This window comes from Mytilus trossulus, chromosome 1, assembly GCF_036588685.1.
Source record: "Mytilus trossulus isolate FHL-02 chromosome 1, PNRI_Mtr1.1.1.hap1, whole genome shotgun sequence".
Taxonomy (NCBI): Eukaryota; Metazoa; Mollusca; class Bivalvia; order Mytilida; family Mytilidae; genus Mytilus; species Mytilus trossulus.
In genome coordinates, this window is record NC_086373.1 from 96,201,769 (window position 1) to 96,345,947 (window position 144,179).

Sequence of the window (144,179 nt, forward strand, 5' to 3'; positions counted from 1 at the left end):
GGAAAATATAAGGACGTCTGATTATTTCATTATTGAATATATCTTACAAGTAATTAAATATTTCTAACTGGCTATGTTGTTGACATGCAATGCAATTCTTGTAGTTTCTATTGATAATTTTTCAATAAAAACATTTGATATACAATGTTTTTTCTTCGTGGAAGAATATGATAAAAAGATTTTATCATATACTTAGACTAAATAACATATGATTTTTACTGTATGATAATAGCATTAAATTAACGTAAATTCCATATTTTTTCGAATTGGTGCCTAGTGGGCTGATATGAAAAATTTATCACATGCTTTGAGTGTTATCACATGCCTTTCCGTAACGTTATTGCATGGCATTCCGGTGAAACTCGGCAAATTCCGGAAAATACACCTTCACTGAAAAACATTACAAAGTAGTGTACCAAACAATTTATTTGGATACTGGAAAGTAAATTTTGTAAATTAATCAAAACAACCCAAATAAAAACAAACAAAAACAAACAAACAAAAAATTGTTAAATAAATGCATTTTTCAAAAGTTTCAAACATAATTTAGAAAGTTACAATACAAAAAAGTTGACTTTTCCAAACAGTGTTCATTATGTATATTTTGAATTATTTTTTGGTCGTTTCGTCAAAATTTAAATGTTTTTCTTCTCTGTTGAGGCATATGATAGAAAGATTTCATATCGAATGTACTAAATTTGGGGTCCGACGTCCGTGAACTTTTCACTCTTTGAACTTCTTTTTGGGAACCACGTAAAAGGAATCGTTGAAGCATATGATAAAAAGATCATAACATGTCATTTTTCATATCGCATGTATTATCAGCCCTCGGTCAACATCAGCCCTCGAGCCATGCGGCTCTTGGGCTGATATTGAACCTAGGGCTGATAATGCATGCGATATGAAAAAGGACATGTAATAATCTGATAATAAAATGACATGGTTCATAACAGGTGTAATATCAGCCGTCGGTCAATATCAGATTGCGGCTTTTGAACAGATGTCATTAACCGAAATAATTTTTTTTAATTTTTTTTATCGAGTTAAAAAAAATATTAAGTTAAGTGATCATGAGACAATTCTGTAATCACTTGATATATAAGTCATGTATCTAATGTGTTACCGAATATTGAATATTACATCAATATAACATCACCTCCTCCGGCAATAAGCACTTCTGGTTTAGTTACCAGATCTTCTCCGTATGGATCAGTTGTATTATCACCATCAAACAAATATCCGAAGTTATAGTAAACAAAAAAAAACTCGCAACTTCGTCGAGGTGAGACAAAATTTAACATTTCGTAAAGTTTATTATGAATAATGTGTTAATCGTAATAGATCACGATTTTTTGCTTTCCAAAAATTCAATCCTAACCATATGGGAATTTAGCAGACTCTTACTTGACTGAAACATCGGTGATGCGCTTTTTTAAAACATGATGCAAGCTACATTGGTTATAATGTGTACCCTTGGTGATACGTATTTTGAGACAATTTAAAGAAAAACATTCTGGAAACTAGAAACAAGACGGCATTAACTTTACTATGTCAATGTGATGGTTCACTCATGTTCTTGTCGTTTTTATGTTGCTGGATATAAATAGAAAGGTAATATTAATGAGTTTCTGTGACCGAATACTTTATGTTGTCCAACAACTGTTTCTCAATCCTGTCAACAATGAGATGTGATCGAATCCAGCACGTACGAGTGCGTTCAAATCCAACTCTTTCTAACTTACTTACCTAAATAATCCTCTGCGTGCGTACTTGTATATACATGAGGCCAATACCAACACCCTCCACGGTTTCGTATCTTTTTTCTTTCTGCCTTTCCCCGTGTTATTATCATGAATCTCAGTTCACTCTCTAGTGTACGTCGCCGTGTTTCTTCCAGTCTTCCTGTCTTTTTTCTCTCTACAGGTGTCCATCGAAGAGCTATTTGTTATGTCTTGTTTATCTTTTCGTTCATTTCCATCGCTTTTCTTTAATTTCTGCTCTGATGTCTCTTTGTAAGGTTAGTTTGTATATGTCTTAATTACTTCATGGCCAACAGTTTGCAAAGTCCACAAAGATTATGACAATGATGCGTTGCCTTGCACTGCTCAATAATGTTTTGAGTGAGAATATGTGGTCACTTCACCCTTTATTGGCTCTAAAGACCTACTTATTCTTTCCGCAGAGTCTTATCTAAAGCATCTATCATTTGCTAAGCAATTACTAACAGTAACACTTTTGCAGGTTCAGGTACAAATAGTAGAGATATACCACTACAGTTGTTGCAATTCTTCATATCACCTTTTTTTGCAGGTTTAAAATAACTTCGTCCTCCCATATTTTCCTTTGGTATATCTATTTTCATTTTTCATCGGTGTGAACAAATTGTTGTGGTTTTTCTGGTGGCTGTCTGTCTTTAACTTCCCAAACTGGCCAAAGTGCTCTGTTCATCTTTCAAGTTTCTGGGACGCCGATGTTAATTCCTATACATTCTTGCTTAAGACTGGTGTGGCATTGTTGTTACTTTTCCCACATAGCTGTTTGGTGATCTTATATACTGAACTTAGTTCTCAATGCTTGTATACCTCTTCTGTTTCATTGGCCAATCCTTCAATATACTGTAGTTTGTCTTCTGTCTGTAGCTTTTCCCTTGACTTCTCTATTAAGCTCTGGGTATTCTTTTTGTAGCTTTATTTTCAACTTTTCTGATCTTGTCTGATTGCACTTACTTCTTGTAAATGTTCTATTTTCTATAACATCCCATGTTGTATCTACCATCAACCATTCTCATGTACTGTCTGTAATTCCAAGTTCATTGTCAGCTGTATCATAACATAGTTTACTTTGTTCAAATGTTAATTTAGATCAGGACCAATGTTGTCGTTGTTTTCACTGATATTTTGTAATGTATGCATGGTTTCTTATGCTGTTGTTAAAATTTTGTCTTATCGGATATTTTATTAAGCCGGTGGATTCAATATGCGTTTCTGTTATGTTGTGGTCTGACTAGCTTTCTTAGTTTAAGTTTAATTTTCCCCGAGTAGAAGGTGATGGTCACTCCTACAATCTGTCTTTTAACACAGACATCTATCAGATACTTTCTGCATTTTCCATTTACAATTATGCTGTCTACCTGGTTTTGGTCCTTGCCATTTGGCGAGTTCCATGTTCACTTGTGAAAGTCCTTGTGTGTAAATTAGAATCCTCAAATAACTCAATCATTCAAGCCGCATAAATCTAATAAAAGTCTACCATTTTCATTGCATTCTCTACATTCATGTAGTATACTGATGTTATAACTTCTCATCTCATATTACACTCGTATTCTACAGTACATAGCTATTGTTGTTTCGTTAGCATCTGCGATTTATTTCATATTTTAAATCAATTTTTACCCGGGTTAAAAATTCAATTTATGTTTAAATTGAGGTGTTTGGTTTTGCGTGAACATAGTTTTTAAGTATCTGAAATTTAAATTGAGGAAGATTGTTTCTTTTTATTTCATAGATTTTTTTTATATGGAGTTTGAAAAGGGCTTCTTTGACACGTTCCCCATTTCCGTTCTCAATTTTACTATTTAACATTTGTGTGTGGATTTTAGACAGCTGAACAAGAAGCCTTTTCTTGATGCCTATGCTATACCTCGTATAGAGGAAATAATTGACTGTCTAGCAGAAAGTAAGTACTTTTCTACCGTCAAAATGAAATCAGGCTATCACCAAGTAGAGATATATGAACCGCATAAAGAATGCACAGCTTTTACTGTAGGCCATTTTTCGAATATTGTAGCATGCCGTTTGGATTATCGAAGGAACTGAGGAAGATTGTTTCCTTTTATTACATAGATTTGATTAATATGGATTTTGAAAAAGACTTATTTAACATTGTTGGATCTGCAACAATAAAGACCCTAATTACGATTGCTATAGTTGTAAAGTTTTACAAATAAATAGTTTTTATTGAATTCTGGCGGTATTGAAAATAATCATTTGAATTAAAGTACTATAAAAACGGTTACCAAGCATTACAAATATTGGATACTATTAGGCTCTATCATTGTGTATGTACTTGTGTCGTGTCAGACCGACTTGGATACTAAGTGGTGTTTCCTGTTTTATTAAGTCCATAGAACCTATTGATGGAGTCACGCAATCAACAGTTTAATTACTGTGATCTGATAATGTCACTAATGTTACATAGTTGTTAGTATCCTTGTGCTTTATATTTGTATAAACATTAAAATTCAATATTCATCTTTTGAAGTGTGTAAAATACTGCTTTTTAAACAATATAAAACAAATATACAAATATTAAATGGAGTTTGTTTGATTTAATCCATCATTCCAATTTAATTGCATTAAGTTAAGTTTATATCGATTGCGAATTTATTTCAGAAGAACAATAACAGTTCCATTAAAACTCTTAAAATGTGAGGGTATTGAAGAGATACGCCGATCATATTTGGTTAGTCTCCAATTGTATAAAGATGGCATATCTGAATCCAAGAATTATGTTGCGCTAAATAAATCAAATGAATCTTATGTTTATGATTTTTTTCCACACCTACGATTTAACTCTCACATACTTTGTGAAGATTTCATGGAGAGAAATACCTTCAGATTATACCCTGTGTAGAGTGCTACACGATATTGCACCACTGTAGACATATTAACCTTCAAATATACTGAAAACACGAGGCTTGGCTAGACTTTAAATATGACAGATTTAACAGTCTATATTAGAGAACAGGGTAGCTAAGATTCTGAGAATATCATATTGAACGAGATTCGGTCGTAACCTTATGAACTTTCTCCTTACGTTTTTAAGACTATAATTATGAAGGCAAAATTTATTTTTTATATTATATTTATTTTCAATCATCTGCAAAAAGGGTGGGCTTTCTCTGATATGTCATCGGGCATGGCCTCCTTTTTTAAGTGACATTTTTATCCCAAGTTCAGAATAAAGCAATAAAGTTTTAACTCATGGTTGAATTTTGACTTTTGTAAACCTGGGATAAATCGAACCCCACGTTTATTATGATAAAAAAAATAGACAACAAGTCGGAGGAAGCTGATAAATCGGCTTCGCTTTAGAAGAAAGTAAAATAATAATACACAATGGAATGGATTTTAAAAACCTTTCGGTAATCGATGATATCGAATCGGCGCCAAGATGAACCAGTTTGTGTTGGATAGTTAATGTGTCAACATCCCAACGACACAAAAAGCAAAAGACATTTAGAAGTCTACAATACAGTCAAACCAGTCATTTTCTCTTCTAGTCTTAAAACGTTAGGGGGAAAATATACTTGATTTTTTTTTAAAAGTTTATCCTTCTTGTTAAAAAAAGTCTTTAGCTAAAACTTGAGTTATGGTAAGACTGTTCACTAATCTTGTTTACATTAAACGATAAGTTAGAAGAAATCCTGTTTGATTTGGACCAAACACAAACATGGTATCGTGTTCGATAATAAATAAATACCCATGTACACCCTCGTAAATTGTGGGAAGTCTATTGAAGGTTTTGAAAAAGTAAGCAGCTTATCTATAACGCTGAGGAATTAGCTTAACATATCTCATTACTTCACTCCACTAATAATGGTTTAATGTTATTAATTAAAGTTAGAAACATAAAAATTCAGTCATCAAGACTACACGCAAGTGTGCGTAGCAGTTCTTAAGTTGTATCTTTATTTTTGTGAAACTAGGTATATCACTATAAAGCGTTTTGAGTAAATGTAAAATAAGGAGTTTACAGTTTTTGCGTCTATAGATAACAAATTGTTTTCTATAGAATTAATGATTTTCTGCTCGACTTCAATTATATTTCTCAGTTAATAATGAACATATATTGAAATGTACTTTAGGTGGATAGTGTTTCATTGACTGGAATCTAATGAAGTCAATTCTGTGATATACTTGATTATTTTTATAAAAGAAGAAAATGTTTAACAAATGGACGGTGATACGTTATTGAAAAGAAAAGTGGAGTGAAGTATTTTGTTTTGAGTTTTTAAAATGAAGCGATAATTTAAAAGTTCACAAATTGAACAGTTTTGTATTGAAAGATGGATAAACATTATTCCCAAACATCTCGAACGAGCACGATGAGTACTAGGGACCATATATTCATAACTCCTGCTGTTTTATCAGGATTAAGTGACAGTCCATTGCTTGGAGTAAAAAGAGTTGACATTAGTTTTGTTCAGAAAGATACTAAACGTTTGGGACCTATCAAGAAGATTATAAAACAGAGAGTTAAACCTATTACGGAAGAATCTCTTTCAGATCACAGGTATTACTTATATTTGTATCTTTATTTCACTGAACTATATGTACAGTATGGATGTTTTATTGAATAGAGATAGCATTGAGAATGTAAATGGGGAATATGTCAAAGACTTGATAAGAGACAAAAACCCGACCAAAGTGCAGACAACAGCTGATATTTCAGTCAGAACTATATCGAAGATATATAACTAGTACAATCACCATTCTTCTTCTTTTTTGTGGGGTTCGTGTTGCTCAGTTCGTAGTTTGTTCTGTATAAGTGTTTTGTTAAATGTTAATTTTCATTTCTTATTTTTCTTCTTTTCTCATGAATTTGTCCGTCTCTCTTCCACTTTGATATTTTCCCTTTTTTTTCTGTCACTTTTAAAAAAAGAGTCCGGTGACTTCTTCCCCTTTGATATATAGACTACGTATCATTGGGCGTTCGATTAACTGATTGTCCAAAATTTAATATTATAACAATATTGAAGCCAATGAAGGTCTTCCCTTTTTTGTTTAGAAATTTGGAACTTGAACGAAAAATTCAAATATTTTTGTGACCAATCAGTAAATGTATTCCAACAATAACCTTTAGTCACACACATTCCATTCCAACCAAAGTTTCTTGTGTGAAACAAAACAAAAAACAATAAAAATGCAAGTTTCTATAAATCCGCAAAAGGAAAAGGGGGCGTAAATTTGAAAGAACACATTGGTGTTATGTTTTTTTTGGCAATAACATATATAAAGTTATTGAAATTATTGAAAGGAATGCAAATTTCACTTATATATTTTTCGTTTCGAACGCATAATTTTAAAATGAATGTAATAAAACATCTTGTTTTTGGTTATTAAGAAAATCACGGAAAATTGATATTTCGTAGAATCATTTGGATGCCGAATTCCTGAGAAAATAGTTGTACAAGATAGTTAAACTGAACAATAATGTATAAATGTGAAAAATCTGCCACAGAAATAAACACCATTGTCTTGTAACACAAAAGACCTTTAAGTTTAAATTATTCATTAAATAAATGTGAAACAGCAGGGTTACAGATTTTTATGTATGTTCTTGTTAAACCTGACTAAAGAAGATAAATGTCATATTAGTTCGTTCGCTGTAATTTATGGATAAATGGTGATTCATTTACATAACTATTCCCGATTAAAAAAACGTCACATCGGTTATCGTCATGACCTTATAAAAACATTGAAATTAAGAATAGATCTAATATGAATCGAATTGTGTTATCTCCCCTAGAGAAAAAAAACTGCGCCTTTTACGGTAGAAACGCCCGCCGCATGCAAATAAGCATTGTGGTGTAAGTCGCAACTGGAATGGCGTACAAGTAATTTAATCAGGAAATATGTAAAATCACCTTGTATGAAGAAAAAACTTGCAGAAGATTCTTTAACATAAAATAATGCTTTAAATATGACGATTAGATTTTTTTTCAAGTTTAAATTGATAACATAAATTCCCAAATGTTCTAAATTAAAAGGAAGCGCGGCCATCTTGGTTGGTTGGCCGGGTCACCGGACATATTTTTAAACTAGATACCCCAATGATGATTGTGGCCAAGTTTGGTTAAATTTGGCCAAGTAGTTGCAGAGGAGAAGAAAAGTTAACGACGACGACGGACGACGGACGACGGTCGACGGACGCCAAGTGATGAGAAAAGCTCACTTGGCCCTTTGGACCAGGTGAGATAAAAGAAAAAAAAAAGGTTTGCGAGTATTATGTGAAACATATATCTTAAAATGCTGACGGATTAAAAAAAAAACCTACAATAAAAATTAGGAAAATTTTAAAATCAGATGGGGGAGCCAAAGAACACTGTAAGATATTGAGAAATTTGACACAAGCGTACTCGCGCAAGTTCTTGACATGTGAATTAAACAGTTCCGCATATCTGACGGTTGAAATCAAATGACTTTGGATTCATCAATCACAACATTTATTTTTTTCAAAATAGAAATAGATCGTACGTACTTCACCTCGATATATGAGAAATATTGCATTTTCAATCTGACAGTTAAATGATTAAGGATGTTCAAAAATAATATCCTTTCAACTGATTTTTATAGTCAGTTCTTATGTTGTATTGCTACATCATTGTCCCAGGTTAGGGAGAGGTTGGCGCCTTCGAACATGCTTTTCCGAGCTACATTCTGTATGTGCCTGTCCATTTCAGGAGCCTATAGTTCAATGGTTGTTGTTGATTTATGTCTGTCATATTTGTTTTTTGTAAATTTGTTTGTTATAAATAAAGCCGAAAGTTTTCTCAATTGAATTGTTTTGTATTTTCATGTCGGGCCCTTTGCGGTAGGCGACTACATGATATGATATGGAGGTGTCTGAATGTTGAATGACGTACGGTTGTCTACATAGTTGCTGCATCCTTATTTGAACTTTGGTTGATAAGTTTTTCATTGGCACGTGTGGAACGAATGTTTTACGACGTGTCGACGAATAATTTACGACATGTGGACAGACGGACGGACAGACAATAATATAATGTAATGGGCGCATACGGTTACTATGCCGTTTGTTTTCACGTTTACATTGTTTTACATTGTCATTTCGGGGCCTTTTATAGCTGACTATGCGGTATGAGCTTTGCTCATTGTTGATGGCTGTACCGTGACTGACCTATATTTTTTAATGTCTGTGTCATTTTGGTCTATTGTGGAGAGGTGTCTCATTGGCAATGTAACCACATCTTCTTTTTTTATAACTGTTACCTGATTGAACATGTATGAACTTCTGCCACTGAACGTTAAGATACCAATCAATCAGTACACGAGTATTAAATATGGGGTTAAGAGTCGTCCACAATCTGATATACATATATATAAGGTCATTGTATAACCTATGATTGTATCTATTGGGTCGATCAAGATGCGTTTAATCGATTTTATCTCGATTGTCTGTCATTCATAAAACAAAAGCTCTGGCGCTTTAACTATTGTTTACAATGACACCAATATTTACTTGCTTATAGCCGTGCTATACCTTTCATATTGTAAACTTATACCCACCATGTGTACATTTAACAAAAGTGCTCATTGTTTGTACAACTTATAATATTTCACGATTTATTGGACTTCGGTATATAAAAATGATTGTTAGTTTAACATAACGTTTTAAATTAATTCAATATTATGGCTTGACACCAATGGGATAAACAGTTTAATTATTCCGAATTAAAATGGATTTTCTTGTGGTACAAGGACAACCTCCGGTTCTACATACAAGGTAATCACTATAAGAGTGTGCTTAAAATGGTGATTGAAATTAAGCTTATTATAAATCCGTCTCATCTCTATTTTCCTATTTATTTCTTGATAACGCCGGAATACACTTGTAAATATCCATTCAAAGGAGAAAAATTATATTTCAAAATCAAACCTTTATTTGATTGAATATCAGACAAAAAAGTTTACAGATATAAACATAAGATGGCAATTTTGGAATTAATATTGATTCACTCAGTGAGTCTTGTATCAGAAATAAACACATGTATTCCTAAACCAGTTGCTGGCATGATACGGGTTATTCGCGTTTAACTTATGATGGCATGATATTAACCCTCTTACAGGAGGGATTGAGGTTGATTTGTATATGAGGAAGAGATAACCAGTTGTATTGAGGTCGGGTATCTCCGTCACTCTTCTGTTACTTATTTTAACATCGGACTCGGGCTTCTTTTCAACTGAGTTTTGCTGTATGTGTGTGTGTTTATTCCTCATGGCTAGAGTTATATGGAGAGGGTTGAGCTCTAAACAAAACATGTTTTACCCCGTCGCATTTTGAATTACTAGTACCCCAAGTCAGATACCCTTTTGTCTTTGTTAGCATTGTAGGTTTTTTTTTTTATTTGATCTATTTATATGTTTTTGAGTTAAGTAATGCGTCCATGTCGCTGAACTAGTATGCATTATTGTTTAGGGGTTAGATGAGACCCGACACCGAAGCGAGCGTTGCCTGTTACGTTGAAGACACATGTTTGTGCTGTTTTCATTTCTTTGATCGGGTTGTTGTCTCTTTGACACAATTCCCGTTTCTATTTTGTTTTGTGTACTTAAAGTTGTCTGTTTGTTTGCTTGTCTTGATTTTGTGTTTAAAAAAAGGAGTGAAATCTCGATACAAGAATGATAGGTTTGTATTATAATGATGATTATTAAAAATAATCGCTTTATAATATATGAAACAAAATCATTTCGTAAATTTCATAACTAACACTAATGATTTTAAGGATAATTCTTCAGTATAACTGGACGGTAGGGCATTCCATTTCACTCCATAGCCGAGACGTTTTGTCTATTTCAACAGCATATGCGTGTTTACTTTCTGTTTTTTTTTTAAATTTGACTGTTAATTTTGTATTGCTATATACACAGACAAGTACTTATTACTAAAGAATTCGTGTGGGTAAAATTGTTACTTAAATTACCAAGATTAAAGCGGTTGAGATTACCCATTCGTTTTCAAGTTTCATTCATAAACAACATGGTATTGTGTTTGACCGATAAGTTCTGATCAATCATTGGAACGTTTCAAATGCCAAAAGAACATGTGACCTATTAAGATTTTAAAAAGTTGTCAACGTGAAAGTTTCTTCAAAACAATTGATTTCCATTTGAAAATCATCGAACTAAATAAAGCTTGTCACACTACAACAAAAGAAAGAGTAAGGAAATATACAATAAACACTGCCAGGGCCATCTTTCTTCCATCTGCTTTCCTTCCACCCAAACTTATATATATTTTCTGTCTTTTCTTCCAGTTTCTCGCGTCTCTTCGACTTCTCTCTCTTTTTTCTAATAGTCTTGGATGTTATTTTTTTTAAATTTTAGTTCATTTATATATTTAGGAGTTAGTATGAAGTCCATTTTCTCTGAACAAGTACACATTTTTGTTTAGTGTCTATTGCTGGAGTCCGTCTCCGAGTGCGATATTCTCTTGCTATATTAAATTGGTGGTATCTTCATCTCCCATGTCGTAGTTTTTTACTTTTACATTCGTCTTGTTCAGCTCTCTGTTTCATCTGTCTGTTTTTTATTTTATTTTTGTGTGTCTTTTCTTGTTTCTTATTTGCTTGTTTTGTATTTGTTTTTATTGCTAGAAACGAAATGAAATTGACCTTAGAAACAAAGCCAGGTATTTTCCCCATTAAATATATTGATGTTTTGTATTGATTTATAATATCGAATTCTTTGAAGTTATAGTTTTTAGTTCAAATAACAAAAATAAGCCATAACAAACATAAGACACGCATGAAATTCAAATGAATATAAGAAGAAGCCATCATTCTGGAATATTGTCATGTGCACAATTAGAAAAGAAACCCAATGACTATAGAATTTATTATTCTGGGGTCTGTAAAATGGGCACCTGTAATTGTTGAAAAGTTAGATTTGCTTCTTATACTTTTTAAACAAATCTGAATCACTGATGATTGCGAGAAAATGTCATCATAATTTTAGGGGTTTTGTTAATAAAAATACCAGCTGAAGGACGCCTCCGGGGTGCGGGATTTTCTCGCTGCATTGAAGACCTGTTGGTGACCTTCTGTTGTTGTTTTTCTATGGTCGGGTTGTTGTCTCTTTGACACATTTCCCATTTCCATTCTCAATATAATCATACAGAAAAATATCAATGAGAAACCAAAATATATTTTTAAAAAGGAACAAAATATATTACTCGACAATATTACAGATTTAATAAACGATTTATTGGCAGAAATACACTATCATTATATCATATCAGATCATAATTGAAGGTCGTGGATAACATTGAAAACTCAGAGCTTTACATCAGTTAACATATAACTTAAAAGTCAAATACAAATTGCCATTTTTCCTTTTTAATATTTTGTAAACTCGTTTAAGCTGGAATTAAGAAAAGATAATGAATGCCTGTATATACATAAATATCTAGTTTAAACTGCTCTTCGTGATGGTCAGGATATGAATAATGAATTGACAGGCAAACTATACTATAAATAATAATGGACGATACAATAAAGAATACAGAAAATAGCCAAAATAGTATAGAAACGGAGCCCCACCCCAACTGAAAGGAAAATCCAGAACCTCAATCACACCCGCATTGTGCAAATTATTTTCTTTTCTTATATATATATGAATAAAACTAATTTTCATTTAAAAGCACTTACACTAAAACGACAAGTTATAAACTCTTAAATTTTCAGTTTTTGTTTGAATTATCTTCATTCTATTTCACTAAGTTTGCTGTTAATCTATTTCCCTCATCGTCATAAACATGCATGAAATATTTGCCACTGAACGTTAATCAACCATTAATCAATGTATTTCCGCCCTATATTCACCAATAGTTAGCACCTTTATTTTCAGTCTGATTAATCACTAATAAAGTAATAATCACTCATACTACATATTGCATTGAACAAAAAGTAGATAATACATAGAATTAAAAGGCGTTATGAAGATTCTGTTTCCCGTTTTTAGTGTCTAAAGAAATCTATCGGTATTTAGAAATATTTTAAATGACAAAAATGGACCCTTTAAACTATTTAAATATGATTGCAGTAAGCATTTTAGGTTGGTGTATATATATATGGATCTTATCGCGTTCTATACATTCTATTTTGTTACAAATAAAAGACCTACTCGGTGCTATAACTGGCAGATAATCCATAATGTAATTTTCACTTTTCTTTAAAGAAATAGCTTTAATAAGATGAAAGACCGCAAGGACAACAAACTTGTAATGATTCTTTTGTCCAAACGTCACAACTAGATATGAATAAATACTTATTTCAATCGTATCCAAATATAGGTTGATTGATGTATCTCAGTTTCTTAAAAAGTAATTAATCACATGCACCCTTAGCTTAAAATTTAATTTCATGTGCAAACATCATATGCTATATTTTAAAAAAATAGTGAACTTTTAAGCTCATCATATCTCAAAGTCAACATAAAAAATGTTCAAACGATATCCGTCGATTTCTAAGTTGTGTGTCTTATTTTTTCCCTATTTTGTCTTTGTTTTGTTCACGCATCGTTGAGAATATAATCGAATTTGATGCGACTGTCAACCAAGTGAGAGGTTTAGCTAGATTTAAAACCAGGTTCAATCCACCATTTCTTCATAAGAAAATGCCTATATCAAGTCAGGAATATGACAGATGCTATCCATTCGTTTGATGTGTTTGAACTTTTGATTTTGCCATTTGATTGGGACTTTCCTTTTTGAATTTTCCTCGGAGTTCAGTTTTCTTGTGATTTTACTTTTTTTCAGATAATGCCATTCAGCAATTTGAAACCCAATTTTAGTACAACCCACATTAAAAGCTTTTGAAACCTCCTTAGTCCCTCTTCACTTTGAGAATATGCATTAAAATGATTTGGTATTTATGTTTGTCAATACATGAGAAAAAATATTTAAGGAAAAATGTCCCTAATAGTAAAGGGAAAACATATATCATTCTAAGTGCCATGAATTTGTTTACCTCTAAGACGAAAAATTGTGACCTCGACAAAATTGATACTTCCGCTGGCTTAGTGATTTTGAAAGACAACTTTAGATAGAGTCCCTCCAAACAATGAACACGATATTACATTTGCGACGACAAAATATCTGTTGCTACCGTTTTTTTTAAATTTTTAATTGATTTAAAAGTTTCATTGAATGAACATGCATATGTTGACAAATTAAAGACTCTTATCATACTATATGATCAACTCAATAGAATTATAGGATTTTACAATTGAGTTATAATCTGGAGGAGGTGTATACATTTGGATTTTATTGGGGGGGTTAACTTCTTCAAATTCTTATTGAATTTATCAAAGATGTAACTCAGTCAGGCTATTCATATAGAAGCGAAAATAACAACACCACAGTCACGACAGGTATGATTAAATATTTATTTTTCCATTTCCTGTGTTATTTAACTAAATAACAAATAAGTTTTAAAGCAGTTTTTGTTTGGTATGAACTCGATTACCCTTATTATCTTGTAGACGCCCTTTTGCAACTATTATATTAGCTTGTATACAACCATACAACACATTTAGTTGAACTATTACACAAACTGTGATGCACTATCGACCCTAACAAAAAATCTTGGGAACTTGCATCCAGTCATGCGCTTCTTAATGTTAACGGGACATTAGATCATATACGATTAGTTTTTTTTATAGATTGATTTCCTTTTTGTGTTGGAGAACTACGAATACTTCGTTCATTGAAAAAACTATTTCAATATGTCTAACACTAGTTCAAATTTACATAGATTGAACCTTTTTGTATTATAGTTAACAAAAGTATTATTTTAGGTTTCACTTGTAAAACAAGACCTGCTTACCCTTCCATAGCACATGGGTTCATACATAAAATTCGGGTTAAGTTTGTGTCTCTCGTGACGAATGGTACAGAACTAAGTTTTCTTTGAAGTGTTCTGTTGAATGTTCTTGATGGTTCTATGTGTTCTTCTCATTACGGACGGTGTAGTGTTTAGTTTTCTATGCAGTTCTTTGTAGAATGTTGCTTGTTTTGTTTGTGTATCTCATGACGGACGGTGCAGTATTTAGTGTTCTGGGTTATATTTTAATGAATGTTGTTATGTTAGACTCCCTCGTGACGAACGGTGCACTATTTAGTTTTCTGTGTAATGTTTTGTAGAATGTTGTTGGTTCTGGTTGTGTCTCTCATGACGGCCGGTGCAGTAGTTAGTGTTCTTAGTTATATTTTGTTGAACGTTTTTGGTTCTGGTTGTGTATCTCATTACGTACGGTGTAGTATTTAGTGTTCTGAGTTATGTTTTCTTGAATGTTGTTCGTTCTGGTTGTGTATCTCATTACGTACGGTGCAGTATTTAGTGTTATGGGTTATATTTTGTTGAATGTTGTTATGTTTGACTCCCTCGTCACGAACGGTGCAGTATTTAGTTTTCTGTGTAATGTTTTGTTGATTATTGTTGTTGGTTCTGTGCAGTATTCAGTGTTGTGTGCAGTATTCAGTGTTCTGTGCATTATTAATGTTTTGTTGAATGTTGTTGATGGTTAAGTTTGTGTTTCTCGTGACAGACGGTGCACTATTTAGTTTTCTGTATATAGTGTTTTGTTAAATGTCGTAAGTCGTTTCATCCATGTCCCCCAAAAAGATTATATTTTTTTTTTCAAATGATTCTTAGGTTTTGTACAGCGTGGCTTGCCAAATAAAAAATGAAAAAAATGTATTATAAAATGGTCGCAGTGATAAAGACATACAATTACCTAAGAAAAAGTGGGACTTTTTTCTCATTTAAGGGTTTAATATAGTATCTACTGTCGTGCATAATATAGAGATATATAGACACTGAAAATGACCAGAAAATTTTACAGAACAAATGCAACTTTACATCTATTTACCAGTTATAAAAGAAAATCGCTCCATTTTATTTGTATTTTGTTTTTGTTCTGCTGGAAATGAATTCATTGTATGCCTTGCGTTTATTTCATACTTGAACGAATATAGAAAATAACTAGATCACCTTTCGTGACAATAAATACGTTCTTTTTATAATTGAAATCTATGATTGCAAATGTTTGTTTCATTAGTATTTTTGTTAGAACCCCCAAAGAACAATTCTGAAGGTCAGCGTTTATATTAAAATCTCGGAATTAATTTTAATCCTTTAACTTAAAGAGAAGATTGTAAAGTTGTGTTTCACAAATACATATATTCATTACTTTCCTCAAGGCTTACAGGAATAAGAACCGATCACGGATTTATAAATGAAATCATACGCTAGATTACTAAATCATTGTCACTTAAATTCTGTTTGTATAAACATTTTCCCTTCATATCTTTATAAATGAAAGACATGTACAAATATATATTTAGGACGAATATCTCTGAATAAATACTAGGTCCATGCGATAAAACTATAAAATGTCCAACTTTATGGAGGTTTGTGTGGATGTCAAATCCATAAGACTAAGGAGAAGTGGAACATGTTTACTTTCTGCCAGAATCACCAGAACACGGTACAGTAAAAAATGGCATTTTTATCTTTTATCGATTTGTCTTGCAAAACCTTTACGAAAAAAATAAAATCACAGAAATACTGAACTCCGAGGAAAATTCAAAACGGAAAACATAGAAAATCACTGTATCGATATCGTTGATTTGATGTTTTTTAAAATGTTAACTCCACCATACTTGTTTACCTGCTTAGGCAATAATTAACTCTTGTAAGACTGTTCATATAGTTCCTAAACCGGAGCTCACATGCCGTGTAAACTATTGCCATCACTTGGCGGAATTAGTGTGTAGAAGTTCCTTCACAAATGATTTTTATTTGGTTTTGATCGAACGCAAACATTGCGGCCAGGGACAATCTTTGATTATGATTGGCCAATCTAAAACAAAATCTTCTCTGCTTTGTAACCATACTGATGATTGTGAAATCATCTATACACATGATTTCTATTTAATATTCATCAGCTTGCAAACATGACGGAATAAGTGTAACATACGCCTTATTGAAAACCTCTGAGAAATCACATTCAAAGGAATGTTTATGGATCTCCTTTAATCCTCATTGTTTCGTATAGAACGAAACGTATTGCCACGATGATGGTATTCTGATTTTCTGCTGTCATATTCTCTTGATTGCTCATCTCTAAATATCTGCCAGTGATTTGATGTCTTAAGATGGTTATTACCTTTACCAGATGTTTCGATCATGTACTATTGCATACTCCGGTTGGCAGGACAGTAGAGGTGGTCTAACCTTTAGCATTCGGCTTCCAGCTCAGATCATCTCGGAGATTTGCCATAACCAGCAAGATGAAAGTTTTGCTGCTTTTCCCTAGCCGTCTTAATGTTGTATTCCCTACATTTCCGACTATGCCTATTGCCTTTAGCATCCTTCATAATGACTGCAGGAAATCCACTACTTCTACTTGGAACAGCCAAGTTTTCAAACCATTCTCTTTACATGTCATCAGCTCTGTTTAATTTTCCTTCACCTGCTGGTATGCCTCTTTATATCTCTCTTTCAATGGAACTGTCAGTTCTATTGCTACTATCATCTTTGACAACTGTGACCAAACTACAATGTCTGGGTGTAGGATTGTCTGTACGAAATCAGGAAACACAAGCTTATTTCCAATGCCAGCCCTAATGTTTCATTCATGGTCTAAGCTGTAGTGCTGTTGGATGGATCTGATCTGCTTTGCCTTTGTTGTTTATGGTCTCTTCTTCCTTCATTCAATATCAAAGGTCTCTATCATGCCGCCATCGATATTTTCGCAAAACAATCTTACTGAATGAAAGTATGTGTTCCATTGTGCCTCGTCGACCACATAACTTAAAGAGTGGTTCTACTGCCAATCTCCATTGGTTGAGTAAGTTTTGACGGGAAAGGAAATTTATCATAACTGACCTAAGCATGAATTAAATTGTGATCTGTTCCATTCCCCATAACCCTGCCCATGGGATCTTTCTTTCTGTCAAGTTCGTACTCGTGACTAATGCTCTTTGGCCTTCTTCTACATGTCTTATTCTGACTGCACCATAATGCTCTTTTCTTTTGGTGTTGCATTTGACTATTGTTGTCAATGTGTTGTTCCTAAACCCTGTCTACCAGTATATGTGTTGTCAACTATATCTTTGTAATAAAGAATTCTTTCTGCTTGATATACTGCAGTGTGTAATGTTTTTCTGGTGGAAAACATTGAAAAATTGAGGAATCATAGTTCCAAACAAAAATCTGAATCAGAAACTTCTTGGCCAAATTTAGTCATTAAACACAAAAGAGTATTGTATTTTAAAAAAAGGACTTCAAAAAAATGTTCTCAAATCATGGCTGCCCGGGGCAATCATTGATTCTGATGATTTTTTCAAATAATTTTTAAATTGATCATTGATATGTGTTTTTGTTTATTTTACAGGACGATGGGAAGTGAAAGTGATGGCTATGATTTTTGTGATGATGCAATAGAAAAAGTAGCTAAGGCTAACTCAGTTCGTTTGGAAACTACACAGATTTTACCGGAAGTGTCAGCTTCTACTTGTGCTTTTCATACAAAATCAGACAGATTAAAGAACGAATTGTTGTATATGTCAAATCACCATGCGGGACATTTACCACAAAAACGTTTGAGACCTAAAGCTGTGTCTAATATACCAATAAATCCTCGAAAACGAATTCCAAAAATACCATCAGGAATGGATATAAGACAATTGGAAAGAGACATTGAAAAATATCCCAAGTTTCCGTCAGCCTTGCCTGGGCACATGCCGTCAAAAGAGTTTGTAATGACATGGTTATTACATGGGTCAGAACCTGAACACCACTTTCCCGAACTAACTACTCCAAGAGATAAAAAACCGTCCAAATTAAAACAACACAAATTAGGTGCTTATAGAAATACGTTCGTTAGTGAATGATATATGTATATCAGAACTACATATATATGTATATTTAATTGAGCTAGATGCAACGAAATTAATATTGTCGTCAACAATGGAAAAGAAAAGAGTTTAAAGGTTTCGTCTCATTGAAACCTTGTCGTTATCTAGTATACGAACAATCGGAATCAAATGTGTAAGCTTCATCGGAATCAAACGTGCACACATTGCTTCATCTGTGCATGGAAATTATAATTGTTGTTCGAATCAACTGTGTACTCAATACTGATTCGTTTGCATTATTGTAAACAATATACATATGTATTATTGCAAACATGTGCAATCAGTTATTTTCATTATGTCTGATTAATATACTTTTAGAATAAGAATCGGTGAATGTCCTCAACCGTCATTTGCCAAACACCTAATTACGAATTAGTTATGAATCTTCTGGGCATATAGGAAAACAAAGTAATTTGCCGAAGTTTAGAATGAATCTTTATGACACCATTGCAATCATGTATACGTTTTCAAATCGTAACATCAACCACACGTGACAAGGATGTCCTTATCCTCTTTAAGATAATTTTTGAAAAAAATCCACAGAAAAGAAGATATTTAAAAAAACCATGTCATATCATTATTGGGCCTGTTATCTATGCTTTTCAGCAAACCGGAATAAAATAATGCAAACTACATGAAAGAAATTCCATGTTTCATTCTTGCAAATAGTGTTTTAGATACACCAAGTTGTTTCAAGGAAGAGCATGATAATAGTTTTTGTTTCAATGATAGATCTGCATCCTTCAGCTTGAAAAGTTATAATGTTAGCAAACTATTCCCAATTGCTTTATTGTAACTTGAAGAAATATTAGCTTTGAACATTCAAAGTCGATGAGAATGCGAAAGGCCCTGGAACCAATAAGAGGAGAAGAAAGGAATTAATCATTAGTTCGATCACAAATAATTACTTAATCGATTAAAGGGAGATAATGCTAACTGCACAGAAACTTCTATATTTTTATTTTTATTTTATAGGACTTTTAAAGATAGATTTTCTGTAAGCTTGGTTCTATTTTCGGTCAAGTATAACGTTTCCATCATTTTTCTACTGAATGTATGATATATAACACTTAAACATCGTAGTATACAAGCATACATTTTATTGTAACCTGAAAATATGTGTGTCTTGTATAGAACAAACTTTTATCATATATTATATGATAATAATATTATTAAAATCACACATCTTTGATCAGGTTAAAGTGATTCAACATACACCAGTGTTCTATATACCGCCATATAAATGTACCGCTTTATCCACAGAGCACCTGTCTATTAAAGATTAAAGACCGTTACCTCATCTCTTTGTATGCATGAATGAAGATATGAGATAGACGTTAATGACACAATAATCCAAGAGGTCGGTAAACGGTGATATCAATTGACCTTATGTACGTGTACATTATGTAGAGTTCTCATAAAATCGACCCAAGTCTCAAAAGTAAGAATGAATTTAGCAGAGAATTCACAGCAAAATCCTCAAAGCCGAAGCACTAAAACTGAAAGAATTTAATCGGCAATTTAAATTCCAACATTGGACAGGTACATGCTATCCTTTCAATACCTTATTGTGTTCATGGTCTTGGATCAAACAATCTAAGTTCGGAGAGTCAGTAAGCATGTTGGTGTATAGTAACTCTGCAAACTTTACTCTTTTACCTCAAAACTAATGTCAGTTGAACATCTTGTTTCAATAGGCCTTTAACGACAAATGGGTAAATGTCTTTGAGGCAGCAACCGGCCAAGAAGCTAATTGTACCAAAATTAAGAGACATATTGCGAAATCACAAAGAACCTTCAATAATCATAAAGTCCAAACATAAAAGCAACAGTAGTATACTGCTGTTCGAAAATAATAAATCGATTGAGAGAAATCAAATCAATGTCACAAACGACGGAAACACATCAACTTTAAGTGGAACACAACAAAACAAAAGAAACACTGAAGTGCAACAACAACAAAAAAAACAGACGATAATGCAAAACATACAGAAACAAACTATAGGATAACAATGGCCATCTATTTTCATAGATTGGCACAGAATATTTTAAGAACAAATGGTGGGTTGGACCTGGTTATGTGGCAAGCAAAACCTCGCACTTTTGTGGAAATGTTGAACACAAAAATGACTATATTACATGACAGGAATACAGTAAAAATAAATGCAAGAACATGCAGGACAGAGAAATGCACAAATAAACAATACAATAGTACATTTCGACATGGTAACCCCAGAATAAAAAACGAAACGTAAAACAAACGACAGCACACATTATCTCTTTATTGTGACGACCAACGACCTTGACTGGATACACCATTTTATGTAATGAACACAAAGAAAAGCAATTATCACTGAAAGATACTCGACTAGCAGAGGGACATGCATAAACATTTAATAAAAAAAACCATTAACTTTTCTGGTATTTCAATCCTCACGAAAGGCAGTAACCGAAGTTAGACATGATCACTAAATAATAAATTGTCAGTCTATCCAGTATGTTTAGGTGTTCCCCACTTCAAATATGTAATTGCTTTGCAGCCTTTTTCGAAAAAAAGGCATTGATATTCTTTATCTTCCACTGATCTCGAGATAATCTCTTGTTTAAAAATTTCACTATCAAAAGCTGAATATATCGTTATAAAACTATACTTTGTGTTTTGCTGTGTATACTCTCAAATGTTGATCCCTTTATATTGACTGACTCTTCATAGACTTGGGCGTGAGGTATACTTTCATTCCTATTTTTCCCCATTACATTGTTATTATGAGCTGTACATGTATGTAATATGTAATACTAGCAAATTATAGGAGGTAGTCGTCTTGCTGATTTATATGCATCGCAAACCAAGACTTCATATAAATAGATAGAACTAGAGTTGTAGATAACCTAGCTGAGTACCAAGATACTCTCTCATACAGAGAGATGGTTGTAGTCAATGAAAACGACCCAAAAAGATGTAGATACAATATCATGGCTAAAAAATTGTAAATGCAATCAGTAGACCATAAAACATTACATATGTACCTAAAACATGAGCAGCATCAACAAAATCAAAACATGTAGAAGGACAAACTCTTGAATGCTGCTATAACTGAGAAATGGAAAGTTCCCAATGAGAAAATGATAGTTATCATTTCATCATAAATGTTTTTCTATACCGATTCTAAATGTCAATCAATATAACTGAATGTTATCGCAGAATATTGTTGTGTACAAGTTGTAATTTCGTACAAATTATAATTTGTACAGATTTTTTGTACAAGTTATCAGTGTTTTATGACCTGCTGAACAAAAATGGATGATGCAAGCACACAGTCTATTGCTTCGCATATTTCTGTCATATTTTCACAGCTTCATGACACAGTCTAAATCTGAGCATTGATACAAAAACATTATAAGACCACACAAAGATTTTGTATGGATATGAATATGGTATATGGAAAATAATAAAATTAGAATTTAAACCATTCATGTATCCTCATTTGCAGTTTGAGGACAAGGAGAATAGCACCAAATGTTCGGTTGAAGTATATTTTTTTGAATTTAAAACATAACACTGGTACATTTTATATGATAAACCTGTATCACCTGTTGCAAGAAGGAAGGTGTCAAAAAACTTATAACTTGTAAAAATCCTGTACAAATTATAATTTGTACAAACTTACATCTTGTACACAACATTTATATTTCTTTTTATTTTAGGGCGCACCATTTTAGGAATTGACTACTTTACAATGTACGATCTTGTGATTGGCAATCATACCACATCTTCTTTTTTTTTTTTTATATCTTTGCGCAAAATATATCTTTATCATGTTGTCTGGGACCAAACGATGGTGTATAAGTCCTGGATAGTGCCAACATTTTCGCACATAATGATAAGGTGTACCCGGAGAAGAATGTCTCCTTTGCCTTGCTGATTTTAAGTAGTAACTACGAATTTCTGATTTTGCAAGCATGTATATGTGTATATTACATCTTCTCTTGTTTTATAGTCGTCTATTAGTAATCTGGTTCATATCTTCTGCAATGTTGTTGCTGCATATTCAACAGTTGAACGTACTAGATAAGTGTAAGCAGGATTTTTTAGATTCGTGTGGTGGCAGTACATTATGTATCATCTGAGGAAACCTGGGGTTGGATTTGCCCTTTTTGCATAATTTGTAATATGCATGGTTCATTTCAGATCTTCTGATTTTCACTCTATGTACGGGAGGCTCTGGATTTGTTAGAGTATTGGCTATTGAGCTTGTATAATCTCTGGTTTTCGCTTTAAATGCACATGGTGTAGCATTTTGTCTAGTTAAATATCCGACATTCCCAACTAGCCCAAATTTAATGTCTTTATTTTGTTGCAGTTCTTTGTGCTTTTTTTTTACATTATAATGGGTCTGTACATTATAGTAATCGGCGAACATCCGTACTGAAGATTTGATAGTCACGGTCTGCCATGTGAAGATGGCAGTTAGTCATGGTGCTATTTATGTTGCACATTCTATAAGTTTTCACATTTTGTTTTGTTTTACTATGATCTACTATCTGGTCCAGATTCTTTCCGTATGGAATGCTTTTTTTAAAATATTTTTTTTTATCTATGCGTTGTTTTCTATACCTTTAGTAAATATTAGTAGTTCGGGAATGAATCTTTTGATGTTGTCTTCCTCTCGATCTTTTAGAATATGGATCTAAAATGTTTCAGTCTTTCTATCTGTATGTCTAAAACTGTTTATTTCGTTAAGCGTGTTTGTATATTCTTTGTTTCTTTCAGAACAGCTTCCTTAGTTTGTGGTTTATCTAGGTTATGTTGCTCTTGTGATGGCTGAGTGTGTCAGAAGTCCAGGGTTTAACCACAAGGTTTACATTAGTAGAAGAAAGACAACTCTTGTTGTTCTACTATATTACCATGTCATAAAAGAGATTAAAAGTTTGATCAAGTTTCGCAGTTTCAAGTTGGAAATATAAACAGAGTAAAACAAAGCTTGACACTGAAGTCATGGGGTAATTGTATGCGATGGAATCTTTAAAAGATTTATGTTAACAGAGTTAATTCAAGTTAAGCCACACTATAATATTGTGAGATTTTGTTCAAGAAAAAGGTTCATATCCGAAAGAATATTGACTGGCAATGTTTAATATACACAACAGACAAGCCTGCAAGATCACAAGAAAAGGCATTGCAGCAACTGGATGATGAAAAATGTGTCAGAAAATTATAAACTTTACTGGTTTGAGATTCCTTAGATAACTGGAAATTAAACAATCGCCTGCAGCATTCCATTTGACAGGGTCCACTCATTTACTCAATTTAAATCACTTTTCTAATGTCCATTTCAATCAATAATTTACAAAGGCATGTCAGATGGACAGCTCAAATAATTTTACAACCTTAATCTTCTTTTGACCTTCTGTGGCACAGACACTTGTCTCAGAAAATAATTAGGTAACAGGTTTCCGGATATAAGATTTTCAGTCTGAAATTGATCATTAATTTTTCATAACATATTTTATTTGTTCACTTTAGTAATTGTTATTTTATCATACAATACAAAAATCATCCCAAAAAATTAATTCGTGTTGGCCAGGTGACATTTAAAATGTAGATATGATTGAAAAAGCTCCAATTTATCTCCCTTTGGTGCAAAAATGCCATTTTTTTAGCATTAAAATTACTAAACTAATCCTTGGTAAAATGGTATAAAGTACTCCTTGATTTAACATTAACTGTTTTCGTGATCTTCTCACAATAATCCATATCTTATTGACATTGAATGGGTTTTAACCTTTGACATCAAGCAAAGTATTATCAGAAATCTTGAAGACAATGTTTTTTTGTCAAAAGTTATATCAGTTTCAGGTCAACTATTTTATCTAATGCAGTATAGTCTTGACAGGGGAATTTACATAGGAAAGTGAGAGAAAAAATCTTTGATTCCTGTATCTTTGTTATTTAAAAATTTTAATGTAGTGTTATGGTGTACTAAAGTGAAATTAGGCATAGCTGTATATTTTACTATTTTAATACAAATTTAGCAAATACCCAAAATCATGACTAGACACAAATTTATTTAAATTTTGATATGGGGTCTGCTATCCTGCTACATGCTTTTAAGGATAGTTATTGATAATTTCCTATGCATATGTTTTTTTTCCAATAGTGTGTACTGAATGTTTTTTAATTCTAAACTTAAATTGCATCACTTAACTTCAAGCTTCTCACATTTATTTTCATTTTATTTTGGGACTGCTAAAGTTGCATTGACCCTCAGATGACAGCTTAATTTATGAACAAGATTAAGTTCATAGATATTGATTGATATAATAATTTAAAGGTTATAGCTGTCATAAAAACAACATGTTTCCATAGTATCAAAATGTTTTTTTAAATATTTTTCAGAAAATGCCAGATGTTGTAATGGACAATATAGAACCGGTATGTAAAGGTTTTTTTTTTTTGCAGTATTATTTTCACTATATAAATTTTGCCTATGAGTTATATAACAAGAGTTTTTATGATTTATAAGTTGTTGGGTTGTGTAAAATGGGATAATTACATGGACTCCAAAAGGAGCAAGATTTGGTTCATTGACAGAGAGTAAGTGTCTTCTACTTATGCCTGCATCAGTGAATGCAGATGAATTCAATAAACTCATCTTCTTAATTCTTATGGTATCCAGTTATCAATCAAATTTATGATTAATAACTACTGCACATCAGTATGATAATTACATATATATATATATATATATATAGATATTAACAAAAGAATAGTGCCAAAAATAAATAAATACTTATATGACATCATAGATAATAGGATTGAAGTTGTTTACAGACAGTGTTTTGTATTCGCAAAATTCATCAGTGAAGCTGAAATCAAAAGAATTTAAAAAATGAAGTACAAAGCTGAAGAGCATTAAATTTGAGGAGCCACAATAGCTAAAAGTTTTGTTAAATTCATCTGTATGGTAGAAAATCCCTCATATTTGGAAAATTAAAAGTTTTGTAAACTGTTAATTTATAATTATGACCATATCAATTGTAATTAATGCTGCCTACTGGGCTAGTGAAAAACTCCACCAGCAGTGGCATATCAACCAAGTATTTAAAAATAAACTGTGAAGAGATGTCTCATTGTCTTCATTTTTATATCATCATAGGTACCATTTAGATTGAAAGTTGTTATGCTGAAGTTCGTTTCGTCCACACAAGACTCATCAGTGAAGCTGGAAAAAAAGGTTATAAAGGCCAATCCAGATAGCTAGTTTGTCACAATAAATAAAGGATATCGTAATTGCATAATGGAGTATTTATAAGAGACTTAGCAATCATCTATTGATTCCTGTTGAACCTTAGTCATGCAAATGTTTATAGAGCATTAAAAAAACTCAGTGGGGTTGAGTTTGTCTGCATATATATGCATTTGTTTAAAAAACAAAATGGCCTTAGAAATACCTATTTTTTAAACAACTCTATAGGATGAGCTAGTTTAAAACATTATATGTCTCATTTTTCTAGAACATCTGATACTATGTTTGATGGGTCCGTTCTGTTAGGCCTGAGAAATGCACATTTTTTTTATGACATTCAACAATTGTATAATCATTATTATTTGGCCTTAGCATCCTACACATCTGGCAGATTATCTGTAAACAATGATAATTTGTATTACATACTCGATTACATATTGGATATGTCAGATTATCACAAATACTTTAAATTGTTAGTCATGTTATAATTAAATCTCTTTGTTAATTGGATTAATTTAAATCTTGATAGAATACACAACATCCTACATAAATATGTAAGTCTATTGTCCTAAAATATTTAAATTGTCATCAGTTTTACATTGTTATGTTTGACTAATATTTATTGTTTTTAAATTTGGAACATTGTCCTGTAAAGGAATCTCAAGGTAACATGTAAATTAATGTTAATTAACTTTTAAAAAAGGTATATATAATGGTTTGTAATTTGTTTTTATTAAAATGATATATTGTTTTTCTTTAAGTTTAAATTATGGTTGTAAACAAACTTTCATTCATACAAGAACTACACTGGTATGTAGGTGTACTGTTTCTAAATATAGACTGGGGAAGACCCTCAGGTAGATATACATGTGACGACAGGTGTTTAGTCATCTATTACAGGTAATTAGGCAGGTAAATCACTACACATACCATTATTTACTTTTCAGACCTACAGTATATAGGACGTTTATAGTTTATACAAGGTGATATTTTGACTGAAGGCTAAATTTAAGGTAATACTATTTTTATTGTTTATCTATATCAACAGTTTGATACTTGAAGTGGTTGTTACACACATTATATTGCCAAATTAGAAATATGCCCATAGAGTAAATAGACAGGAAGTATGAAACTTAACAAGATTATTACACAATTGTCAGACCTGTTAAGTGTGAACTTTCACATGTTTTAAATTTTTGTCATGTAATTGTCCTGGGACGAGCTAATTTTTCCCATAAACTTAGACCCATATAACATTTGCCACATCTGTCAGTGTTAATGTGTTGGCACAATAGTTAATGGATTCATTTGGTATGAATTATGTTCAGTTAAAACTTTTAAGGTCCCAGTATTTCTAAATCTAAATGGCAAAATGTTTACAAGTCTTAGGCTTATCAAGATGTGCTGCAAAGTATCTAAGTACTGCAGTGTCATATTCATATAGATACATTTGGGAAGGTAGGTATCTTGACATGATATTAGAGTGGTAAAGTAGGGCAGAATTATTATAGGTATATATGTAATGATATGTCATTTAGAGGCTTTTTGTATTGCTAGATTGCTGTCTTATTTACAAATAACTCTTATATTTGGTTATAATGTTAAAAAGGAGAGAGTCAACATAAAGCATCGAATCCTGACATTTGTCACATCCAATCTTAACATTGTGTGACAATCTGTATTTATCTATAATAGAACATGATCAAAGTCAATTAACATAGGTAAGAGATACATGACGTTTAGATGTATGTTATATCTGTTGTTGTGTAAAGTTTGCTGTTGTACATGGGTGTAAGAATAGATAACCATGATAAGATTACTGGTACCACAAAGTGAAAGTTTCATGTTATCCTTTGATGTCCAGGTGATGCTATTTACCTATTCTTTACACCTGATCAGTTCAGGTGTTAATGACATTGTAACTACATGTGTTAATGTATGAAACACTTTTTTGTGTCCACCCTAAGGCTGAACATTGGATTACTAGTTTGTATTGGGTAGATTTGGTTGGAGTGTAGTAGGTTGTAGATATTTACATGTAAGTACTCTGACAGGAGGTGTAGGCAGAGTAAGCAATTATTATAGATAATGTACAGGTCTGTCTATACGGAAGGGAATATACTTTAACTTTTCCGTATCAGCCATATCTGTTGTCATATTTGTTCCTGTTTTAGGGGTTGTATGTGTACCAGCCTCATCCTGTTTATGCTTTCTTTTTTAAAGTTTTAAAATTGTTTAAGGACAGCTTCTAGTCTATACATAACAAAGCATTGGTTGATAGTTCTAACAAATCTAGCCAAAAAATTAAAAAACTAAGTATGCTCAGCTTTTATGCTTAGTATCTGCATTTAAGATTATCTTGGTTTATATCTAGTTTTTCATGTATACTCCCTTTGAAGAGCGTTTTGTTATAGAACTTTTGACATGATTGAAAGAGAAAGAAAGTGACAGGTTTGTTTCGTATTCACCTCATGCTTATGTTTTACTGCCTGCAAGATATGAGCAAGTCATTGAAGATATGCCGTATCACGATTTGCCTGCCATTCCTGGATATCACAGATATTCATGTATACATACTGGATATTACAAAGGTGAAATGTATTCACAGAGCAAAAGTTATTAGTTGTATGACGTCATTAGGTCAAGTGCCAGATGGCAAAAAGATCACAGAATTCCTTGACAGCCAATCCAAATTCATTTTCAGAAACTCAATTATGTTTAAGATTTGTAATATTGTAAGTAAATGTCAATTTTTAAGCAATCAGATTTTTCATGATATGTCAATAACTCTTTGACTCCCTATTCTAAGATAAAAGAGGAAATTTGTTTTGCTCTGCATATCAAAATTAATAAGGTCAGGACTCATAACCACGAATCCTAGATTTTGCTCTGAATGGTGGTTTTGAAAATGGTGGTTTTCAAAACCACAAGTTCTTACCAGAGCAGTGTCTTAAAAGTTGATTCTCTACAGACAATACATAATTGACAGTGTTGGCACTAAAGTTTTTACTGACTGACAGTCTGGGAAATTTGTGTTACTGCAAAGTTTGCTTACAGGAAAGATTTATTTCTTTTTAACATTTGTATTTAATCATGACTTTTTAAATGGAAGTTAATATTGAGTAAAGAATTGGATGAATAAATGTTTGTGTTTCTATATTAGTCTTGTATTGTTAATTTGGTGAAACTTTAAATACAGCAGTTCACACTCAACCTTTAATACTATTATGTGTATTCATTGAACAAAGAAGGAACATTTGAAATATCATTCTATTTAATCAGCTTTGTTTTGCTACCTGGGACACCTATTTTATCACCTGTATACAGGTAACAAAAGTAAAAATTTCAGAGTGACTGTAAAAACAGTATTATGACATTTGTTCTTGCTGTCTCTGTACCATTGTACTTTGGTTTATGAGAATAAAGATATATATGCTATTTTGTTCTTAAAACACAAAATACTGTTAAGTTTTAAAGATTTGCAGGAGCTGTTTTTCCAGAGTTAAGGGCCCAAAATAGTTTAAAAATTTAGATTATTAACAGCATATCATGGTACTATTCATTAATTTGATATATCTGAGTTGCATTGTAGTTAAAGTCTGCTTATAATATGGTGAATGTCATCAGGACACCCTGGGATCAATCTGTAGGGGTATCAAGACATTTATCTTTCAGCTGCTATAAATACAAAAAACTTAATCATACTTGATTAGATAATATCTAAATGGGTTAAGTACACAGGCACTTTTTTCTATCCTGTGGTTTAGAAGACTCCTTTAGATTTTGTGGTTTCTAGGTCAAAAGCCAATGTCAGTTATAATTGATAGACTGAATTTGTGAAAAATTTTGGTTAATAGTCTGGATGATATCTTTTAAACCATTAAAAATAACAAGACTCTTAATGTTTGTCGGGTGGGTACAATGGTCAAGCCACAACGCCAAGCCAGGAATATTTGATTCCCTCTGATTTATTTTCTCTGCCATATCCTGCTTATAGAATTTCAATGCTTAGGAATATCCCATATATCTGACATGGCTGTATACCCTTAATACATTCAGATTAACTTCAACTTCAGGGGTTCTGTATTTGAAATGTCTGTACTTAAAAATAAATGAAGAATTTTTCCATTGGACAGTCAGATGCACCAACTTGCAAATTCTCCAGTTTTCAATTTACAAAGGGACATAACTCAAGAAATACAAAAGTGATCCCACCAAAACTTGAACTTGATCTGTTTTGGTTGGTGAAAACCATTGTGTATAAGTAACATCACATTTAGTTGAGGCCAACTGAAGTGAGAGTACAAAAACAGCAAATTTTACAACTTACTTCATTTAAAACAGACATTACTCGAGAATTGTGAAAGTGACTTCATCTCAGTTCAGACTTGCTCTGTGCACATGTTTTGTGATATTTAAAATTAGCAGTATGTATAAGTTTCACATTGGACTGATGAACAGACACAGACAAAGAGACAATGGTAAAAGATTTACCGTAAAAAAATTGCCTCCTCCATTGTAGGGGAGGGGGTTATATATTAAATTAACAAACATTTTTACATATAAATACATTTTACAAATAGATATATTCAAACAGTATTCATTTAGTGAGGATTGAGTGCTAACAAAAACTATTTGACACTTTTTTCAAGTTTACATGCATGTTCCAAGTTAGGAAGTTAGTAGTTGTGTTTAGTTGTTTTTTTTTGTTATTTAGAGGATATGACAGTGGAGACAGATCTTTGGAAGACTTGAAGTAATGAAGACCTTTATAACTTTTCTTTTCACTTGTTATTTGCTGACCTCTAATGAGTTTTTATTTTTATTTTTTCATTGGGTTGCTGTCTGAGTGACATATCTCCAGTGTATATACTTTTATCTATAATGGAAACACATATTTGTGAATTTTCATATACTAGATTGCAGTTTGAGTAAAGAAAACTAACACAAGGGAAGTTTTCTACAATTTTGTTGGCTCCGTAGAACCTTTGTTAAAGAACATTTCTTACGATTTGGTGAAAGGTATACACATTTTACTGATATGTGTTTAGATCATATTTTAAAAAACTAGAGCTAAATGTAAAATTATGTATGATAATGGTTTGGTTCATCTAGGATTTCATTTCTGTTATGAAATAGAAGATAATTTGACACAGATTATAAATGACAATAATTATATCTTAAAAGGGTTTGATGGTAACATGATTCTAACTTGTTAGAACATTATGACAGTGTAAGGAAATTACTTGTACAAAGTCATTATGACAAGGCTATTAAAATTTTAAATCTATATAGTTATATTGAAATAAAAATGATTTATGTGAAGACCTTGGTACTGTCATAGCCAGGTGAACTTACAAATTATATTACATCTCATCAAACTCTAGGTATTTCATCCCTTTGAATTGGGATATTTTATATATTTGTGTCAAAGGTTTTATATGCTTTCTTTAGAACAGATTATTTATTTTTGGATATGGCTTATTTCAGTAGGGCTTTGCATTGTGAAAGTTTATATATTTTCAGGGGCGGATCCAGGATTTCCAGTTAGGGGGGGCGCAAAATGTATTTTTGCCGAGCGAAGCAAGGCAAAAAAATTTTGGAGTTATTTTTAGGTAAAATTATTGAAATATTCTTCCAAAGGGATGAAATGTAGATATCTCTAACTTTTGTGTGGTAAAAATTAAAGTTTCAAGTTGAAACCGCCTTAATCCACACCTGACAACAATCTACAGATAGACGGGCGGACAGACGGACGCAAAGTGAGACGAGACAGATCACAATTTCTCACCTGACCAATATATTTTGCAAACGAAAATTTCTACTTTTACCAGTGGTTTTTAATTGTCCTTTCATAATATCTGTTTTTTTTACTTTTTTAATTTTCGGAGGTTGGGCCAGACTTTACTGTGTTCGCAACAAAACAACTAAAATCAGAATGAGATGCATTTACGCAGTTATCTTTATTTTCTTGGGATTCCAAGCATGTAATTCGGTACAGTATTCGGCTAAATATTTAGGTTTGCAAGTGAGAAACAAATATAGACACAGAGATACAAATAAACAAACTAACTTTTCGCTTGAAACAGTATTTCTATCTTCCATAACGGATATTATGAAAGAATCTCACCTGCCGATAGTTTTTTGACCGTGTCATGATGACATTTTGAAATTGAGTAAGGGATGTTTTGGAACTTCGATTATCAAAGAAATCTATTATAAAAACCGGAAATGCAATGTAACATTAGTTTTTACTTTAACTGCTTAAAAAAAACTTTTATATTTGTCATCAAACGCAGCTCCGCATTCGACACTTTCCTTTGAAATAATTTATAGAACTTTAATAAAGCGTAGGTCAGTTGATAAGTAATCACGTTGATTCTGTTAAACTGACTGTTTTATATACTTTGAATGTTAAAAAAGATGTAATGGTCTCTTCTGATACTTAAATATGTTGGAGTAAACCCATGCTTTGCAAATTTTTTTTTGGGGGGGGGGGGGGGGGGGGGGGTGGGCGCACGCCCACCACGCCCCCTCCTAAATCCGCCCCTGATTTTTGTCAATGGCTTATACGGAGTGTTTACATCTTTGTGTATATTTTTCAGCTTTGGCATTGTCAGTTTATTTTCGACTTATGAGTTTCAGTTCCCCTTTAGATTCTTTCGCTGTTCCTTTATTTAACCTCTTATGTATTTATTGGTTACTATTTGAAACAATGTTGGGTAGAATTACTGTCTACATAAGAGAATAGCTAAAAGTTTGTGATAATTGATTGTTGCTCTATAAGTAACTGGTTTATCAGTGACTTAATAACTTTATTTAATGACTTTATAATTTGCTTAATTCCCTGAGATTAAGTATATCTTGGGGGAAGGATAATCAGTGTTATAAACCAGTAAAACTAAACATCAATATTGAAAAATAAATGAACTTTTATGCCACATTATATTTAAAAGTTCAAAATAGGGCCAGATTTTATTTGTTCTTGGTAAATGAAATCTTCAGTTTATTCTGGCCTGGTGTGTAAATTAAGTATGTCTCTGCAGAAGATAAAATAAATTTGAATAAGATTATGGGCTTTATTTAGGATTTGTAATCTTAAGATAGTTTTGGGCAATTATTTGCTGTGTTAATACACCATTTACAACCCTAGACCATTACAGACCATTACGGAATAATGGACTTTAAATACTATGTTGCATTATGTATTAATGAGATAATGGTATAATTATGTCCTGATGTGTATAGAGGGGACATATTTATTGACCAAGAATAACAATGTCTGATGGTTTATAGTAAAGTGATGGTTAATTGATGGGAGATGACCAATAATTGATTTTGTGACTCAGCATACCTGTAACAGGTAATCTTTGATGTCTCAGGTGGTGAACTACATGTATGAGGGAGAATTCCTTGAGTCAAATTAGAAACCAGGAAATTGGCTGTAGACTTATCTGATTCATTTTATAAATTAGGATTATTGATAGCAGGTACCCTACAGGAGCAGGTATAATAATCAGTCTTTTTACATGTATTGTCTATTGATTTAGTTTGATAAAGTCTAATCTTATGTTTTCCTTCCTTTGGGCTGATGTGATTTATTGTTTTGATAAACTTATGGAAAACCTTTGTTGACAATTAAACCATATCATTTGAAATTATTTGCTTAAGCAGACAGAATAGGGACTTTTAGAAAATTTAGTTTCCTATTTGAGCGCAGCGGTATAAGAATGGCCATAATTAGACAACTTATAAATACCTAAATGTAAGTAAGAGTTTGTATTTTTTTTTTAATGGTACATGTTTTAAGGAGTGTACTAACAACGCAAAAAAAATACCGAAAACTTTCTTAAAATGTAATTCACTTTTATTTTTAACCAGAAATTGAAATTATAAATAATATTTCACTTTTATATGTTTTAAGGAGTGAACCAATTAACACAGCAAAATAATTAACGAAAACAATCTTAAAATGTAATTTACTTTCATTTTTAACACGAAATTGAAATTAAAAGTTATATTTATGTCATGTAATTAAAACTTAAGTAAATGAAATTTCTTTAAACCCCTATATAAATTTTTCAAAATACATATAGTCATTTAAGTGAAGTAATTTGATTCATGTGCATAGAATTTCCTATGACAAATTAATTGAAATAACTGGCACCATATGTTAATAGATATTGATTTGGTGGCGAAAAGAAAAGATCTATAATATTTTACATATTTTTATGCTGATAGTTTATTGATATTGACTTGAAATCTTTACAAAAGTAGAAATGGATGTTTTTTTTTGGAAATTTGATATTTACTCTATTCTCAGAATACTGTTGTTTGATACCCTGTACAGTGAGTGAGCTATGTCTGGACCAGTTAACCCAAGTCAATTAGTTTTGTAGATTTGATTTTAACAAACAAACAGATTGATTAACTGATTGCTTTTTTAATGTCCAGCATCAACTATTACATGCATATTAAGGACAATGTCAGTGGCAGATCCAGAACTTTTCCTTAGGGGGGCCCACTGACTGACCAAAAGAGGGGGGGGCCTCACCAGTCATGCTTCAATGATTCCCTATATAATCAACCAAATTTTTCACACGAAAGGGGGGGCCCGGGCCCCCCCTGGATCCGCCTATGAATTATGTAAAAGAAAGATATGCTGCTTTGTACTAAGCAGAGTACCAGGATTCCCGATTTCTGAGTACTTAATTGAGGGGGGGATAGGAGGGGTCCTTATCACGAAATCCTGGGCTTAAAAACATGAAATCCTGGGGTCCTGAATCTGAAAAAAATTAAATCCCTACATCCTGAAATTTGAAAAAAGAAATCCTGGACCTTGAAAGGGTCAATTCCGAAATCCTGAAAAAAAGGTCCTGCCCCCCTCTTAATTTACATCTGTTTTATATACCATATAGTTTTCATTTGTCAATCAAGCATGCTTATATGAAAAAAGACCTAGTCGAATAATATCAAAAATGACTTGTTTGTATCTGTATTTTCATCAGCCAATAAATCAACATTGGTCTTCATTTAACCTTTGTACAAATATTTCCCTCTAATTACTACAATGTCTCATGAATGAAATAATAAATACACAAAGTCATACCCCCAGGTTATTAATATCATATCAATCATCAGTCATTATGTTAGATGTGTATTGTTGCCTTTAGGTTTATATCTGTAGATCTGTCTTATTGATAGCTTAGAGGTAAATAAATATCTATTACTAAAATCATAATACTTTGTTTTTATAATGGGGTTGATGAATACACATTTTTTCACCAATTTAAGTCTTTTTACAATATGTTTTGGTCTTTGAAAGGGACTTTGTTGTTCCCAATACATGTTAACACAGAAGAACAAATTAAGAAATACCTCTGGTAGCAGCATCTGATGTTATCAGATTATGGTGACAGATTTATTGTTTTAGTTATTTTTTAAATGAGCGCTAGAGGCTATTATAAAGGTAATCCCTATGGTTTAGAAACAAGACAGTTTGTCACTGGAGTAGAATGCAGCATTATTGAGAAATATTTTTTTTTCCTTCCAGAATGACCTGTATTTTCAAACCTTTAAAACAGTGGATGTGATGTCAGAATTATTGTGTGTTAAGGTGGTAGAACAGATTTCCCAGCTTATCATGTCTCTAGCTATCACCTCTATCAGCAACACTCCTGACAAAATCATCAACAAAGGAGCAGACTTCTTCAGGAGGAGTTCCAGTAACAGGGGACTATTTGGTAAGGGACAGTATATTTTAATCTTTATCTGGTTTATTAGGAATCCAGCTCCAGCTTTATAATAGACATGAAAGGGGCTTATTTTGACCTGAGAAAAGTTTTAAAGAGTGTTTAGTAAATAATCTTTTGATATTAAACTATGTTTAAGGATGTCACAGCACCTGAATAAATAATGAAGTTAAAAAACTTCACTGTAAAAATATGAATTGTGTACTTTTAAAAATTTAGAATAGAAGCAAAACATAAATATCTCATCGAACAGACTGATAATATAACCTCCAACATTTTCTTTCAAGTTGATATCTTACTATATAAATTTAAAAAGTTTATAGTTTGGCAGGCATGGATATAATTTAAAGGCTATAATCTCAAATTTAAGACTTTACAAAAATCATACTGCAATGATATCTCTGTGTATCAAAAGAGTGTTAGAATCATTGTTTATTTAACAGTGGATTGTTAAGAGAGAGGGCACCTGTTATTTGTTCAACAGGAAATAAAATGTTTTGTTAATATGAGAAGTGAATAGATTTGGCATCTGTGTTATTGCCAGGTGTCTGACAGAAATCAAACTGATATAACTTTCACTGATCATTATTTACATGTCAGTGGTTTTTAAGATGAGTAGATAAACTAATACCAATCAATCATTAGTTAATGATGATAGTTTAACACTAGATTACTGAATAATTACCAGTCATAATTCATTAATACTCTTGTTTGTGAAAGTAATTTAAAAAAAAAAGTGAGTTATCTCCCTTAGAGCTGAAAAATTATACTTTATTATTATGGAACAGCCATCCAGAAATCAAATGTATGTCAATTGTCCAATATATAATGAGTGACTAGAATATATGAGGTTTCAGTATTTACTGTAAAATTCACATATCTTTTGCCTCAACCAAATGTTATGAAACTTATATTCAATGCTTTGTATTACCACAAAACTCATATTAAATTTTTAATTTTTGTGGCGTCATTTTAACTGTATAACTATATATAGGTATAATGCCCTTTGTAATATTGTATGCAAGCAGGGCATCATCTTCGTCCCATGGACACATTCTCCATTTATTTTCTTTTGGTTTTTTGTAGCTATTTTATATTAAAATATTGATAGTATGATATGGCCAAATTACTTAATGTAATCCAATTTATTTGATACATTTCCCTTTCTGAAATATTTCTGAAGTTTTGAATTTGACTCTAACATTATAATCTGATATACATTGTCCATCCTTTGATAAAAAAACTGGTTGTCAGCAATAAATATGAGGAAGAGCAATGCTAAGAAATATGACACATTTTAAATGTTTTTTAATTTTGTATGAAAAATTGCTTGGAAAATTAAATAGGAATCCTCTTAAATCATTATTGCCAATCGAAGTAATTAAACCTGGTGTAGTTCTACGTAGAACTTTTCTATTTATTAAAATTACGGGATTGAGTGTTTCTAATTATATACACCAAGATATTTAATGATATTATAGGGGGTCTTGCTGCAATTTGATCTTTAATGTTATGAAAAAAGCATGATAAATGCAGGATCTCCAATTACATATTGGTTCAAGTACAAAGAATATCATTAAAGTTTACAATACAACCAAAGTATTTAGGGATTAATCACTCTAGATACTTTTGTATTTCACATAAGAAATGAAGTTTGAATTTCTGATGAGTAATATATTTGTCTCTTGGGCCTCTTGTTTGTAAATCATCTATAATTTAATAAATAGAATTCAAATGATCTTCATGACCCCAATGAATGAAGAGAGAAAATACAATGGAGCTTATTGGATATTCTGTGAATATAAATTATCTCTATCAAGCTGATAAAGTAAATTAATGCTGTCTTGGAAGAAAATTGTGATGAGCTTTCATAGCTAGTCTAGACGCACATGTTTTCTGTGTAAAATATAAAAAAATACCTATAGTTAATTAATATGGTATGGCTATGGATTTTCCTATAGCAAGGTAGGCAAATGCTTTTGAATTATGCCTTTCGTTTAGATGTTTTAATAGCTTTTTTGTTTATGATAATCATGATCATATTGTAAGAAGACTGAGTCATATTTTCCCCATTTCTTAGTGAAATGATGATTAAATACATAAAAAATTCTGGAAATGTAACTTATCTTGCTGCAAATTGTATTGTATATAAGTTTGGCTAATTTAATTATTATTGTCAAATAAAAGGGAATGAATATTAGAGTCATGTCCTGTCCTTGCATAATATTCCTAACTATATTTATATCAAGTATCAACCAGTCCAAAAAAAGGTTGTGTTGAACCTGAGTGAATGTTATGATATTCTGCAGAGATTTAAAGACAATAATTCCCAATGAAGGGAACAAATGTGAAGAAATTTTCTATATCAAATTGTTGGCAAAGATTCCTAATCAACAATTTCAAGTTAACAAATTTTATAAATGTAAACACCAAATCTGTGATGATTGACTTTTAATTTGATTGATATTATAGAGTACAGCTGTTCTGGTTGATGTAAAGTTCCCTCATTATACAGATTAATACCTGATTTAACCAGATTAAACCTGATTTATTGTCATTGTTACTATCAAACAATCAGTTGTTACACATCCAATGCAATTTATTGTGAAAATTGCAAAATTAGATAAGTTTTTTGGGTTACATACAATTTGTATTCTGTCAAAAGACCCCAAAATTTGACTGATTTATGTGTTTTTCTTCTTCTTTTATTACTAAAAAATCTAAATTCTGTTTGAAATTCAAGTAAAGAGGAACATGAATTGCAAATTACTTTTTATAAGTGTTAGCTGCAGATTTTATGATGAATCTTAAGATTTGTATCTTAATTGATTTGATACACAATTTTAATTGCTTGTTACAATGTTAATAGTTGTGTTCGTATTTGAACTCTAATGGTCTTTGTAAAAACTTCAAACTTCATTGTTACTAACAATTTAATACAGCATGGAATAACATAAAGATTGTGTCTAATTTTTTACCATTATCTGCTTATCACATATAAAAAGTGCATATTTTATTGTGCATCAATGTAAAATATTGTATTTTGTTTTTAAGATCGCAGAAGAAAAAGTGCTGTTGAATTGTTAAATGCCTCCAAAGGAGAATATGTGAAGAGTGTCAGTGTTCTGAAACAGAAACAGGAACTTAAACACCCAGAAAACCTTCATGTCAGTACTAGGTTAGTATACAGAGGTACCTGTCTATAGAGACCAGTCCCTCAAACACCCGGAAAATCTTCATGTCAGTACTAGGTCAGTATATACAGATACCTATCTATAGAGACCACTCCCTCAAACACCAATAAACTCTTCATGTCAGTACTAGGTCAGTATACAGAGGTTCCTGTCTATAGAGACCAGTCCCTCAAACACCAATACTCTCTTCATGTCAGTACTAGGTCAGTATACAGAGGTTTCTGTCTATAGAGACCACTCCCTCAAACACCAATAAACTCTTCATGTCAGTACTAGGTCAGTATATACAGATACCTGTCTATAGAGACCACTCCCTCAAACACCAATAAACTCTTCATGTCAGTACCAGGTTAGTATACAGATGTTCCTGTCTATAGAGACCAGTCCCTCAAACACCAATAAACTCTTCATGTCAGTACTAGGTCAGTATATACAGATACCTGTCTATAGAGACCACTCCCTCAAACACCAATAAACTCTTCATGTCAGTACCAGGTTAGTATACAGAGGTTCCTGTCTATAGAGACCAGTCCCTCAAACACCAATAAACTTTTATGTCAGTACCAGTGGCGGATCCTGAAATTTTCATAAATGGGGGCCCACTGACTGACCCAAAAGGGGGCCTGCTCCAGTCACCCTTCAATGATTCCCTATATAAGCAACCAATTTTTTTCCCAAAAAGGGGGGCCCGGCCCTCTGCCCCCTCTAAATCAGCCTCTGAGTACTAGGTTAGTATACAGAGGTTCCTGTCTATAGAGACCAGTTCCTCATACATCAATCATATTGTCATGTCAGTACCTTGACCTCATTTTCATGGTTCATAAGTCAATGTTAAGTTTTCATGGTTAAGTTTGTTTCTTAGATACTACAATGTATTAGCAATAGATCAACTATATTTTTATGCATATATATTGATTGTAAGATGTAAATGTCTGTCTGGCATGGTTCATCTGACCTTGACCTATTGTTCATTGTTCATCTGTCAATGTTAGGTTTTCTTGGTTAAGACTGATTCTTAGAAACTATAATCAATAGGTAAAGTTTGTTTGGTTTATTGAATGATTGTAAGGTGTTCATATATATCTGATTTGGTTTATCTGACCTTGAGGTCTATTTATTCGATTATATAAAGTTTATGTGTTACTTGCAGTAAAGCTTTATATTTAGGACTATCAACATAAAATCAATGGTTAGTTAAGAAGGCAAGACATTTAAGTGTGAGCACTGTTGTGTTATGTAGGGCCTAATTCAGCTGACTTTATGGTATGAATTTTATAAGAATCAGACTGCATAATTGTACAGTTTAACTGATATTTTTAATTGGCTAAGTCTGGATTATTAAATGAATCATGGTAGTCTGATGAATCTGTAGGCTCGATTCAATCAAATAGTATTTGTATGATGTACCCATTTGTGTTCAACCTCTATAGTTTAATCATTAATAGACTATGCAAACCTATAGATAGATAACTCCAATACCATATACCATAGCATTAATGTGTGTCCAATATGATTTCTATCAGAAATAATACATAGACCTTGGTTTTTGCAATCAAGTTAATACTAGTTAGTGGAATTAAAAGATGCATTCTGTTTAAATCTTTTAAACTACTGTAAAAGCTTTTGAAAGAAAATTCTTTTAACACAAAATGAATTGTAGGTTGCAAGGGAAGAAGTATTGAAAATGAAATTGATAACTTCTAATTGAGTGACAATTAAGAAACTCTTCAGGAAATGGCTGGAATTTTGTTTCAAGGTTTGATACATTGTTTTGCTAGTGAATCTGACAAACTATGAATCAATTTTGTATGGCCATAATAGGCTTATATGCAATTTATAAGATGGAAGAATATTTAGGACTTTAGAAAAAATAGTACAAAATTTGGTTTGATGCTTATTCAAAAATAAAAAATGACAGTCTTTATAATTAATTTATGTACCATCCTCTTTAGAGAAGATTCTATAAATTGAATTTCATCTCACAGCACTATCCATAGTTTATTACCCATTACATGGATGATTTTGTAGACTAATCTCTGTCTTGATAATGTCATTAAATTACTGTAAGGAATGGGGCTCTTGAGGAACAGGAGCTACATCAAAGGAGATGCTTAAAATTCAACTGGTAAATTAACTATTACTCAAATTGGAACATACTACATTCAAATTCTTTGGTGTCTTGTGAATAGTTGTCTTTTTAGCAATCATACCACATCTTCACATTTATATTTAGTGAAAGATGATGATTGACAATGCAACAGATTCAGGGTTAATAACATATATAAAATATAAAAAACGCCTGACACAATGTATAAGTTTGTCTCCTGTATATAAACTTACAGTTCAATCTTCTTTTTGCATTGAAAAGTCTTGGTTTTAACTAATTATAAATTGGATCGTTTTTTTACCAGAGATATAAGACTGAATATTGCAACAAATATGGTCAGATCATAATAATTTGTATGTCATATGAATTCATACTATGCATTCTTTTTCAATGAAAATTGTGACCTCACAATGCATTCTCAATAGTACAAAAACCTGTGAGATGAGGATAATTCTTTTGACAAAACTATTTAAAATAGATGGTTCATTACCAGTCATAATCACAGAAGTCTTTATTCTATTGTATATATACATTGTAGCAGCACGAAATAATAATTACATAAATGCTTCTGTATCTACCAGATCACTGTAGTGTTAAGTAGAAAATTAAAGGCATGTTAGTCTAAAGAATACATCAATCTGAAAGAAATCTCGTTACATTTTCACTGCTAATTACTATTGTCATTTACTAAAACATAGACGAGGGATTACGTCAGGTCTTTAAGATGCAGACTAGGATTTAGTATGGAACCGATTAGACAGAATTGCTGGATATTGATTTGAAATTTTCACAAAATAATGTTAGACACAATAGTGTTACAAGGGCTTTCTAGGTTTGCTTGGAAATGTACCCAGCTCAATGCATATTCAATCAATATATATACTGTGTGATATCTGGGTGTAGTTTGATATTTATTGCTATAAAATATGGGATTATTTAAATTACTGATTGAAAACTGTAAGTATATTTGAGGCTTCATTAGACATATATTAATGAAATTGATTTGTACTGTCCTGATTAAGATGGATGGATTTTGTTTTTGCAATTGTTTCATAAAATGATATGGAATGAGTTAAAACAGAAATTTTATGTTCCCATATTTGTTCTTGAATTACATAATTGCAAATTCAGTATTTAAGTTATATTTCTATAGTTTATATTGAAGTTTGTCTCAAATATTAGTTGGATCAATGTTTATTTAAGCACTAATGGTTTAATATATTAAGGAATCCTCATTGAGTCTATGGGAGGGACATTATGACTTAAACAGTGCTTATTGAAAAATGACCCAAACAAAACTTTAGGGAAGGCTATATTTGAGTTTCGAAAATATGGAGTGTAGGGTAATAGGAAACAAACATTATTAGGCCTAACTTAAAGTGAAGTACACAAAAAGCTGTTTTAGTCCTTTTACTGCCACCAAAATATTTCAGATACTTCTTATCTTAGAAAATTACAATTTCATACTTTAGATTGTTCATGAAATTTGGGCTCATAGCTATAACATCATGTTTCTTTAAATTTCTGAATATGATCATGTCTGTTCTTTGGGTATATGCAGTCAGTGGGAACATGTGTTCCTCTGACAGGAAGATAGTAAAGTCAACTGCAATGTACAATAAGAACACTTAAAAATGAAGACAATAATTATAACCTCACAAAGTCTCATGATCCTCCAATATATTGAAACATCAGCTATTACAACAAAGTTTAAAGTCAGACATGATGGGCTAGATTCTCACACTTTATACTTCATTGATTTAATTAAGTTTTCATACCATGTTAGTTTTTGTCTCGCTTGACAGAGTCAAAAAGCAAGACATAGGTATGCTGTTTCCAACGTTTGTGTCTGCATCAGTGGTGTTAACAATGTATTAGTTTGAGATTAAGTCTAGTTTATGATATACCACTAGTGGTACGTCAAAGATACTTGGTATGCAGTTGTATTAGTATTTGCACATCTCATTACCATGGAGATTATTTGGTTCCACCCCCTCAGTTATGGTCTATTGACTTTAAAACTTTTGCTCAGTTTTCATACTTAAGTTTGTGATTAGGTCGGTTTATGGGAACCACTAGTGCTAGGGTAACTTTTTACCTGTTTTTTGTCAGCAGACAAGATCTGTGTCTTGAAGACACATCATAAAAGTAACAAAGAAATGTAAATGCTTTACACATTAGTTCAACCTGGATTTTTTAAAAAGTTGAATATTATGGTCTAGATTCTCCCATTTTAGGCTCCAGTGAATTTAGTTAGGTTTTCACATATCTTGGAAACTCATGTTGCTTTATCAGTTTTGAAGTATTTGTGTACTCATTTCTTCATTTTACATTTGAGAACTCACAATTAGGCTGATTTTTCATTGTAGTAACTTTTTCACATGTTTATCAGCAGTTGGCATCTGCGTCTTGTAGACACATCATTACAATAATGGATAGAAATGTAAATTGCTAATTGCACAGACATAGATTGATTCTTAAGTGGCCACCCATTAAGATTTGTAGAAACAATAATGTGACAATATTAAAATTGATAATTGATCATGACAAATTTCTCTCTTAGGGACTTGTACAGATACCATTACCATGACAAGTTCCTGACAATTTCAAAACTGTGGGGTGATGCAGAGGCAGGGTATCCCCTTTTCTCGGAAAAATTGTGTTGAGTATATAAGTAATTTGTGAGGCGTGACTAGTGCGTCTCCCTCTTTTAAGTAGTCAATGGGTCCCCAATGAAATTTCTGGTTCTGTAACTGCTGTATTGGTAATAATGCCCATACTCTCCTTTTTTTTCCCACAGCATGAAAAATTTTAAGGTGATGTTTTATTCACCTGAACTAAACATCAATATCTCAACAGTTTACAAAACATTAACAGCTTTACAGACAGAAGTAATAATAAAGTGTTCTGAAGTATTATGATTTGTTTGATTGATAATTGTGATGATAGCTAGTGGGTTTTATTATTTTACATGATTCAAGTATCTGTTAACAATTAAAATGTTTCTAAAAGATAATGTAGACATTTTTATCAGTCAGATCACTGAACATCCTAATGGCCATGTCCTTAGCTGTTTAATCTATTCCAAATATTGAGAAATTTTCAACTAAAAGTGTCAAATGAAAAAAACCATGTTAGAACAGAAATTATGTAATCCGATTCTCCGTCTATGTCTATGAAGTTACTTATATTTGCTGAGTCAGGTTACCATTATGTGTATTGATTTCTTACAAATATCAAATGGTAGATTTGTTGTAATTAATGATACTTTTACATTTAATCAATTTATTATCTCTTTTATAGACCCAAAAGTATCGTGTTGGGTGCTGAACCAAGGTCCAAATCAGATCTAGGATTGTCACCATCAGATCACAGTCCTAAATCATCCTTAGGGGACCAATCAACGGAAAATGATATAAAATCGGCAAATAGTTTGTCAGAAAATAGAGAGTCACCTGTTACACAGGAATTATGTAGAAAAGTGTCACTGGGAAAATTGTCAGGAAACATGGCCTCGGCATCGCAACAATCGACAGAATCAAAAGTTACAGAACTGGATAAACGAAAACCTTTATCTAAATCAAAAGATTTCCTGTCACCAAATGCATTTCAATCACTTAGTACTTCAGTAACTGTTTTAGTGGAAAAACGTTGTAATGCTGCAACCGAAAAATCAACCAATGAAAATAAAGAGATGGTGGTTAGAAGGAAAAAGAAACCATTGCACCGTTCTCAGTCTGATCTTAGTGGACGATGGTCAAGAAACAGTTCAGATTTCTCTGACTTGAGTTCACGAGTTTCAAGAACTAGCACTGAGGTGGAACGATTTTTTAATGAAATGGGACTTGAAAGTAGTATATTGGAGAGAATGCGTCATAAGTTTCAGATCATGCATGTAAATGATGATGAATTATTTGAAAGTATTAGTTCTATAGACTCTGCAGAGCGGAGTTCATGTAGTGAAGCCTCAATAGGGGATAAGGAAAAAGACAAAGAATTGAAGGAAAGAAATTCTGTTCAAACTTCTATAGTAGAGAAAAACGCAAGAATTATCAAGTGGTTATGTAATGTGAAGAAAGCACGAACAAATCCAAGAAGTGAGACACAATCACCACAAGCAAAGAAATAAAAGGTACGGTAGTTTGTATACCTGTGTGAGAAATTAATGATTACCATGTTAAATAAGATATTTACACATAAGATAATTAACTTCATATCTAATGTCCTACTGATAAATTAAACAGAAACATAGATATTTGGCTCAAATTTAAGTATCTAAGATTTTTGTTCTTTTTGTTCACCAAAGGCTTCTTCATATTATACTTGTATCTAGGGAAATCTTTTTTTTTTTTTTTTTTTTTTTTTTTTTTTTTTTATTTTTATTTTTTTTTATCCAACATATATAATATACAACAGTACAGTTTTCAAACAATAAGTTCATATATATAAATGTAATATAATACAACCTATTAGAAAATGTATAGAACTTGAAAATAACATTTTGTTTGGATTTTATAATTGTATCTTATTAAAAAGGACATACAAAAAAAATATAGAGAATTAATAAATAAAAGAATTAAAAGATGATTAAAGAAAAAGAAAAAAAAAACAAAAGCAACAAAAAAAAACAATATAAAAAAAAAAAAAAAAAAAAATCAAAAAAAAAATCATTTTGATGTCTGCTAATTTTTTCATAGTTGCTCATCCACCAAATTATCCTGTAAAGCCTCTTGGTAAATGCACCAAGCTTGATTAAACTTTTCAAAACATTTATTTTTAACTGATATCTTCTTCTCCAAAATATAATGATGCTTTATTTTTTCAATCAATGCTGTTAAACTTAATTCTCCTTTAAAATATCGTGTATTATATATATATTGTTTAATCCAGAGAAAAATATTGTTTTGAGGGTCACCTTTGTACATTCGTGATAAATTTCCAAACAAAAAAATATCCTGTGTAAATGGTATACTAATACCGTTATGGAGAAACCACATTTCAGTTTGCTCAATAAATTGTTGTACATAATAACAATCCCACAGTATATGTTCAATTGATTCAAGTTCAGTCTTACAAAAAGTACAATATGGGTTTTGCACAATCCCAATTTTGTTTAAAAACGTATTTGTTGCCAGAATTTTATGATTAATTCTATACTGAAGCCATTGTAGCTTAGTATTTTTTGTAATAGCAAATGGTAGTTGAAAAATCTTTTTCCAGTTTTGATTTTCTAAACCTAAAATTGCTTCCCATCTTTTTACTCCTGTAGGAACAGTGTTGTTTTTGTTTAGCACCAAATACATATCTTTAGATCCCTTTTTGCTTTTGAGAATGGTCTTTATAACTGATGGTATGAAAGGAGATACTAATTTATAATCTCCCCTTTTAATTTTTTTGGAAGTCTTAGTTAGCATAGAAATTATGCTATTATATTTCATGATGTCTATATCCATCTGAAAACACTCCTGAAATTGATAAAAATTTAGAAAGGTACCATTCTCCCCCACAATATCATTTACATATAAAATACCCTTACTATGCCAGTCTTTGAAAAAAACTGGTTTGTTATCAATTTGGAATAGGTTATTCATCCAAATTGGACTGGAAAGAAAATATTCCCAGTCGTGCAAATTCATTTCTTTTTCAATTACCATTTGCCAAGCACCCAGTACATCTTTCCAAAATTTATTCTTAATACTTTGCTGTAGTTGCTTTACATAGCTATTACCACAACTAAATAATCTATCTTTATCAACATATGACAAAAATATATTTCGCCATTTACAATCATTTCTACAAATTCTTCTAATCCAAGTACATTTCAAAGCATTTATAAAAGCATGTAAATTAATCATTTTTAAGCCTCCATCACAATAATCTTTTTGTATTACATCTTTTTTCACTCTATGAACTGGTGAGTTCCAAATAAACTTATACATCAGTTCATTTATCTGTTTAATAATATCTTCACTTGGATTAGGTAGTGACAATATTAAATGATTTAAAATTGGCAACATAAGTGTCTTTACAACAGTAATTCGACCAATAACAGTAATGTTACGTCTAGACCATTGTTTGACTAGTCTTTTTATTTTTACAATATTTTCATCATAATTGATTTTAACTAGTTTTTCTAAATCAACATCAAAATTAACACCCAATAATTTAAAGGATGTGCTTCCCCAAGTAAGATTTTGATTTGTACTAAGTGTCTCTGTGCTGTACTTTTTACTTCCAATCCAAATGACATGAGTTTTGGAAAAATTCATATTCAAACCAGATATTTTAGCAAACCAATCTAGTTCCAATAATGCCTCATTTAAAGATTCTTCACTACCATCTAGAAGTAGTGATGTATCGTCAGCAAACTGCGAGAGTTTGTGTTCAACATCAAGAACTTTGATTCCATTTATATTTTTGTTATCTCTTATTTTTAACGCTAAAATTTCAGCACAAAGAATGAAAAGATAAGGCGATAATGGATCACCTTGCCTACAACCCCGTTCAACAGTGAAAAAGTCTGAAAGATTCCCTCCCTGAATGACTGCTGAATTAATGCTTTGATAGAGCACTTTCACCCAATTTATAATAGAATCGCCAAAATTAAAAAATTTCAATACATTTAAAAGAAATTCCCATGAAATGGAATCAAAGGCTTTTTCAAAATCTATCAGCAATAAAAGGCCTGGTATATCATTATCTTCAGTATATTCCATGATATCATAGATCAATCTTAGATTTTCCCCAATATATCTTCCACTCATAAAACCTGTCTGATCAGTATCAATAAGTTTAGTCAAAACTGTTCTAAATCTTCCTGCTATAACCCCAGAGCCAATTTTATATACAGTATTAAGCAAAGATATAGGGCGCCAGTTTTTTAAAAAATGTCTAGGTTTGTTACCCTTTGGAAGACATGTAATTATCCCCTGTTTTTGAGTAACAGAAAGTTCCCCTTTATCATACCCTGCATTCAAGGATCTTACAACAAAAATTTTTAAGTCAGGCCAGAAAAATTTAAAAAATTCACTTGAAAAACCATCTGATCCAGGCGTTTTATTGCTTTTCATTCTTTTTAAAGTTTCACCAGCTTCCTGAACTGATATTTCACCTTCTAGTTTATCTTGTTCATCCAAAGATAACTTTCTAACATTTACATTTTGTAGACTATTTTCAATATCTTTAGGTTTACAACATTCAACATCTCTGTTTTTGTACAAATTTTCATAAAATATTTTAACCTGTTTAAGTATTTCTTTTTGGTTAGTTACAATATCACCATTTTCTTTTTCAACCTTTGGAATAATCTTGCTGGTAAAATTCTTAGATTCAAGTCCACAAAAATAACTTGTGGGTTTTTCTCCCTCTTCTATCCACTGTATTCTAGATCGAACTATTTTACCATGCATTTTTTCCTTTCTGAATTTTTCTAGTTCATTTTTTTTGTCTTCCAATTGCTGTATAGAACCTGAGTTTACATTTTCTTCTAAAATATTAATGTCATCTTTTAAAGTTTTTTCCCTTCTCTCTCTTTCCTTCTTTTTGAAGCTAGAGTATGAGATAGTTTTGCCCCTCACCTCCATTAATAGAGTTTCCAAAAACAACTGACTGTTAATTGTAAAATGAAGATCATTATTATTCACTTCATTAATATTGTCAAAATTATATACCAAGGCTGCATACTGTTTTTTTACATCCAAAATTTTTTCCTTGATAACATTAACATAGTCAGCATCATACAACAAAGAATTATTGAACTTCCATAAACCTTTCCCCCTAATGAATGGATTCAATTCAAGTTCTAGAATAATTCTAGAATGATCCGATCGGTAACTGGGTTCTACACAGCAATTTTTCAAAAACGACAAAATGTTTTCAGAAAATAAGAAAAAATCAAGCCTAGCTTGTTTGAAAGGTGATTTTTTTCTCCAAGTGTATCTACACAGGTCAGGAAAAAGTTCCCTAAAGGGGTCAACTAGAGATCTATCGTCAATCAATTCTAAAAGTTTGTCTCTAGCATTAGGATTATTTATGTGTAAATAATTATAACAATCTAAATTTGGATTTAACACAAGATTAAAATCTCCACAGATAATAAAACACTCATTTTCAAAATCATCAATAATTGACATAATATGCTCATAAAAAAATGGACTGTCAGTATTTGGGCCATATATAGTTATGAGAGTAAAACGGACTTTATCTACAACCAAATCCAAAGCTAAGTAGTTTCCATCAATGTCCCTTTTTTCTTTAAGTACTTTCCACTCAAAATTATTTTTAAACATAATAGCTACACCTCTTGAATTTGAAGAAAAGGATGAAAAGTAGCATTCATATCCCCATAACGTTCTTATACTATTTTCTTTATCCACTGTGAAATGAGTGTCTTGAAGACAATAAATGTTATGGTTTCCAGATTTTAGAAAACTAAATACATCCCTCCTTTTAGATAAATCACCCAGACCCTGGCAGTTAACAGACAGTATCTTTAAAGAGCCCATAATGGTTTGAAATATGTGTACATCATCATTTCATATAAGCATGCATTTTTACATATGATCATCCATATTATACATTCACATGAGACACAAAGACATATACGCAAAGGTTTGCTCAAAACATCTAGATATGGTGGTATAAAAATTCTCAACATACATGTATTACCAAGCCTCGTACATGGACCAACAGTGTTATTCAATACTTTACAGACATTCAATTCATAGAAAAAAATAAGATTAACAGACAAAAAAAGTGTTAAAAAAATTAAATATTTCAATATGTTTTGCCACATTGTAGTTGGGATTTGTCAGTTTATGCAGTTTGCCTTATATGACACCAACAAAATAATAGTTCAACAAAAATTAAGATTATCTGTACAAAAAAAAAAATTAACATCAATATGTATTGTAGAAAGAAAATCAATACTATATATGATCTATAGTTAAAAGAGAGATAACTCTGATTTTTTTATACAAAGAAAGGGAGATAAGCACAAATATTAAGTCAAATATCAACAATGAACTATAGAATTCTCAAAACTGTCCGTGAGGTCCAAGTTCTAATTACGTAACATCTATTTCCCTTGCTGTACTCTGTAATGAATGTCATCATATAGTCCAAATTTCAGCTGAAGTCCTGCAGGTGTTCTACCATAAATTCCACAATTAAAGTACCAGACAGACTCAAACTCGTCAGTTTTTCTAAGTCTCTCAATTAAACTCATGTTTCTTTGAGTAACGTCATCCACAAATCTAATTTTACTGGTCAATTCTTTCCTACATCTCATAATTTGGCGCTTAACATCACTACTGAATAGCTTGACAATAACTGGATAGGGCCCAGCCTTTTGGGATGGTATACGATGGATTGCAACCACATCTCTGTTTTCTAATTGCACATTTAGTTCTTTTTTCACAGTTTCCATAAAGTCCTTTCTAAGATCTTGTTTATCCTTTCTTGGAAAATTTATTATTTTAATGTTATTTTTTCTCGAGTACTGCTCGTTATAATTGCTGCTTATATCAGCCTGTCTTGAAAGTCGACTTGTTTCGTTTAAGTCTCTTCTAATTGTTGTATTGGAATACTGTATAGCTTGTATCTTATTTTTCAGGTCTTCATTTTCTATAGTTAAAGCATCAAATTTTTCCTGCATTTCATTTTTAACTTCTTCCACTTTTTCATCAATCTTCTTTTGTACAGTTATTTTAAATTCATTCATCAGCTTTTTGACAATTAAAGTAACAACTTGCTCAAGATCACTAGTTTTAATCAGATCTTTTGTTACTCTATCAAGGTCCTCTCTCCTTGTCACACCTTCAAGTTTGATTTTAATTTCATCAATATCCTTTTGAAAGTTCATTATGCCAGATAAGTCTAAACTATTGTTTGATTCATTAGATACGTCTGAATGAGTTCGTTTACTAGGTGGTGGTTTATTCTTATCTACTTTTGCTGCAAGCAATGTCTGAACAGTATTCACAGGTTTAGTAGTAGGTCTTTTGTTTGTTGATTTTAAACCAGCTAAATTTTGCCCTGAAGACATACTGTACATATATTGTCACCTCTAGTAGTAGAAATCAATAATCAAATATCAAAATAGATCCTTCTGGAAAAAATCTTTCACAAGTCACAAAATTATTCCTGTTGAAAAATATTCCACAAAAATTTTATCATTCTAATCTCCATTGAATTAGCTATCACATAGTACTAAATTCACAGACAGTGTCTTCCTAAATTTGTCATAAAGCTGCAAAAACTGGGAGCTAACTTTCTAAGGTGTTAACTGCTCGGCAGCCATATTGGTTTCTAGGGAAATCTAGTTGTAACAAATTGATTTGATCAGTGAGTATCTTTTTAACTCAAAATTTGTTAGGATGTTTTGCCTTGGTGTGAATCATGTTTATTATTATTCATTGTCTTTAATAGCCACAAACATCTTCTAATATTCTGATTGGTATTTTCAAATTTCATCTCCTCTGAAATGATATACCAAATCTTTTCAAGTTAAAAAAAAAAGTAGTGATTTTAGACTCTGTATACAGATTCCCAAGTATTTACTGACCAGTGACATGCTCCAGTATGCATGGCCTCTGTAATTGGTAAATGCATACATTTATTGATTGCTATGGACCAAGAATCAAGTTTTATATTATTCTGACTTTTAAGAGAAACTGAACTGAACCGGTATGTGCATGTACTAGGTATAGTGCGTTTTCTCATTATAGTGTATAAAATTGAAAAATTAAGTAAATCCTTATTCTGAAGGGTAAATTATTCAAATTTAACAAGTCTTTATGAATTTTTACATGATTAATGATCTTTTAATCCCTGTATGCCTTTTATGTCAATTCAATTTGGAGCAATTGCTATAAATTGAGTCTAGTTTATCTTTCTTAGGAGTTATGACCCTTTTTAAATGCTGATGGCAGCAATCAATTATGCATAAAACATACATCTGATTGTAAAATAAATCAGGCTTTTGCATGTTTTTCTATCCTTTCATGATAAGCTATCTATTATTAACTCTGATCAAAAAGATTGAACAACAAAAATTCAATTGATGAATAGTAGATATAAAAAGATATTACAAGGTTTCTTCAATCAGTTGTCTCTTCATATTTAATTAATCTCTCTGATTTAATCATACAATTCTGATGTAGATTCAGAAACAAATGGTTCTAGTCAGTCAAATACATCTAGAAAATTTCTTGTCATTTGATTAGTTAATGTTATTCTAAATGGTGTGATGTGATGATATACAAGGATATAAGGATCCAGTTGTGGTATTAAAACCAATGAAAAAACTTTAAATATACATGAAACCAAATGACTTAGAGGTTAGCAACAATAGGTCAATGTACTGCTTTTAATTATGAGAAATCTTAATTCACAGCAATTTTGATACTAAAAAGCTTAAAATAAAACAGAGAATCACTAAATGGAAATGGGGAATGTATCAAAGAGACAACAACCTGACAAAAGCAGAAAAAATACTAAGGCCATCAACAGGTCTTCAACTCCGTGAGAAAATACTGTTCCTGCACCCGGAGGCAGGCTTCAGCTGGCCCCTAAACAGAAATATGTTTTGAATAGTTCTTGTGACAGTCTCAGTAGATATTTGTATTCATGTAGGTGCAGGTTTTTTTTTTATCTGATTGAATTATATGTTCTGTCTACTTATGTTGAAATTAATTTGTAATTATCATAAGTTCCTAGTGTTTAAAGAAATGTTACATTTATTTTTTGTATCATTGCAGTTTGTTTTTGACAGAAAAGACAAGAGAAGACCAATTATAAAATCAAATAATACAACTAACAAGTCTTTCATATAAACCATATTATTGAACGTTATGATCATTGTTTATAGTGCTCTGTTTATTACCTATACATTTTATTACTTGTAAATTGATTTAATATAAGTATTTTTTCTGAACATAGTTTTATCATGGGAACAAATATAAATGTATAAAGAGCATTTGTAGATGCCATTTTATTTGATAGTCAACTTTTGCATATATCTTTTATGTCTATGTTGGATGGGTCTACTTAGATATTTGATAATCAATCATTCTGCATATATTTTCTTTGTCCATGCTGTTTGTACTTTGAAGGAGCAATCATATAGAATTTCTGAAATCCAACATATCTCATTGGAATAATAATTGTGTTCATATCATGTTGTTTCTCAAATGTTTTTGTGCCAAAGTCAGTAACATTTTAGAATTCAACTGTATTAACGAAATATATCATTTTTTTTTTAAATATTTTGTTCAGTTTAGCATTTAATGTAATGAAGCTAGTTGTGATAGTAAAAGAAAGTTTTGAGTAAGAAATATTTGTACTGCAACTAGTTGTGTTTATTTCCTAAATATAGTACTTAACATAGCTATATAGGGATGAAAATAAGTTTGATATTTGTATTACGATTGAAAAAGCTATCAGTTAATTAATTTAAGTTGCAGTATAAAAACAATATTAGGTCAATGTCATAAAACATATAAACTTTTTTGTACTCAGCGCAAAACTTGCGAAGGGTTCAGTAAAACCTCGCTCTTCCCTAGTTTCTCAGCCTCATACTAAAAAGTTAATATTTTTCTTTCATTGACCTAATATTGTATATATATTGGTTTACCAGGGTTCTAGTTCACAACATTTAAAAACATTTCAGTTCTACTCACGAAAAAATTGTGGAAAAATTCATCCAGCTCATGAATTAAAATTCAATTTCAAATTGAATGTCACTTTCACTAGTGAACTCAAATCCAATAATCAAGCATTTCACAGCATCAAAAGGGGAGTAATTCAATCATAAATATACTTATTTCAGAAAATAAAAATATACTAACTGTGTAAATAAAATTCTGTATTGTTTTCATGATGTCAAATGGACCTTGAATGAAAGGTTAAATGTTTTAGAAATCATAGTTATGAGGTTCCATTTGAGATTTGCCTTCATTTTTAGTAAAAATTTGTAAGGATAAGCCTTACGACCCCATGTAATTCATACATAAAAAAAACATACTCATTTATTTACAAAAAACCAATTTGTTTGTTCAGAGAATAAGAAAGATGTTAACATACAAAGTTCTACAAAATCAATTGGCTAGTAATTTTTTTTCTATAATGAAGCTGAACATTTAATTCATAAAACGACTAAAACCATGTTATTACCAATGGTATTTCATATCAGGGATGTTTATGATAATAAAGCCAGTTTTGCTATCATGAGAAGGAACTTTAGTCAGCAAAAAACTGAAAATCAAACTTCACAGCCAAAAAATGTAAAAAATAGAAATATCTCTTTAGATTGTTGCTGTGAATAATAAACTGGTATGCAAGACTTCAAATACTATATATGTCTTTGAACCATTTCAATGTCAGAATCTGAATGCCCATGGGTAATTTTATTATTATATGCACCAACAAAATCCATTTTTAGTGTTTGATCTAATTTGCATTGTACTGTATACATATATGAAGGACTCAGAGGGACAAAGGGGACACTTGAATCAGATTTTTATGTTTAGATACCAGTGGCAGATCCAGAACTTTTTCTAAAGGGGGGGGGGGGGGGGGGGGGCTCTGACTGACTTAAGAGGGGGCCCGCCTCAGTCATGCTTCAATGATTCCCTATATAATCAACAAAATTTTTCCAAAGAAAGGGGGGGCCCGGGCCCCCTGGATCCGCCTATGGATATAAGCTTGTGAAAGTATGACCCAAGGTCACCCACCAGAGAGATCCTGAAACAAAATATTTAAAATACATGTACAATGAACATATGATGACACCTATTGGCAATAAAATTGTTATGTAGATATTTATATTACAATAAACAGGAATTATTTTATAAATGTTAAAATTCATGTAAGAACATCAAAAAGATGTAAAATATATCACTGTGATTCTAATTTTGACATTGTGCCTTGTGTAATGTTGAGTTTATAAATTATAAATACAAGCCTATTTGTAGTTACCCATATAATTGTGTATTTGTCATAATCAGCATTATTGTTTTGTTTGTATGGTAGAAAGCAAAATATTCTGTTTCTAACATTGCATATTTTTTTAAATAAACATTATGAATTTTTTATCGTCATTTCTTGTGTCTTTCTTCTCAAAAATAATTGGTGAATTGATCACAATTTAAAACATGCTACGTATTTAGATCATTATTAGTGAATATTAGCAGCATGAGATATTTTAGATATACTAGAAAACACCCGTGATATCGCGGGTCCGTGACTGAATTAAAGTTTATAACTATGCGCAAGACTAATTTTTGTATTAGTATTGTCATCTGATAAAGTCATGCCGATTATAAGATAGTTATCACAGTTTTCTCTGCTTTCAAATCTTTCTGTTTGAACCCGCCCAACTGGAACTTATCAATTATTGGTAATATTAATTATTTGGAAAACAAAAGGTCCTGGGATGGAGTATTTTTTTAATCAACAGCATTGTCCCATATTAGTTATAAATAAAGTTGAATTCTTTGATTCGTTGTTTTACGTCATGCCCGCTAACAAATTGAAAACTGTACCTATACGCCTCATTTTAGTATTCGTATTGTTATCTTGTAAAGTCTTACTGATTAAAATACTACAATAAGTTACAATTTGACAATTTAGTAGTGTCAACCCTGTGATTATGACCCGTGAATATAGCATATCCTGAATACACCGTTTGGTGGTGCGCCTGGTCAAATGCGGAACGTACAGATAAGGTAACAGGTAACAGATGAATATACTATTGGTATCGGTATCGGACTCGACCCGGAACTTCTTAATTATTGGCAATATTAATTACGTGGAAAACAAAAGGGCCTGGAGTGGTGTAATTTTTAATCTACACCTTTGTACTATATTAGTTATATATAAAGTTGAATTCGTTGATTCATCGTTTTTACGTGATGACGGCTGACAAATTGGACCTCGTAATTTTAGTATTATAGATGATTGTGACTAAGTACATAAAGTATCGTAAGGAGGTAGTATTGCTGAAGGGTTTTCCTGACAGACCAATGGTCCGAGTACACAGTTATCGTCCTTTGATTTTCCACGAATATAGTCCTTAGTGTGGACAGTGTGTTACTTGCCAATGTTTGTTATACCCCTTCCAAATTTATTTCTCCATGTTTTATGCCTCATATTGCAAGTCGGGGGGTGAAATGACACTGTAAAAAAATTTGGGTCATAAATATTAATGTAAATTAGTGATTAGGTCCAGCTGAAAAGGTAAAAAATTAGCACTTCAGAAGCTGTCAAAAGATTTCAAGACCCCCTCAACTTACAATTGTCCATATTTTGAGTTAGAGCTGATGAAGTTTTCTATTATTTTGATATAATTTGTCCCAAAAGTAGTACAACACACTGTAAAAATATTATTGAGAAAGCGCAGGTGAGATTTTTTAAATTTTCATTTATTATCTAAAAGAAATGCACTACGAAATAACTGTGTACTCGGACCTAAGAGGTGAAATCAGGAAATATAGAATCTGTACTTTGGCAACTTCCCTAAATGTTTTGATGGTTTCAATTTGTCAAATAGCATAAAACTAAAGGATTAGAATTTTTATTTGATAGAATTTCTGCAAAAATGACCAATTTTGGCATTATATGGTCAAAATAAGCATTTCATAGCTTTTTCAATTTTGATGCACAAGTGGCATTCTGACTTTCTATCTGACATATTTTTATGTGTCAATTTTTGTGTTTCAATGTTTAATCCAGTTGTATTACTCATTTGTGAACTCTGAATCTTAAGAAAAGAAGATTATCTCAGACAATATGAGCAAAATGTGTTGTATAAATGACCCTCTTCTAACGCCCTGTTTGGATCAAGTTAAATGTTAGGAGCATGGCACATAAAAGTTGAAGTCCATAATAAAGACCTCACGAAATTTGTATAAAAAGCATTTAACAATGTCTTTTGTACCTGTTTTATTTCACATAATATCTCTCTTTACTTCTGCAGGATAGCATGTGGTTCAAATATAAGCCTGTTGAGACTAAAATTGCATGCAATTTTTCACTAAAAAGTGAAAAATCTTTGTATCAGACCATACTGTCTGCTAAAAAAGTTGAATGTAATAGCCTTTTTGTGCTCAGATTTATTGTATCATGTCACTTGAGTATAGAAATGATAGAAAAGAAACAATTTTTTATTTCCTATAGCTTCATCACATGCTAAGTCTGATATATCAAATGAGTATTCTATTGCTTTAAATACATAATATAGTATATATTAAGGCATTTTAAAAGATTTTTTTTGCAATATTTCAATTTTAAAAGCCCCAAATGTTGATAGTTGAAATTTCTCAATTTTAACGTCTAAATTTAACACGCAAAGTTGAATATAGAATTAATGGTATTGTCTTTAATATATATCCTATTGCTATGAAACTTTGTTAGTAGTCTTATAATATATTAAGCTTCAGTCATATCAAGTTTTATTAAGATTGGTCAACTTTTTCTATCTTATTAGGTCAGAGTACACAGTTATCGTTAAAAATTTGGGTCATAAATATTAATGTAAAGTAGTGATTAGGTTCAGCTGAAAAAGGTAAAAAAATTAGCACTTCGGAAGCTGTCAAAAGATTTCAAGACCCCCTCAACTTACAATTGTCCATATTTTGAGTTAGAGCTGATGAAGTTTTCTATAATTTTGATATAATTTGTCCCAAAAGTAGTACAACACACTGTAAAAATATTATTGAGAAAGCGCAGGTGGGATTTTTTAAATTTTCATTTATTGTCTAAAAGAAATGCACTACGAAATAACTGTGTACTCGGACCCAATGACGAAGGACCAATTATTGAAATCCAAACCACAATTATTATAAACAGTGAAAGAAAAAAAAATATATATAAATATCGAAATAAAAATATCAACATTCCACAAAGCACTACACCAACAACTTAAAAGATTTGACAACACAAACCCTTCGCAAATGGGATACAGTCAGATGCTCCTCTGGAGACACCTGCCATGTTACACCTGTTTCAATCAAAAGGAGTTTAAAATCAAGAGAATGAGTGATGTTTCATTTGCAGAGATAATTACAGAGATATCAATGGAAAGATCTGTACTGACCCATTGTAATTTTGGTTTGTTTTTTGCTCAAGAAGAGTTGTACTGTTTAACTTTTTATTGACATTTTGAAATTTAAATTTTGTTTGCCACCTTCACATCATCTATTAATTCCCTTTTTACAGGGAATACTGAAATGGTGAAAATCAATGGGAAATTACAGTTCTGAGACATAAATCCCCTAATATTTATTTAAAGGAGGTTTTATTAGAAAACAAAAGTCAACAAGTCCTGAAAGAAAAATCACAAAAATACTGAACTCTGAGAAAAATTTAAAACTGAAAGTCTCTAATCTAATAGCAAAATCAAATGATCGAATGGACAACAAATGTCATATTCCTGACTTGGTACAGGCATTTTCAAAATGCTGGATTGAACCTGGTTTTATAGTGCTTAACCTCTCACTTGTATGACAATCTCATCAAATTCCATTATATTTACAACGATGCATGAACAAAACAGACAAAATAGGTAAACTTGACAAAATAGGGGTACAGCAGTCTTCACTGTGAGTGTGTCACAATCTCAATTGGAACAAAAACAAACAAATATTCAACAAAGAAGAACAAAAAGCAGCTATCAAGTTTAACAACCTCATTCTTTACTTATATATACTTATATGTATTTTAAATCAACCCATTAAGGATTGAAATATTGGAAGTTCTGTGACTGCATTCACATCAACTCTAGTGTAGAGATGCGTGTTTGACCTCAAAATGTAAATGTCACACATGAAGAAATGTAAAATTATTTTGTTGTTCAAAGTATTTTTCAAAATTATATTTTCACATAGGGAATGTCTGTATTCAGGGTTGAAAAATCAAAAGTTTTGTTCAAACTAAATTTCAGAAAATTATCCAGAAGTTCTTAAGAATTTTTAAGAATCCACATATGGTTAATACCTTAGACTACGCGAGTAAAAGAATTTTGTCATTCAAAGTATTTTCAAAATTATAATACAACAGTAACATAGTGGCATTATAATAGAACAATAGCATAATGGCGAGATCTTTAAAAGTACAGAGCCATGTCATACGTACTAAAGAAACACAAAAAGTAACACGTACAAAATACACCAGCAAAAATGAAATACAATACAAACAACACATTGATGGGATGTAAGAGTCCTGAACCACTTCGAAAGTATGAAGTTAACTATTAAAAAAAAAAAAAGCAAACTGTAACATATGACATAATCTACAAAATCAAGAATTCTAGCCTCCATACCATAGGAATTTGTATCTTCAATAAAAATTTAATTTAAACCTTATATGCATGACTACTTATACTAATAAGGACTAATAATGGGTGAGTTTATTATAAGGGCTTGGCAGATGTAATAGACAATTCTCTAATGACTATTGTTCAAGATTTAATGTTGACTTAAGATGTCTTCTATGGTTTATTCATGTTTTTTGTCCCCAGGTGATGTGTTGCAGTAGACATTGAAATACCAGGTGTCCCTCTGTCCAGCCTAGTTAGCGCTCTCACATGTACATATCTTTATGACTCTTATCAGAGACATATAATATGTGTCTCTGCTCTTATAAAATACCATTGGTTTATTTCAGCAATCAAGTATTTTAAAAGAGTTAAGCCCCTTGGAAACATTAATGAATATTACATGTAATTATTTTTAAATTGCATTGTTAGCACTTTCATGCTTACAACAGATTTTTATTTTAATATGTCATTATAGATATGTATTAGCAACATCTTGAACAAGTTCAAAAATCAGTGTTTATAAAAAATTGCACCACTAGCACTCTCATTTGTTCAATCCTTGCCAGATTTTTATGAAACAGGTAATAATCATAGGTTTATAATATCAGCAATGTCTTGAATGTTTTCGAAAATCAGTGAGGATCAATTATTGTTCAAAATATTATGGCTCTTGGAAAAATAGATTACATGGAAAATTGCATTGTAAAATTGCTCTCACATGTACAATTCTTGCCAGAATTTTATGAAACTAAAATGATAGGTATATATAACAATGTCTTGGATGAATTTGATTAAAAGAGTTATGCCCCTTCAAAATATTAATCATATAAAAAATTGCCAGTTCCTGATAGATTTTCATGAACTCTATCATATAGGTTTATTTTATAAATGTACTTGAAGAGTTCAAGAAGTAATAAAAATCAATGGAATTTTCTGAAACTCATACATTTATGTAACCATATATATCTGGCCCTCAAAGTTTTGTAATTCACATACAGACTCTTTTCTGTGAAATTTTAGAAAGTTCTTTTATGTTTTTGTTATTTTTTTGTTTTTGTATAAATATTTACTTTTTATGAAAATATATATCGAATTTTGAATATTCGATTACCGTACTGTTGGGACCAAGCTCGGATTACAGGAGTTTTTTAGCTGTTTCTTTCACTTCATTCTTTCCGGTCAAGTCAACATGTGCTGATGCAACCGGCAGATAAGTTATTTTTATCTGGTATTCAACACTATAGGGCAAGTGAAAGTTTGTCATTAACTTGAATGTTTAATAAAAGTAAGTATTAACACGAAAAAGTTGAAACGAGAAAGCTAAAAGTGAAAATTAAAAAAAAATCTAGCAGATTTGGCGATTTATTATCTTTCAGTTTCATTTTTGTCAATTTTCCTTAATGTTGACAAAACATATCATTTACATTTGATACAATCTATATTGCTGAATGAGCAATTCTTATTACAAATACAAATATTTTATTGGCGCAAACACAATTAGCAAAGGCCCATATTTCAGTTCATTACAACAATGAATACAGTATACTAGTAGTTAGATTAGTTCAAGATTACTCTGACGTCCAACAGCTGTTTTGCCAGACAAGCTGGGGCCATTGGATGTCAGAGCTCGCCCCATATAAAAAAGTGGATATTTGCCCACTTAAAATGGATGCTCTGCTTCGTCGCTTTTATGTGCCAACAGACGGCTTTGGCATTATAAAAATCGTGCATCAATCTGTTCATTTTCATTTATGTAAGTTTCACCTACCTGCCACCCTGCCTGCCCGTACTATAGTCATGATAGTTAAATATGTTATAATTAAGAAGCTAATATCTTGTTATCTATGTAGGAAGTATATTTAATATATTATTTTTTAAAGTAAATGCTACAAACGACTTTGCTTCTCCTCATGTTTTTTTCAACAATTCTTTAATTGCTAATGGTGTTTGGCCACTTATGAATTATGTAAAATGCTCTTAATTTTTTTTAGCACTAGAGTAAATGGCTCAACAAGTTCCTGAGAAGATTTCTTTTCCTCAGGAAGAGGAGAAAGTTCAGGCTCTCTGGAAAGAAATTGATGCATTCAAAACATCTCTAAAGCAGTCAAAAGGGAAACCAAAGTAAGTGTTTTAGTATCTATACTATTTGCCATTGCAGTATTAACATAACAACATAACAAGATACCTCTTCTGTTTGGTGTAATGTATGGGATTTACATTCAAGTTTTTATTTAAAAAAACTATAATAAAAAAAACAAACTCCAAGGCAATTCAAAAAGGAAAGTCCCTAAAAACTAATAAAATAAAACACTATCAATCAACAGAACAAGTGAACAACAAATACCATATTCTTGACCAGGTACAGGTAGTTCTAAAGAAAATTGTGGGTTAAACCTGTAATAAAAAATGATCTTTTACTAGCCTACACCTAAAAGCGTTCTAGTGAAATAAGATACACCTTCAACAGGAATGCATTTTTAGATCATCTTTGAAAGATAATAAAATATGATCATATTATTTTTTTAACAGGTATACTTTTTATGATGGACCCCCTTTTGCCACAGGTTTGCCTCATTATGGCCATATTCTAGCAGGTACCATTAAAGATGTAATGACCAGATGGGCCCATCAGAGTGGATTTCATGTAGAGAGAAGGTTTGGATGGGATTGCCACGGTCTGCCTGTTGTAAGTGATGCAGGATATTAATTGTATGATATAGTTAAACACACTCCTTCAGTACAAGTAGGAAAGGTCGTTTGTTTTATCACTCCAAATTTGAATGGTTCAAACCATATATTTGCAAAAGAAGATGTGTAGACATGTGACTCAATAGCTTTCTCTGAGCTAGCAATTAGAAAATTCACACAATACCAATAAACTTAGACAGTTACAACTTCTAACATTAGTTTATATATTTGAACTAGTAGGTATGTGTTAAAATGAATGGCTATGAAGCTGTCAAGCTTCTGTATATAATTTTTTGAAACACCTCTGTCTTTATTTAAGGAGTATGAAATAGATAAAACATTGGGCATCAAAGGTCCAGAAGATGTAGCTAAGATGGGTATAGAGAATTACAACAATGAATGTCGTAAAATTGTTATGAGATATTCTAAAGACTGGGAGGTATGTATTGTCATGTTTTGTTAACATGGGTAAAGAAAGATACCACAATGAAATGACAAAATCATCATAAAAAGTCTAAAATAGAGGAGGTATGATGTGTCTGACATAATGGTAAAATAGGAATAAAGAAATTCAACAAGAAACATAGCAAAATGGTCATGATGTATTTTCTAAAGAGTATAAAAATATAGTATGTTTACCAATACACATAATTAACAGGGCCTGGTGATGTTTCATAGCCTGACCGGTTTCGGTCAAAAAAGGACCTTCATCAGAGGCAGAATGGTGGATTAATGTTTGCACCCTATTAAAATAAATATGGTAACCGGCGTTTGAGTTAACCAGCGGTTGAGATCTTACCGGCGGTTCAGTGTTATCCAGTGGATGAGTATGTATCTAATTGATATCTAATTTATTCAACCACTGGATAACTCTGAACCGCCGGTTAAATCTCAACCGCTGGTTAACTCAACCGCCAGTTAAATCTCAAACGCTGGTTACCATATCTATATAAATAGGGTGCAAACATTAATCCACCATTCTGCCTCTGATGAAGGTCCTTTTTGGACTGAAACCGGTCAGGCCATGAAACATCACCAGGCGCTGTTATTTATTTGTATTGGTATATATACTATATTTTTATGCTTTTACATTTTTTCACTGATACACATAGTTTATATGGCTTCTACTAACGAAAGCTCCATTTGGAGTTAATGTGTTTAGAGACTACTTATGTCAGTACACCTTTCCTATATTGCCTATTTTCTAAAGAGTAGTATGTAAATATTTTCTTAATATGTGGGGGGCTACGATTTTAATACTAACCTATAATTACCAATGAAGGAAAATAAACTGTGGTTTTATATTATAAGTAATGTCACATAAACTGTTAAAAGTGACAATAGGCCTTATGGCATCCTTACATACATATATAATACAGTCATAATTTTAAACAGATTGAAAAATCAAGTGTTGATCTCATTAATTTTGAAAAAAACATATCTGTTTAATGCTGTTTACTTAATGTTAAATCATTTAAAATGATATGCTATGCTATTTACTTTTATGTTTTAATGCTATGTTTTTGCAGCATATAGTAACAAGGTTAGGTAGATGGATTGACTTTGAGAATGACTACAAGACCATGTATCCTTGGTTCATGGAAACCATTTGGTGGGTGTTCAAAGAACTGTTTAACAATGGTCTCGTTTATAGAGGTTCAAAGGTGAGTTTAAATTCAGGGAAATATTTATTCATTGTAATTATATGTGATACCATAAAAAAAAATCCTCTATACAGTTGCATTCGAGTGATTTAGATTTACCTTAGTTTCCATTGAGAAATTTTAGTTTCAACATTTTAAAATAGAATTGATGGTGTACTTTAAAAAAAAGGTCAACACTTGTAAATATTAAGTTGAAAGATCAATTATAAAAAATCATAGACTTGGGTTCAGATGTACATATTTGGCAACTACTTGCAAAGTCTAGAAGGACAAAGGCATGTTACCTATATAATACATAGTTATAACAATTATATTATAACTTAAAGTACATGTCTTATGTACTATGAAAACTGAGTTTGTGAAAGTAACATGATTATACATTTCAGGTGATGCCTTTTTCTACAGCTTGTAATACACCTCTGTCAAACTTTGAGTCAGGACAGAATTATAAAGATGTTGTAGATCCAGCAGGTAATGATACAAGGTCTTTAAAGCAAGACAGGTTTTAAAGATTTTTTTGTCATATTTGGTATAAATATTTGATATTTACTTCTTTTGCACACAATCATAAATGTTTTTGTTATAGACTTTAACCAATGAGCTTGACTGTAAAAGACAGCCAGATAAACACAAGAATTGTATTTTATTGCCTAAAAAAAATTGTATTTTTGCCTTGTTAGTGAATCGTTTTTAGTAGAATTAGAATTTTCATTTGGTATAAATGACATTTTTTTTAAATTTTTATGAAAACCAAGAGATGCAGACTTTTATTAACATATATGAGTAGGCTTAATGGGTTGTCAGTATCTTTAATTCAATATATTATATTTTGTAGTGATAGTGAGTTTCCCGCTCATAAGCAAGCCAGGAGTATCTGCCATTGCATGGACAACCACACCATGGACACTCCCTAGCAATCTCTCATTATGTGTCAATCCAGATGCAGATTATGTTCAAGTAAAAGGTATTTGTTAATTATTCTGTTAACGAAACAAAACACAATATTAAAAAAAACATCTGGGAAAGAGTGAACACGACTAAATTTCCTATACGGTTCTATGAAGAGATTTTTGTTTGAAAGATATTGATATATGAAGAGAAGCAAAAACAAATTTATTTATGATTTGGCATGCACACATTGAGAAATATATCTCAAAAGAGTATAAATTAATTTGAGCAATTTACCCGTAGTTTCAGGCCTGTGGAAATAATACAAATAGATATATCATGTAGGAAAAGTGAATAAAAGTAAATTTTCATATAATAAGGAAAACAAATTCCACAACCTTTCCTATTATTCAATTCAATTCTTAGACATGCATGTATTGATATATAAAGATTGTGCATTTATAATAAATTAGATGCATCAGACATAAATTTCATCTCCAAATTAATTAATAGTATTGCTGTCTATAAGTATGATTTGATTTATATACCATTTTTTAAAATGATTATTTTTTGTTTATAGACAAGGCAACAGGGAAGATATACATAATGATGGAAGCCAGATTAGAGGCTTTGTTTAAAGCACCAGAGGAATATACTATTATGGAGAGGTAAAAGACACTATATCTGTCATACATGTTACTTGTACTGCTATTACACTATACATATACAATTGGAAAGTGAAACTAGACAGAAAAGACATACATTATGTCTACAGTAAAGATAAAAAAAGTAAACTAATCTGAAGAAAATCAGTCTGTACATGTTTTATGCAAAATTATCATGAGATAAGAGTAATAATGAAAATAGTTTAAAAAAAGGACTTAATTTTTTAGTAAGTAGAAACAAGAAATTGCATTTAATAAATAAACAATCTGTTGTGGTTTACCGTTAATGATATACATTCTATATTTTACAGAATGAAAGGAAAAGCATTAGAAGGCTTGAAGTATGAACCTATTTTCCCTTACTTTAAATATGTAAGTACAAGTTATATTGCTTGATGATTCCGATTTTTATCTCAACTTCTCTAGTGATTAAATGTGAACAGAAAATTAGAATATGACCTGTTTGGATTATTGCTTCCTAATATATTTCATTTGCAATGTTGTTTTTGAACACTGAATAAATTTTCATTGACCTTATGTTCACATGGGTTAGAGAAAATAATATAAGATTTAACATGATTTGATATTCACATGTGCTTTATATTATAATTATTTGCAGATGGGAGAGAAAATGAATGCCTTTAGGATTTTGAATGACGGCTATGTAACATCTGAAAGTGGTACAGGAATTGTTCATCAGGCTCCTTATTTTGGAGAGGTAAGATATGATCCAAAGCTATAATTACATACAGATCTATATAATAATTATATCCTCATCTAAAAGTAGGGGGCTCAATTACAATCACCATGTCTGTCTGTTCAACTGTTCATCCATCCAACAAATATGTCCATTACACTTTTCTTCTGAACAAAATGAGTTCATATTGGGTCAGTAGCTTAACAGTGATGAGTTGTTACGTTTTTACGCTTTTCAGATCTGTCAATCACCTTCCTGTATTTCCCGATATTTTGAATTATAAGTATGCCAGTGTTGTTACATATACTGTCCACATTCAACTAAATGAATATTCTGAATTTTCCCTGCTATGACTGATAAATTCTAACATAGGGGTAAGTTTTTAAGAAGTTTTACTCTGAAGTAGACACAAGGTGTGCAGTTTAAAAAAAAAAAATGCTTAATTCTTACTATGCAATAAACTGATGTTGTTTACCTTACAATCATTGTTTGACCATTTACTCTGAATTAAAAACAAAATGTCTGATCTCATTTAAAAATAATAAATCTTTGCTATAGTATACAGTAAATAATGTTAACTTGTAATCAGGGTTTTAGCTAGGATTTTGAGGGCTTTAGTCACTTTTGCACGTGATAAAAATCAGCCTTATTTTTTTATAAAGCAAGGGATCTAGGATGTTTATCAAACTAGCTATACATATATGTCCAAGTCCTTCAAGGACTAGTCTAGGATCTTTGAAGACTTTAGGATTGCTAATGTAGGCAGTTATTTGCAATATTGAATGAATTGACTGATGTGATGCTAAGATATGAAGATAAGAAAAGGGGTCTGGTAATATGGTCAAAACTTCACTTCAGTTATTTTCAGGGCACACCCCTTATCAACAAAAGTTGGGTGCCTTAAATTTATTTTTAACCACTGCACAAATGAACTTGTAACGACTTTTTCACTTCACAATCATTTATATCCTTGAAAATACGTTTTAATATCTATTTGGAATCAATTTCTTTAATATTGGATAGAAGGATCTGCATCTATACTTAATGGGACAATTCTAATGACTGTAGACTGTAGATCACGTTTACTTTCGATTTTTAAACGAAATGAAATGAAAACGGGAAGTGACAATTGAATAATAATTTTAGAATAAAACCGGATTCATCTACGAACTTTTACGCATGCGCAATGCATTGAACAGGAAGCACCTGTTTGCAAGTGAAAATATTTACGTTTTGAATAAAGTTCATTCTTTTTAATCGAAGTTGTCGAAAGTTTTTGATGAATATATTTATATAAATATGACGAAAATACGTTGAAATGACGAAACTACGACAAGCAAACTGCAAATTATAATCCTAAGGGAAATATTGAAATTTAAATAAAGTTGAAATGTCCGGGAAGTTTATCAATCTTGTTCAAATGACGAAAATACGACTGAACTGTGAGAAATGATTAAAATGAAATGCTGACTGACTGATTTAACTTAAATAGATTATTATGATGGTCATTTATGAGGTTTTATAATGATAATTAAGGGATTAGTGACCCATCTGATTGGCGATAAGCGGATTACTTGTCATCACAACTTTTAACACCTTTGGTAAACGTTAATTACCCGAGGGCCATAAACTTGTCAGAATCATAAAGACAGGTAGAATTCAAGTAATTTGATGTGTAAATACCTTTACACTTTCCTAATTTAAGTGACGAAATTGATATGAAATATTTTCGTCATTTCGAAAACCTTTTCGTAAAATACGAAAGTGACGAGCGCTAGCTAAATCACTGTAGTAATGAAAGTAAATGTTTTGATACTTACAGGACGATTACAAAGTATGTTTGAAGTATGGAATCATCACTAGAGATATGCAGATCATTTGTCCCGTGGACGCTAGTGGAAAATTTACAGAGGAAATTACAGATTTCAAGGGTCTACATGTCAAGGTTTGTTGATAATCAATTTTAATTGGATAGTTTTTCACCAACACTATTAATGATAATATTAAAGATTGATATTTGAATGAATTGAACTTTTGGCTTGAGAAACAATCAGATATGTACAGTATTACAATCTATAGGAAATAATTCTATGATTTTTACTTTTATAGGATGCAGATAAACTTATTATGAAAAAACTAAAAGATATTGGTAAATTGGTGCATCAAGGACAATGTAAACATAACTATCCTTTCTGTTGGAGGTTAGTATAAATTATCCATTCTGTAGGAGGTTGGTATCAAATTATCCATTTTGTTGGAGGTTGGTATCAAATAAGTGTTGTTAAACTGTCTTAGAAATTTTTATCCCCTGTTTCATGGTATTAAGGATATAGTTCAAGGCTCCATTTGTGACTTTATCCCTTATTGTTTGAAGAGATTTAGGTCTGAGGATATTGTTATGCATGAACATTTGTATTAGCAAAATATTCAAGCAAAGTGTTTTCCATTTTGGTGTATAACTACTTACTTTCAAAAACATAATTTTTTAGCTAATTTCCTAATGCATGTAGAGTAAAACTTTGGTTAGCTTGCTTGCTTTGTTTGTATATTGTTCAATTTTAATTGGTATAAAGTTCAATCAAATTCAATTATGTATACTGGTTAAATCGGTGCTTTGCATTTGCGCAAAAAAAATCTTTCATTTGCGCCACAAACCATATTTCATTTGCGCCAAAAACTACATCTTTCATTTGCGCCAATATTACAGGTAAGTACAGGTACAGGTAAATACATGTACATGTAGATACAGGTAATAATAGTATATAAAACATAAAATTTTTCAAAAAGTCTTTTAAAAATAAAGAAAGTCTTATACATATTCCTCAGAAATCAGTTATCATAAAATCATACAAGTTATGCTAAAACCTCGATAAAATCATAAAAGTTATGCTAAAACCTTGGTAAAATCATACAAGTAATGTCAAAACCTGAATAAAACCTTGGTAAAATCATGAAAGTAATGTTAAAACCTTGATAAAAACAGAAAAGAAAGCACTATACACTGGAGTACATTATTAAAACATTTGTTAGCACTATATATATATAGTAAAGTAACAAGTCTGTTCTGGCACAAAATTTATAAGCAACGGTCTTGATGTAGTCATGTCTTGAAATTTCCCCTCTTATGTGCATGCCATATTTCTCCATAAGATAGTCAGTTTTCTCTTTCTCCCATCGTCGAACTGCAGCTGGTGTGTCCATAGATCTCATTTTGATGTATGTTGTAGCCTATATATTTAATTATCACTTAGTGACTCTCAGTTTTGTATTAGAAATGAGTATGAACTCACACATATATCCAGGGGGAGTTATGTACAAACAAAAAACAAAATGAATCTTAAATAATATTTAACTTTTCCGTTATATTACCTGTCATACTTGAAAATGGCGCAAATGAAGGTTGTTTTTTTTGGCGCAAATGATATATAACCTTGTGGCGCAAATGAAAGGTTTGATTTTTTAAAAATTGGCGCAAATGAAATGCGCCCATTATTATGCCTATATATATTGTTTGAAGACGTCAATCTTAATTACAAAGATTGACTTAACATTTTTACAAACAAAGCAGGCAAGCCAACCAAAGATTCACTCTATCAGGAAAGTAGCTGAATGTGGGAATTTCCTGTTTTTCTTCCAGAAGCCTACAGTTTGTATATATGTGTTGTATATTTGAACTTTTTCTTTGTGTTTGTAGATCGGAGACACCACTGATTTACAAGGCAGTTCCCAGTTGGTTTGTACGTGTAGAACAGTGCACAGAACAGCTGCTAGAAAACAATTCAAAGACATACTGGTATGCTTTTTAATTTTATTAAAGTAACAACTGTATTTTAATGAAATGTTGAAGTTATTGTTTTATTTAAAGTGAAAGCTGTTACTGAACAAACCTTTAACTTTATGATTTTTATCATTGAGGGTGAATCATTTCCTTTTACTGTATAGAGGTTTTTATTTATGCTCAAAAAGTTAATAACTTCACAATTTATTTGTTATACAACGATTTTATTATAAGCACCTAATGAGAAATTATAGTTTTGTTCTATTAGCTATATTGTTAAAATTAGACAGTGCTTATTTAAACATGATATTATAGGGTACCTGAGTTTGTAAAAGAAAAAAGATTTGCTAACTGGTTGAAAGATGCAAGAGATTGGGCTATTTCCAGAAATAGATATTGGGGAACTCCCATCCCTATCTGGATAAGTGATGATGGAGAAGAGGTTGGTATGATATATTTGTAAACAAAGGCTGTATATTTCTTTCTCTAATTCTATGGAAACATATCCCTTTCCGAACCAATTGTATAAAAAAAAATTATTCAACATGTGGTTGCCGGTGATCTCAGAAGATGATTGGCTGATTTAAAGGATCATAACCTTTCTCAGCTCCCTAAATTGATCAAAATGTTCTAACGGGTGTTAATGAAATTGACAACTTCGCAGAAAGTGGAAGGCACTTGAAGGGGATTTTTGTTTAGGACAGAAGAAAATTTATCATTTAATCATTAGAGAAACACATTATTACATAGTATATAATGTATCTATATCTCTATGCTGATAAGCAATGATAAAGAAAGTTTTCTATTAACAATTTATTAATATATTTGGAACAAATTTATCAGTCTTGAAGACATTTTTGAAAGAAAGGAAGTTCAGTCTCTTTAGACACTTACTTTTATTGTTCTTTTTGTTGGAATGTCAGTACTGTATGATTTCTTCTGTACTTTTTAAGTTTTTAAATCTATACTCTATTTAAGTTGCTGATTATTGGTAGAAAAACCTTTGGTTTGTTTATGATTTAATAGCTTTACAAACTTTATAGATTGTTTGTGTTGGATCCATTCAAGAATTGAAAGACCTTACAGGTGTAGAAGTAAAGGATCTTCACAGGGAAACGTACGTTTGTCTATTTAGTTAAAAAAATAATAATCTCAGCGTGGCAGACTGAATAGTGAAATCCTAAAGTTCATAGTAAATCTGTTTAAAACATTCAGATATAATAATGTTGCTGAAACATTTGCCATAGTAATAGCATGAGAAGTTCTAAAAAAAATAAGCATATATACGGGTATATAAAATAAATTTTTGTTTGTGCAATCATAGCATCAAAATTAAATAAGTAGTCTTTTAGGCTATAATTTTGCAGCTGATTGAAATTCCTTTCATGAATTTTCTTTCAAATACAAGATGTAAGCAGTTACAAGAGAAGAAACAATTTTAGCATAGAATTTTTGATTGCAATTAACAATATTTGCTCATTTAAGAAGTTTACTTTAAAGTTTAACATGTCTTGATCTGTATTTTTAGGGTGGACAAATTAACAATACCTTCAAAGTTGGGTAAAGGAACCTTAAAGAGAACACCAGAAGTGTTTGATTGTTGGTTTGAGAGTGGAAGTATGCCCTACGCACAACAACATTATCCGTTTGAACATAAGAAAGACTTTGATGACACTTTCCCAGCTGATTTTATTGCTGAAGGAATTGATCAAACTAGAGGATGGTATGTTTATGGACTATTGCAACTTATATCAGTAATAATTGATTTAAGGGCATACGATACAGTTACAGGGGAGGTAATGATGTTGCTAACGTAAAATGTTATTTTCGCGACATCAAACTGTGACATATCGGGAAATGATGCATTTTTCGACTGATTTTTATCATTCAAACTAATTTAATTTGAAAACAAGTTCATGGACCCCTATTTTTCAAAACGGCAATTTGTGTCATTTTGCAGGGAGATTATGTGACCCAAATTTTATAAAACTGTAGAGGAAAAAATAGAGGATTTTTAGTGGAAGAAGACGTCAAGTCTTCTGAAGACTTAAGGGGCCGACCCTTGGCATTGAGTCGCCGTATGCCGCATTCATTTCGTATATTACAATTTCAAAACAACTTAGATTCCTGACACCGTTTTTACACATGATTAGGCATCTGAATCATTTAATTGGTAAATTATGATTGTAAAACAATCACTATCGTAAATATGACCCTTTTTATTATGTAAATTATTAGATTTCATCTCATCCACATGAACGTTATTTGTTTACTTGTAACAGGATGTTTTAACTGTAGATATTTGTATTACGCATGCGTGAATTTGGTATCACGACAACTCGCCCTGTTTACAAAGTTCGCCCTTGAAGTTACGAATTTGCAATCCTGCAGACAAGAAGATTTTATTTTTATATAAATAAAAGGATATATAAAGTGTTGTCTTTATTCATGGTTTTCCTTTGTCATGTGAATTAGATGCCCTTCGTAACATACATGTGAACCTCCCGGCGGGAGAACAAAACTCCCGTTTTCAGGGGTCTCCTCCCGTCCTCCCGTTTAGGAGAAAAAACTCCCGTGTATGAAATATTTCATGAATGAAAATTTTCAGACGCCATATTTAATCATTTCTTACTACTGCACGGGTGTAATTGACACCTGTGTTAAATTTTACCTGAACATCAAAGAAGATGTATAATTATATGGCTTCACTTGACAGCTTGGGTGCCAACCATACTGGTAATCAACGATGTTTACCTCCGGCTAACTGCCGTTGTGTTATCAAAACGATGTGTATTGGGAATATTGAAATACTTTTTTGTTACTTCCCTTTGTTTGAGCCTGTTTTCAGTTATTTTGCTTTTAAAAATGTAAATTGTAAAAAGACTATAAATGATTAACATTTTAATCAAATAATCATAAAATGATGTTAATTAAATGAATTTAAATGATTTTGGACAAATAAAGAAATTAAAATTTATAAATTAGTTTAGCAATCTAGACCTCCTTTCAAGGATTACATTGAAGTTAATATCAACATACAATATGTGCAAGGGCTGTAAACCGACCGTGCGAGGGCTGAAAGGCCAGTCAAGGTCGTTAAACACTTCCATATATAGGGCTGTAATGCTAGACAAGGTCGTAGTCAAATTTACTCCAAGTAAAATCTTAAAATTTAAATGTGTAAATGTTAGTTTATATCAGATTTTTAATTTATTGTGTAAGCTAAGAAATAGCAAAACATTTTACACGGTTTTTAAGTCTTTTTAAGCTTTCTACAAATATGACTTTCATAACGCTTAAAATCCATGCAATACTAGTGTTTTTTAGTGTATGTTATTTTTTTAATTAATTTACGATGTTGCAAATATACATGTGGAGCTTATTTCTTTCTTATTTGTCTAAACATTTACAAATGATAAGGAGATGGAGACATGAACAAAAATATATACAGATAAGATATATAAATATAATGATTCATTTGCAAGCAGTGAACAATCATTTGTCAAAAACAAAACAAAACAAGAAACAGATTCTTCTTATTATTTTATTTTATTCAAATAGAGAGGCAATAAGGGAACTATAAACATTACTATTTGATGGAAATTTGAAGAAAAAACACAATTTCTACATCATTTGGTTACATTTACGACAAAATTTATGTCGATAAAAAACATGATGTTTTGACCATTCAGTACTTAATAGATGCATAGTTCTTGGGGAAAAGTTTTATCAAATAATATGAATATAAATGACTTTTTTGTGCTCATTTTTTACAGTGGGTTGTGATGATCTTCCAGTTAGGTTACCCTCATTTGGAGTGTTGTTCCCAACCTGTTAAAGGTCCATCTATGTGCATTATTCAAAATTGGAAATTTCAACAAGCATCTAATATTTTCAATCTGGAAAATAAACCCTGGTCTGCTAGCTTCATGTATATTTTTTCTACCGATTTAATATATAACTAGAATCATGCAAACAGACTTAAGGAAAAGGCATGTAAGTTCATCATACAAATATGACACTTTTTCTAGACAATCCAGATCTTGCAAAATACGTCGCTAAAAATTGTAACCTTTAAAATTGTTGTTGTGCAGTAAAAACCCATATGGGAACTTTCAAAAGTTGGCGGGTATGTAACAAGTCTTACTATTTTTATGCTCCATTTATGGGCAATATGTTTTCTAGTCTGTCCGTTAGTCCTGCTTCTGGTTATAAAGTTTATGGTCGAGGTAGTTTTAGATGAAGTTGAAATCCAATCAACTTGAAACTTATTACACATGTGTTCCTCTTGATATGATCTTCTTAATTTTACTGCCAAATTAAAGATTTTACCTAATTTTCATAGTCAACTGAACATAGAAAGAGATTGTACAGATGGGAAATCCATGTACTTATGACCTTTTCTTGTTTGAAGAAAAAAATACATTTTAACAATAATGGAACAAAGCAGCCTGGGTAAGTGGGGCTGCTTTTATGGTAATTCAAGTTACTTTTTGTTCACCTTCTTCCACTTCAGAGCTATCAGCTCTTTGATTCTTAATTTTGATAAACATGCAGCAAAAAATGACGTTTTTTCATCAATTCATGAACATTTGATAAATATAAGTTATTTCTGAATAACAAAGTGCATATTTTTTTAAGATACTTATAAAATACAGAAATTAACGATTATTCAACAAAAAACAATTTGTATTTATCTTTTATAACAAAAAAGTTATGTCTCTCTTTTGAAAAAGAAATTCTGGCCACAAATCTGAATTTTGAGCAAATATACAAAATTTGACCTCATTTTACTCAAAAAGTAGCACATGAATGTATATTTTTTATTACATATTTGATTTAATCAGGTAAAAAATAGCATATATGCAAATTTTCATGAACTTGTAAATACAGGATCAAAACTGTATCGTATGCCCTTAACAATCTTATGTCTGTATAAAAAAAGGTGAATAATATAGTAATGAAAAAAAACTTGTTTCCTTGAGCAGCTTCATATCTGAATTACAAATGTATGTATTATTCCGTCTTTTTACCTCATTTTATTGGTTTTTTTTATGTCCAATTATTGCTATCTTATTTATCTGTTTGATATATAAATCCCACATTTCAAGTTCGTGAGAAAATATTTTGCTTTCAAATTAAGTGAACAAAATAAATGAGAATTTAAAGAAAATAAGTTGTAAACATTAATAAGACAACAATCAAGGAACACAACATAGAAGACTTCTTTTCTTGGGTAAAGTTTTCTGTCTTTATTTCAGGTTTTACACTTTGTTAGTGTTATCAACTTTGCTGTTTGGAAAACCACCCTTCAAGAATCTCATTGTGAATGGACTTGTCCTTGCTTCGTATGTATAACAATTGATCTCCTTTGTGAATTAACAGTTTTGAATTAGACATTTGGGAATATTAACCAAAAAGTCTTGTATGGATACTCCAAATCATTTTTTTTCTATTCTATTGAGTGTAGTAAATTTCATTGGTACTATTTTTTGTCAAAATCAGTTGGTTTCCAAATTAGTCTGAAACTTAACACTAGTAGAAATTTAATATATACCACGGGTGTGGCATTATACTCAAATAAACTTGCAACATAAAATAAGTTTTTATGAAGGTATAAGTTACTTTATGAACAGATAATTTTGATAAAGGGAATTTTGAGTCAATCAAGCTGAGTGATGTCTTCATTTTACTGTGAAAATAAAATGTGTGACTGTAGAATATATGTACATTAATTTTAGAGATGGACAGAAAATGAGTAAGAGAAAGAAGAATTATCCAGATCCATTGACTGTTGTAAATAAATATGGAGCTGATGCACTTAGGTAGGTGGTTAGATGTTCTCTCAGATAAAAATGGGGTCTTTATTATATTGATGATTATATATTGAATAATTTCAAAATATACATGAAAATCATTTTTAAAAGGACAAAAATTTTACGTTTATTTTCAGAGATTAAAAACCCATTTACTAATGAAAGAAATTATAAATTAAAGCATATGTCATTGACCTTAAAAAAGAAGAAAATTTGTTCACATCAATGATGAAAATGTTTTATTTTTATACAATTTGGAAAAAAGTTCAAGAGAAGATCAAGGCATGTAAGAAAAACTTTGCCCTGAAAAAACAACATGAACAAAATATGAAATATTATTATTCCAGAATGTATTTATGTAACTCACCAGCAGTCAGAGCTGATTCCCTAAGATTTAAGGAGGAAGGTGTGGAGAGAGTGCTAAAAGATGTATTCCTACCCTGGTACAATGCATACAGATTTTTTATGCAGAATGTTGAGCGACTGGAAAGGGTAGGATTGTAAACTTATTATTAATAACTGGCTCTTTTAAATTTAATTTTTCATATCAAATCAAACCGAAGCAGACAAATTTGAAAAGAAATTTATTGTATAATCTATCTTTGAAAATTGAAATTTAAACTTTTTCTGACTTATATGGAATTTGAAAATCAAGGCTAGAACCAATACAGGGATTCACAATTTTTCAACTACAACCTCAATAAAACAATCCTTATTGCCATTATGAAAAAAAATATTTATTTTATAGGAAGAGGGTATAAAATTTGTGTACAGTGACAGTAAAACCGACAAGCCCACAAATGTAATGGACAGATGGATTCTATCATTCACACAGAGTTTGCTGAAGTTTGTCAAGGAGGAAATGGGAGGTAAGTATGTAATTCCATCTCACAATCTCAATTATCTCCCTTTATAAAGTACTTCACTTCACCCCAAGCCTTTGGTGTTTGGACCACTCAAAAAAGTAGGGCGTCTGTTTAGCTGTGTAGGATGCTTAAATAAGCAGCCAACTTAAGTCAATGGAAAAATGCCATATATAAATAGAGAACCTTGCTCTTTGCACATTTAGTCCAATATACCTAATTTTCCAGTGACAGTCCAAATGTCCCATACCATCATCCCAAATGGTCTCTTTTATGACAAGACCCACCTATGGTATTGATTGTTAACTTGTTCTCATTCTGAATATGCATGAAATATTTGCCACTGGATGTTAAGTAACCAACAATCTTTGCACATTTAGAACCTTTACATCAACTTTTTGAGTAGCTTAATTTCTGTCTATATAAAATTTACCCTTATTTTCAAGTGGTAGTATAAATGTCAAGCCTATCAACTCTGTCAACCCCTATTACAGGACATAAAGCTGATTAAAAATAAAATAGTGTAAAAAGTTATCATCAAAATGTATTTTGGAATATTGATCTTTTTGTAATGAAAGCCAAGTTGTTTAATTGTGTTTATATGATTTCAGCCTACAGACTTTACACAGTGATGCCAAAATTGGTGAAGTTTGTAGATAACTTGACAAATTGGTATGTTAGAATGAACAGGAAAAGGTTAAAGGTTAGTATTTGAAGAAAATTTACAGAAAATAAAATAAAAAAAGAGTAAACATTATATCACACAACCATGTATTAGTAGTAAATTACTTACAAAGAAGATGATTTTTTATTGAAATGTTTTGTTTTATTTAGACCATCTTCATATTCTTACACTAAGCTGAATCTACTTAAGATGTAAATAATTTATAGCATAGGGAAAGGGCATTTTACAATCAACTATTATAATCCAGATATAAATTACTCATTTAAGCTTATTTTGTACTTTGATAGATAGAAAGTAAAGGCCTTGAGTGTTACATACTCTCAGAAACATTAGGCAACAGTCTATAATTGAATAGTCATTTTATGTGGGAGAAAGCATAGCTAACAATTGTTACATTGATGTAGAATGTAATATATTATTGTGTAATCTAATTTGTTATTTCAGGGAGATGGTGGAGCTGACGATTGTTACATTGCCTTGGAAACTTTGTTCAGTGTTTTGTTTTCAATGGTCAGAGTTATGGTAGGTTTATGTTTTTTTTATTGAGAGGTTAATTTTCCTATCTCGTGAAGTTCTGACTGTATTGTAACAATTTTAAGAAATGAATTTGCATGAAATAGTTTGCCTTTAGATATTAAGCTATAATAGGTTCTTCCATTATTTTGTAATGAAATATATGAGTATACTTATCTTTACAGAGTCCTTTGATCCCTTTCATCACAGAGCACATGTATCAGAACTTAAAACATTTGCTAGAGTCAGACTCTGCCAAGGATTCTAGAAGTGTTCATTTCTTGATGATCCCATCACCAAGGTAACTATAACATCTTTATTTCAGGTCAAATTTTGTATCTTTTTGGGGAAAGTTATGTTTTGTTTTGTATAAGGATTCAAAAATATATAAAATACTGATCCTGGTGGTAAGTAAGTAAATCTCTATCTTGTTCTCTTTGATAAATAAAAACTTCAAAAACAGACAACAAATTTTCATACACATTTCTAACTTATTTTCTGATGCCTAGATAGTTGTTTTACATGAAAAATAATATACATATTTTGTTCAATTTAGACAGTTACTATGTATTGTAAAGACATGCTTATTTATTTTTCAGGGAAGCTTTAATTGATGCAAAGATTGAGAGAGCTGTTTCTACCATGCAGTCAGTTATAGAACTTGGTAGAATTGTAAGGGAAAGGAAAACTTTACCTATCAAGGTATGTCTAGTTGCATGTAGTAATACACAATTAATTTTGATGCATACAAAGGTTGCAAGCCGAAAATATCTTTGATATAAATAGTTAATAATACCTTTGACATCACTCTTAGCTTTGTCATAGCAGGTCATTTCAATTGTATGGAGAAAGCCACAGTGCCTGGATTGAACCCCCATTAGTCTGTTTCAAAGATTTACAGACATGATTGTGTTGATTTCAGTATGAGTAAATGCTTGCAATGCTTGAAGGAAATTTATAAATTATATCATCTATATGTATTCTTAATTTTTCCCTTTACAGTACCCCCTGAAAGAGGCTGTAGCCATCAGTAGAGACCCATCTGTAGTGGAAGATGTGAAATCATTAGAAAGATATATTCTTGAGGTAAGATACTGTCCCTTCTGTACAACCCCTTCCTCCTTTAAATTTTTTCATGACTTCATTCCCTGTTTCATTTTCTACACTATTGTAAAATAGTGACCACAACATTTGTGATTATTCCAAGTCATTGGATAGTTATGTTTGTTTGTAAATACATTATCCTGGCTGCTCCCACTCATAGGGCTTAAACTTGAATGAAATATTCGTAGAACTGCAAGGATTGTAATGCTAAAGTGTGATGGTCTAAACACACTACATTTTCAATTCTTTTGTTGTTTTAGAAATCAATTTATGTGTTAGAAGCAGTTTCAGCTTGATCATCAGCTTCTTAATTACATATCTCTTTATAAGTGATAACATAGAAATTATGTCTGATACAAAGAATAACTTGTGTTTTAGGAACTAAATGTGAGGAAAGTCACAACAACAACAGACAAATCTAAATATGGTGCACATATGGAAGCTGATGTCGATTTTAAAGTATTGGGGGCAAGACTGAAAGGAGATGTTAAAAAAGTTGTTGCTGCTGTCAAGAAACTATCTAGTGGTCAATTGGAGGAATTCCAGCAGACAGGTACCATAGTGGTAGAAGGGTATACCCTAGAGGAGGAAGATCTAAAAATAGCCTACAAGTTTGATTCTACTGCAGATGTCACACCTGATCAGTATGAAGCTCATTCTGATAAAAAGGTAGGTATAAATGCACAAGTAAACTTATTGATATGAAGTAAGGAATAGGAATTAGGCAGACTTGACATTGTTTTATTTATTATTACCATCATATCACACTGCTATTGTATTGTTGTTAAACAATTTAAGACAGTTGTAGCCTTCATATTTTTTTGAAAGCCTACATTCCTAAATGATAATAAAATAATAAAAAATGTTGAACTTTTATTGGATTTTGGGATTTGTTCCTTATTAATTTTGACAGATTTTCAGACATGATGATTAGAGATTCAGTAACACTTTGTAATATGCATTGGTCCATAATTACTTAGTGAAAAAAACTATCAAGCCTTAAAGTTTAATGTGTGGTAGTATGTTACCAAAATTTGGCAAACTTTAAAAGGTTAAAACAATTACGGTATTTTGAAATGAGACAAGCAGATTTTTTCATCGACCACCAATAAAAAAAGATTTCCAGAAATCTAATGCTTGTGTGTAGAAAAGTTATAAGCCTGTACCTTTATTGATTTCTTTTATAACATAGGTGTTGGTACTAATGGATGTATCACCTGACCAAAGTATGTTGGACGAAGGAATTGCTAGAGAAGTTATTAATCGTGTCCAGAAACTTAGAAAGAAGGTATGAACCATTGTAAAAAAAAAAGAGTAATTGGTGTTTAAATTGTCAAGGCATTCAACTGGCTGACCCAGTAACCATGTTTATTATATTTTACAAGTATTCAGGAAACAACTGGCTCTCTTGTGAGAGCTAAAAGTTAAGGAACAAACATAATTCTTATCAGACAGAGAGTAACAGATGCACAAAGTATATAAAACACTTTGTAAATTACCAGACATTCTTCTTCTCAGCACTAGAAACTTGTGTCCATTTTTCCATCGTTAGAAATGTTTGCCAATTTAAGATTTCGAGATGCTTTTGTATTTGTTTAGAAGAATATGTTACTGCATATCAGTTATATCATATTATGTTTCAGGCGGGACTGGTTCCTTCAGATGACATTACTGTATTCTACCAGGCATCAGGTAACCTGAACAACATTATAACCACATTCTTAGATTACATCAAAACAGCTCTGAAGCAGCCGTTATCACCTTATCCTGTGGTTGGTAGTATGGAGAAAATCATTGATGAGTCTCAAAAGGTTTGTATTAACTCATGTTACATGGCATCTTATTGTGTTAAGTTTAGTCAAGTACTTCAACATTTGATAACATTACTGAAATCACTTCTTCACTATTGAACTTAACTTGCATGTGTTGATACATTTGTATTTTGTTAAAAACTTATATTCATGGTTCACCTGTACCAACCAAGCCCACAAAAATTGGTATCCAATGAATAATAATGAAATCCACAGTATTAAAAAAGATATGGTTTCATTAATAAATTGATCGGATTTCCTATGAAGAATGATGATCTTTTGGATGGCTGTTTATTGTCCAGTAGTGACAAATAATGAGTGTTCATACTTAACCATTCATTTAAGAATTGAATGCTTCTTTTTGTAAATTTATTGGGGTATAAAAGCGTTGACCCAAGTACATTTCTCCGCACTTCATTCTAAAAATATACGCACGGTCAACGCTTTTACAACCCTATAAAGTTACAAAAAGAAGCATTTAATACTTATAATTACATTTTTTAGCTAGGATCATGAAAACACGATTTTTATCCAGATTTATTTAATTCACCTGTGCACTTTATTGTGGGACCTCGTGTCATCTTGCATGATAAATGTTATTGTCTAATGCAATTGACATGTGATGTGCAGTTAACCAATCAGAATAACGTATTATAATGAAGCACACATCTAATGTAATTATATAGAAATAAAATTTTCTTTTTCAGGTGAAGACAGACATGTTAGATTTAACAATAGTAAAAGGACATGGTGGGAAAGACAGTGGACTGGTTACCTGTACATTAACACCTAGACTGGAACCTGCTCCTGTTAAGAATGGAGTAAAACCAGCTTGTAGTTATATCAATGTAGAACTTATTGGGTGTGGTCCTCAAGAAGGGGTATTTGGTAACCAAGGAACCATACTACTGGAGAATCCTAAAGGTTGTATGATCTCCAGTGTAGAGAAGCTCAAAGAACAGGTAATACAATGATGGCAATTACCTGTATACTGTTACCTTAGATTCAGAAATTATTGCAAGGTTTCTATTATTGCAAATAATGGAAATGGATGGGTATCACAATAATAAGAACTCGCATTATGATACCTGAAACATAGATCTGTATGCAGTTTTTTTTTCCTCCAAAATCACAAAAATTAAAATGCATTTTTGTCCATTCTTGAAAAATCACAATAATTAATTCATGCAATAATTTCTGAATTTGAGGTATTTGTTTATTATACTTGCATTACATCAATGAAATGCACTCATTATTAATAATGAATTGCTTTCCTACTGAAGGTCAGTGCTCCAGCACTCTGTCTTCATTCACCAATAAAAACTGACTGCCTTTAAATAGCACAATAGTGTTGAAAGTGTCATAAAAAGCCAATAACTCAATCATTGAATAAGATAACCCTGACTATACATAGGCATTTACAGAGGACAAGGCAATTAGAATGTGTTTCATCAATGAAGTCTTTTGGAAGTTAGTACAGAAAAGGAGAAATCTGAATGTAGAGCTGTAGATCAACTAATTATTTAAAAAAGACATGATAAGATAATTCTATATTTTATACAAGGTTATTTTTGTATAAACAATCAACATAAAATTGAAAAAAATGGGTGCTAGGTTTACATCTTCATGGGGTCTTAATTGACTACAATGTTAATGAAATAAAATTGTAGTTTACCATTAAGTTTTGGTCGCATCACCATAAAGTTTTTACACATGTTTAATATTTGCCTTTCATTTCAGAATTTTGACCCAAATTTTGCGTTTGCTGTTTGTGTAAAAAAATGATAGTGCAAGGGAACATGGTGTCCTTTTGATGCATATTCTTGTTTTCTTTTTCAGATGAAATTATTATTTGGATTAAGAGGAAGACGTGTAGACATTTTCACAGACAATTCATTAACAAAAGAACTTTCTGGTGCGGCAAAAGTGTCAAGTTTAAATGGACAGACTATTTATCTTGCTCCTTATACTGGTGCACTCACGGGACTTTGTGCTCCACCCTCAGTGTCTTCTCCATACTGCCATTTTGCAAATGTTAACGATAAACAAATGGGATGTGTGCTGTTGGAAAATCCAAGAGGTCAAAAATTTTCTGTTGAAGAAGTTTATAAACAGGTATGTTAAATAGGAGGATAACTTCACACAGATTTTTTGTCAATGACATTCATGCATTAAAGAAAGCTCCTCTCTCTTTTTATGATCCAAGGCTTTTTACTCACTTTTTTAGATTAATTGTGCTTATGTAGAACAACTTTTGAAAGATGATAACCATTGAATTCTATTGCAGTATTATCTTAATGTGTGATTTTAAAGAAGTTTGTAAGATGTAGAGGTTTTGTTTCCTCACAGAATCTGTTGTAATTCCTCTCTTCAATGAAACATTTTCTGAAGAATTAATATTTACAATATCATAAACATATCACTTTATGCAGAATAATTAGTTTTAAAGTCTTTATTGCAAGTATAGTAAATTGAGATGATTGTGATTTTAGATATGGTAAATTACTTATTATTTTCAATTTATCATCATATATTCCTTAAAATAGCTTCACTCAAATAATGTGAGAATAGAATACATGATTTTGTTTATGAAGACTATAATTATTTTTCTCTTTTGTAGGTGCAGAAATTGTACAATAAAGATGGAATAAAACTCAGCCAATCAGCAGATAAGAAGAAAACTCTGTCGTCTGCTTCAGTCAAAGATGTCTTTGAGCTTCATTCAACAACATTATATCTATCTTGATGAATGTTTGTGTTAGGACATTGTTGAATGGCACACAGAACTTATTTATAAAGCAACATTTAAAAATACATATAAATCCCAAAGTGTTAGTGTTTTGTTTGTCCGACATAATTGTGATTTTAATTTATTTAAATAATTCTTAGAAAAAAAACAAGTTTGAAATTCATCAATAACTAAAGATTTTTATCTGTAATGATTGCTTCTGTTCCTGTTGTATCAACTAGGATATTGCATTGAGACAAAGTTACTTCTTTTTACAGAATTCCGTTTTTATGAGTTATTATAATGATAATTTAAAGACATATACATTTTTAACAATCTCTTATATAAATTATTAACTAAAGATTTTACAGTTCATAAAAAGAGGAAACCCTTCTCTACTTAATCTGCTATCTTCATTTAAGTTTTAATTCCAGGGATTCTGTTCCAGTACGTTTCATGATTGGTTGAACATTCTGATGTTAATTAGGACTTAAATAACTACATTAGCAAATTTTTGAAATTTTATTTTTTTCTGAAATAGAAAGAGAAAACAATACACCTTATCGCCATTACTGGACATCACACATGTTCTCCTAAAATTGTGACATCATAATACTAAATATCTGATGCCACAATGGAAAAGTGATTGTTGTCTGAGGTTACAAAAAATTCAAGTGGGACATATTCTCAGGTCAGCTGGGAAAAGCGATAAGGTGTATAGGAAACTTCTAAGATAGTTTCTTAACATCTAATCCCATTTTACACACACCAGCTACATGATTACAGAAGGGATATTTTAGATAGGTTATCTACAGGAAATATCGCCTTTCCTGACCATAGGTATTTAGCGGGGCGAGGGATCAAAATAGAAAGGTGGTGGAATAGTTAATCTTAAAATCCTTCTTATGAAAAAGATCGGATAAATGCATAGAAACATGTCTTGTGATACGACTTAGCTCCATGATGAAACAGCCAGTAGCTTGAATCTCCCAGAGTATTTATAGTGTTTAGTGACAACCATATTTAATTGTGCACATACTTTCTGTGGTGCCAGGTCTTTCTCTTTTTACTTCTATTTGCAAAGAATGTTGAATTGTTAGTTTATTATTGTAGTGTGCTATTTCTTTAAAATAATAGATACTAAAATTAAGAATTTGTGTTCTGTTTTTTATTAGATTATTTATATGGAAAATTAATTATACAGATAAAGTGCTAATTTAATTTAATATATTTATGTTTATCATGTACTTGTTGAAAATACATATACTTTTACTTAAAAATGAACACTTATTTTAATGATATACTACAGTACGTAACACATCCATTAGATTGTCTTTACCAGTATAGTCATTACTAAAAATGTAAATACAAAGATCATTATAACTCACTATTTTATCGATTTCTTTTTAATTCACAATAATACCAAAATCGATAAGAAGTTAACTGTAATCGTTTCCTTTATACATAGTTTAATATAAAATGGAGATATAATTTTAATAAAATAATTTGAAACTTTTTTTTTTTTTTTAAACCCAAAACAAGAGGTTACTGATTTAAGTTGGTTTGAGATAATTCCATCCTTTAGTTGTTGTTTATGTTCATTTAGTAGCATTATATACCTAAAACCAGAGATTATATTTTTAAAACTGGGTTTCTATCCTTGTAATACTTATGATGAAAAGTTCATGAAAAATGCAAAAAAAACCTATGTGTGGACTACTGTATATGCTGCATTGTAATAAACTGCAATACATTAATATTTTCTAGATCATTCTACTGCTTGTTAGGGATGACATGAGGTTTATATACCCTTCAACATTTAGCTTGAGGGAGATAAAAATATTCATCTTTCAGGCTTAGTCAATTTTCTTTGGTAAATTAATAAGTTCCTGAACTACCATAATGCACCTGCCTTTGATCTTCTTATAGACTCCATTTAATAATAGCATGTGCTTCTTACACAAAAACTGCTAATGCTTTAACAGAGGTAGGAGAAAAAACAACAACATAATTTTGTTTTACATTCACCATCATGAAATGGTTGTCTTTTCTTTACTCATAATTGACATGTTTTGGCAGTAAAGGTACTTAACAATACCATAAATGTCATCTGATCTGTAGTATTGATAATTTTGTCCTGTTCCCCATTATGATATTTTGCCTCGAGTGATAATTCACATAGAGAGTAACGCATGACACTTAACCCTGTTTATGATCCCTACTGATGCACCCTTTTTCCCTCCTTTTTTGTGTTCATGCTATTCATGTTTTTAGTTTATCACCTCATTGTAAATCATCTGTCAGAACGGATTCGTTAGATTTGGGCGTGCTATATATTCATGTGATGAAGATAATCTTTCAATCAGTTAATTTGAGGTCCGGAGATGGCAAGTTCGTGACTGCCAGTGGTCCTATGTTGTATATGTTGAATTGTTTTTCAATTTTGGTTCGTTTTTAGCTCACCTGGCCCAAAGGGCCAAGTGAGCTTTTCTAATCACTTGCTGTCTGTCGTCGTCGATGTTAACTTTTACAAAAATCTTCTCCTCTGAAACTACTGGGCCAAATTAAACCAAACTTGGCCACACTCATCATTGGGGTATCTAGTCAACCCGCCAAACCAACCAAGATGGCTGCCATGGCTAAAAATAGAACATAGTGGTAAAATGCAGTTTTTGGCTTATAACTCAAAAACCAAAGCATATAGAGCAAATCTGACAGCGAAAAACTGTTTATCAGGTCAGGATGTATCTGCCAACCCCTTGTTGGGTTGCTGCCCCTGAATTGGTAATTTTAAGGAAATTTTGCTGTTTTTGGTTATTATCTTGAATATTTTTATAGATAGAGATAACTGTAAACAGCAATAATGTTCAGCAAAGTAAGATTTACAAATAAGTCAACATGACCAAAATGGTCAGTTGACCCCTTTAGGAGTTATTGCCCTTTAAAGTCAAATTTTAACAATTTTTCGTAAATTTTATAGATCTTTTACAAAAATCTTCTCTGATGAAACTGTTGGGCCAAATTAATCCAAACTTGGCCACAATCATCTTTGGGGTATCTTGTTTAAAAAATGTGTGGCGTGAACTGCCAAACCAACCAAGATGGCCGCCATGGCTAAAAATAGAACACATTGGCTAAAACACAGTTTTTGGCTTATAACTCAAAAACCAAAGCATAAAGAGCAAATCTGACAGGTTTAAATTGTTTGTCCAGTCAAGATCTATCTACCCTAAAATTTCAGATGAATCAGAGAACCCATTATTGGGTTGCTGCCCCTGAATTGGTAATTTTAAGGAAATTTTGCTGTTTTTGGTTATTATCTTAAGTATTATTATAGATAGAGATAAACTGTAAACAGCAATAATGTTCAGCAAAATAGATTTACAAATAAGTCAACATGACCAAAATGGTCAATTGACCCCCTAAGGAGTTATTGTCCTTTATAGTCAATTTTAAACAATTTTCATAAAATTTGTAATTTTTTACTAATATTTTCCACAGAAACTACTGGGCCAAGTTCATTATAGAAAGTGATAATTGTAAGCAGCAATAATGTTCAGTAAAGTAAGATGTACAAACACATCACCATCACCAAAACACAATTTTGCCATGAAACCATCTGCCTCCTTTGTTTAATATTCACATAGACCAAGGTGAGCGACACCGACTCTTTAGAGCCTCTAGTTTGGTTTTTGAGTTATGAGACGTCAATTTACACCAAACTAGTACAAATGTTTGCCTAGGACCCAGTCTTCGGGTGCAAAATCATACTGCTTCAAAGACCCATTGGTGGCCTTGGGTTGGGTTGTTGTCTGACACATTCCTCATTTTAGATCATTTTAAGGTTCCTTGATGAATGTTAAGATTTAGGACTTGGGTTTGTTTTTAAATATGTTAAGTATAAGGTCAATTATTTTGAGGGAATGGGACTTATAGCAAACATGTCAGTTTTCGTGATTATCTGACCATGACCCCATTTTCATGGTTCATTGGTTAAAATTACGTTTTCCCGTATTTATGCCAGTTCCTTGTATACTACAAACCGGCGTTTTGCATTTGCGCCGATTTTTGTTTTCATTTGCGTCGATTTTATTACAGGTAATTTACATGCAGGTAAATAGATATAAGAAGATGTGATATGAGTGTCAATGAGATAACTCTACATCCAAGTCATGTTATTTTTCATTTATCATTATAGACCTCTTCCATTTGCCACTTGTACAAATATAATGAATTGTCAATCACAACATGTATATAATTTTGTTCCCTGCTCATTACTGCTCATTACTGGGAGGTGGAAGAAGGCATACAAGATATATCTCCAAACTTTTTTCCTTGTTGACCGTATCCGTAGTTCTTTAGCATCTGTCTTTCGGACATCTGCCACATGGTTATGCTCGATCTGTGTTTTGACAATAGAATCCGTGGTAACTCTGGCTTTACACGATTTAAACATGGATGAAAAACAATTATACCCAGATTTTACCAAAGGCATAGCACAGTACATGTACAAGTTTTAACTTACCTGAAAATCTAATTAGGAGCAAATATAAAATCGGCGCAAATGAAAAAATGAAATCGGCGCAAATGAAAGAATGAAAATTTTCAAAATCGGCGCAAATGTCATACGCCCCTACAAACAATTGTCAACTATATTTGATGTATGGAATTTTGTTAGCTTTACATGTTGTTTTAACAGAATGAAAAAGTTTCGAAATGAAATAATGCTTTAATAGTTACTTAGGTTAGACATGCATGTCTTCTTTCTGATCCCTTTATGTTTTCAATGAAGAGAAATCATCCTTGAAATTATTTTTATGTCCTTTTATTGTTATTAAAACGAGATGAGGTGTATCAATTCATAACACATAAAACCAAATATATGTAACACATCAAAAAGACAGCAACGACACAAGAAAAAAAATCTAGAAATCGGCATACAATCTTCAATTTTAGACAGGTACACACTATATATATAGAATCATATTCAAAACAGTGTGGTCCTGGCCATTGATTGACGACCTAAATTATCCCATTGATCGGGACAGATTAGGTGAACGTTTGTCTGTAACGACCATTTTTCACTTCTTACTTATAGAATTTAAACTGCGGGGTCATTAAAGGTTCTTAACGCCTTTAATAATAAAATAATTCGAAAAATTATTCAGGAATAACCTTTATGTTTTGATTTATATTATTGATATAAATCAACACATCGTATCATTCCGTATTCGTTTTTCGAATTGCTTTATTTAGGTGTTGAGAACCTTTGCTGACCCCACATATTCAGTGTCTTTAACAAGTACATAGTGAGCAGTGATTGTTACCGACAAACGTTCACCTAATCTGTCCCAGTCAATGGGATAATGTAGGTCGTTAATCAATGGCCAGGACCACACTGTTTTGAATATGATTCTATATATGATAAGCTCTTAAAAAAAACTCTACTAAGTGAAAGAATAATAAATGTTATTTGCTGTTCCAAGTCGGAAACCTCACAGTGGCTGTCTTTGTTTTTATCTTATTGCCTTTTGAGGATGAAGTTCGTGATTGAAATGTCTTCTCTGGTGTGTATTATTGAATTCTGTGCCATTGGCTAATAGTTTGTTATTTTTCATATTCAAAGTTACTTTTCTTTTATGAATATGATTGATAATATTAAGTTAGTATTATTTAGAACCAGGGGAAGTGTCAAATATATTTTATTGGTTAAATGAGACAATAATTCGAACAGATTTTTTAAGGATGTCAGACATGAAAATTAATTTTTTAAATGAAGAATGTTTAATCAAAATAATTTTATTTCGTTAAATAAGTAGGGAATTATTATCCAGTATATAAGTAAACAAACTAAAGGTTGTAGCTGCAAACAAAAAATATGAAGAGTGACAGCAATTTAAGTTAATTAAGCCTACACAAGAAGTAATAATCACCGTTTATATAAAACATATATTGAAAGTAATGGTACATTATCCTCTCCAGTTTTCGAATGCCACGATTGTTATTAGATAATAGAGTCGTGTATCCCGTGTATGTAGGTTATTTTCAGTTAATTGTACTATGTTCTTGTTTGTACTTGTTAAATTGTACTTTTATTGTTAGATTTCTCAGGATGTACAATTTAAACACTTTGTCTCATTGACGGGGTACATCTCCTCTCCCCATCGTGTCATCTCGTTTAACTTGGGCTGTTAAAAATGTAAATATTCAACCTTACCACGTCCAGTCAGAACGGGGACGCTCACGACAATGTCTTGTGTATGGAAATGGCATAGTCCTCTGCACATTTCAGAACCGTTTCCCCCTAATGACGCGGTACCGGTCTTCAGAATTCAAGTAATAAATAATTGATTAAGGTGGTATGGGTGTCTTCCTCCATCTTGGATTGTAAAAAACATAGAACCAAAGGTCCACATGTCTATCAAATTAGCAAAATTTGATGCAGGAATGCAGATACTTCAAGTGAATTTTCATTGAAAAGAACCAATTTATAAGAATGTTACTTATAAAATATTTAATATTTTTTTGCAAATGTTGATTATTTTTAGTTAGGCATTTTAAGGGGAGGTATTTACTAACTCTAAAACAGTGCATTTTCTAAAGGATAAATTATGGAATTTTCCTATTTTGCATTTTAGCCAGAAAAAACGTAAGGTGACCCTATGTGACCCTATTTGTTCTTTTGATATTCTCAAAGCATTATCTGAAAGCTATCTTTTCCTTAAGTATTTAACAATTCTATCATTTTGTTAAGTTTTTAATCACAAAAAGATGTTTTTTCATGTATAATCCATACAAAATATGTCATTTTGTCACGTCCTGTAGTTTGAGAAAATTTGCGATGACCTACCATTTTTATTATATTTTCCAATATATATCAATAGATACTACGTTTTGGCAAAGTTTGAACAAATTCTATCATTTTTTATTTTAGACTCCCATACCACCTGATGCTAAAAATAATGAGATATTTGACAACGGACGTAACTTTCAGTGCACTAAAGACATTGGGTCCCAATGCATAAGGAGTAAATTTTATTCACCAAATTATGACTTCTGGAGGGCATATAACATATGTATGTATTATAATAAGAATCATTTGCATGATTTTGTTAGCTAAAATATCAGTCACTCAGTATACTAATGTACTAAAGAACTCGCTACAAGTCACATGTTGCTCTTATACATGGAATACATGTAAATTTACTTCACTGAATTGCGTATTTAGTTTGGGAATGTTATTATTATCTGGCCTCTGACCTCAATCCTGGTCATTCTTCTACGCATAATGTACAAACGTGTCCATGTCATTTGAATACGAATTGACATTTGCAATGACGAATGTTTTGTGTAACACGCTGTATTTCGACAGTTTTAGTTTATTAAGAGACAATAACTAAAACTACTTGTTTTCAATTCACGTCATTATTACTTTTTGTCTAGTCGTTTTTACATAAATTTTGATTGATGTTAGTTTGCTTGACTTCCAGTGGCAAATATAAGATGCAAGATATAGGTATGTATTGTAGAAACCGTAGCGAAGGCTTGAAATGTCGTTAGAATGTTAATTTGGATATAGGGACACTTTTCTATTTTTTAATATGCCGGCCAACTAATGACTTTTGAAAGAATTGAGATAGATGTTACAACATACTTAACAAAGGGTATCGGATTTAATATGCCCATTCCAACCCATGAACATACTTAGAGCTTGACCATTACCTCGTATATGTAAAACGTAAGATTAAAAAAAAAAGGTAAGTGAAATCCTTCTAGGGGTGAGGTTTTACGCCGTCATATCGTTACCCTATAGTTCCCCCTTCTTCGAGTATACTTTTTTTTAGATATCGCATCAGTTATTTCAATTTGTGGTGGTAAAGTAGTTTTAAGATATCTTTTAATTCAATATAATGTATTTCACGAATTTTTTTCTTTCTACGTAGGGAGTACAGGAAGTTTTTAAGTATTAAAATTTATCTCGTAAAAAATTCTTTCAAAACTACAATCTAACGCATCTGTCGGTTATAGGTAACATAGCTCAACGCTTCGACTAATAATCTCACATGCATTTGACTTTATATTTAACAGCTCAACGCTTCGACTACTCCTCTAACACAAACATGACAGAAAGTTAACAAATTACTTTCACCGAAATAACCTCTTATTACATGGTACAGTTTTCATCAGCAATTATGTTAAAAAATATATATTAATAATACATTAGATTCATCCAATCCGTACAATGTTTATATAAAAATAATTGGGAACAGTATATAAATATTCTATATATGAAGTTAAACAAGAAAAGTACAGAAAACTTCCAAGTTAGAAAAGTTTATTTCAATGTGGACAAAAATGTTTACATTTTTAGTTATTAGCCTAGCATTTTTCAATAACGTTTCACCTGCCGCTCAGCATGGTACAACTCGAAAAACTATTTACGGATGGATTCGTGGAAAGGTTACCTCTCGTGTTCCAGGTTTGAAAGTTGAGGAATACTTAGGGGTGCCTTATGCATTACCTCCTATTGGACACTTTCGTTTCAAGGTAAGAATTTTTGTTTTATACATTTTGGAAGCGTTTTCGAGTGAAAACAAAAAAAACGAAGTATCTGTTTGTCAAAATTCGATCTGTATCCAGTGAAACTATCTATTTATATTTTCGCTTGTTTTTATTTCAGAGACCTAAGGAACCAGTCATGTGGCACCCTATCGTATTAAAAACAACGAAACTGCCCCCTGCCTGCCCTACTGTTAATCTAGACTACATACAATTCCACAAACCGGGTTTCAAAAACTTCAACGAAGACTGCTTGTACATGAACATTTATAAACCTTTGGTATGTACTTAATACAATAACGCATTCATAATTTTCAAATAGATCTATATTTCAATATTTAAAATTATACCAAATAAATACAAAAATCTAAAAAAATATTCTTTTGAATGTGTTCACTTTCAACATAGGACTTACTATGTGTACATAAACAAACATTTGGTATATATAAAGTTTTTTCCTACACGGTACATTGAAGTATAAGCTATTTTTCAATTAAGAAACAATTGATGCAAGCTATACTTTATTGTAGTTTTAACATGGGTAGGCATTATATTCGTATTACTTTTGAACTACAATTCATTGGCGTGTCAGCAATTACGAAAAAAACCTCTTGTTAGAAAATATTGTTTGTTGTGGTGATTCACTCTATTCAACAATTTCAGTAATAGTTATACAATGAGGAATAGGTGTGTCTAGATAAGAAACCCCGACGGTAGTAGACCAGATGAGTTTTTTATCAACCCACGCCGTATCACAAAGTGTATAACTTACTTACATGCGATGCTACATCCTTTATTTGCCTACATTGAATATAAACATTAGCATCCTATTAAGAACAATTTATATGGTTATATATATTAATGGACTGAGTTTTCGGGATGTAGAAGCAGGGGTTTCCAGAAACCCCACTACTCGTCGAACTCAGTGGTCAAAATCCATCGTTATTGGTAATAGTCAATCTATTCAATTCACATTCTTTTCACCGATAGAAACTATGAAGAATATCAATAGAACTGGGGCATAAATTGTTATGAATAACAATGGACTGTGTTTTCGGGATATAGAAGCAGAAGTGAAACGCGTTTTCCTCTTGATGTGTTTAATGTAATGAATTTCTTTTGAATAGTTTCTATAGCACCTTCAATTTCATTTCAAATATTCCTTAACATACTTCAACGTTTTACATTGTCTGTAGACCCGGAGACGAAAGCTGCCAGTCTTATTTTTTATACACGGAGGTTCCAACGTTGATGGAATGGGTGCAATGTTTGACGGGGACATATTAGCGGCTCACGGACAAATAATTGTTGTGACATTTAATTACAGAGTTAGCGTACTGGGTACGTATGTATACAGTAATACTTCAATATGATAAGGTAGTGCGAAGATATGGACAATTTGTAAAAACTAGTATTACAAAAAACTTATTAGAAATCATCTACAGAACTTTCACCTTTAATCAAAAGTTAAACAATTGTAAGATGAAACTTATCGACTTAGGCAACCAAAACCCGTAAGCTACAATAAGAAGAAGAACCAGCAAAACCATGTGTAAAGGAGGAAAGTGAAAGAAAAAAAATACTGAACAGAAAAAAAAAACTAAACATTGTCACTGTTTTCTTTCTTATATGTACGTTGGTGATACCATTACAAGTTCTGTAAATATAACATAAGGAATTTCTATAGATTAAAAACTAATTTTCAGGATTTTACGCTAATGAAAGTCTTGGTATTAAGGGTAACAATGGACTAATGGATCAAGTCCTGGCAATGAAGTGGATTCAAAGGAACATTAGATATTTTGGTGGAGATCCATCCAGAGTTACGATACATGGACACAGTGCAGGGGCCGCTGATGTTGGTGCTCACTTAATTTCACCTCTGACTAAAGGTACTGTCATTTTCTTTCTTTAATCAATAACGGTTCTTCTATTTTTAACAAAGTACTAGTACACTTAGTATCGAGATTGATTTAAAAAATGATAGATTCTGATTAGATGTGATTGAAATATTCATTCAATTTTTCCAATAATTCATTTTGAAAATAAGATCATGTACAATGTATGATTCCTCTCCACCAGAAAACAAATGAAGTAGATTTTAAATACAATAGGCCACTGTACGGCCTTCAGCAATGAGCAAAACCCAATATCGAATAAAAGGCTATAAAATGTCTCGACATTAAAAAATTTAAACGCTTTAAATGAAAAACTTAAATGGCCTGATTTATTTACAAAACAATAAACGAAACACAAATGTGATATACACACGACAAACATCAGTCTAAATAAAGACGATATCATACACAGACTGAACGAATAAAATATGTTTGTAATTATGTAGACTTACAAAAATGAACTGACAATTACATGTATGACCTGTTTGAATCACATGAATTCATTATGCAGTGGAGGTATAAACAGTGTCATCCCTTCCCCTCTTTTTTTGCCAGGTTTGTTTAGAAATGCCATTATTCATAGTGGCTCCCCACTTGCACACTGGTTTATGTCAAAATGTGTGCGGTCTGGTAATACATTGGTCATTCCGAAAAAATGTAGACGAAGAACCACTTTATTCCAAAGTGAGGGGCTCACAGCAAAGATAAGAAAATTAGTGGAAGGTTCTCCAATTACTGATTTCTTCTCGTCGATATCACCTGATCAGGTAAATGTAATAAAGAATCATTTTGGTATCCTAACAAACAAAGCAAATTTGTGTCAAAATTGTTGTAATTTTAATCAGGTCTCAGTAATTGTTACAACATAATTTCATTTCAGTCAAAAGGTTTTGTGTTTAAAATTGAAATGGAATTTATTGTATGAAAAAGTTTTAAAAGTTTTTACCAAGAAATTTTCCTGCATGAACTAAATTGTGTGATTTTGGATAATTTAATGTCAGCTGGTGATGTAATTCAAGCATATTTAATTTTTCAATCAGAATTCGATAACATATCGACAAACATATTAATGTCTGTGTCATTTTGGTCTTTTGTGGATAGTTGTCTCATTGGCAATCATACCACATCTTCTTTTTTATATATACCAATGAAATATTTTATATGTATATGAGGTAAATAGTATCCTTTATCAACAAAGATCTTAAAAGGAAAATTTAGAAAAAAGAATGTACCATAAAAGGTTACTGGTACCTTAAAAACAAATGTCATACGACTAGCATCTCGAGGGGACAAACATAAGCCGTTTCCATTCTCAATTATATTAAGAATAATATTCCTTAAATATTAAAACTGTTTTAAATTTTGTTTCTTTGGGTCGTTTAATAGCTTATTATACGTCAAGGGGTTTGCTCAATGTTGAATGCTGCGTTATTTGGTCTTTTTGTGATTTTTTGTCTCGTATGCAATCTTACCATTTTTTTTAAATTTTCACTAAGCAATGCATGATGATAAAAATAATGTGCCTAATTGATATCGTCCTTTAATTTTTTTTATTTGTCACTTTCAAAGGATTTATATGAAAGTACGGTTATTGATGGAGATTTCATTACTGATAGTCCCAACAAATTGTTTACATGTGGACAGTTTCATGCACATTCAGTTTTGCTTTTAATGGCACGCGATGAAGGACTACAAGCCAACCCATCAGGTAAGATGTAAATTATTAAAAGCGTTATGTGAATATTGACTAGATAAATATGTGACGTAGTATCTATGATGAGTTAATTAATTAGATAGATATATGATGTAGTAATTTGGTGTATGACTCCGCTTAGTTATATAGAACCATTACATATTTTTGATGCGGAGGATGTTGCATTGACCCTTATATTGAGTTCACACGTAATTCGAAATAGTCTAATTCGCATTCGAAACGTTTAACGTCCTAACATCAATTCGAATTAGAATGCGCGTCAAATTCGCTTTACTGACCTAACGACGTTAACTTTCGGATTACCAAAAACGTATTTTTAATGCGAATTAGTTAATCATTCGAATTAGTCAATTCGAATTAATTTGAATTAGAAAAAAAGAGCGTCTGAACGCGATTAGCGAATTCGATTCGCATTCGATTCGAATGCAATTCGAATTAAAGGTGCGTGTGAACGAGGCATTAGTTAGATAGAATTATCTCGTAATATTGACGTTTGGGATGTTTTACTGACACTAATTTAGATATAATTGTGACGTTGTATTGATGTGTATGTTTCATTGACGCTAATTTAGATATAATTGTGACGTAGTATAGACGTGTATGTTTCATTGACGCTAATTTAGATATAATTGTGACGTTGTATTGTCGATGAATTTTACAGCGAGTGCCCTTTTAATTTCAGATATTTCCATATGTACTTCGTATCAGTCTAAGTAAAACAGATTATCTGAATTAATTTTTACACGAAATTTAAAAAAAAACATTGATCACTACGACATCATCAAATTCATGTCTTATTGGAAGTGTTTCCTGTCCTTGCGAAGGCAACAATGACCAAAGTCGACCCCCTTAAATATACTGCATAATTCATTAAAACTAGTTTCGTTACACACGATTGGAATGAAAATTATGCCGAATGAAGATATAGAAAAGGGAAGCCAAAGTTATAGATCACTGTTACTAACTTAAAAAAAATGTTTTCGGAATGGTATCCCACTATACATTGTAACCAGGTTACTAATAAGCAACAATAGATCAGGGTCATTTGTACCTCCAACTCAAGCATACTAGTATTTTGAAGTATTAAAATAAATTTTATTTTTTTCGCAATACATGTGCAGGTCGGAGAGAATCAGTTGCAATTTTGACATTTTACTTGTTTATTTCAGAAATTGAACGTTTTTATAAATATGAAACAATTGATCGCTTTATAGCTGATAACAAGGATTTGTTTCCGGAAAGAAAACGGAAATTTGAAGGTAATTAAAGTATAAATTGCGTTTCACTATGTTAGGACAAATTTTGATATATAAGCTGCAATATACCGGAACCCATGATTCAATAAATTACTTTTAAGGAACAATCCTCTATCAAAGAATCTATTCACGTGTTGAAACACACTCACAGTTATACCGTATCAACTGGGAGTTATTTGCTTCATAAGCCGGTATCTCTGTAATTTTGCTACACAGAAATGTAAAGTTCACAATTAGAAAACCGAAATCCTTCCTTTATGTCGCAAATTTGTCTTATTCATCGACCCTCATTGTTCATTTCTAAAAGTAAGTCAAGGTTTGTATATGTAGTATGATTTGTTTTATGTTTGTCGAAAAAAACACCAACATTATCAACAGATAGATTCATGAAGAAAAATAATAAATTATAAAAAAAACCATTATCAACAGCATTTTAATTATATAGTTATTCCCTTGGGAAATATCATCTTTATGGCAGAACATGAAGTAAAGGATAACGCTAGATTTCTTTTTATTCTTTCTGAGATGTTAGAAGTCTGCCTCATGTGAATAAAGTCAACAGAATATGATCACGGTTGGTAACAATAAGAAAGCCGATAGCTTGAGATATTGAAAAAATAAATGAATGTGATTTGTTTTGTTCAATTATTAATGCAAGTGAAATAGTTAAAATAGAAATTCGCCTTTAGCATCCAGTTGGTTCAGTTTTGTTCAAATGAACCTCTTAGCAAAAGTGGGTTGGACATGAACTAGGCGTGATCAGCTAGCAAAAGGAAAACATTGAAAGTGTAAACAATTTGTTTGACTGATAAGATTTACAAAAACTCATTCTTATACTAGTTCAAACGATCATTTACGTTTTAACCTATAATATGAAATCAACCAGACCTAGAAAAACCAATTGCATGAGATCGCTTTCTATTTAGATCCAAGTTTATGTTTATATCGGGTAATTTAACCCTCGGCAGGTCATCTGGATGTTTAATTAGTTGGCGTCTAGACTCAAATACACACGAAATGCTGATACACAATTTAGAGTTTATGCATCGTTAATTGTTTATTTTATACTTTTTTTTATCATTTGGATATACGTTTTAGTATGTTATAAATCGAATATGAGAATTTGAGTCGGTGTACATAAATTGGACAGCTAGTTCCCTTTAAAGTCTAGAATGGAGAATGCTAGTGTAAACGGCAGATACGTCAATACGGTTCAATAGTAGAGAGACTAAAAGTTTACACTCTAATGGATTTTAGGATACTTTATGTATCAATATCTCACTCACACCTTGCACAGAGTGGATAGTTTAACACCAGCCCAGTAGTCAACATTTCGGTGTTGACATGCATATCAATAATGTGGTCAGTTTTACAAAGGAGTAGGTTCAGTAAGACCCTTTTTTGGCCCCAAAATATAGCAGATTTACAAAATTGTTAAAATGTAATCTTTTAGCTATTTATTGGAAAGAAGAATGCTTCTGCTACACAAATATGGGCTGTTTTTGACAAGACAATGCACATATATCGGGTAATAACATCATTAAGTCATGCTAAATTACTGCAATCTTCATAATTTTAGCATTTTAGTTAAATTTTAGACAGTTTCCGTCTTAAATGAAAGTGGCCGCATTCGTGTTCATTCATAATATTGAAATGTAAGTTGTATTTGATGATAATACACAACATTATAAAGGTTGAAGATGAACACGGATGCGGCTACTTTCATTTTTGACAAAAAACATCTGAAAAGTGACGAGTTTTTGCATATATGATAGATTTTTCATATTTAAGCTTGAATTGGAGCGATTTTAATGACTTAATCAGTTGAAATCTTTCACATAAACTAATTGAGTCAATTGAAATAGACACTTAAGTGTTCAAAAAGTGTTCAAAATATTTCTTTAAATGAACTTGATCTTTGACTTACCGGACCTACTCCTTTCCTGTTTACAAAAAAATTGAATTTTTCGAAATCTAAGAATTTTCTTATCCCAGGCATAGATTACCTAAGCCGTATTTGGCACAACTTTTTTAGAAATTTTGACCTCAATGCTCTTCAACTTTGAAATTGTTTGGCTTTATTAATATGAGCGTCCCTGATGAGTCTTATGTAGACGAAACGCGCGTCTGGCGTACTAAATTAGAATCCTGGTACCTTTGATAACTATTAACAGTAGCCCTAAAGTGATTTGATTGCTGATAAAATTGATCTTAACAGCTTGGAAAGAGGTTTCATGGATCAACTACTGGTCTGTATCTGCATTTAAAGTGTGAAAAATAACAAAAATACCGAATTGCAAAGAAAATTCAAAACGAAAATTATATTCCTGACTTGATACAGGCATTTTCTTATTTAGAAAATGTTGAATTAAACTTGATTAAATAGATAGCTAAATATCCCGTTGTATGCCAGTCGCATAAGATTTTATTACAAAGACAACAATGTGAGAACAAAACAAACAGACACAATAGGTAAACACGTTAAAAATAGGGGTACATCAGTTAAAATTGTGTTACTAGTATATGGGTCATCTTGATCACTATTAAAACAAATATGTCAACAAAGAAAATCAAAATGGCTTATTAATAAGGCACAAATAAAAAAACGATAGGCAGGATACAAAAATGACCAAAGCACAATAACACAATGGTGGGATGTACAATAACTGAGCCAAGCAAAATGGACACCACCAAAATAGACAAAAAAGCAAAGGTTTATAATTTACAAAGACAAATAAAAGAACACTATAAACACGTAATTTAGATGACAAATATCGTCAGAACATATAATCTTTACATCATGACCATTATGTATTATTTGTGAAGCTGGAATATTTATCATAAAGCTTTTGTAAAAAAATAAAGAATAAAGAAGAGATGTTCTTTGAAATAACCCTAGTTCCACAACTTTCTGCTCAGATACTGGCGACGTTTTATTAAGTCTTAGTCGCTATTGCAAGCTCATGGATACTGAATTAGTTGAATGTATATGTAATTACTTTTGCGTTGTATATCTCTATAGTAAAACATTATTACAGTAATATAATATGACAATATGATAATATGATATAACAATGATGTTATGATATGTCTTGATATTACAATGAAATTATAATATGACATATTACAAGGATATTATAATATGGCATTATATATATTATATATGAATAATATAATATGACATTTTAAAATAATATAATATAACAATAATGTAACATGACATGAAATTAAAATGATATTATGATATGACATGATATTACAATGATATTATGGTATGATATGGAACGCCATAGCTGTCTTATGTGTCTTTTTTATTGCTTTTCTATTATAAGATGGTGCTTTTCTATTATAAGATGGTGGTTTTCTATTATAAGATGATGGTTTTCTATTATAAGATGGTGCTTTTCTATTATAAGATGGTGCTTTTCTATTATAAGATGGTGCTTTTCTATTATAAGATGGTGCTTTTCTATTATAAGATGATGGTTTTCTATTATAAGATGGTGGTTTTCTATTATAAGATGGTGGTTTTCTATTATAAGGTGCTTTTCTATTATAAGGTGCTTTTCTATTATAAGGTGCTTTTTTATTATAAGGTGCTTTTCTATTATAAGGTGCTTTTCTATTATAAGGTGGTTTTCTATTATAAGGTGCTTTTCTATTATAAGGTGCTTTTCTATTATAAGGTGCTTTTTTATTATAAGGTGCTTTTCTATTATAAGGTGCTTTTCTATTATAAGGTGCTTTTCTATTATAAGGTGCTTTTTTATTATAAGGTGCTTTTCTATTATAAGGTGCTTTTTTATTAACCCCCAGGGGTATAAATGTGCATTTCATTAATAAATAAATAAATAAAATAAATTAATAAAAACTTTGAGCTCAAAATATCGACTTGAGTAAGTTCACCAGCACACTAGAAGACCTGATATATAAAATATTTATTACATGTATTTAATTAGATTACTATCTAATTTTGACACCTGTCGTAATCACTAATCAAGCAAATAATCATGTCATTTAAGTTTTCACACCTATTCTATATCTTTATTCTCAATAAACCATATTACATAGGTATAGAGAAGGCAAAAGAATTATGTACAATATTTACAACAAGACAGAACAAACAAAACAGTTGCTAATACAATATATGAAGTCCATTTCAGCCAGGAGCACATACACCTGTGTTAATAATCTTTATGAATTTACATAGTTTAATCAATTCTGATTTGTTTTTTGAAGACATAATCTGATTGTATTTGACAATATTTGCATTTTTTAAATAATAATTTGACATACAATGTTTCCTGTTTTCTTCAAAGTATTTACATTCTAATATATAATGCATTTCATCACCAATATCATTTTTATTACATAGAAGACAAATTCTATTGTTTCTAACTATATTGTTCCATCTACCCTGTTCAATAGGGAGCTTGTGATTTGTGGTCCTAAATCTACACAAATCAATAGACAATTTGTTCCCAAGAATTTCAAAATAACCTTCTTTTCCAAAAAAATCTTTAAAAAGTCTGTAATTTATTGCTTTTGGCGAGTTTTCAAGTAAAGAATGCCAGACTTGTACATACTGATCTTTAAGTCTAAGTTTGACGAATGAAACTAACCACTTACAATTTATAAAAGATTGCGTTTCCCATACATTTGGGATACCACATTCGTTCAGAATAGTCTTTATTCTGTTTAACCATGAAAAATTCACATTGTCATTAATAGACATGTGATAACACAATTTATATAAAATATATGATAGTTTTGTCTCTTTACCAGAGTTTAATTTCCCCCAAAATGAAACCAATCTAGTTTTTATGTCCAATTCTATAGGATATCTCCCAAGCTCCCCATAAATCATATAAGAGGGTGTAGATGTTTTCAGACTTAATAACAATTTACAAAATTTTAGATGTACCCTTTCAATCATGTCGTTATTGCCAATACCCCATACTTCACAACCATACAGTAGTATTGGCTTTACCATTTTATCAAATAAATCCAGCTGACTACATATAGAAAGATTATGTAGTCGACCTAGTCTTAACACTTCGTACAGAGCCTTGGTAGCTTTTTCTACATTAAACTGTTTTGTTTTATTGAAGTTGCCTGTTCTTGTGAGAACTATTCCTAAGTAGTTAAATTCATCAACAATATCCAGTTTTTTGCCATTAAATAAAAATTGAAAATCACATGATGGTCGTCTCCTTGAAAAAACCACGACCTTTGTTTTATCAACATTTACTTTAAGCTTCCATACATCTGTGTAATCTTGGAAACAATCTAAAAGTTTTTGGAGTTCAGTTTCTGATTCGGCCATCAAAACAGTATCATCAGCGTACAAAATGATAAAAAGTTTTAAAAAAATGTCAAGTTTTTCCTCAAGCTCTTTTGACACTGACTTTAGGCCCTCTAGGTTACAATTTTGCAAAAAAGAATCAAGATCATTTAAAAATAAAGAAAAAAGAAAAGGCGATAAATTTTCGCCTTGTCTAACACCGTTACTACATGGGAAGAAATCAGATAAGGCATTGTTATATGAAATACATGACTTTGTACCTTGATACATATTTACAATTACATTATACATACATCCATTCATATTGTTTAAAAGCATTTTGTACCACAGTGCATCTCGCCATATCGTGTCAAAAGCCTTTTCGAAATCGACGAATGCACAAAATAGTTTTTTCTTTTTTAGTTTTAAAATTTCAAACAATGTATGAATCACAAATAAATTATCGGTTGTTGAATAACCCTTCCTAAAACCACATTGGTTTTCGTTTAAAATCATGAATTCTTCAGAGAAAAGATTTAGTCTCTCGCATAAAATTGCGGTGAAAAGTTTCCCCATACAACTCAAAATGGTAATTGGTCTAAAATTTTTGGGGTCCAACTTGTTACCTTTATTTTTATAAACAGGCTTAATGTAACCAACTAGCCAACTGTCAGGTATAATACCAGTGCGAAATATAATGTTAAATAGTTTTTCGTAAAATTCAATGAATAAACTAGCTGTAGACTTGATATATTCATTTATAATACGATCATCCCCAAATGCTTTATCATTTTTCAGGTTTTTGATCCCCTTAAGAATTTCGTCTTTAGAAATTCTTCTGTTTAGATTTTCATTAAGCCTATCGACATCATTCGGGTTTAGAGTTGGAATATTTGTATTTTCTTCAATTTCTGGGGCGGCGTTCAGATTTTTGAAAAAATCGAATAATTTGTTGATAGGGATGTCAGGTTGGGCTCTCTTTTTTCTACTGTTAAGTAATTTCCAATACTCTTTTGAGTTATTGGATCTCAATGTGTTTATTTTTTTCGCCATTTTTTTTCTATGAGCAATAATTGCTTTATCTAAAGTTTTTTTGTATTGTTTCTCCGAAGATTTCATAATTTGACGATTTTCTTCAGAACTAATGTTCTTAAATTTTCTTTTGAGTTTACGATAATTTTGGCGAGCAAATTTACAATCACAATTAAACCATTCTTTATCCAATTTTACAGGCTTGTTTATATGTTTCTTTAAACCGCTAGTTTTGGTTACCCCAAATGTTGCCCTAGCAGAATTCAAAAATAAGTCACACATGTTATTAACAATCAGGTTCATTTCATTTTTGTCCATATTTGCTTCAACCTTATTAATATCTTCAATTAGGGCGTAAATCTCTTCTACATCTATCCCATTTTGAAAATCCACAATTTTATCATTTTCCCATTTTTTAATATTTTCTGGACGATTACATGTATCTGTTCCAGTAATTAAACACTGATTGTTTACAACATCTTGCTTAGTACTCGCCAAAGTTATATGTAATGGCGAATGAACATCAGAATATAAGGTGCAAAAATCAAGTACATGAAAATTAGTAAAATATTTTAACAACTCAACACTACTAATACAATAATCTACAATACTGCTATTTCTACATGTTAATTTACCATACTGTCTATCATCACCAATTCGACCATTTACAATAAATAAATTGTTTCCTTTACATAAATCTAACAATCGTTTCCCGTATCCATTTTTTACCTTGTCCAAAGACTTTCTTTTCTTTGGGATATCCAATTCTTCAAGCATATACACTTTATTTTCTATAAAATCTGTTAAATTATCGATATGTTTATCATTATGTATAATAACAAAATCGTCGTCGTCTGCTGTTCGTCCGTTGAAATCGCCAAGTAATGACACATATTTATAATTATTAGAAAAAATAATGTATTCATTTTCTAACTGACTGTAAGCATCTTGCGATGAGTAATTTGTGTATTCCGGAGGAATATATACTATGCCAAAAACAATGTCATCATCAATATCAAGTAACTCTGACGACACTTTGAACCAAAGAACAAATTGACTGTCAGTTGGTAAAAATTTAATCTTATTTGCTAGTTCTGATTTGTAACCTAAAGTTATACCACCTGACCTATTTCTTGACACTTTCTTTCTATTTTTCATTTTAAATTCATAACCTGGTAAATCAATAATATCTATATCGTCAGTTTTTGTTTCTACTAAACAAATTATATCGTTATTTTTCAATAATGTTTGAAATTCTGGATAGTTCAATCTTTTTTTAACCCCACAACAATTTAGGCACAAAATATTTAAATCATTTTTTATGTTTACAGTTTTTGTAGTCTTTAAAGTATCGTTACAGTTAAAAGTTACATTTATCAAATGTTGGTTATGTTCTCCTTGGCATTCCTATAGGTGAGTTGATTCACTACTTGGGCTTGACCCAAATCTTTGCCGTTTGTAAGGTCGACCGTTAGCATTTGCTGGAGTCATCATTACGTCCCTGAACCCTCCATTCGGTTGCCCTCTGTGCTGATCATCTATATTACTATGTTCTGTGAATGTGAACTGTTCTCCGTTTATGTATAGTTTGTCCCGCACTAATGACACCTGGTTCCCCTCTTGCCTCGCCTGTTTCATAATCGGATAAAGTTTTTTACGGCGAGTTTCAACCTCTGCGGGGAATTGTTCGTTTATACTGAATGGCTTTCCCTTGAGACGAAATGCTTTTCGGAGAACGCATTCGAAGTCTTGTCGATACAGAAAACGCGCTACAATTGGTTTAGCTCTATTCATCCCAATTTTCCCAAATCTATGGACGTTGCCAAATTCTATGTGGTGTTCAATTTGCAGCTCCTCGTAGATGAAGTTTCTCAATTTTGCTTGACAGTTTTCATCTTTATTGTATGCTAGGCCAGAAAATATTAAATTGTTTTTCATGGATCTGCACTGGAGGTCAAGTATGTTCAATTCCAGTTTTTGTACCTTTTCATTTTCCACCCGGAGTTTGCCGATTTCAGATTTTGTTGAGTTTTCCAGTTGGTTAAATTTCGACGAGAGATTTTGTATTTTTGCTTTGTATTCTTTATTTATGTTATTTACTTCGTCAAATACATTGCTTATGCCCTCAATGTTACTCTCCATTTCAGAATTCTTTAATTTAATGTCATGAACAGTTTTTTCCAGATCCCCAATTCTCGCTACTATAGATGTGATTATAGTTTTCAGTTCATCAATTTTATTTACACCTTTCTCTATTTTTAGCATTCTGTTATCCATTGTCGTGACGACTTGGAGGATCATGTTTAAGAGAACGTACGAATCATCTTCTTTTGATTGGTTAACTATTTTGCGACTTTCAGCGAGAAGTGCCGCCGTTTCTTTCAGTGACATCTCTTCACTTTATATATACTTAACACGTCAAACAAAAGGTTCAAAGGCTAACTAAAAAGTGTCACCTGAGACATCAAATACATTTAATTGAATTAACTTATATAATCACATGGCAATCAGAATCCAAACAAAGCGGCGTTTTACGTTTCCGCAAATTGGCATTACTTTTCCGAAAAAAAAAGATGACGTTTCCGGAAAAAAAAGTTTACGTTTCCGCAAATAAATATCTTACTTTTCCGGAAAAAAAGTAACTATTCCGCAAAAAATAATTATTACTTTTCCCCAAATAATTAAGGAATACCGTTGATCGAAAGCAAGGCCATAATAAAAAAATCAATATTATTTGGTTGGGCATGAAAAGACTCGGCACCATTCGTTGTTCTCTTTTAGTTGGGATCAGAAGATGATGCCCAAATGGTTGGTGGAAATGTCGAATCGCTATCTATATAAAATTCCAATATATAATCGGCAAATTTCAGCATTTATCGTCAGATGGAGAATCGGCTAATAATTCAACAAAGCATGCTTTAATCATGTCAGTTGGCAAGTAAGCCAAACCAAAGAAATGTGTTAGCCATTTACCAAAATCCAGAGTCAACTAGTTATATATAATATATTGAAGATATAAGATCAGAACCTTTTATTAATTAAAAAAATAAAATAAAATATTTATCTAATATAATTATATTCAAATATCTATAATTTACCAGGTAAATTTCCGGAAAAGTAATAAATACAAATTGCGGAAACGTATACTTTAAATTTGCGGAAACGTAGAATTCTAACTTTGAAAAATTAGCGGAAATGCAATACGCCCAAACAAAGATTACAGTGAATTGAACTTTTTATTAAAGAATGCCAAAACTGGCTCTCTCTTTTTTTTTTAAAGATAAAACTAGATAGCTGACATGGATTAAATTAAAGTGAGACCACCAATCTGCCGGTATCAAATCATTTGAAAAAACAACAACAATGTATTCCAATATGACCTTTAACATCGAAGAAGTAAACTTGCATTCAATCGTGTTCAGACACTTTACAATAGAAAATAAAGGACAGGCATCGAACACAAAGTTACTTTTGTATAATACTGCACTGTCACTAACTAGTCTGTCACTATATTTAAATTTAAAATTGAGGCAAAATATATTCACCATTCGGTGAGGGGTCTGGCGGTCGCTCAAGACCCCTAGAAGCCTTTGAAAAAAAATACGCAAAATCGTGCATCCCGAGAGCTTCTCGGACTCTTAGGAGGCACATTATTTGAGTGTCCTTTCCCTTGGAACCTCAGTCTCCAAAAACAACAAAACACCAGCCAGGTTAAAGACATCAGCCAAGTTGAAAACACCAGCCAAGTTAAAAAATACCTCAGTCAAAACAGAAAGGTTGTATAAACACCGAAATCTACTAAGATTGAGGTATGCTGATAATGGCAGTCAAGATCATCAGATACTATAAATTTATATTTTCGTATAATTTGTTTTTAAATCTCACAGATTCCTGAATTACTGGGACAATTATTGTCAAAGATATTAACACTTGTTGTCGACAAGTTGAATATATGTACAGTGTATAACGACGAGTGTGAATACCGTCCGGTCAACTTTATTTGCTCAAAAATATTTTTTTTTCACTTATTTTGTTTGATTTTCATAAAATATATTTTAATATCTTTAAGGTCTACAAATATTAAACCAATCTACCGAATAACAAAAAAGTTATGACTATTTATATCTCGTCCGGTAAACCGTGTTGTCACTATCCGGACAATCGTCTTGTCATTAGTCACTGTGGTTCCCCACACTCCCGGTTAATCACGGGAACCACCATCACATAATAAAAAAGCACCTTATAATAGAAAAGCACCTTATAATAGAAAAGCACCTTATAATAAAAAAGCACCTTATAATAGAAAAGCACCTTATAATAGAAAAGCACCTTATAATAGAAAACCACCTTATAATAGAAAACCACCTTATAATAGAAAAGCACCTTATAATAAAAAAGCACCTTATAATAGAAAAGCACCTTATAATAGAAAAGCACCTTATAATAGAAAACCACCATCTTATAATAGAAAACCACCATCTTATAATAGAAAACCATCATCTTATAATAGAAAAGCACCATCTTATAATAGAAAAGCACCATCTTATAATAGAAAACCACCATCTTATAATAGAAAAGCACCATCTTATAATAGAAAACCATCATCTTATAATAGAAAAGCACCATCTTATAATAGAAAACCATCATCTTATAATAGAAAAGCACCATCTTATAATAGAAAAGCACCATTATAATATGACATGCTATTACAATGATCATATGATATGACATGAAACTACACGGATATTGTAATATGACATGACATTACACGGATATTATTATGTGATAGATATTACAATGATATTATAAATTGTGATCACAATAGATTTGCATCCTCTCAGTAAGAACGAACTGATTGGACATAACACAATACTTGACTATTTTGGTGTAAAGAGGCAATAATAAACAATTTATTGTTAGTCATGTATTATTTTAATTTTATTTTTTGGGTACAATTTGGAAATTAGTATGGCGTTCATTTTCACTGAACTAGTATATATTTGTTTAGGGGCCAGCTGAAAGACGCCTCCGGGTGCGGGAATTTCTCGCTACATTGAAGACCTGCTGGTGACCTTCTGCTGTTGTTTTTTCTATGGTCGGGTTGTTGTCTCTCTGCCATATTCCCCATTTCCATTCTCAATTTTATTCAATCAAAAACTTAATGAGTATGTCCCAAAACATTCGGGTCATCACTTATAATATCTGGTATGTTAGAATGTGTGATCAATCATTCATTTTAAACCAAAATGCCTTCGTTTAATACCTATTTTTGAAGTAAAGGGTAAAGTTTGGGTTTTACTGTTGACATGGTAGCCGTTCGAAAATGATGCTCTTACTTTGCTTGACAATAGATACATCTGTCTCCATGTGATTCGTTAAGTTGGCGTAATAATGATAAAAAATAATAAAAATAAAATAATAATACGATAACATTCAATTTAGAATAGTTACTTTCGCTGAAAAAAACAGGTCAAATTGATTGTAGTTGTAGTTACTTTGAATATTTTAACAATAAAAAGTTAGAAAATATATGCCTTTTCCCATGAAATCTGCATCTTGTATTGCATTTGCATCTCATCGATTTGAGAAGAAATCCATACTAATAATAAAGTTCTTTCTAATAACGTTTAGTTTTTAGTTTAGTTGTTCGATTTCGTCATAGTACGATAGATCTGAGCGTCACTAATGAGTCTTATGTAGACAAAACGCGCGTCTGACCTTTGATAACTATGTATACTACTACACAGAGCAATTGTTAATTATTTGTTTAATTGTGAAGTAATTCAAAAATTAAAATATTTTGAATAGAAAGGAGAAAAGTAAAATTGCAACTAAACATTGAGAACAATTAAGGTCTGTATATGTAAATGAGTAATACAAATGATTTATACACTTCTATGATTTTGTAGAAGACATTTTGAGAGTTAACAGGGAATGGATAAAGAACAATATTTCCACGTTTCCTAACGTGAGTACGACAAGAAACAATACATGTTAGTCTAATAATGCTAGTTATGCAAAGGTTATCGCTTATTTTTCTTCTAAACTTACTACATCATTCAATCTTAAACTGATGTTGTCTTATTAATTCAGACAGGTGATCTTTTTAACTATTATAATACAATGTGATTCCATAGCCTGTAATAATGGCAACCCAGACGTGTTTTGTTTTTGGCGAAATAATGTATTTTTTTTTCGAAAGAAAGTATTCACAACTCTTCTTTCAGTGCATGGCATAAAATAAAAAAAAAACAAGACAAAGAAGAAGAAAAAAATAAAAATGATAGAAAAACAAATATGGACTATCATATGAAAATTACCCAATATGAAAGTTTTTGGTGTTTCATTATCACTGAGATATTGATGTCACCGTGGAGGATGTTTAATACGAAATTTTGCAAGATCATACAATGGAAATCGATTTTTAATTAATTCAGGCAGGATAATTTATTTACTTTGTTAAAAAAAGGAGTAATAGTTCATGAGTTTTTTTTATGTTCACAACCAGTTCCTATCAAAGATTTGATATTTCCATTAAAAAACTTTCTTTAAAAACCGAAATAACAAATACAATCACCGAAGAGGTTTCTATTTTAGAGGACAATTTTTTCTCTTAATTATTAAAAGAGTGTTATTTGTACTCGCTAGATTTCAGTTAGGACACCTGATGATGATTTAGAAAATAACTGAGAAAAAGGTTGATCAATAAAAGGTTTTAGTTTGATGATTGGAAAATATATAAACACTTTAATCGGTTTCTTTCCTTCTTAAATTCAATTGAAAAATATGGAGACATGCTATGATTCCCAATGAGACAATAATGTTTGTATTTTATCTGTGAATGGAAATTACAAAAAAAAAAAAGAAATGCTTATGCTTCAATTCTTAAAAAATGCCAACTATGTCTCAGATGCATATCCTTGTAGATTTATAATACATTGTTAAGTTTTGCCTTCAGGAAAATAGGATATCTAGTCTGAGTGTTCTTACATTTAGAGCCACAAAAAAATGAAATATATTGTTCCAAGAAATGTCTTGTTATTTAAGCAACAAACACATGTCGTTAGGAAGATGTACTGATTTGTTTCACGTGATTATTTATAGGAATATAGGAAAATCAAGTTAAAAAATACAACACAGGTACACCTATATATATATATATATAATAGTGCAAATTAAAAAAAAAAGAATGTATTAAAAATAACAAAGCTCCAGGTACAGATAAAATTTTAAATGAATATTTGAAATATTCAACTCCATTGTTAATTTCTATATACTGTGAGCTTTTTAATTTAGTGTTAGATACTGGTATTATTCCAGAAAGCTGGACCAGTGGAATTATAAAACCTGTTTTTAAAAACAAGGGTAACCCGTCTGACCCTGATAATTTCAGGGCAATCACACTTATCAGTTGCCTAGGGAAGTTATTTACGTCTGTTATAAATTCTAGATTAAATATTTTTGCTAACGAGTTGAGTCTCATCTCCGAAAACCAAGCTGGTTTCAGGAAAGGATATTCAACAGTTGACAACATTTTTGTATTGCATACTCTAATTGAGTTATATTTTTCGTTTGGCAAGAAGCTTTATTGTACTTTCGTCGACTTTCGGAAGGCGTTCGACACTGTCTGGCGATCGGGGCTATGGACAAAATTACAAAATTGTGAGATTAAAGGTAAATGTTTTAAGGTTATCTTTAACATGTACCATGATATTAAATCTTGCGTTCAGTATAATGGTGACCAGTCTGAATTTTTCCCTTGTCTTACTGGTGTAAGGCAGGGGGAAAATTTATCACCGTTTCTTTTTTCTATATTTCTTAATGATCTAGAAAGTTATTTCAGCCAGTTAGACGGTGAACCTCTTAATATTATTAAAGAGAAGCTCGAAAGTGAATTGCACATTTTTTATAAATTATTTGTTATTTTATATGCAGATGACACTGTCATTCTGTCTGAAAGTATGGAAGGTATGCAAAGAGCTCTAGACATTTTTCAATCATATTGTGATATATGGAAACTACAGGTTAATGTTAATAAAACTAAAGTTATGATTTTTTGTAAAAGAAAAACGAGACAGAATTTTATTTTTACTTTGCAAGATTGTAACCTTGAAATTGTTGATACATATTCATACCTAGGTGTTATTTTCAAATATAATGGAACGTTTATTAACACAAGGAAAAAACTTGTTGAGCAAGCACAAAAAGCGTTATATTGCATTTACAAACTATTTCGTAATGAATCAATACCTATAGATATACAATTAAAAATGTTTGATTCTATGATTGAACCAATTTTATTGTACGGTTCAGAAGTGTGGGGTTTTGAAAACCTTAAAATTATTGAACAAATCCACTTGAAATTCTGTAAGAGAATTTTGAAAGTTCGAAATTCAACTGCATCATTTATGGTTTATGGAGAACTTGGGAGGTATCCACTCGAAATTCGGGTCAAATTGAGGATGATTTCTTTTTGGAGTAAATTAGTATTAAATGAAAATAAACTAAGCAGTACCTTATACAAGTTAATGCTATGTTTAAAAAACAACCATGGTGTGAATTTCAAGTGGATAAACCACATAGAATCTATATTTAATGAGCTAGGCATGAGCTTTATTTTTTTAAACCAGTTTGCTGTATACGAAAAGGCTTTAGTAAAACAAATTTTGTGTGACCAGTTCATACAAAAATGGTATAGTGATTTAAACACCACATCACGTGGACAATTTTATTCCATGTTCAAAAAGAGTTTTGAAAAAGAAAGATACCTTATTAATTTACCAGAGTCATCTAGAATTTGGATTTCAAAATTTAGAACTGCAAACTTACGATTGCCTATAGAAACTGGTAGATGGTACAATATACCAAAATCAGAAAGAAAATGTAATTTATGCAAAGAGAATATTGGTGATGAGTATCATGTATTATTTATTTGTAAAAATGCAGAGATAGTAGATTTGAGAAACAGATATTTACCACAGTATTATAGAAATAATCCAAACATTGTAAAAATGGAAGGTCTCTTGTCACTTTGCAATATTGAATTATATAAGAAATTGTCAATGTTTATCAGAAAACTGTCTTCTCTTCTTTAAATTTTGTCTGTATTAATTTGTTAATCATTTGTTCATTTCTGTCATATTTAATGTATATATGTTATCAATAATGACCTCTTGTAACACATTGTAAATGTGTCTGAGTGTTTTCCTAATAAATCTTGAAAAATCTTGAAATCTTAAATATATAACTTCACACGTTTTTAGAAGAAATTAATCATGTCAGATACAGAAATAAATCAAACAATGTTTAAGTTTGTCAGTGTGTTCTTATTATCTTAGGTTGCATAATTCTTATTTCTATTTCATTTCGGGCTTTGGTGGTGTGTTATCTCATTGGCTGTCATGTTTGTATTTTGGTATTCAAAATTTTCCCAATTTTTAACAATTTTGTTTTAGTATCTACACATGAATGCAGACCTTGGATTTTTTGCTCCAATGGTAAAGCTAGCAGATAGAATTTCGGAAAAATTAAAGAAAGTTTTCATGCTCAGTTTTCAGTATATCTCAGAACATAAACCAGGACCACACTGGACAGGTATTATATATTGTTATTAATTGACAAATAGAAAAAAAATATATATTAAAAAAATGACGTATTTAAGTGAAATCGCACAAAATACTAGAATCATATGCATTATCATCTATTCTGGATAGTCATAAAATCCAGGGTGCATAAAACGTTCTCTTTTTTTTGAATGTTTAAGCAATTATCTGGTTATATTTATTACACACATATATTCCTACAAGGAAGTTGATACACCCTGGGAACAAAATAATTCCAATACAATAAAACATGTACTTTATCTCAGATTATACATAACTTGTCATAATGAGATAGTAATAACATATCAGCATATACAACAGTTGTTGGGTGACGTTTAGAAACAGAAGACGCACATATCTAACTTGTTTCTTACCGAAGAAATCTTTTCGTCTAGATTCATAATGTAACTGCAATTTCATTTATAATAAGGGCAAACACGCCTTCCCTTGAAATCAATTAGTCATTATGGTAGAAAAATCTAAACAACAAATTCGCATCGAATTAAAACAGCTTTAAATGTTATTTATCTGAAAACTTTTTGTGTGGGGAGTAATTGCTAAAATGTTCTGACATCATAATACTAACATAGTGTGTGTGTCTTTATCAATTCAAACGATTCAATAATTATATATTTTGTTTATTCATCACAAGGAGTACAGCATGGTTGGGATTTGTTTTATGTATTTGGAGTGCCTACAATTGGACACCCGAACTTCTCGTATACACGACGGGATGCAAGGGTGTCTAGGGACACGATGCAACTTATCAGTGAATATGTTCGAAAAGGGTATGTTACATGTTAGCGCAATACCATAAAGCGATCACAGTTTAATGTATTTTGTATTTTTGTTTCTTGTTATACAAGATAATTTGTGACTGTTTGGCACTGTAAGCGCACTAATTCCTGTTTTCTGAAAAATATTACAGCCACTGGAGTAACATATTTCTTCGTTTTTGTTTGTTACATATAACTTTTTTTGAAGTTCAAGGTAATCATTATTATAAAAGGAAGAATGCTAGGACCATTTTCATTTCCAACCAAAGAAATATGACGTATTCCTGATTTAACCAATCTTGAAACAGAAAATGAGAGCCCAAGGAGAAAATAATAAGAGTACTTGATTGCACCAAACACGACTAAATGAATATCAAGCGAAAAACATTAATCTTTCCACTTTTTTCATTTTTCAAAAGTGTTCAGGAACATAACTGATACCACATAATTTTATCGAGAAAACAAACACAAAACGAGAAAAGAAATGAAAAAATATCTTAACTGCATTCAAAATAAATGATAAAATATGATATTTTTTTTTTACAGTTTTACCAACTCAGATGGGATGAAAATGGAAATTTACAATTCATCTAGTAAATCATATAACAAACTGGATTATGTTGACGGGAAGACTATTGTGACAAATAATTTTAATTTCAGGAAACCAAGAATAGACTTTTGGTACAAGTATCTGTTTGCCTATGATAATTATAAATGTTCTAGAAATAACATTAGACATGGATAAATTTTTTTCTGATTCAAATAGGCAATGTCTTTTAAACATAACGAATTTATATTTGCTATTAGAAGACGACTGAATTAATAAAATATATTAACCAAACATTTGTCATACTTTCAGTATTTTCCTGTATACTTCACTAGTCTTGAAAGTCATTATCTTGTTATTTTACCCTTTTTCGGTCCCATGTATTTGATTAAACAGGTTGTAATATGAGAAATTCAGTAGATGTGGTATATATCCCGATGAAACACTACTTATCAAAGGATAATAAAAAAACCTGGAAGATATTTAAGGAAGAATCAAACTCATAAAGCGAAATAATACCTCTCAAAAAACGACAAAAAGACAAATAACAATACACTATACTTAACATAGAAAACCAAAGACCGAGAAAAACTAATACCACTGTGGCTGATTCAGGTACCCCTGCAGAGTAAGTATATCCTGCTCCACTTGGGACAACCGTCGGGTTTTTCACTAAATTTCGTTGATTTTATAATCTAGGAAATGTGGACGGGATTGTGGTCTGAATAAATATCCGGCGTCATCTATGAAACAGATATATTTGATATTTAATAACAAACAAGATTGCTAGGATCATTTTTCATTTCCCACCAAAGAAATATGACGCATTCCTGATACCAAAAACTATAAGCAATTTCCCACCAAAGAAATATGACGTATTCCTGATACCAAAAACTATAAGCAGCAACAATGTATCGAGTAAATCCCGATAGATAATCCATGATCTAGAACATCGTATAAAAAATTGGAGATATTTTCTTCCTATGCAGGAATAGAAGCATGGGTAAATATCCGAAAACCACCTACTAGTATTTGTCACAAGTAATGTCCGTCAAGCTAAAAAAAAAAAATATGAAGACACATGATTTTACAAGAATGATTATCCGTTAAACGATTTTTCAATATTTCAAAACAATTTTAAGAAAGGATGTATTTCCGTTTAATGTTTATATCGAAATAATGTCCACTTTACATTGCATAATCATTGTAATTGTAAGTTGAATTCAATGTCAAACTAACAAATTCGTTTTAGATCGTTTCTTGTAATTACTGAATAATAGTATTATGACTCAATAGATATAGGAAGATGTGGTGTGAGTGCCAATGAGACAACTCTCCATCCAAGTAACAATTTAAAAAGTAAACCATTATAGGTTAAAGTACGGCCCTCAACACGGAGCCTTGGCTCACACCGAACAACAAGCTATAAAGGGCCCCAAAATTATACTAGTGTAAAACCATTCAAACGGGATAACCAACGGTCTTATATATATTTCAACTATTTATTTTACATAGTAATTTGGTTTTCCATTTCATTTGGGTATTTGATGCAATATAAAGTATGGGCTCCACAATTTAACCGAATAATTAAATATACAGCAAATTTGGAGAATAAGAGTGCTAATTTATATATCAATATACTAAATAAATAAATGATTGGGAATATGTTAAAGTAATAAAAAGTCAAGAGAATTTCAGAACGCAATTTGGTTCCGAACAATATCTATCACGCTTTGTGCATGCAGACTCCACGCGGCCTTCACGTGATTTTACTATTTTTAGAATAATTGCATAGTAACCAAATGCACTTGATTCAACCTTTACTAATTATGCAACATTTTTGACCTGGTCGTGATTAATGTCCTATAATAAGAACCCATGCAGCTTTCACCTGATTCTCTATTTATAGAAAAATGTCCGAGTAACCTGTCCATATGAACTTGATTGATTCTTATCATGTTATTTATATGGAGCGCCTAAATAAATATCTCATTAACAGAATTTATAGTGTCAGAACTTATATTAATTTATTTATGGCATCTTAAACTGTAAATGCATACTATACGCTTTTATACCCCAATATAAAAAATAATGGCTAATAGGGTGGTAAAGTATAAAGAAATTTTAACAAAATAATTAAACAAAAATAAAGAATACAGACCAATGACATCATAATGGGAAGAATACAGAAATTCGCAACTTCCATTGAAACACTCTTTAGGCAACAGTTGCTATTAGCTCATTGGTGAAGGTCGAAAATGCTTCATTTTACATATTTTTTAAAGCAACTTCTAAATATAATGCATTTGGTTTCGCTCATTGTTGAAGCCCGTAAATGCTTCACTTTTCATATTTTTTCAGCAAATTCTAACTAAATATAATGCATTTGATTTTCTCATTGTTGAAGGCCGTAAATGGTTCACTTTTCAAATTTTGCTGTGTCCATATCAACGGCAGCCATTTTGACCTTTTTCAAAAGAGATGTCAAAAACATTTCACTTAAGTCTAATATTCTGTCAGAACATGCTACTTTTACGTTGTTCCCCCAAAGGTTTCACTTTTTTTGCTGCATGCAAACTCCAAGCAGCCTTCACTTGATTTTCAGAATTTAGAGATTGAAAAATCCCGATGTATCCGAGTATTTAAGAACAATCCCGAAACAACAGAATGAACTTTCGTCAGGCTTTATTACATATCAATATACTAAATATATAAATGATTGGGAATATGTTAAAGTAATAAAAAGTCAAGAGAATTTCAGAACGCAATTTGGTTCCGAACAATATCTATCACGCTTTGTGCATGCAGACTCCACGCGGCCTTCACGTGATTTTACTATTTTTAGAATAATTGCATAGTAACCAAATGCACTTGATTCAACCTTTACTAATTATGCAACATTTTTGACCTGGTCGTGATTAATGTCCTATAATAAGAACCCATGCAGCTTTCACCTGATTCTCTATTTATAGAAAAATGTCCGAGTAACCTGTCCATATGAACTTGATTGATTCTTATCATGTTATTTATATGGAGCGCCTAAATAAATATCTCATTAACAGAATTTATAGTGTCAGAACTTATATTAATTTATTTATGGCATCTTAAACTGTAAATGCATACTATACGCTTTTATACCCCAATATAAAAAATAATGGCTAATAGGGTGGTAAAGTATAAAGAAATTTTAACAAAATAATTAAACAAAAATAAAGAATACAGACCAATGACATCATAATGGGAAGAATACAGAAATTCGCAACTTCCATTGAAACACTCTTTAGGCAACAGTTGCTATTAGCTCATTGGTGAAGGTCGAAAATGCTTCATTTTACATATTTTTTAAAGCAACTTCTAAATATAATGCATTTGGTTTCGCTCATTGTTGAAGCCCGTAAATGCTTCACTTTTCATATTTTTTCAGCAAATTCTAACTAAATATAATGCATTTGATTTTCTCATTGTTGAAGGCCGTAAATGGTTCACTTTTCAAATTTTGCTGTGTCCATATCAACGGCAGCCATTTTGACCTTTTTCAAAAGAGATGTCAAAAACATTTCACTTAAGTCTAATATTCTGTCAGAACATGCTACTTTTACGTTGTTCCCCCAAAGGTTTCACTTTTTTTGCTGCATGCAAACTCCAAGCAGCCTTCACTTGATTTTCAGAATTTAGAGATTGAAAAATCCCGATGTATCCGAGTATTTAAGAACAATCCCGAAACAACAGAATGAACTTTCGTCAGGCTTTATTACATATCAATATACTAAATATATAAATGATTGGGAATATGTTAAAGTAATAAAAAGTCAAGAGAATTTCAGAACGCAATTTGGTTCCGAACAATATCTATCACGCTTTGTGCATGCAGACTCCACGCGGCCTTCACGTGATTTTACTATTTTTAGAATAATTGCATAGTAACCAAATGCACTTGATTCAACCTTTACTAATTATGCAACATTTTTGACCTGGTCGTGATTAATGTCCTATAATAAGAACCCATGCAGCTTTCACCTGATTCTCTATTTATAGAAAAATGTCCGAGTAACCTGTCCATATGAACTTGATTGATTCTTATCATGTTATTTATATGGAGCGCCTAAATAAATATCTCATTAACAGAATTTATAGTGTCAGAACTTATATTAATTTATTTATGGCATCTTAAACTGTAAATGCATACTATACGCTTTTATACCCCACTATAAAAAATAATGGCTAATAGGGTGGTAAAGTATAAAGAAATTTTAACAAAATAATTAAACAAAAATAAAGAATACAGACCAATGACATCATAATGGGAAGAATACAGAAATTCGCAACTTCCATTGAAACACTCTTTAGGCAACAGTTGCTATTAGCTCATTGGTGAAGGTCGAAAATGCTTCATTTTACATATTTTTTAAAGCAACTTCTAAATATAATGCATTTGGTTTCGCTCATTGTTGAAGCCCGTAAATGCTTCACTTTTCATATTTTTTCAGCAAATTCTAACTAAATATAATGCATTTGATTTTCTCATTGTTGAAGGCCGTAAATGGTTCACTTTTCAAATTTTGCTGTGTCCATATCAACGGCAGCCATTTTGACCTTTTTCAAAAGAGATGTCAAAAACATTTCACTTAAGTCTAATATTCTGTCAGAACATGCTACTTTTACGTTGTTCCCCCAAAGGTTTCACTTTTTTTGCTGCATGCAAACTCCAAGCAGCCTTCACTTGATTTTCAGAATTTAGAGATTGAAAAATCCCGATGTATCCGAGTATTTAAGAACAATCCCGAAACAACAGAATGAACTTTCGTCAGGCTTTATTATATATCAATATACTAAATATATAAATGATTGGGAATATGTTAAAGTAATAAAAAGTCAAGAGAATTTCAGAACGCAATTTGGTTCCGAACAATATCTATCACGCTTTGTGCATGCAGACTCCACGCGGCCTTCACGTGATTTTACTATTTTTAGAATAATTGCATAGTAACCAAATGCACTTGATTCAACCTTTACTAATTATGCAACATTTTTGACCTGGTCGTGATTAATGTCCTATAATAAGAACCCATGCAGCTTTCACCTGATTCTCTATTTATAGAAAAATGTCCGAGTAACCTGTCCATATGAACTTGATTGATTCTTATCATGTTATTTATATGGAGCGCCTAAATAAATATCTCATTAACAGAATTTATAGTGTCAGAACTTATATTAATTTATTTATGGCATCTTAAACTGTAAATGCATACTATACGCTTTTATACCCCACTATAAAAAATAATGGCTAATAGGGTGGTAAAGTATAAAGAAATTTTAACAAAATAATTAAACAAAAATAAAGAATACAGACCAATGACATCATAATGGGAAGAATACAGAAATTCGCAACTTCCATTGAAACACTCTTTAGGCAACAGTTGCTATTAGCTCATTGGTGAAGGTCGAAAATGCTTCATTTTACATATTTTTTAAAGCAACTTCTAAATATAATGCATTTGGTTTCGCTCATTGTTGAAGCCCGTAAATGCTTCACTTTTCATATTTTTTCAGCAAATTCTAACTAAATATAATGCATTTGATTTTCTCATTGTTGAAGGCCGTAAATGGTTCACTTTTCAAATTTTGCTGTGTCCATATCAACGGCAGCCATTTTGACCTTTTTCAAAAGAGATGTCAAAAACATTTCACTTAAGTCTAATATTCTGTCAGAACATGCTACTTTTACGTTGTTCCCCCAAAGGTTTCACTTTTTTTGCTGCATGCAAACTCCAAGCAGCCTTCACTTGATTTTCAGAATTTAGAGATTGAAAAATCCCGATGTATCCGAGTATTTAAGAACAATCCCGAAACAACAGAATGAACTTTCGTCAGGCTTTATTATATATCAATATACTAAATATATAAATGATTGGGAATATGTTAAAGTAATAAAAAGTCAAGAGAATTTCAGAACGCAATTTGGTTCCGAACAATATCTATCACGCTTTGTGCATGCAGACTCCACGCGGCCTTCACGTGATTTTACTATTTTTAGAATAATTGCATAGTAACCAAATGCACTTGATTCAACCTTTACTAATTATGCAACATTTTTGACCTGGTCGTGATTAATGTCCTATAATAAGAACCCATGCAGCTTTCACCTGATTCTCTATTTATAGAAAAATGTCCGAGTAACCTGTCCATATGAACTTGATTGATTCTTATCATGTTATTTATATGGAGCGCCTAAATAAATATCTCATTAACAGAATTTATAGTGTCAGAACTTATATTAATTTATTTATGGCATCTTAAACTGTAAATGCATACTATACGCTTTTATACCCCAATATAAAAAATAATGGCTAATAGGGTGGTAAAGTATAAAGAAATTTTAACAAAATAATTAAACAAAAATAAAGAATACAGACCAATGACATCATAATGGGAAGAATACAGAAATTCGCAACTTCCATTGAAACACTCTTTAGGCAACAGTTGCTATTAGCTCATTGGTGAAGGTCGAAAATGCTTCATTTTACATATTTTTTAAAGCAACTTCTAAATATAATGCATTTGGTTTCGCTCATTGTTGAAGCCCGTAAATGCTTCACTTTTCATATTTTTTCAGCAAATTCTAACTAAATATAATGCATTTGATTTTCTCATTGTTGAAGGCCGTAAATGGTTCACTTTTCAAATTTTGCTGTGTCCATATCAACGGCAGCCATTTTGACCTTTTTCAAAAGAGATGTCAAAAACATTTCACTTAAGTCTAATATTCTGTCAGAACATGCTACTTTTACGTTGTTCCCCCAAAGGTTTCACTTTTTTTGCTGCATGCAAACTCCAAGCAGCCTTCACTTGATTTTCAGAATTTAGAGATTGAAAAATCCCGATGTATCCGAGTATTTAAGAACAATCCCGAAACAACAGAATGAACTTTCGTCAGGCTTTATTATATATCAATATACTAAATATATAAATGATTGGGAATATGTTAAAGTAATAAAAAGTCAAGAGAATTTCAGAACGCAATTTGGTTCCGAACAATATCTATCACGCTTTGTGCATGCAGACTCCACGCGGCCTTCACGTGATTTTACTATTTTTAGAATAATTGCATAGTAACCAAATGCACTTGATTCAACCTTTACTAATTATGCAACATTTTTGACCTGGTCGTGATTAATGTCCTATAATAAGAACCCATGCAGCTTTCACCTGATTCTCTATTTATAGAAAAATGTCCGAGTAACCTGTCCATATGAACTTGATTGATTCTTATCATGTTATTTATATGGAGCGCCTAAATAAATATCTCATTAACAGAATTTATAGTGTCAGAACTTATATTAATTTATTTATGGCATCTTAAACTGTAAATGCATACTATACGCTTTTATACCCCAATATAAAAAATAATGGCTAATAGGGTGGTAAAGTATAAAGAAATTTTAACAAAATAATTAAACAAAAATAAAGAATACAGACCAATGACATCATAATGGGAAGAATACAGAAATTCGCAACTTCCATTGAAACACTCTTTAGGCAACAGTTGCTATTAGCTCATTGGTGAAGGTCGAAAATGCTTCATTTTACATATTTTTTAAAGCAACTTCTAAATATAATGCATTTGGTTTCGCTCATTGTTGAAGCCCGTAAATGCTTCACTTTTCATATTTTTTCAGCAAATTCTAACTAAATATAATGCATTTGATTTTCTCATTGTTGAAGGCCGTAAATGGTTCACTTTTCAAATTTTGCTGTGTCCATATCAACGGCAGCCATTTTGACCTTTTTCAAAAGAGATGTCAAAAACATTTCACTTAAGTCTAATATTCTGTCAGAACATGCTACTTTTACGTTGTTCCCCCAAAGGTTTCACTTTTTTTGCTGCATGCAAACTCCAAGCAGCCTTCACTTGATTTTCAGAATTTAGAGATTGAAAAATCCCGATGTATCCGAGTATTTAAGAACAATCCCGAAACAACAGAATGAACTTTCGTCAGGCTTTATTATATATCAATATACTAAATATATAAATGATTGGGAATATGTTAAAGTAATAAAAAGTCAAGAGAATTTCAGAACGCAATTTGGTTCCGAACAATATCTATCACGCTTTGTGCATGCAGACTCCACGCGGCCTTCACGTGATTTTACTATTTTTAGAATAATTGCATAGTAACCAAATGCACTTGATTCAACCTTTACTAATTATGCAACATTTTTGACCTGGTCGTGATTAATGTCCTATAATAAGAACCCATGCAGCTTTCACCTGATTCTCTATTTATAGAAAAATGTCCGAGTAACCTGTCCATATGAACTTGATTGATTCTTATCATGTTATTTATATGGAGCGCCTAAATAAATATCTCATTAACAGAATTTATAGTGTCAGAACTTATATTAATTTATTTATGGCATCTTAAACTGTAAATGCATACTATACGCTTTTATACCCCAATATAAAAAATAATGGCTAATAGGGTGGTAAAGTATAAAGAAATTTTAACAAAATAATTAAACAAAAATAAAGAATACAGACCAATGACATCATAATGGGAAGAATACAGAAATTCGCAACTTCCATTGAAACACTCTTTAGGCAACAGTTGCTATTAGCTCATTGGTGAAGGTCGAAAATGCTTCATTTTACATATTTTTTAAAGCAACTTCTAAATATAATGCATTTGGTTTCGCTCATTGTTGAAGCCCGTAAATGCTTCACTTTTCATATTTTTTCAGCAAATTCTAACTAAATATAATGCATTTGATTTTCTCATTGTTGAAGGCCGTAAATGGTTCACTTTTCAAATTTTGCTGTGTCCATATCAACGGCAGCCATTTTGACCTTTTTCAAAAGAGATGTCAAAAACATTTCACTTAAGTCTAATATTCTGTCAGAACATGCTACTTTTACGTTGTTCCCCCAAAGGTTTCACTTTTTTTGCTGCATGCAAACTCCAAGCAGCCTTCACTTGATTTTCAGAATTTAGAGATTGAAAAATCCCGATGTATCCGAGTATTTAAGAACAATCCCGAAACAACAGAATGAACTTTCGTCAGGCTTTATTATATATCAATATACTAAATATATAAATGATTGGGAATATGTTAAAGTAATAAAAAGTCAAGAGAATTTCAGAACGCAATTTGGTTCCGAACAATATCTATCACGCTTTGTGCATGCAGACTCCACGCGGCCTTCACGTGATTTTACTATTTTTAGAATAATTGCATAGTAACCAAATGCACTTGATTCAACCTTTACTAATTATGCAACATTTTTGACCTGGTCGTGATTAATGTCCTATAATAAGAACCCATGCAGCTTTCACCTGATTCTCTATTTATAGAAAAATGTCCGAGTAACCTGTCCATATGAACTTGATTGATTCTTATCATGTTATTTATATGGAGCGCCTAAATAAATATCTCATTAACAGAATTTATAGTGTCAGAACTTATATTAATTTATTTATGGCATCTTAAACTGTAAATGCATACTATACGCTTTTATACCCCAATATAAAAAATAATGGCTAATAGGGTGGTAAAGTATAAAGAAATTTTAACAAAATAATTAAACAAAAATAAAGAATACAGACCAATGACATCATAATGGGAAGAATACAGAAATTCGCAACTTCCATTGAAACACTCTTTAGGCAACAGTTGCTATTAGCTCATTGGTGAAGGTCGAAAATGCTTCATTTTACATATTTTTTAAAGCAACTTCTAAATATAATGCATTTGGTTTCGCTCATTGTTGAAGCCCGTAAATGCTTCACTTTTCATATTTTTTCAGCAAATTCTAACTAAATATAATGCATTTGATTTTCTCATTGTTGAAGGCCGTAAATGGTTCACTTTTCAAATTTTGCTGTGTCCATATCAACGGCAGCCATTTTGACCTTTTTCAAAAGAGATGTCAAAAACATTTCACTTAAGTCTAATATTCTGTCAGAACATGCTACTTTTACGTTGTTCCCCCAAAGGTTTCACTTTTTTTGCTGCATGCAAACTCCAAGCAGCCTTCACTTGATTTTCAGAATTTAGAGATTGAAAAATCCCGATGTATCCGAGTATTTAAGAACAATCCCGAAACAACAGAATGAACTTTCGTCAGGCTTTATTATATATCAATATACTAAATATATAAATGATTGGGAATATGTTAAAGTAATAAAAAGTCAAGAGAATTTCAGAACGCAATTTGGTTCCGAACAATATCTATCACGCTTTGTGCATGCAGACTCCACGCGGCCTTCACGTGATTTTACTATTTTTAGAATAATTGCATAGTAACCAAATGCACTTGATTCAACCTTTACTAATTATGCAACATTTTTGACCTGGTCGTGATTAATGTCCTATAATAAGAACCCATGCAGCTTTCACCTGATTCTCTATTTATAGAAAAATGTCCGAGTAACCTGTCCATATGAACTTGATTGATTCTTATCATGTTATTTATATGGAGCGCCTAAATAAATATCTCATTAACAGAATTTATAGTGTCAGAACTTATATTAATTTATTTATGGCATCTTAAACTGTAAATGCATACTATACGCTTTTATACCCCAATATAAAAAATAATGGCTAATAGGGTGGTAAAGTATAAAGAAATTTTAACAAAATAATTAAACAAAAATAAAGAATACAGACCAATGACATCATAATGGGAAGAATACAGAAATTCGCAACTTCCATTGAAACACTCTTTAGGCAACAGTTGCTATTAGCTCATTGGTGAAGGTCGAAAATGCTTCATTTTACATATTTTTTAAAGCAACTTCTAAATATAATGCATTTGGTTTCGCTCATTGTTGAAGCCCGTAAATGCTTCACTTTTCATATTTTTTCAGCAAATTCTAACTAAATATAATGCATTTGATTTTCTCATTGTTGAAGGCCGTAAATGGTTCACTTTTCAAATTTTGCTGTGTCCATATCAACGGCAGCCATTTTGACCTTTTTCAAAAGAGATGTCAAAAACATTTCACTTAAGTCTAATATTCTGTCAGAACATGCTACTTTTACGTTGTTCCCCCAAAGGTTTCACTTTTTTTGCTGCATGCAAACTCCAAGCAGCCTTCACTTGATTTTCAGAATTTAGAGATTGAAAAATCCCGATGTATCCGAGTATTTAAGAACAATCCCGAAACAACAGAATGAACTTTCGTCAGGCTTTATTATATATCAATATACTAAATATATAAATGATTGGGAATATGTTAAAGTAATAAAAAGTCAAGAGAATTTCAGAACGCAATTTGGTTCCGAACAATATCTATCACGCTTTGTGCATGCAGACTCCACGCGGCCTTCACGTGATTTTACTATTTTTAGAATAATTGCATAGTAACCAAATGCACTTGATTCAACCTTTACTAATTATGCAACATTTTTGACCTGGTCGTGATTAATGTCCTATAATAAGAACCCATGCAGCTTTCACCTGATTCTCTATTTATAGAAAAATGTCCGAGTAACCTGTCCATATGAACTTGATTGATTCTTATCATGTTATTTATATGGAGCGCCTAAATAAATATCTCATTAACAGAATTTATAGTGTCAGAACTTATATTAATTTATTTATGGCATCTTAAACTGTAAATGCATACTATACGCTTTTATACCCCAATATAAAAAATAATGGCTAATAGGGTGGTAAAGTATAAAGAAATTTTAACAAAATAATTAAACAAAAATAAAGAATACAGACCAATGACATCATAATGGGAAGAATACAGAAATTCGCAACTTCCATTGAAACACTCTTTAGGCAACAGTTGCTATTAGCTCATTGGTGAAGGTCGAAAATGCTTCATTTTACATATTTTTTAAAGCAACTTCTAAATATAATGCATTTGGTTTCGCTCATTGTTGAAGCCCGTAAATGCATCACTTTTCATATTTTTTCAGCAAATTCTAACTAAATATAATGCATTTGATTTTCTCATTGTTGAAGGCCGTAAATGGTTCACTTTTCAAATTTTGCTGTGTCCATATCAACGGCAGCCATTTTGACCTTTTTCAAAAGAGATGTCAAAAACATTTCACTTAAGTCTAATATTCTGTCAGAACATGCTACTTTTACGTTGTTCCCCCAAAGGTTTCACTTTTTTTGCTGCATGCAAACTCCAAGCAGCCTTCACTTGATTTTCAGAATTTAGAGATTGAAAAATCCCGATGTATCCGAGTATTTAAGAACAATCCCGAAACAACAGAATGAACTTTCGTCAGGCTTTATTATATATCAATATACTAAATATATAAATGATTGGGAATATGTTAAAGTAATAAAAAGTCAAGAGAATTTCAGAACGCAATTTGGTTCCGAACAATATCTATCACGCTTTGTGCATGCAGACTCCACGCGGCCTTCACGTGATTTTACTATTTTTAGAATAATTGCATAGTAACCAAATGCACTTGATTCAACCTTTACTAATTATGCAACATTTTTGACCTGGTCGTGATTAATGTCCTATAATAAGAACCCATGCAGCTTTCACCTGATTCTCTATTTATAGAAAAATGTCCATGTAACCTGTCCATATGAACTTGATTGATTCTTATCATGTTATTTATATGGAGCGCCTAAATAAATATCTCATTAACAGAATTTATAGTGTCAGAACTTATATTAATTTATTTATGGCATCTTAAACTGTAAATGCATACTATACGCTTTTATACCCCAATATAAAAAATAATGGCTAATAGGGTGGTAAAGTATAAAGAAATTTTAACAAAATAATTAAACAAAAATAAAGAATACAGACCAATGACATCATAATGGGAAGAATACAGAAATTCGCAACTTCCATTGAAACACTCTTTAGGCAACAGTTGCTATTAGCTCATTGGTGAAGGTCGAAAATGCTTCATTTTACATATTTTTTAAAGCAACTTCTAAATATAATGCATTTGGTTTCGCTCATTGTTGAAGCCCGTAAATGCTTCACTTTTCATATTTTTTCAGCAAATTCTAACTAAATATAATGCATTTGATTTTCTCATTGTTGAAGGCCGTAAATGGTTCACTTTTCAAATTTTGCTGTGTCCATATCAACGGCAGCCATTTTGACCTTTTTCAAAAGAGATGTCAAAAACATTTCACTTAAGTCTAATATTCTGTCAGAACATGCTACTTTTACGTTGTTCCCCCAAAGGTTTCACTTTTTTTGCTGCATGCAAACTCCAAGCAGCCTTCACTTGATTTTCAGAATTTAGAGATTGAAAAATCCCGATGTATCCGAGTATTTAAGAACAATCCCGAAACAACAGAATGAACTTTCGTCAGGCTTTATTATATATCAATATACTAAATATATAAATGATTGGGAATATGTTAAAGTAATAAAAAGTCAAGAGAATTTCAGAACGCAATTTGGTTCCGAACAATATCTATCACGCTTTGTGCATGCAGACTCCACGCGGCCTTCACGTGATTTTACTATTTTTAGAATAATTGCATAGTAACCAAATGCACTTGATTCAACCTTTACTAATTATGCAACATTTTTGACCTGGTCGTGATTAATGTCCTATAATAAGAACCCATGCAGCTTTCACCTGATTCTCTATTTATAGAAAAATGTCCGAGTAACCTGTCCATATGAACTTGATTGATTCTTATCATGTTATTTATATGGAGCGCCTAAATAAATATCTCATTAACAGAATTTATAGTGTCAGAACTTATATTAATTTATTTATGGCATCTTAAACTGTAAATGCATACTATACGCTTTTATACCCCAATATAAAAAATAATGGCTAATAGGGTGGTAAAGTATAAAGAAATTTTAACAAAATAATTAAACAAAAATAAAGAATACAGACCAATGACATCATAATGGGAAGAATACAGAAATTCGCAACTTCCATTGAAACACTCTTTAGGCAACAGTTGCTATTAGCTCATTGGTGAAGGTCGAAAATGCTTCATTTTACATATTTTTTAAAGCAACTTCTAAATATAATGCATTTGGTTTCGCTCATTGTTGAAGCCCGTAAATGCTTCACTTTTCATATTTTTTCAGCAAATTCTAACTAAATATAATGCATTTGATTTTCTCATTGTTGAAGGCCGTAAATGGTTCACTTTTCAAATTTTGCTGTGTCCATATCAACGGCAGCCATTTTGACCTTTTTCAAAAGAGATGTCAAAAACATTTCACTTAAGTCTAATATTCTGTCAGAACATGCTACTTTTACGTTGTTCCCCCAAAGGTTTCACTTTTTTTGCTGCATGCAAACTCCAAGCAGCCTTCACTTGATTTTCAGAATTTAGAGATTGAAAAATCCCGATGTATCCGAGTATTTAAGAACAATCCCGAAACAACAGAATGAACTTTCGTCAGGCTTTATTATATATCAATATACTAAATATATAAATGATTGGGAATATGTTAAAGTAATAAAAAGTCAAGAGAATTTCAGAACGCAATTTGGTTCCGAACAATATCTATCACGCTTTGTGCATGCAGACTCCACGCGGCCTTCACGTGATTTTACTATTTTTAGAATAATTGCATAGTAACCAAATGCACTTGATTCAACCTTTACTAATTATGCAACATTTTTGACCTGGTCGTGATTAATGTCCTATAATAAGAACCCATGCAGCTTTCACCTGATTCTCTATTTATAGAAAAATGTCCATGTAACCTGTCCATATGAACTTGATTGATTCTTATCATGTTATTTATATGGAGCGCCTAAATAAATATCTCATTAACAGAATTTATAGTGTCAGAACTTATATTAATTTATTTATGGCATCTTAAACTGTAAATGCATACTATACGCTTTTATACCCCAATATAAAAAATAATGGCTAATAGGGTGGTAAAGTATAAAGAAATTTTAACAAAATAATTAAACAAAAATAAAGAATACAGACCAATGACATCATAATGGGAAGAATACAGAAATTCGCAACTTCCATTGAAACACTCTTTAGGCAACAGTTGCTATTAGCTCATTGGTGAAGGTCGAAAATGCTTCATTTTACATATTTTTTAAAGCAACTTCTAAATATAATGCATTTGGTTTCGCTCATTGTTGAAGCCCGTAAATGCTTCACTTTTCATATTTTTTCAGCAAATTCTAACTAAATATAATGCATTTGATTTTCTCATTGTTGAAGGCCGTAAATGGTTCACTTTTCAAATTTTGCTGTGTCCATATCAACGGCAGCCATTTTGACCTTTTTCAAAAGAGATGTCAAAAACATTTCACTTAAGTCTAATATTCTGTCAGAACATGCTACTTTTACGTTGTTCCCCCAAAGGTTTCACTTTTTTTGCTGCATGCAAACTCCAAGCAGCCTTCACTTGATTTTCAGAATTTAGAGATTGAAAAATCCCGATGTATCCGAGTATTTAAGAACAATCCCGAAACAACAGAATGAACTTTCGTCAGGCTTTATTATATATCAATATACTAAATATATAAATGATTGGGAATATGTTAAAGTAATAAAAAGTCAAGAGAATTTCAGAACGCAATTTGGTTCCGAACAATATCTATCACGCTTTGTGCATGCAGACTCCACGCGGCCTTCACGTGATTTTACTATTTTTAGAATAATTGCATAGTAACCAAATGCACTTGATTCAACCTTTACTAATTATGCAACATTTTTGACCTGGTCGTGATTAATGTCCTATAATAAGAACCCATGCAGCTTTCACCTGATTCTCTATTTATAGAAAAATGTCCGAGTAACCTGTCCATATGAACTTGATTGATTCTTATCATGTTATTTATATGGAGCGCCTAAATAAATATCTCATTAACAGAATTTATAGTGTCAGAACTTATATTAATTTATTTATGGCATCTTAAACTGTAAATGCATACTATACGCTTTTATACCCCAATATAAAAAATAATGGCTAATAGGGTGGTAAAGTATAAAGAAATTTTAACAAAATAATTAAACAAAAATAAAGAATACAGACCAATGACATCATAATGGGAAGAATACAGAAATTCGCAACTTCCATTGAAACACTCTTTAGGCAACAGTTGCTATTAGCTCATTGGTGAAGGTCGAAAATGCTTCATTTTACATATTTTTTAAAGCAACTTCTAAATATAATGCATTTGGTTTCGCTCATTGTTGAAGCCCGTAAATGCTTCACTTTTCATATTTTTTCAGCAAATTCTAACTAAATATAATGCATTTGATTTTCTCATTGTTGAAGGCCGTAAATGGTTCACTTTTCAAATTTTGCTGTGTCCATATCAACGGCAGCCATTTTGACCTTTTTCAAAAGAGATGTCAAAAACATTTCACTTAAGTCTAATATTCTGTCAGAACATGCTACTTTTACGTTGTTCCCCCAAAGGTTTCACTTTTTTTGCTGCATGCAAACTCCAAGCAGCCTTCACTTGATTTTCAGAATTTAGAGATTGAAAAATCCCGATGTATCCGAGTATTTAAGAACAATCCCGAAACAACAGAATGAACTTTCGTCAGGCTTTATTATATATCAATATACTAAATATATAAATGATTGGGAATATGTTAAAGTAATAAAAAGTCAAGAGAATTTCAGAACGCAATTTGGTTCCGAACAATATCTATCACGCTTTGTGCATGCAGACTCCACGCGGCCTTCACGTGATTTTACTATTTTTAGAATAATTGCATAGTAACCAAATGCACTTGATTCAACCTTTACTAATTATGCAACATTTTTGACCTGGTCGTGATTAATGTCCTATAATAAGAACCCATGCAGCTTTCACCTGATTCTCTATTTATAGAAAAATGTCCGAGTAACCTGTCCATATGAACTTGATTGATTCTTATCATGTTATTTATATGGAGCGCCTAAATAAATATCTCATTAACAGAATTTATAGTGTCAGAACTTATATTAATTTATTTATGGCATCTTAAACTGTAAATGCATACTATACGCTTTTATACCCCAATATAAAAAATAATGGCTAATAGGGTGGTAAAGTATAAAGAAATTTTAACAAAATAATTAAACAAAAATAAAGAATACAGACCAATGACATCATAATGGGAAGAATACAGAAATTCGCAACTTCCATTGAAACACTCTTTAGGCAACAGTTGCTATTAGCTCATTGGTGAAGGTCGAAAATGCTTCATTTTACATATTTTTTAAAGCAACTTCTAAATATAATGCATTTGGTTTCGCTCATTGTTGAAGCCCGTAAATGCTTCACTTTTCATATTTTTTCAGCAAATTCTAACTAAATATAATGCATTTGATTTTCTCATTGTTGAAGGCCGTAAATGGTTCACTTTTCAAATTTTGCTGTGTCCATATCAACGGCAGCCATTTTGACCTTTTTCAAAAGAGATGTCAAAAACATTTCACTTAAGTCTAATATTCTGTCAGAACATGCTACTTTTACGTTGTTCCCCCAAAGGTTTCACTTTTTTTGCTGCATGCAAACTCCAAGCAGCCTTCACTTGATTTTCAGAATTTAGAGATTGAAAAATCCCGATGTATCCGAGTATTTAAGAACAATCCCGAAACAACAGAATGAACTTTCGTCAGGCTTTATTATATATCAATATACTAAATATATAAATGATTGGGAATATGTTAAAGTAATAAAAAGTCAAGAGAATTTCAGAACGCAATTTGGTTCCGAACAATATCTATCACGCTTTGTGCATGCAGACTCCACGCGGCCTTCACGTGATTTTACTATTTTTAGAATAATTGCATAGTAACCAAATGCACTTGATTCAACCTTTACTAATTATGCAACATTTTTGACCTGGTCGTGATTAATGTCCTATAATAAGAACCCATGCAGCTTTCACCTGATTCTCTATTTATAGAAAAATGTCCGAGTAACCTGTCCATATGAACTTGATTGATTCTTATCATGCTATTTATATGGAGCGCCTAAATAAATATCTCATTAACAGAATTTATAGTGTCAGAACTTATATTAATTTATTTATGGCATCTTAAACTGTAAATGCATACTATACGCTTTTATACCCCAATATAAAAAATAATGGCTAATAGGGTGGTAAAGTATAAAGAAATTTTAACAAAATAATTAAACAAAAATAAAGAATACAGACCAATGACATCATAATGGGAAGAATACAGAAATTCGCAACTTCCATTGAAACACTCTTTAGGCAACAGTTGCTATTAGCTCATTGGTGAAGGTCGAAAATGCTTCATTTTACATATTTTTTAAAGCAACTTCTAAATATAATGCATTTGGTTTCGCTCATTGTTGAAGCCCGTAAATGCTTCACTTTTCATATTTTTTCAGCAAATTCTAACTAAATATAATGCATTTGATTTTCTCATTGTTGAAGGCCGTAAATGGTTCACTTTTCAAATTTTGCTGTGTCCATATCAACGGCAGCCATTTTGACCTTTTTCAAAAGAGATGTCAAAAACATTTCACTTAAGTCTAATATTCTGTCAGAACATGCTACTTTTACGTTGTTCCCCCAAAGGTTTCACTTTTTTTGCTGCATGCAAACTCCAAGCAGCCTTCACTTGATTTTCAGAATTTAGAGATTGAAAAATCCCGATGTATCCGAGTATTTAAGAACAATCCCGAAACAACAGAATGAACTTTCGTCAGGCTTTATTATATATCAATATACTAAATATATAAATGATTGGGAATATGTTAAAGTAATAAAAAGTCAAGAGAATTTCAGAACGCAATTTGGTTCCGAACAATATCTATCACGCTTTGTGCATGCAGACTCCACGCGGCCTTCACGTGATTTTACTATTTTTAGAATAATTGCATAGTAACCAAATGCACTTGATTCAACCTTTACTAATTATGCAACATTTTTGACCTGGTCGTGATTAATGTCCTATAATAAGAACCCATGCAGCTTTCACCTGATTCTCTATTTATAGAAAAATGTCCATGTAACCTGTCCATATGAACTTGATTGATTCTTATCATGTTATTTATATGGAGCGCCTAAATAAATATCTCATTAACAGAATTTATAGTGTCAGAACTTATATTAATTTATTTATGGCATCTTAAACTGTAAATGCATACTATACGCTTTTATACCCCAATATAAAAAATAATGGCTAATAGGGTGGTAAAGTATAAAGAAATTTTAACAAAATAATTAAACAAAAATAAAGAATACAGACCAATGACATCATAATGGGAAGAATACAGAAATTCGCAACTTCCATTGAAACACTCTTTAGGCAACAGTTGCTATTAGCTCATTGGTGAAGGTCGAAAATGCTTCATTTTACATATTTTTTAAAGCAACTTCTAAATATAATGCATTTGGTTTCGCTCATTGTTGAAGCCCGTAAATGCTTCACTTTTCATATTTTTTCAGCAAATTCTAACTAAATATAATGCATTTGATTTTCTCATTGTTGAAGGCCGTAAATGGTTCACTTTTCAAATTTTGCTGTGTCCATATCAACGGCAGCCATTTTGACCTTTTTCAAAAGAGATGTCAAAAACATTTCACTTAAGTCTAATATTCTGTCAGAACATGCTACTTTTACGTTGTTCCCCCAAAGGTTTCACTTTTTTTGCTGCATGCAAACTCCAAGCAGCCTTCACTTGATTTTCAGAATTTAGAGATTGAAAAATCCCGATGTATCCGAGTATTTAAGAACAATCCCGAAACAACAGAATGAACTTTCGTCAGGCTTTATTATATATCAATATACTAAATATATAAATGATTGGGAATATGTTAAAGTAATAAAAAGTCAAGAGAATTTCAGAACGCAATTTGGTTCCGAACAATATCTATCACGCTTTGTGCATGCAGACTCCACGCGGCCTTCACGTGATTTTACTATTTTTAGAATAATTGCATAGTAACCAAATGCACTTGATTCAACCTTTACTAATTATGCAACATTTTTGACCTGGTCGTGATTAATGTCCTATAATAAGAACCCATGCAGCTTTCACCTGATTCTCTATTTATAGAAAAATGTCCGAGTAACCTGTCCATATGAACTTGATTGATTCTTATCATGTTATTTATATGGAGCGCCTAAATAAATATCTCATTAACAGAATTTATAGTGTCAGAACTTATATTAATTTATTTATGGCATCTTAAACTGTAAATGCATACTATACGCTTTTATACCCCAATATAAAAAATAATGGCTAATAGGGTGGTAAAGTATAAAGAAATTTTAACAAAATAATTAAACAAAAATAAAGAATACAGACCAATGACATCATAATGGGAAGAATACAGAAATTCGCAACTTCCATTGAAACACTCTTTAGGCAACAGTTGCTATTAGCTCATTGGTGAAGGTCGAAAATGCTTCATTTTACATATTTTTTAAAACAACTTCTAAATATAATGCATTTGGTTTCGCTCATTGTTGAAGCCCGTAAATGCTTCACTTTTCATATTTTTTCAGCAAATTCTAACTAAATATAATGCATTTGATTTTCTCATTGTTGAAGGCCGTAAATGGTTCACTTTTCAAATTTTGCTGTGTCCATATCAACGGCAGGCATTTTGACCTTTTTCAAAAGAGATGTCAAAAACATTTCACTTAAGTCTAATATTCTGTCAGAACATGCTACTTTTACGTTGTTCCCCCAAAGGTTTCACTTTTTTTGCTGCATGCAAACTCCAAGCAGCCTTCACTTGATTTTCAGAATTTAGAGATTGAAAAATCCCGATGTATCCGAGTATTTAAGAACAATCCCGAAACAACAGAATGAACTTTCGTCAGGCTTTATTATATATCAATATACTAAATATATAAATGATTGGGAATATGTTAAAGTAATAAAAAGTCAAGAGAATTTCAGAACGCAATTTGGTTCCGAACAATATCTATCACGCTTTGTGCATGCAGACTCCACGCGGCCTTCACGTGATTTTACTATTTTTAGAATAATTGCATAGTAACCAAATGCACTTGATTCAACCTTTACTAATTATGCAACATTTTTGACCTGGTCGTGATTAATGTCCTATAATAAGAACCCATGCAGCTTTCACCTGATTCTCTATTTATAGAAAAATGTCCGAGTAACCTGTCCATATGAACTTGATTGATTCTTATCATGTTATTTATATGGAGCGCCTAAATAAATATCTCATTAACAGAATTTATAGTGTCAGAACTTATATTAATTTATTTATGGCATCTTAAACTGTAAATGCATACTATACGCTTTTATACCCCAATATAAAAAATAATGGCTAATAGGGTGGTAAAGTATAAAGAAATTTTAACAAAATAATTAAACAAAAATAAAGAATACAGACCAATGACATCATAATGGGAAGAATACAGAAATTCGCAACTTCCATTGAAACACTCTTTAGGCAACAGTTGCTATTAGCTCATTGGTGAAGGTCGAAAATGCTTCATTTTACATATTTTTTAAAGCAACTTCTAAATATAATGCATTTGGTTTCGCTCATTGTTGAAGCCCGTAAATGCTTCACTTTTCATATTTTTTCAGCAAATTCTAACTAAATATAATGCATTTGATTTTCTCATTGTTGAAGGCCGTAAATGGTTCACTTTTCAAATTTTGCTGTGTCCATATCAACGGCAGCCATTTTGACCTTTTTCAAAAGAGATGTCAAAAACATTTCACTTAAGTCTAATATTCTGTCAGAACATGCTACTTTTACGTTGTTCCCCCAAAGGTTTCACTTTTTTTGCTGCATGCAAACTCCAAGCAGCCTTCACTTGATTTTCAGAATTTAGAGATTGAAAAATCCCGATGTATCCGAGTATTTAAGAACAATCCCGAAACAACAGAATGAACTTTCGTCAGGCTTTATTATATATCAATATACTAAATATATAAATGATTGGGAATATGTTAAAGTAATAAAAAGTCAAGAGAATTTCAGAACGCAATTTGGTTCCGAACAATATCTATCACGCTTTGTGCATGCAGACTCCACGCGGCCTTCACGTGATTTTACTATTTTTAGAATAATTGCATAGTAACCAAATGCACTTGATTCAACCTTTACTAATTATGCAACATTTTTGACCTGGTCGTGATTAATGTCCTATAATAAGAACCCATGCAGCTTTCACCTGATTCTCTATTTATAGAAAAATGTCCGAGTAACCTGTCCATATGAACTTGATTGATTCTTATCATGTTATTTATATGGAGCGCCTAAATAAATATCTCATTAACAGAATTTATAGTGTCAGAACTTATATTAATTTATTTATGGCATCTTAAACTGTAAATGCATACTATACGCTTTTATACCCCAATATAAAAAATAATGGCTAATAGGGTGGTAAAGTATAAAGAAATTTTAACAAAATAATTAAACAAAAATAAAGAATACAGACCAATGACATCATAATGGGAAGAATACAGAAATTCGCAACTTCCATTGAAACACTCTTTAGGCAACAGTTGCTATTAGCTCATTGGTGAAGGTCGAAAATGCTTCATTTTACATATTTTTTAAAGCAACTTCTAAATATAATGCATTTGGTTTCGCTCATTGTTGAAGCCCGTAAATGCTTCACTTTTCATATTTTTTCAGCAAATTCTAACTAAATATAATGCATTTGATTTTCTCATTGTTGAAGGCCGTAAATGGTTCACTTTTCAAATTTTGCTGTGTCCATATCAACGGCAGCCATTTTGACCTTTTTCAAAAGAGATGTCAAAAACATTTCACTTAAGTCTAATATTCTGTCAGAACATGCTACTTTTACGTTGTTCCCCCAAAGGTTTCACTTTTTTTGCTGCATGCAAACTCCAAGCAGCCTTCACTTGATTTTCAGAATTTAGAGATTGAAAAATCCCGATGTATCCGAGTATTTAAGAACAATCCCGAAACAACAGAATGAACTTTCGTCAGGCTTTATTATATATCAATATACTAAATATATAAATGATTGGGAATATGTTAAAGTAATAAAAAGTCAAGAGAATTTCAGAACGCAATTTGGTTCCGAACAATATCTATCACGCTTTGTGCATGCAGACTCCACGCGGCCTTCACGTGATTTTACTATTTTTAGAATAATTGCATAGTAACCAAATGCACTTGATTCAACCTTTACTAATTATGCAACATTTTTGACCTGGTCGTGATTAATGTCCTATAATAAGAACCCATGCAGCTTTCACCTGATTCTCTATTTATAGAAAAATGTCCGAGTAACCTGTCCATATGAACTTGATTGATTCTTATCATGTTATTTATATGGAGCGCCTAAATAAATATCTCATTAACAGAATTTATAGTGTCAGAACTTATATTAATTTATTTATGGCATCTTAAACTGTAAATGCATACTATACGCTTTTATACCCCAATATAAAAAATAATGGCTAATAGGGTGGTAAAGTATAAAGAAATTTTAACAAAATAATTAAACAAAAATAAAGAATACAGACCAATGACATCATAATGGGAAGAATACAGAAATTCGCAACTTCCATTGAAACACTCTTTAGGCAACAGTTGCTATTAGCTCATTGGTGAAGGTCGAAAATGCTTCATTTTACATATTTTTTAAAGCAACTTCTAAATATAATGCATTTGGTTTCGCTCATTGTTGAAGCCCGTAAATGCTTCACTTTTCATATTTTTTCAGCAAATTCTAACTAAATATAATGCATTTGATTTTCTCATTGTTGAAGGCCGTAAATGGTTCACTTTTCAAATTTTGCTGTGTCCATATCAACGGCAGCCATTTTGACCTTTTTCAAAAGAGATGTCAAAAACATTTCACTTAAGTCTAATATTCTGTCAGAACATGCTACTTTTACGTTGTTCCCCCAAAGGTTTCACTTTTTTTGCTGCATGCAAACTCCAAGCAGCCTTCACTTGATTTTCAGAATTTAGAGATTGAAAAATCCCGATGTATCCGAGTATTTAAGAACAATCCCGAAACAACAGAATGAACTTTCGTCAGGCTTTATTATATATCAATATACTAAATATATAAATGATTGGGAATATGTTAAAGTAATAAAAAGTCAAGAGAATTTCAGAACGCAATTTGGTTCCGAACAATATCTATCACGCTTTGTGCATGCAGACTCCACGCGGCCTTCACGTGATTTTACTATTTTTAGAATAATTGCATAGTAACCAAATGCACTTGATTCAACCTTTACTAATTATGCAACATTTTTGACCTGGTCGTGATTAATGTCCTATAATAAGAACCCATGCAGCTTTCACCTGATTCTCTATTTATAGAAAAATGTCCGAGTAACCTGTCCATATGAACTTGATTGATTCTTATCATGTTATTTATATGGAGCGCCTAAATAAATATCTCATTAACAGAATTTATAGTGTCAGAACTTATATTAATTTATTTATGGCATCTTAAACTGTAAATGCATACTATACGCTTTTATACCCCAATATAAAAAATAATGGCTAATAGGGTGGTAAAGTATAAAGAAATTTTAACAAAATAATTAAACAAAAATAAAGAATACAGACCAATGACATCATAATGGGAAGAATACAGAAATTCGCAACTTCCATTGAAACACTCTTTAGGCAACAGTTGCTATTAGCTCATTGGTGAAGGTCGAAAATGCTTCATTTTACATATTTTTTAAAGCAACTTCTAAATATAATGCATTTGGTTTCGCTCATTGTTGAAGCCCGTAAATGCTTCACTTTTCATATTTTTTCAGCAAATTCTAACTAAATATAATGCATTTGATTTTCTCATTGTTGAAGGCCGTAAATGGTTCACTTTTCAAATTTTGCTGTGTCCATATCAACGGCAGCCATTTTGACCTTTTTCAAAAGAGATGTCAAAAACATTTCACTTAAGTCTAATATTCTGTCAGAACATGCTACTTTTACGTTGTTCCCCCAAAGGTTTCACTTTTTTTGCTGCATGCAAACTCCAAGCAGCCTTCACTTGATTTTCAGAATTTAGAGATTGAAAAATCCCGATGTATCCGAGTATTTAAGAACAATCCCGAAACAACAGAATGAACTTTCGTCAGGCTTTATTATATATCAATATACTAAATATATAAATGATTGGGAATATGTTAAAGTAATAAAAAGTCAAGAGAATTTCAGAACGCAATTTGGTTCCGAACAATATCTATCACGCTTTGTGCATGCAGACTCCACGCGGCCTTCACGTGATTTTACTATTTTTAGAATAATTGCATAGTAACCAAATGCACTTGATTCAACCTTTACTAATTATGCAACATTTTTGACCTGGTCGTGATTAATGTCCTATAATAAGAACCCATGCAGCTTTCACCTGATTCTCTATTTATAGAAAAATGTCCGAGTAACCTGTCCATATGAACTTGATTGATTCTTATCATGTTATTTATATGGAGCGCCTAAATAAATATCTCATTAACAGAATTTATAGTGTCAGAACTTATATTAATTTATTTATGGCATCTTAAACTGTAAATGCATACTATACGCTTTTATACCCCAATATAAAAAATAATGGCTAATAGGGTGGTAAAGTATAAAGAAATTTTAACAAAATAATTAAACAAAAATAAAGAATACAGACCAATGACATCATAATGGGAAGAATACAGAAATTCGCAACTTCCATTGAAACACTCTTTAGGCAACAGTTGCTATTAGCTCATTGGTGAAGGTCGAAAATGCTTCATTTTACATATTTTTTAAAGCAACTTCTAAATATAATGCATTTGGTTTCGCTCATTGTTGAAGCCCGTAAATGCTTCACTTTTCATATTTTTTCAGCAAATTCTAACTAAATATAATGCATTTGATTTTCTCATTGTTGAAGGCCGTAAATGGTTCACTTTTCAAATTTTGCTGTGTCCATATCAACGGCAGCCATTTTGACCTTTTTCAAAAGAGATGTCAAAAACATTTCACTTAAGTCTAATATTCTGTCAGAACATGCTACTTTTACGTTGTTCCCCCAAAGGTTTCACTTTTTTTGCTGCATGCAAACTCCAAGCAGCCTTCACTTGATTTTCAGAATTTAGAGATTGAAAAATCCCGATGTATCCGAGTATTTAAGAACAATCCCGAAACAACAGAATGAACTTTCGTCAGGCTTTATTATATATCAATATACTAAATATATAAATGATTGGGAATATGTTAAAGTAATAAAAAGTCAAGAGAATTTCAGAACGCAATTTGGTTCCGAACAATATCTATCACGCTTTGTGCATGCAGACTCCACGCGGCCTTCACGTGATTTTACTATTTTTAGAATAATTGCATAGTAACCAAATGCACTTGATTCAACCTTTACTAATTATGCAACATTTTTGACCTGGTCGTGATTAATGTCCTATAATAAGAACCCATGCAGCTTTCACCTGATTCTCTATTTATAGAAAAATGTCCGAGTAACCTGTCCATATGAACTTGATTGATTCTTATCATGTTATTTATATGGAGCGCCTAAATAAATATCTCATTAACAGAATTTATAGTGTCAGAACTTATATTAATTTATTTATGGCATCTTAAACTGTAAATGCATACTATACGCTTTTATACCCCAATATAAAAAATAATGGCTAATAGGGTGGTAAAGTATAAAGAAATTTTAACAAAATAATTAAACAAAAATAAAGAATACAGACCAATGACATCATAATGGGAAGAATACAGAAATTCGCAACTTCCATTGAAACACTCTTTAGGCAACAGTTGCTATTAGCTCATTGGTGAAGGTCGAAAATGCTTCATTTTACATATTTTTTAAAGCAACTTCTAAATATAATGCATTTGGTTTCGCTCATTGTTGAAGCCCGTAAATGCTTCACTTTTCATATTTTTTCAGCAAATTCTAACTAAATATAATGCATTTGATTTTCTCATTGTTGAAGGCCGTAAATGGTTCACTTTTCAAATTTTGCTGTGTCCATATCAACGGCAGCCATTTTGACCTTTTTCAAAAGAGATGTCAAAAACATTTCACTTAAGTCTAATATTCTGTCAGAACATGCTACTTTTACGTTGTTCCCCCAAAGGTTTCACTTTTTTTGCTGCATGCAAACTCCAAGCAGCCTTCACTTGATTTTCAGAATTTAGAGATTGAAAAATCCCGATGTATCCGAGTATTTAAGAACAATCCCGAAACAACAGAATGAACTTTCGTCAGGCTTTATTATATATCAATATACTAAATATATAAATGATTGGGAATATGTTAAAGTAATAAAAAGTCAAGAGAATTTCAGAACGCAATTTGGTTCCGAACAATATCTATCACGCTTTGTGCATGCAGACTCCACGCGGCCTTCACGTGATTTTACTATTTTTAGAATAATTGCATAGTAACCAAATGCACTTGATTCAACCTTTACTAATTATGCAACATTTTTGACCTGGTCGTGATTAATGTCCTATAATAAGAACCCATGCAGCTTTCACCTGATTCTCTATTTATAGAAAAATGTCCGAGTAACCTGTCCATATGAACTTGATTGATTCTTATCATGTTATTTATATGGAGCGCCTAAATAAATATCTCATTAACAGAATTTATAGTGTCAGAACTTATATTAATTTATTTATGGCATCTTAAACTGTAAATGCATACTATACGCTTTTATACCCCACTATAAAAAATAATGGCTAATAGGGTGGTAAAGTATAAAGAAATTTTAACAAAATAATTAAACAAAAATAAAGAATACAGACCAATGACATCATAATGGGAAGAATACAGAAATTCGCAACTTCCATTGAAACACTCTTTAGGCAACAGTTGCTATTAGCTCATTGGTGAAGGTCGAAAATGCTTCATTTTACATATTTTTTAAAGCAACTTCTAAATATAATGCATTTGGTTTCGCTCATTGTTGAAGCCCGTAAATGCTTCACTTTTCATATTTTTTCAGCAAATTCTAACTAAATATAATGCATTTGATTTTCTCATTGTTGAAGGCCGTAAATGGTTCACTTTTCAAATTTTGCTGTGTCCATATCAACGGCAGCCATTTTGACCTTTTTCAAAAGAGATGTCAAAAACATTTCACTTAAGTCTAATATTCTGTCAGAACATGCTACTTTTACGTTGTTCCCCCAAAGGTTTCACTTTTTTTGCTGCATGCAAACTCCAAGCAGCCTTCACTTGATTTTCAGAATTTAGAGATTGAAAAATCCCGATGTATCCGAGTATTTAAGAACAATCCCGAAACAACAGAATGAACTTTCGTCAGGCTTTATTATATATCAATATACTAAATATATAAATGATTGGGAATATGTTAAAGTAATAAAAAGTCAAGAGAATTTCAGAACGCAATTTGGTTCCGAACAATATCTATCACGCTTTGTGCATGCAGACTCCACGCGGCCTTCACGTGATTTTACTATTTTTAGAATAATTGCATAGTAACCAAATGCACTTGATTCAACCTTTACTAATTATGCAACATTTTTGACCTGGTCGTGATTAATGTCCTATAATAAGAACCCATGCAGCTTTCACCTGATTCTCTATTTATAGAAAAATGTCCGAGTAACCTGTCCATATGAACTTGATTGATTCTTATCATGTTATTTATATGGAGCGCCTAAATAAATATCTCATTAACAGAATTTATAGTGTCAGAACTTATATTAATTTATTTATGGCATCTTAAACTGTAAATGCATACTATACGCTTTTATACCCCAATATAAAAAATAATGGCTAATAGGGTGGTAAAGTATAAAGAAATTTTAACAAAATAATTAAACAAAAATAAAGAATACAGACCAATGACATCATAATGGGAAGAATACAGAAATTCGCAACTTCCATTGAAATACTCTTTAGGCAACAGTTGCTATTAGCTCATTGGTGAAGGTCGAAAATGCTTCATTTTACATATTTTTTAAAGCAACTTCTAAATATAATGCATTTGGTTTCGCTCATTGTTGAAGCCCGTAAATGCTTCACTTTTCATATTTTTTCAGCAAATTCTAACTAAATATAATGCATTTGATTTTCTCATTGTTGAAGGCCGTAAATGGTTCACTTTTTAAATTTTGCTGTGTCCATATCAACGGCAGCCATTTTGACCTTTTTCAAAAGAGATGTCAAAAACATTTCACTTAAGTCTAATATTCTGTCAGAACATGCTACTTTTACGTTGTTCCCCCAAAGGTTTCACTTTTTTTTGCTGCATGCAAACTCCAAGCAGCCTTCACTTGATTTTCAGAATTTAGAGATTGAAAAATCCCGATGTATCCGAGTATTTAAGAACAATCCCGAAACAACAGAATGAACTTTCGTCAGGCTTTATTATATATCAATATACTAAATATATAAATGATTGGGAATATGTTAAAGTAATAAAAAGTCAAGAGAATTTCAGAACGCAATTTGGTTCCGAACAATATCTATCACGCTTTGTGCATGCAGACTCCACGCGGCCTTCACGTGATTTTACTATTTTTAGAATAATTGCATAGTAACCAAATGCACTTGATTCAACCTTTACTAATTATGCAACATTTTCGAATAATTCACTAGAAAATATTTCAATAGATTCTAAAATTTATATTGTAAATATACACACTGCAGTTATTAATAGATAAATAAAAAAATAACTTGTACCCTTTAATACATCCAATCACAGCGTTCTTAAGTTGACTTCCTTCGCCCTGTCTTGGGTACACAAAAGGCCAACCTAATGCTGGGAAAATGTAATACTTCCGTTTTCCTTCCCTATACATCAAGCATCATGAAATTGAACATTATGTCCAGAACTATACGAATGAAAATTATAATAGATCCAAATTTTATTCAGATTGTACTATAAAGAAACCGAAGTTTTTTTTTCGATTTATTTACATAAACTTATTAAATCAGCTGCAACATTACTATTATATATAGACCTTCATTGCATAAAACAATGGAAATAACATTGTATATTGATATAAACGATCAAACTTGTAATTTAGAAATAAAATATTGATACATAGCAAAATTAATTCGTTGAATACTGCTAAAAATCTCATTCTAATTCATTTTAGTGGAACAGTCATTAATAGTGTTTGAGTGAACCGTTTTCATAAATAAGGCCGTAAGTGTTCTCGTTTGAATTGTTTTCCATTGTCATTTCGGGGCCTTTTATTTATAGCTGACTGCGATATGGGCTTTTTTAATTGTTGAATGCCGTTCGGTGACCTAAAGTTGATCTCTGTGTCATTTTGGTCTTTTGTGGATAGTTGTCAATCATTGACAATCATACCACATATTCTTTTTATATATAGTACAGCAACGATTGTCCTTTTTTTTGTGTTT

At 31.4% G+C, this 144,179-nt stretch overlaps 5 protein-coding genes across 13 annotated transcripts; 4 read left to right on the plus strand and 1 right to left on the minus strand.

Annotated features, from left to right (window-relative positions):
• The first annotated feature begins 5,621 nt into the window (after positions 1 to 5,621).
• LOC134691923 (uncharacterized) lies at positions 5,622 to 19,180 on the plus strand. Of its 3 annotated transcripts, none has more exons than XM_063552298.1 (2): positions 5,622 to 6,294; positions 18,204 to 19,180. In XM_063552298.1, exons 1-2 carry the CDS (start codon positions 6,068 to 6,070, stop codon positions 18,700 to 18,702), a joined length of 726 nt encoding a protein of 241 aa, XP_063408368.1. In that variant the 5' UTR covers positions 5,622 to 6,067; the 3' UTR covers positions 18,703 to 19,180. The 3 variants fall into 3 exon arrangements, with proteins under 3 accessions (XP_063408368.1, XP_063408370.1, XP_063408369.1); XM_063552300.1 differs by lacking the exon at positions 5,622 to 6,294 and adding an exon at positions 9,307 to 9,528; XM_063552299.1 differs by lacking the exon at positions 5,622 to 6,294 and adding an exon at positions 16,179 to 16,292.
• Positions 19,181 to 23,608: 4,428 nt separating this feature from the next.
• LOC134691959 (protein FAM110B-like) lies at positions 23,609 to 54,583 on the plus strand. 6 transcript variants are annotated; one of them, XM_063552301.1, is made up of 7 exons: positions 23,609 to 23,727; positions 25,124 to 25,159; positions 26,921 to 26,986; positions 35,527 to 35,716; positions 38,780 to 38,903; positions 44,330 to 45,158; positions 52,786 to 54,583. In XM_063552301.1, the coding sequence occupies exons 4-6, from the start codon at positions 35,566 to 35,568 to the stop codon at positions 45,153 to 45,155; spliced, it is 1,101 nt and encodes a 366-aa protein (XP_063408371.1). In that variant the 5' UTR covers positions 23,609 to 23,727; positions 25,124 to 25,159; positions 26,921 to 26,986; positions 35,527 to 35,565; the 3' UTR covers positions 45,156 to 45,158; positions 52,786 to 54,583. The 6 variants fall into 6 exon arrangements, with proteins under 6 accessions (XP_063408371.1, XP_063408387.1, XP_063408372.1 ...); XM_063552317.1 differs by lacking the exons at positions 23,609 to 23,727; positions 25,124 to 25,159; positions 26,921 to 26,986 and adding an exon at positions 26,862 to 26,885; XM_063552302.1 differs by lacking the exons at positions 23,609 to 23,727; positions 25,124 to 25,159 and having other exon boundaries at positions 26,864 to 26,986.
• LOC134705030 (uncharacterized) lies at positions 50,103 to 51,071 on the minus strand. The gene has a single exon (XM_063563802.1). The coding sequence runs from the start codon at positions 51,069 to 51,071 to the stop codon at positions 50,103 to 50,105; it is 969 nt and encodes a 322-aa protein (XP_063419872.1).
• Positions 54,584 to 60,519: 5,936 nt separating the features above from the next.
• On the plus strand, positions 60,520 to 84,514 carry LOC134692000 (isoleucine--tRNA ligase, cytoplasmic-like). The gene is made up of 31 exons (XM_063552339.1): positions 60,520 to 60,627; positions 61,334 to 61,463; positions 61,872 to 62,028; positions 62,350 to 62,469; positions 63,560 to 63,694; positions 64,081 to 64,165; positions 64,530 to 64,658; positions 65,163 to 65,250; positions 65,559 to 65,619; positions 65,867 to 65,965; positions 67,767 to 67,889; positions 68,054 to 68,145; positions 69,639 to 69,737; positions 70,038 to 70,164; positions 70,766 to 70,839; positions 71,251 to 71,445; positions 74,984 to 75,070; positions 75,464 to 75,547; positions 75,886 to 76,030; positions 76,287 to 76,407; positions 77,013 to 77,104; positions 77,531 to 77,608; positions 77,785 to 77,900; positions 78,199 to 78,301; positions 78,602 to 78,685; positions 79,082 to 79,372; positions 79,896 to 79,991; positions 80,347 to 80,514; positions 81,222 to 81,476; positions 82,354 to 82,629; positions 83,135 to 84,514. Exons 2-31 carry the CDS (start codon positions 61,345 to 61,347, stop codon positions 83,258 to 83,260), a joined length of 3,825 nt encoding a protein of 1,274 aa, XP_063408409.1. The 5' UTR covers positions 60,520 to 60,627; positions 61,334 to 61,344; the 3' UTR covers positions 83,261 to 84,514.
• Positions 84,515 to 90,622: 6,108 nt separating this feature from the next.
• LOC134692033 (acetylcholinesterase-like) lies at positions 90,623 to 114,109 on the plus strand. 2 transcript variants are annotated; one of them, XM_063552395.1, is made up of 11 exons: positions 90,623 to 90,758; positions 91,923 to 92,081; positions 92,998 to 93,142; positions 93,508 to 93,693; positions 94,255 to 94,466; positions 95,269 to 95,407; positions 96,583 to 96,672; positions 108,895 to 108,953; positions 112,441 to 112,579; positions 113,240 to 113,375; positions 113,910 to 114,109. In XM_063552395.1, the coding sequence occupies exons 2-11, from the start codon at positions 91,941 to 91,943 to the stop codon at positions 114,106 to 114,108; spliced, it is 1,446 nt and encodes a 481-aa protein (XP_063408465.1). In that variant the 5' UTR covers positions 90,623 to 90,758; positions 91,923 to 91,940; the 3' UTR covers position 114,109. The 2 variants fall into 2 exon arrangements, with proteins under 2 accessions (XP_063408465.1, XP_063408459.1); XM_063552389.1 differs by lacking the exon at positions 90,623 to 90,758 and adding an exon at positions 91,485 to 91,789.
• The last annotated feature ends 30,070 nt before the right edge of the window (positions 114,110 to 144,179 follow it).

Excerpts from the sequence above, each read along its gene's own strand:
- LOC134691923 (XM_063552298.1), top strand. The coding sequence starts at position 6,068 with ATGGATAAACATTATTCCCAAACATCTCGAACGAGCACGATGAGTACT. Across the intron at positions 6,295-18,203 it reads GAATCTCTTTCAGATCACAG|GACGATGGGAAGTGAAAGTG; the intron begins GTATTACTTATA and ends TTTATTTTACAG.
- LOC134691959 (XM_063552301.1), top strand. The coding sequence starts at position 35,566 with ATGTCAGAATTATTGTGTGTTAAGGTGGTAGAACAGATTTCCCAGCTT. Across the intron at positions 35,717-38,779 it reads CAGTAACAGGGGACTATTTG|ATCGCAGAAGAAAAAGTGCT; the intron begins GTAAGGGACAGT and ends TTTGTTTTTAAG. Across the intron at positions 38,904-44,329 it reads AACCTTCATGTCAGTACTAG|ACCCAAAAGTATCGTGTTGG; the intron begins GTTAGTATACAG and ends TCTCTTTTATAG.
- LOC134705030 (XM_063563802.1), bottom strand. The coding sequence starts at position 51,071 with ATGTCTTCAGGGCAAAATTTAGCTGGTTTAAAATCAACAAACAAAAGA.
- LOC134692000 (XM_063552339.1), top strand. The coding sequence starts at position 61,345 with ATGGCTCAACAAGTTCCTGAGAAGATTTCTTTTCCTCAGGAAGAGGAG. Across the intron at positions 76,408-77,012 it reads TGTCAAGGAGGAAATGGGAG|CCTACAGACTTTACACAGTG; the intron begins GTAAGTATGTAA and ends ATATGATTTCAG. Across the intron at positions 77,609-77,784 it reads TTTCAATGGTCAGAGTTATG|AGTCCTTTGATCCCTTTCAT; the intron begins GTAGGTTTATGT and ends TTATCTTTACAG.
- LOC134692033 (XM_063552389.1), top strand. The coding sequence starts at position 91,586 with ATGTGGACAAAAATGTTTACATTTTTAGTTATTAGCCTAGCATTTTTC. Across the intron at positions 108,954-112,440 it reads ATATTTCCACGTTTCCTAAC|TATCTACACATGAATGCAGA; the intron begins GTGAGTACGACA and ends ATTTTGTTTTAG. Across the intron at positions 113,376-113,909 it reads AGTGAATATGTTCGAAAAGG|TTTTACCAACTCAGATGGGA; the intron begins GTATGTTACATG and ends TTTTTTTTACAG.